Here is a 134,886-nt window from a genome sequence, read left to right on the forward strand (position 1 = left end):
ACCCACCTCACATGCCAGAGACCACGCTTTGAATCCCACTCTGAGCGGGTTGAGTAGAACATGGTTACATCTGCATTTTTGAACGAATCAGTAGAATTAATGATTTGTTGAGTCACTTGTTTCCACCTACTGGTGTAATGATGTAACCTGCAGAAAGAGTCACTGAAAAATTCCCACTACTAGCTACTACACAGACGGAACTGGAACGCTCAAACATAAAAGGTAAAGCAATGCATTACTTTACAACAAAATACCTGAGTTACTTTTTCAAATAAGTAATACAAGTTACTTTTTTTCCCATTTATTGACTGACAGCTCTCCTGTCCCCATGTTGAGAGGAATCGGGAGTAATGCAGAAATACTGAATCTGTTTTTGTCTCACTTGCACAAAAACAGGTTCAGTATTTCTCGAAATGAATAAAAACAAGGCAAAGGCAAAATCAGAATATTATGCAAACCTATCCTGCAATAATTAAATGTTAAATTACAAAAATATTTAATCTTACTTTATTAACAAACGTCTTTGCTGCTCACCTTCAATGTTCCAATTAAACCATACTAATAAGCAAAAATAACTTTAGATAAACATCACATTTGTTTTTCTTTTTTTATTGCAGAAGTAAGAGTGTTGAACTTTAGCTGAATCCGAAATCACCCTCTGAACTCTCAATCACTATTCCCTACGTTAGTCCAATAATACAGTTTACTTGAAGTGAATGAAAATAAGTTATTGCGGCGCAATGTGGGATTGAATAAGTTCACTCGATAATGTCCACTATGGTTTCGGACACCACTACAAATGGCTGTCCCTTCAAGTAATGGCCTATTTGAGGGTAGCCTATGGGGCGATTTATATTGCAACGCTATCTCATTCTAGCCTGGCTCCGCCCTCCTACATACTTCCACTCAATTTTGATTTTCCTTCAGTACTCCGTCTGGGACTGCGGTATATTCTTAGGTTTTCTCCAAACAAATTTTTACTGGTCCAATCAGCGAACAGAGGGAGTGGCTGAGAACGATGACGCTGATGTCGTGCACTAGTTTTAGTTGTAGTTTAGTAATGGCGGTGGAGAAAGATGCAAGCGAAGCCATTCATTCCGTTGTGGCACCGCTGCCGAATATCCAGAAGTTAAAGCCGGAGCAAGAACAATCTTTGCTGAGTTTTGTTGGTGGCCATGATGTTGTGGCCCTCCTCCCCACAGGGTTCGGGAAAAGTTAGATTTTCCAGCTTGCTCCGTTAGTGGTGAAGGAGTTGGCTGAAGACCTATTCGGACGGTAATTGTTTCTCGTGGGGTCGGAAGGTATTGTCATTATTCACAGGGGCTAGTCACTAGGCATTTCTCAATGTCAAGGAAGGATCCTCGGAAGCCAGAATTCCGAGGATGCTACGTCATCGACGTCCGTCGAAGGGCTATTCCAATGTCGAGGATCCTCGGAATTTCAACCAAGGTTTGAGTCCTTCGTTCGAAAAATATGCCATATACAGGAAAGGATGCTTACGAGTAGACTTCGCGCTCTTAGCGTTCTCAAATCACCCACAATCCTATGCGCGCAGCTTTGCGGAGCGTTAACGGGGCAATATGCTTTCAAGTGTAAGTATTTACGTTACCAAACATTTGTTATAACCGTAGTAAATATAAGAAAAGTTTAACTTTTAAATGCCAGTAGAAATTACAACCATATTGATATTATACAAATTACATTATTGATGGCTAACGGACTTTTTCACTGACGTAATGAGGCTGACGTGCACTTGCTAGCCTGTTCCATTTATGTGTTCTCCGAATGCTAAAGAGGAGCCTCGCCTAGTCTCTGAAGGAAGTGACTTGGAAGGACCAGTCCTGCAGAGGAAGGATCCTTGACATTGAGAAACACCTACTGATTTTATTGCCGTTTTATTGCTTTATCACCACCCGCATAAAAATCCCGGCCGAATTACGTACTGTTTTACAGTATTTACAAGAGCAATATATTTCATCACCGCTCAAAAAATAAAAAGAATAAAAGCACGTAAACATTTGAATTGGGTCGTTATTTATCATACCAAGCATATTACATTTAATTTACAGCATACAATCATGTTACGGACCACGTGAGCAGCGCGTTCCCATTCACAAAACTCTCCCCTCCACTGTGAATAAATCACAATCCGAATGCACAAGTTTTAGGTTTTATCACTAAGGTGGCGTGCACAATCTTCATAGTTATTTTTACGGACTTCCATGTGAGAAACAGAGGCGAACGGCGCATGACACGACCAAATGTTAGCGATTGGTTATGGCAGATCCAATAGTTTTAAACTTCAACAGAGTACCCACCTTCAAGGAAGTAAACGCTTGTCAATGGAGAGTGGCCAGACTCTCTGTGAGTCTGTACAAATGAAATGTACGAGAGTCTGTTAAGGCCAGGCTAATCTCATTCGTACGAATTCGTACAATTTGTCTAAACCCCATTGATGGGTAGGTTTAGGGGCGGGGTTAGGGGTAGGTCATTCGTATGAATTCCTACGAATTAGCCACCTCGTAAAATACATATGAATTGCCATGAGATCGGGTTGAATATTCCCCTGTAGGCCTATACTATTCTTCTGCATTCCAGAATGGCAACACAGCTAAAAGGTTGAGCTGCGTCCTCTACTATACAGGCGTGATTTTGCATTTCCTTTAGACTGGTGCTTATTTATTTCATTTTTGGTGTGAAATTGCTTTGTTTTTTGGTTATTAAAAAACAAACAAGCAAACCCAGTACAGGTAAGAAAAAGTAGGCTAATGCAAAAGTAACGTAATGCATTACCGTCCAAAAAAGTAATGAAGTAGGCTAACACAATTAGTTACTTTTTAGTGAGTAGCGCAATATTGTAATGCATTACTTTTAAAAGTAACTTTTCCCAACACTGACTGTATCTATGCCTGCCAGCACAAATATATGTATTTGGGTTTAAAAGGCTTCCAGTAATTCTATGAAGGTTTATATGAATGTCAGTTTGTGAATTTGGAAAAGGTATACTACACCCCTGTCAAATGTCAAAATATATAGGTCTATCTCTCATTCTATTATATAAAGATACAATTTATTCACCTACTTACCAAATAAAGTCGTCACATGTTTTATAATATCTTAATATTCATGCTTTATTTGCATTTAGCAGATAAGAACTGGTTGATATAGCAATCAAGCAAATGAGATGACATATAACCTAAATAAACTATCCATCTGATCCTAACATCTTTCAGTTTCTCTGAGAGTTGTTTTTGTGTGGCAAGAACAGTGAATTCTGTGAAAACTGTTGATCTTTTGGGATTTATTTATTTTATTACGTTTCTATACGTCTGTAGTGTTTTCTTTTCTCCATTTTTTAGTTTTAGGTATTTGACCTACACTCTAAAAAAAAAAAGGTTCTATATGGCACCAAAAATGGTTCTTGGCTCGTAATCATAGGGGAACCTTTTTTAGTGCTATATAGCACCAATTTTGGTGCTTCAGTGGTTCTTCAGCGGTTCTTCAGAGGTTCTTCACCGGTTCTTTGACTAAGGTGCTGTATAGCACCTCTGAAGAACCGCTGAAGAACCACTGACGCACCAAAATTGGTGCTATATAGCACTAAAAAAGGTTCCCCTACACTCTAAAAAAAAAGGCTCGTAATCATAGGGGAACCTTTTTTAGTGCTATATAGCACCAATTTTGGTGCTTCAGTGGTTCTTCAGCGGTGCTATATAGCACCTTAGTCAAAGAACCGGTGAAGAACCTCTGAAGAACCGCTGAAGAACCTCTGAAGAACCGCTGAAGAACCACTGAAGCACCAAAATTGGTGCTATATAGCACTAAAAAAGGTTCCCCTATGATTACGAGCCAAGAACCATTTTTGGTGCAATATAGAACCTTTTTTTTTTTTAGAGTGTATGATAACGAGCCAAGAACCATTTTTGGTGCCATATAGAACCTTTTTTTTTAGAGTGTAGGCAGACTGTTGACCCCCAGCGTTCATTCTCTTTTTTGATGTCTCGGGATGCTTGCAGCGTTTGGGGGTCCCCACCAATCTTATATCTCCACATTCGCGTTTAATTGCCCCTGTAATTGCCCTGCACTTTGGTTGGGCCTGTAATAACAGTAGATCTTGGATATTGGCAGGGGCTGCTCACTGTAGCATGGTTAAAACAACCTTAATGTCTCCTCATTCTGGAACTGAGATGGTCTACTTACAATAGGAACAGTGTTACATGTTTGAATGTAATCATACACTACTTTCCCATTCACCTTTTAGCACCTTCCACCATTCAACATTGTCATTACAAAGAGTAAATGAGTATCCACATTACAGATCTACATTAAACTGAATTAATGTTTTTTTATAATCACGGGCACAAATGGAACGATAGTTTGCCTCATTATCTCATTTTTCAAGCTTTGTAATTTTGGCCCAAGTTCAACAAATTACATTTTTTACTTCTCATTCCCACTTCCTCCATGCATTCGGAATTCCCAAATCCCTTCCCTCTCTGATTACCATATCATCTCAGCCCCTTCTCACCCACCCACCCCTCCCTCTCTTCCTCCCCTTCCTCTTCTCTGTCAGTAAAGCTGCCCCATTAGCCCCTTTGCAGGAGTGTTAAGAGTAATGGCCCTGCCAATGTGAGAGCCAACACAGGGGAAATAACGCTTCCCTCGCCTGCCCTGGAAATCTCAGAGCAGGGTAATGAATCCTTATGAGAGCAAGGCAGGGGTATATTGTTCCCTTATATGGGGGAGGGAGGTGGGCAACGGCAAATTGAAGAAACTCACGAGCCGCTGTTGTTTTTGCAGGTCATTAAGTCTGTGTTAATCATCTCGGAGCATTTTCATAAGTTTGCAGAGGGAAATGAAGACCAATGAAGGGATGTGCTGATAACAGGAGAAAGAAAAGTTGGAGAGGGACGGTCAAATTCAATGTGGCCTTAGCTAAACTTCTGAACCTTCCCGATCAGGTCTCCATTATTGAGGTGGTGCAAGACTTTGTGCATCCATCATGCAGTCTTGACTTCAAACTTGACATCACATTTGCTTACTCATTAAGGCAACTTACTGTTTTCCGCACGGTTTCTGACACCTTTTGTAAGTGCAATCCACTGCTAAAGTGTGGTCTTCTTACAAAATTACATATACACCTGGTTTCAAAGACAAGGCTTAAGCCTAGACCCAGACTAAAATGCATGTTAACTGAGTTTTTTTAACTGAAAGCAACTTGCCCTGACATATCTTAAAATGCCAATACTTAAATATCATAATTGAAACTATATATAAAAACCAGGTCATAGCCTGCAGTATAGATAGGACAAACATTATGTGGACATGTATATAACTATTTTCAGGTTTATCAGAAGCAGAGCGGTCAATGCAGAGAATTGGAGTTCTGTTTTATATACTTATTAGCAGCTGCATTACAAATTGAAGGCCTAATTTACGGTGCCAACATTGAGGAAAGTGGATACGTTATTCAGAATTAACGAAGCCTTCCAAAAACACTTTTTATATGCGAATTCATACTAAATAAACATAATCTATTCGTGAATAAAGCCCCCCCATGTACTTCGCACTCGCTTTTAAATATTTTCCGTGTAGAGAACATGTCTAATTGTAGCCTGGCACAGCATCTCCAGTAAACCTTGCTCGGTGAACCCGTGTTTCCTAACTGCAACTGACTATCTTTATTTCTCTGGCTCAATAAAACCCTGCCGTTTATGTGAAATCAACCAGATTTGAGTGACATCATTCACACTTTTACCCGTGTGTTTTTAACTCTGTACTCACTGTTAGCCACAAAGCATTGCACAAAATCTTTTGGAGTTCTGATTTGTGGTGCGTTTCGCTTTTGTTCTGCAATTCATTTGTTTAATGCTCAAGGATGATAGAGATTATATATTCATTGTTGGATAGGTGTAATATCACCTTATGGACTAATTAACTAATGGTTGTGGGTGTAGATGAATCGCTCCCCATCCTCTCTGGAGCCTTGCCAACGGTACCTTTCCACAGCTGGGTCTTGTTTGCTTGTCTTATCTCAATTCCCCTCAGTTTTTCTACTATGAAATCTTTCCTTCTCCTCACGCCAACAATACCACAGTCTGTTGGTTTTTTCTTCTTCTTCTTTTTTTAGTGAATGGGGGGCGTCTGGGGGTGTGAGAATGAAAGTGATTTCACATCCAAACCCGTCTTCTTAAAAGGAGTATTTTTAAGGTTGTCTTTCTTCTCTGGGGTCTCTGTAAACATGACATCTCCCATTTAACCCTTTCTCTACAGCTGAATAAACTTTTGGCATGCGAAGCATTGCTGAGCCCAACGTCCTTGAACATTTTACACCGTAATATTCCCCTATCTTACCTTTTTTCCAGTTTATCACATTAACATGTAACGGCTCCAGATGTTGACTCCTTTTTTTATTCAGCTTAATTACTAATTGAATTTGCCCATAAAAGAGCAGATGCTTTCTGCTTCAGAACACAATGTGTCATGGGCACAAAAATGACAGGAACATGTTGGGAATTGGACTAAAGCATTAAATGGATTTTAACTCTTTCTATTCCAGGACCTGTATCATGCTGTATGAGTAAGAGACTAAGCGGTTTACAATAATCAGTATTTGTTTGTTTACTGTTATACAATGAATTGCTTACAATGAACACCCCTCAAAAGGCATTTTCGGCACATTTACCAATTTTTTTTTGTTATTTATCCTGAATGATTTTACTGCAATATTATTGGCATGCATTAGCATTGCAATGTTCTATCGCTCCCAACTGTTAAACAAAATGCTGTTGATAATCCCGTTGCAGCCTCGAGGAGCCAGTGAACACTGTCTTTAATAAAAGAAGGCCTTGGGACAATGATCACTAGTTTATTTCGGCAGTTTATGCTGTAGCGTTTCCCATGAAAATGTGGTCAGCACATCATTTCAGAGTGGGAGTGGGAAATCTGACATTTTTATTTATTTATTTATTTCATTCACCACACATGTTTCCAATCTGCAGAAACTCAGCATTGTTGGGTTTTTCCCCCTTTTACAATGCCATTACAAAACAATGTTCATTGTTTGTGGCATTTGCTCTAATTTTACAGCTCTTGCTCCATTTTGTACTCATTGCTTAGTCCTGCGCTGGACTGACTATGGGATATAGGGACTCTTTTCATGCTGTTTTATTTAAGGATGTTATTGTTGGCCCTTGCACAGGCCACAGTCAGCCCCTGGGTCTTTTTCCCAAGCGATAGAACCACCCACACGTCATCCATCATCTGACCTCTCTCTGCATGACAGGTCACTTCTGCTTTTCCACCAGGATGCACTGTGTTTGTGTGTGTGCGTTGTGAGGCAGTTTTGGGACAGTAATTATAAGATGAAGTTGAGACAGAGCTCATAATGCAGATATGATACTCCGTGTGGTTTATACAGTGCTGTAAAAACCTCATCTAAATACAGTTCAGTGTGTCTTGCCAAGCTCTGCAAGACACTGTGCTAATTATATACTATTATCTATAATTACAAATAGGTAGGCTATTATTGCACCTATTCACCAACTATTATTGCACCGCCACAGTTCAGGGTGTTTATAATGATAACAACTTGAAACACACTGAATGAAAAATGACATCGCATATGATGATAAGAGTAAAGAGAGGAAATTGTTTATGTGGTGTGACAGTGCCCCCTACTGTTTGGTTCACATAATGCCGTTGTTCTGGATAACGATAAGAACATTTTATTTTCTATGCTATTTTCCCATCGTTTATTTTTGGCCAAAAAATAGACTTTCTTTTCAAATCTGAATGTTGATTTTGGGACATAAGATCAGATATCACAGTATGCAATGCTAAACATTTCATGGACCATTTTAGACAATGAGGCCTTTAAACACTTACAGCCAACATATCTCCATTTCAGATTTCACTTTGAAGTCCATGCAATTTACATTTCCACTGTTTGAGCTGCTTATTTTTCATTTCATTAGTATCATTTTGCTTATATCTAAAGCCAAAATAAAATCAACAACCATAACATATTTACCCACTTGTGACATTTCTCAGAAGTCTAGTTTACATTTTAATAATAATGCAATTGACTATATCAGTTTTTGAAAATATAGATAACTGCATGTTGTAGGCTATGTAAACACACACATAGGCTTATATTCAACAATGGATATCACAACAACTAAATGTAGTGATATTTCCATGCTATGTTATGGTTGATCAAAGCTTCATAAAATGAAAACGTCTGATATGAAAACTTTTCCATATAGGTTATTTTTGTACACTGTTGGTTTAATGAGGTTCTATATAGAACCCTATAGGTTTCTTGACTCAATTTTAAAACTCTCTGTGCCAAAGGTTCTATATAAGGAGAAATGTCTTCAATTATTGCATAATACTGTCATGTATAACAGGTTATTTCAGTAAGTGATAAAGTTTATGAGCTGTTTAATTAATCAAATTTAATTTAAAAAAAGCACAATGAATTACAACAAAATGAATAAATGAAAGCTATCCCTATAAGCTATTTGAAGCGCCTGATATAGAACACTTTAAGGTTCTAGAACCTTTTCTTTTATTTGAGATAGATTAAAATGTTAATTTTAGCATTAGATCTATGAATAGTTGTATTTTTGTTAATGTTACAGATAAACACACTGTAACAAATGTATTATTCATTGTTGTTATATGGGACCTTATTGTGAAGTGTCACCACTGTCTAAGACGTACCTTATTATCCAAAGGAAAATGTTTTCTGAAAGATTCGGTTCTGAATGCATTTTCCTCATAGACTCGATCTTTGAAAAAAAAAAAAAAGTAAAAAAAAAAGTTAGAAAAAACTGTCTATGGTTTTCTTCATTGAACTTGCAGCAGTAATTGAAGCAGTTCCCATGGGAGTAGTGCATTTGGGGACGTTAAGTGCTGTCTCTTGTCATGCAATGTTTTTGTAAAATAGGTTCTTTTTGTCAGTTTCCTGTGATGTTCTTCATTGTTTTTTTTCCTCATTTATTTATTTATTTTGTTAAAGTGTGCAAGAAGCCCCTAATGCTTATCTTCCATGAGTGGCTCTCCTCTATCCCAGGGGGCTGTCATTTGTGGAAGGGCCTCCATTTTCACCCGTCACTAAGATGGCCCATCTACCAGAACACACAAAGTCTTGGCATCTGAGCTCCTGAGAAATGGACTACCTATTGGAGCTGACACCCAGAATCTTACTCCTTTCTACCATGTTAATGTCTCATACTTGTCTTAGATAAAAAGGTCATATAATTTCTATAGAGAACATGTTTTCAAATACTTTCACTTTAATATTTTTCAGTTTTTTGTATTATTTATTATTCAGTGTTTATTAAGATTAGTTAGCCTACATAAAGTCTTGGCTCCAAAAATATTTTCAACATTTTAACACATTTATTATTACCAATAGGGGGGAAAAATGCAATGCTCATTGAGCACACCTTATTTTGTGCCCCAATAGTGGAGTATGTTGTTAAAGCCTTTTATAGGCTTTACAAAGAAATATAAAAATGAAAATAACGACACATAAAACATAATACACAATAACAATACACAAATCAGCAAAAATGTTACAAAACATACACTCTAAAAAAAAAGGCTCGTAATCATAGGGGAACCTTTTTTAGTGCTATATAGCACCAATTTTGGTGCTTCAGTGGTTCTTCAGCGGTTCTTCAGAGGTGCTATATAGCACCTTAGTCAAAGAACCGGTGAAGAACTTCTGAAGAACCGCTGAAGAACCTCTGAAGAACCGCTGAAGAACCACTGAAGCACCAAAATTGGTGCTATATAGCACTAAAAAAGGTTCCCCTATGATTATGAGCCAAGAACCATTTTTGGTGCAATATAGAACCTTTTTTTTTAGAGTGTAGGCTATTGTAACTTTAATATTAATATATGAAAAAATTATGAAGAAAATAAATAAGAAACATTTTTTCAACAAAATAATGTTATGTTTCTGTTAAAAAATGTTGCATTCATGTTGCATGTAATACATAAATCAGCAAAACTGTAAACACTGTAATTTATATTAATGTATGATTAATTTATGACATTGTGACAACTTGCCCCTTTTAATTCTGCCTGTTTAAATTCACATTAAAATTGCAATTCTGCTTTGGGAGGCCTATTAAAATATAGTTAACAAGTCCTCATTTAGGTACGCACCCTCAAGTTATTCCCAAACTGTATGAATTTCTTTCTTCTGTTCAACACAAAAGAAGATATTTTGAAGAATGTCATTAACCAAACAACTGCAATGTCAGAAAAAAGGTACATTGCTGTCACTGGGGCGGTACCCTAAGGTACAAAACCGGTACCAATATGTACCTTTAAGGTAATATTATGCACTCTTAAAGTACTGATATGCACCTTTTAAGGTACTAATATGTACCATTTAGGGGTGAGTAAGGTACAAAGATGTACCTTTTCACTTTTGTACCTTAGGGTACCGCCCCAGTGACAGCACTGTACCTTTTTTTCTGAGAACATGTTCGGTTAACTACTATATTCTTCAAAATATATTCTTTCATGTTCAGCAGAAGAAATACATTCACAGGTTTGGAAAAAAATTATGACAGTAATATATGAATAACTAAAATGAATAAAATCAATAATAAAATGAATAACTTTCATTTTTTCAATGAACTATCCCTTAAATATTTATATGGTTTAATTTGCTAACTATAATTTAGTACAAACCAACATGCTAGTTGTATAGCCTACTCATACACTAACAACACAACTAAGGTTGTGGTTTATATGTCATATCCTCATTAGGATGTAGGCTAGTGCTGTGCTGAAGCAGCCTACGAAATTTCCGTAGGTGACGGAGCATTTCCGTACTAGTAACCTGTCCGGCCTACGCTCCTCCATCGCTGCCTGAAGCAGCGTAACTTTAGAGTTCATGCTTTGGCTGTCGTGACAGCTCGACTGGCGCGACCAGCGGATTTCAAGTGCTGGAACACCTGTTTTCGCGACCGAAAGCTACAACAACACAGCCAAGATGTTGAATATGTGGAAAGTGAGGGAGCTGGTTGATAAAGCGTGAGTATTGTCAATGTTTTCGTAAGTATTTTGGTGTCTTGTCTCATACCTGTTGAAAATGAGACACGTACGCATTCATTGACGTCACATCTCACCCTCGAGACCGGAGCTAGCACAGTAGCTAACTACAGCTTTGTTGTCCCCTTAAAAGTCGCCAGTGTAGATAGAACAGTAATTTTCCAGTCGATTGCGATACTTTATCAAACGTTTCACTTGTTTATTACAGCTTAATTTTGTTTGCAAGACAAACGGTTCCCTCAAACTTGTTTTCTTCTAACTCAGTGGCTAATTTTATGACAGTTGCTAAACTTGTGTTGGCTGTCAAAACACGGTGCTTGTGTTTAATAGTGCTTTTCACACCAAGCTAACGTGTCGAATGTTAACATTTCTGAATGAAACATTTGTTTAAAAGCAAAGTAAGAGGACAGTTTACTTGGGATTAGAGTGAACATAACTTTTATATTTGACAGCTATTTTCAGGCATTGTTCAAGCTAACCAGTTAACGTTAGCCTCTTATGAAAAACGACTCATTGTACATGTTTGCGTGGTGCCCATTACTGATTAATTGTCAAACTGTACACTTTCTGGGTGTAATCCTGTTAGTAAGGCTGTAAGTATAAAGATGGTTGCTTAGCTGCTATAATGGAGCCCATTGAGTTTCATGGAAACTACTGCTGTTAGGCTGAAACTTGTATCTTAACCCTTTAAAGGATAGGAACTGAAAATAAATACTTTAGAAAAATGTTTCAACAAAATAATTCAATGTTATGTTTCTGTTAAAAAATGCTGCTTTAATTATACATTTTACAGTTTGTTTGTCCCATAAAAATAACATTTAAAAGGTAAATATTTACTTTGAAGTTAGTGGCCTTCTGTACTTTCATTTGTTTAGTCTAGTAGACATGCTGTCATGTTTGCTTTTACATAAAAATTCTAGGCTGATCCCACTTTTTATGCTAAGTATTTGCTTGGAAACGGAAGTTGTGATAGTTTTTTCTTCCCTATTGTGAGTCATATATCCAAGTGAAATAGCTTCCCAGACAAGAATTTGATTTTGTCCTTGATTTTTGGATGGTTGTGGCTTGCTATAGCTGTGATGTCATGTGTACGGTGGCCCAGTAGTGCACAACACAACGAAATTGAAAAAGCATACATACGTTCACAACACAACGGAATTAAGCCACAACGCAATGGAAAAGCCACAACACAACAAAAAAGCCACAACACAATGGAATTAAGCCACAACACAACGGAAATGCTCCCGACCACTAGGGGGCTCTCAGAGTGCGGTAAAGTTAGTTTTCCTTGCCATTGTTCTATAGATTCGCCAGTCTTACAAATATATAAACACTTCGATCAGTTTTAAGTGTGCAATTGTATATAAACATGAAATATCAATTCAAAATCACCTACGTGCATTATAGCTGCATATTTATACTCGAAAATGCTTTGACACGCTACCACGGCGGATGACGCCTAAGGGAACGTCTGCAAATTCCACCAAGTGGTTGAAACGTATAATTTGTATTAATTAAAATTACTTTTAACATTTAAAAACAGACATGTTAAATTTCCATAGCTTGATTGTATTGGTAAAAATGACTCTGTAATGCACAACACAACATTGGAATTTGAACATTAAAAAAGTAATTATAATTAATACAAATTATACGTTTCAACCACTTGGACGTCATCCGCCGTGGTAGCGTGTCAAAGCATCTTCGAGTATAAATATGCAGCTATAATGCACGTAGGCGATTTTGAATTGATATTTCATCATGTCGATATACAATTACACACTTAAAACTGATCGTAGTGTTTATATATTTGTAAGACTGGCGAATCTATAGAACAATGGCAAGGAAAACAAACTTTACCGCACTCCGAGAGCCCCCTAGTGGTCGGGAGCATTTCCGTTGTGTTGTGGCTTTTTCGTTATATTGAGGCTTTATTTCGTTGTGTTGTGAATTTATGTATTCTTTTTAAATGTCGTTGTGTTGTGTACTACTGGGCCACCGTACATGTGAGTGACAGGTTGTCCCTCCCTTACGCCAGTAAACGCATCATCAGAGAAGCGATGTCGTTGCAAGAGGGAGGGGATGCTATTTTGATTAAAGAGTACAAGGGCACATGAATAAAAAAATAAAAATAATGATGTGCACAGTTAATTCATTGTACTCCAATATTAATCAGAAAGGAAAGTACGACAATTAAAAATGATGTTTGTCTTGAGAAGTGCCACGGTCAAGGTCAAATCAAATCCCCTTCTTAAAATGAACTGTTGGTCAAAGTCACAGACTTCTCTTCGATTTTAATTTCATATACTTGTGTATGTCTCAGAGTTGGGCTGTCCTTTTACTCATGCGATTGAAGAACCACAATGGCCTTTAAACTTTAAACTTTTATTCAACTGAAACTTAGTGAGAGTGAGTTTAGCTTCAAGAATAATGACATGTAGTGAGCATTAAAGAGGTTATTGTGCAATAGTTTTTTTTATTGTCCTTCTCTGGAAAGCCGTTACTGAAGGCTTTAATTCACAAGTGTGAGTTTGCATAAATGTTTGGGTGTTGCCTAACTGGGTACGTCCCTGATACTGTCATTTACTTGCTCTTTTCAGCTATGAAACTGATGATATAAATCAGCTGACACTGTTGTAAGTTGAAGGGTCTAGCTATTGAATAAGCCTATATCTTATAAGCCTATATCTTGAATGCTGAAGGACAGTGAACATTTAGAAAGAATCCATATCATCTAGACAGCCGTCACTCATCATGACCTGCAACAAAACAATTGTCATTTCCTGTTTTACAGAGCAGGTTTGAAAACAATCAATGTAGCAAGCTGTTGCCTCCAAAATCAGTCTGTCATCTCTCTACCAGTCTGACCTTTTTGCAGACGATTTGCCAAGTGTAGCCATGGGTGGACGGATGAAGTCTGGGGAATTTAGCTTCATGCTGGTAAAGTAATGAACAGCCTGTTCCAAAATGGTGTGAAAGTTCTGAGATGACACAGGAAGACATCAGTGCTTTAGTATTTATTATAGAGGATAGTATTTATCACTTACGACAGGGATCATATAACTGTGGAAAGAAATCCAGTAGTACCTGAAATAAAAATCAAAGCAGCCTACATTGTCCTCAAGCTGTGAAACCAGTTAATGCAGCTGACTGGTCTGGTGTGGGTGTGTTTTTGAATAATTAGACACTCTTGTTTATCCCACATTTGACATTTTTCAGGAGGAGGAAATGATTGCACCCTGTAAGCATAAGCAAACGGATGTCCTGACCTCTTTTTTTATCACCTAGACCAGGGAGATTTTTTTTCCTTTGATCAGTTTTTATTATATCTTTGTCTAGGTCATTGTGTAATCTATCTGATTAAACGGTGAAGATACAAGGATGTAGGCCTAGTTGTTTTGTTTTGCAGCTTTTTTCAGTTTACTTTTCCATTTAGCAAGAGAATAGGTATTTTTTAACAGGTATTTTTTCAATAGGCTGTAAACTGAGACACTAGACACTTTCTAGACAAATGGTGGTGGTCTTTATTAAAACCACAAACAAATCTCTAGGAGTAGGAAAGATTGAGGACCTCATATGGTGCTTTTATTTGATCCACCCTCTATTCTCAGAGAGCCTGTCCTACACCCCGCCCATATACAGAGATCTCGTGTGTCTTGTATAACCAGTCTTTATGTCACTGTGGTAATGTCCATCTAGTGCTAAACTGGTTTCACATAATATAAGCTTTTGGTGCTTTGCTTTCCTGCTGGCCTCCATCCGGTATTCGAATGAAGGCGGGATCAGAGATTTGATTATTTGAATAACTGTTCTACTTCTAACTGTTCTGTTCCTTTTTTAATACATAATGAAATGTTTTCACTGGTACCAGTGATGCAACCTTAGGGGATTTTTTTAAAATGTTTACTCACTCATATAGTTTGAATAGGAAGTGTTTTTTCAGTTTATTAAAACAGTGATTATAAATATAATATGAACATATTATGAACAATCCTTATAGCAGAGAAAAAAATTACCATTTGAGCACCTCAGATAGCTCAAAACTCATGTTGTTCGAAACCAATATGATTTTCTGCCTTGGAACACAATAGGAGATCATTTGCAGAATGTCCATGTTCTCATGCGTTTTGTTATTGATCATGTTGCATCAGGTTTAAATGAGCACAAGTGTGATTTGAGATTTGAGAACTACGAAAGTCATAGCACTAGTAGCGACTTGGTTATCAACTACGTTGACCCATCGACTAGCATGTACCGTCATGTTAATCTATAAATTGTTGTACAGGTGCTCGTGTGGGGACGTAAAAAAGTCTGTCACCGACTATACAGTGTGTGAGATTTATTTTGTGATAAATTTGTAGTATGTAAATGGATTAATTTGGTTTGCTGTTCATGGTTGATGCAATGGTGACGTTATTAATACATATGGGGAATTGGCACACTGACATGCGCAGTTATTTGTATATGTATAAAAAAAGAATATGCGCAGAAAAGTGTGAGCGCACAGGTGAAGTGAGCTGGACTGCAGTGTGTGTGTGTCTCTCCCTATAAGAGCTCTGACATATAAATGAAGTCACTAAAGTTTCATAGTTACATGTATGCCTGCATAATACGTTGGGCCCATTTACGAGAGACTGGAGCTCACGTGGATGTTCCACAGCCCCTCTTACACTGTACAATGCATAATAAATGTGTATTTATGAATTACGCAGACGGTGAGCGTTTTCGGGATGAAACTAACAACATAGCTCTAGTCTCTGAATACAGCCCTCGTTGGTGAAGCAGTCGTGTGTAAAATGATTTGTGAAAAATATATAACATTTAACCCTTTGGCACATTTCCTTCAAAAATGAAATTCATCCACGGTGCCTTCAGTGACTCTGATGCTTGGAGTCTATGGAGACTTGTATGTTCGTTGGTACATCCAACAACAGAACATTTGTAATGTTTTTTTGCTGCAGACATTGTAATACTCTAGCTAGCTGATACAGCGAGTAAACCGAAATGGCGGACACTGTGCTTCTCACTCAGGGGTGTGTCTATGCTAAAAAAGCAGATCATCAACAGTCATGGTCGGGGTTTCCCTACTCTTAGTTGGAGTAGGGGGAAATCTGGAACAGCCGAGATTGATAATGATTGATGGGAATTATAAACAAAATTTTGGGTGGATTTTTTTTTTTTACCACTATAGGCTGGTTGTTTACACACACTGTGGACACACATCTGTGTTCAAACCTTGTAAAAGTGAATTTTGCATAATATGTCCCTTTTAAAGGGACATCTTTGTGCCTAATCTAAAACTATTTGCTTTTTATTACAAATGGTCTTTCTTTCAGTTACACTGCCAAACACACTCCCACAGAGACTCTTTAATACATTCTTTAGAATCATTTATTATCATTTTCACTTGGCACTTATTTTGATTATTTTGTTCAGTTAAAGGTGGCAAGGTTGTGAATTGCAATAACCCACCTTTCACCACCCCCCTTTCGAAGCACATAGACAAGCTACAGTGGTGAGAGCAGAGAGCAGCGCTCTGTAGAGAAGTTTGTCTATTTAGGGCTACTGTAGAAAAATGACGGTGTAAAATGGTGTACCTGTGGTGTATGTAGATCGAAATGGCTCATTCTGAGGTAATAAAAACATAACGGTACATAGGGATTGGTTTTGTTAAGGTTTTAACGGTATTACTATTCTTACCGATACCGCTTACCGATCATGTACTTCAACAGTATTCTTATCAGTCATTTTTGTTATGTATTTTTAATAAAGTTAATATTTCTGTTAATTTTTACAACTGATTGATCTGAATTTAGTTTTTATGAAGCTTTCAGCTAGCCTGAAAGTCAGAATATGCTCCATATTCTAGTCAGAATATGAGTCTGATACTGCTCCATTGGGGTGTGATTATGGGGGCGTGTTTCAACCGAACCAGGAAAAAAAATGCCTCTGCACTCAATTGGATAGACCTACAACCAATCAGAGCAATGGAGTAAGTGACGTGTTGAGCGACGCATAGTTGTCAACAGAACTCAACTGCATGCACGCCGGAAGAATTAGAAGAAGAGAAGTGTAAACGATTTTTGGCCCTGTCCCAAATGGCACACTTCATGTGCACTTTCGGTCTTGTGGACTTACAATGGCCGCTGCGTGCGCATGCCCGTTAAGTCTACGAGACCGCAGGGTGTCCCATTTGTCATTTTAGGTCTCAGAGCGACCCTTTGAGGTCGATATGCGCCCTCGATGCGCACTTCTGCCGAGCCCGCACAGGTGCGGGTTACGCTGCGGACTCCTTCCCGGCAGTCAAAGCGGCATTACGTGTGAACTCGGAAGAAGACTGTGAGGGTTTAGGGTGCCATTTGGGACAGGGCCCAAGTCGGTGTTGTAAAAAGAATTTAAAGATACACAGAGTACACTACTTATCAACACGATCAACATTTTTGAGAGAAATAGTAAAGGTATATGCATATACGAACAAGTTCTCCATTTTGTAAACAAATTCAAACCAATCGCTCTTAGGTGACGTGGATGATTACATTACTGTTTATCATCTGTCCATCATCGTATAAAGCCCGCCCTGACAATTTGATTGGTCCGAACAGCTCTGGTTCGAGCATAGTTGCTCCACAACGGATCAAGTCCAGACCAAACTTCCCGACCTCAAATGTTGTGAGCGGGGCTAAGTTCGGCTGGCATCCAGGCTAGCTTTCTACCATTCAGTAATATTAGTAATATTTAGTCTTTGCAGAAAGGCTCTTTCCTGCAGATTATCACACAATCACTCTGAATAAAGACTTTACTGAAAGGCTTTTTTTGTTTTAATCTCTTTCTCACAGAACCAATGTTGTGATGAACTATACTGAAACTGAGTCTAAAGTTCGAGAAGCCACCAATGACGACCCGTGGGGACCCTCTGGACAGTTAATGGGGGAGATTGCCAGGCAAGTGGAGGGTTTTTGATGCTTTAATTGTGACTTTTCTGCATTCTTTCTGTGAATGTTATCTTGACTCTGAACCTGTCATCGTTACGTTATGGAGAGTCTGCTATGCTAAGCTTTGCCTGTCTTTGGTTTCAATTCAGGGCTACGTTCATGTATGAGCAGTTTCCTGAAGTAATGAATATGCTGTGGACTAGAATGCTGAAAGACAACAAGAAAAACTGGAGAAGAGTTTACAAGGTATGTTTTACTGACGACGATATAGGAGTTTGATTTTGCTTGAATCAGTCCTGAGCTTTACTTTTTTTTCTACCTCAGTCTTTACTGCTGCTGGCGTACCTGATTAGAAATGGATCTGAACGGGTGGTCACTAGTGCAAGAGAGCACCTGTATGACTTGCGTTCAATTGAAAGCTATCATTGTGTAGGTGAGTGAACTGCACAAAAGCAAGAGCTTGCATAATTTTTCATCTTCCATGTACACTGTTTGATGTCTCTCAGGTACTGCAAAGTGATGGATGAATGGGCTTTGTGTTTCAGATGAGAATGGCAAAGACCAGGGTATCAATGTGCGTCAGAAGGTAAAGGAGATGATCGAGTTAGTCCAGGACGATGACAGATTGAGAGAGGAGAGGAAGAAGGCCAAGAAAAACAGGGACAAGTATATAGGCGTGTCCTCTGACAGTATGTCGGGTTTCAGATACTGTAAGTCCCTGAATTTCTTTCTTTCTCACAGTCTTACACATGCACACACACACACACACACACGCACGCATACTGTCCTCACCATCATGTTTATAAAGGTATACAAGGTGTTTTATATCACACAGCAAACACATTTATCATACACACCTGCAAACTTGTCGCTTTTCGGCGACAATCGCCATTTTCTTGGTCAATTGGGTAATTTACATGAATCGCGTAGAACCGGAGAGTTTTTGGGGTTTTTTTTTGGGGGGGGGGGGTGGCATTTGAGGTATGACATTACAACTTACTGTCATGTATATATGTGGTGTAATCGCTAAATCAGCGTTTCAACGGCAGATATATAACTGCTTGTAAACTAAACAATGTCATGTAACGTTAGCATCACATTTAATGTTACCTCAGGCAGTCATTCAGTGTCCACAGAATTTTATTCATTAGTGAAATCGACTCTTTCACTAAATATATGCTCTATATTAGCCTATATATTCATTATATTCTACTTAACCTGTTAGTGATGTTTTGATATTTCATGCATTTTAAATAAACCTGTCATGAAAATGACAGACACTGTATAAATTATTAGATTTCAACAATGAATTGGAGAAAAAAACTATTTTATAATTAGATTTAGAAGTAAATGCAAAAACTGCCTTATGTGATGTTTACATGTATGCTTTATATAGTTTACAGCAATATCTTCAATACACTTTTAGATATAATTTAATTAATTCAAGGACATACACTTTTTTTCTTCTTCAGTAAACCACTGTTGAATCTAGAAAGCAATTTTGTAAAACTGCTGTACCGAACTCGTACCGAACCGTGATTTCAAAACCGAGATACGTACTGAACCGTCAGTTTTGTGTACCGTTACACCCCTACTGTCAGTCTTTTATTTTTTGTGTCATGCGTCACAACACTTCCTTGAGTTCCAGACGTTTCCGTGTTGTAAATAAAATAATTTTTTAAATATTAAATGTGTAATTTGCATATTACCCCCGCCCCCCCCCGCGCAACATGACATCATGACTTTGCGTAAACATACACGCCACTTTCTAAAGCCAAATGGCGTGTTATCTGTACGCATTTTGAGCTATCCGCGTGTATGTCTACGCCGTGTGATTCCGTGTGTATGTGTACGCCGAAACGAACATCTCCGCGTGTATGTGTACGCCGTGTGATTCCGCTTGTATGTCAACGCCGTGTGATTCCGCGTCAATGTAAATGGATTTATAATCATACTAAATTATGCTTTTTTGAAAATGTAAAAGTGCAGAATGTTTCTTGTGATGGGTAGGTTTAGGGGTAGGGGCAGTGTGTGTGTGTATGTGTGTTTGTGTGTGTGATGGGTAGGTTTAGGGGTAGGAGCAGTGTAGGGGGATAGAATGAAACGGCGTTGATAAACACACTAAAAACCGATTATGCGTCTTGATAGCACGCCAAAATCGCATAGCGAATTGGCGTGTCATACATGCGCTATTTCATGAGATCAGTCTGCCCCGCGACACTGTCACCTGTTTTACTCTGAGGAGTTTGCAGGTCTGATCATAAGGAATTTATCTAAATGGGACTATCTGAAAACAGGGGAGGTCCTGTTTCTTGAAGTCCTTGATTGGGAAGGAAGAAATGCAATGCATGATTTGGAATGTCTGTTTCGGATTTAATTGGTATCTTGTTTTAGTTTGAAAGTCGTTTACCTCTAAAGTTTATTGAAACTTGATTATATATGTCTTTCAATGTGTTTTTGAGATGGGGGCTTGCAAATTTATTCAGTAATGTAACCACAGTACAGACAGTTCTTAGTTATGGAATATACCTAAGAGGAAACTTTACAACCTCATCTCACTTCTCTTTACATTGACATGGAGTCAGTGTTTGTGGGTGAATCTCATACAAGATCATAATTCACCCCAAAAAATAAATTATATTTTGCATAACATTAAGCTTGCATTTTTGCAATATTTTCATGACAATTAAGCACCCCTCTCATAAAAAAGTATAATTAACAAAAAAAGGTATATTAATTAAATTATTTATCATAACTTCATGATAATATTTATAGTATTGCCTTTAATTTATGCTTAAAGGTGAAGTGTGTCAATTTTAGCAACATCTAGCAGTTAGGTTGTGAATTTCAATCACCTTCCGTTCACCCCTCCCTTTCGAAGCGCATAGAGAAGGTGCGGTGGACGACACAGGACGAAAATGTCGTCGTCGGAGAGCGCAGAGAGTGACTAGCGCTCTGTAGAGAAGTTTGTCTGTTCAGGGCTACTGTAGAAACATGACGGCGCAAAATGGTGACTTCACTGTAAGAAGACCCGCGGTGAATGTTGATAGAAATTGCTAATTCGGTTCATTATGTAAGGTCTTTATACTCCACTGAAAACATAGTTATGTATATTATATTGCATTTCTGTCAATAGATCCTCATAAATACTACACACTGCACCTTTAAGTGATTTAATTCTAATGAAAATCACCATTAAAAAGAATTAAAATTACAAACATACTCAAAAGAAAACATCTAACTGCATTACAGTAATTTGAATTGGGTCAGGAAAATGTGCTTAATTGTCATGAAAATATATCAGTGAGCTTCAATTTCTTAATGCAAAATGTAATTTCATTTTCTTATTTTCGGGTGAAATATGACCCAGACATGAGATTCACCCTTTTATTCCTTATATTGCCATATTTAAGTTCTAAATGAAGCTTGATTTTATAATATGTGTATATAACATAACCGATTGCTATCCTGTTTATGCATTCTTCAGCGGAGGACAGGTTTGATTTCAGAGAATCGCGCTCGAAATGGGATGAAGACTGGGACAAAAGCAAGGGGCCTTTCCCTTTCAGTGAGAAACTGGGAGAGATCAGCGATAAGATTGGAAGCACCATTGATGATACAATCAACATGTTCCGCAAAAAAGACAGGGACGACTCTCCTGACAGATTCAGGTCAGGACCCCCAGGCCGTCTCACCTTCCCCTCTCAGATCACCTGGAAAAACCTGTTCTTGTTTTTTGAAACACAGATAGCATAAGTGTTATAGCTAATTAACTGAACAAATTGTTGACAGCTGTTTATAACATTTTGCACTGATTGTGTCATGGACTGATTGTGTTTTTTTTTCTCTCTACTTGTTCTCAAAGAAAGTATTTTGTTAGTAATCTTACACAAGCTTATACTTTATCTCCTATGTATAGTGAAGCAGATGAGGACCGTCGGGGAACGCGAAACGGGCAGACGGGGAAATCCGATTTTAAAGATGAAGAGACGGTGACAACAAAAAGCGTCCAGATCGTCCAGGCCACGGAGACCACTGCCACTCGTAAGAGAGGTCCATCCAAAACGATAGACCTGGGAGCAGCTGCGAATTACACTGGCAATAAACTCTCTACCGACACAAACACAAGCCAGGTAGAGAAACACTACAGTGAAACAATAGCTACTAGAACTAGTCTTTTTCCTGTATAATTAAACCGCTATGGCACTTGGACTCATCAACTATGTAACTTCAACCAGAGGTTTGTTAGTAAATATCACAAAATTAAATGTAAAAATTGTATATATATATATATATATATAAAAAAAGCTAACTCTACGCTTGTGGTAGCTGTTTTCAGTGTGTCCTCTCTTTGTTGCCATAGACCACATCAGCAGTGAACCAGCCCAGTTCTGGTCTGGTGGACTTGTTCACGGCAGATCCTGCACCTGCTCAACCAGCCTCCAAAGGTAACAGTAGTAACATGCATCTTCCTTGGTTTTCTCTAAATTAAGAATACCTTGGTGGAGCTACGGTGTTGGCAGAGAAAAATATTTTAGATATAATAGAATGTTTTTAAAATCGAATTTATTTGCTTTGTGGTTCAGAACCACCTCAACAATTGAACATTTAAGAATAATTCAATGGTGGAATGCTTTGGAGAAGTAATATTGTAGGGTTCATACCTAATGGAAGTAGGGTTGCACCAACTAGTCGATTTAGTTCTGCCTCAAGTCCTTTAAGTAAAAATAAATCCAAAGGGTGCTTTATGTTCACAAATCATGTAATGAGCGGACCACACCGATGTTGCAGACATCTGAGATGGTCTATGTTCCAGCCAAAGTTTTTCAAACCACCCTGAAAGTACTCAAGTATCGCCTCAAAAGACCTGACAGAGACTACAAGCAAGCAGGACATGACTGTTTTTACAACATTAGCAAGTAGCATGACTTGCAACAGAATATCCGACAACACGGCATTGAACCTTTTCATGAATAGAAGAATGCTCATGTATATTATGAGTCAAAGGAGGCATAGGCTAGACATTTCTGTCAAACTACTTTTCTGTATGAATACTAATAATGGGTAGCAGTGCAAAGTGTAGTTGATGTTCATGAAGAATGCGTGAGGAGAGTGAAAGTAGCAGGAAGCGTTATTCCATTAATTTGGTAGCGTGCACATATTGAAAGGGAAGGGGGGCACAGTGAAGTTTAGCATATGCACTCTCCTGCGCTCCTGCTGCCTGCTGGAGCATTTAGTCACTGTGGCCAGATGTCAAAGCGGTCCCTGGTGGGTATGTAGTGCTAAGCAGATGTGTAGCTCTCCTCCTCACTGTCCTGCTCCCTCCTCCACCAGTCAAACAGCTGCATCTTTCCTCCTCCACATAACTCCACAGGCTGCTGGAATGTAACGTGACCAGAGTGTGTATGTCCTTTACAGACGCCAACAGATGTTTTTTATTTTTCTGTTCTAAATTTTTTCTTTTTTTTCTTAGGAAATTAGTAAGGAATTGATATGTTTAGCAAATCTAGAATGTCATAATTGAACCTCTCTCTTTCATTCTAGGTTTAAACTCTGACCTGATTGGAGGTTTTGCTGATTTCTCTTCTCCTGCAGCTGCAGCCACTCTTCCGTCTTCAGCTGGTATGTTTATGCAACCTCTCAGGTCAAAAATACAACCTGAAACTCTTTGATATTTTACTTCTTCTTACTACAACACACTACTGTTCAAAATTTTGGGTCAGTAAGACATTATCAGTTTTATTCAGCATTGACAAAAGTGACTGTAAAAATATATACATTGTTACAAAATATTCCTATTTCAAATAAATGCTGTTCTTTTGAACTTTCAACTCATCAAAGAAATCTGAAAAAAAAGGATTACGGTTTCCACCAAAATATTAAACAGCCCAACTGTTTTCAACTTTGATAATAATAAGAAATATTTATTGAGCAGCAAATCGGCAAATTAGAATGATTTCTGAAAGATTGTGTGGCACTGATGTCTAGAGTAATGGCTGCTGAAAATTCAGCTTTGCATCACAGGAATAAATTACATTTTTAAATATATTAAAATCGAAAACTTTTACTTTAAATTGTAATATTTCACAATTTTACTGTTTCACTGTACAAAGCCTTCCCAGGTGAAAAATACATACTATTAAATGCATAAAATGTTTTACTTGAGTATGTTTTTAGTTCAATACAAATATACTTCGATGCATTTTTAATACATTTAATAGTACGTCTTTTTCACCTGGGTTGGTGAACATAAGAAACTTTTTGAATGATACTGTATTTTGAAAACTGACTAGTCAGTGTGTTTCCTAAACAAGTCAGTTAATTGGTCTTAACTCTTTCCCCGCCAAACACGTAATTTTCCGTTATTTGTGAGAAAACGCTTCCCTGCCAAACACGGAATTCCGTGTTTTCAATGTTATACGCTAGGGGAGCTATTACGCATCTTCTGAATGAGTACAGATTCTTCATATCAAAACACAGGCGAAGAAGTCAAAAAAACAAGCGATCGCATGTAAGCAGATGCATATGTAAAATAACGGGATCATCAAACATCATATAAATCAAAACTGCCTAATGTTACTGAATGAAATTTCGAACCAGAACGAGCTCTTGGACTGTGAAGCTTTAGGGGTGTTGACTCAATCTACTCCATCTGTGTTTGATCATCGTCTGATTCTGATCTGGATGTAGTCTTTGACAAAAACGTGATTTTTTTTTTCTGCTTTTTGTTCAAAATGTTAATTTTTTTAAATAAAATTTACCTATATTTAAGTGTTGATAAAAAAGAAATGCATGAAGCTAGAATAAAACGTCTGCTCTTTCTTTTAATATATAGCATGCTCAGATATTCATATAACAAAATATTCTATGGGCCATAAACTTTTTGTGAAAATGATCAAAACCCTGGCGGTGGCTGGCAACTTTTTTTTTTTTTTAAACGCTGGCGGGGAAAGAGTTAAGAAAACCCTACAGGTTTTAGGTTCTCATGACCCCAATCAAGCATGTTTCTCAGGACAGTTTACATAAGACAGAAACAGCTGGACAGTGCAACTGAATGGAACTGAGCACTGGAGTCTTGTTACACACTTTTAATCTTAAACTTAAGATATTCCAATTTTAAAAAATGCTATGTCCAAAGACATTTGTCTAAATGTGTATGGCTTTAACACTAGTGATTTGAAGGGGATGAATACTCTGAGAAGGTTTTACTGTGCAAACTGTTAAAGGTCCCATGGCATGACATTTTCATTTTATGAGGTTTTTCAACATTAATATGAGTTCCCCTAGCCTGAATATTGTCCCCAAGTGGCTAGAAATCGGTGATCGGTGTAAACCGAGTTCTGGCTGTCTTTCTCTGCCTTTGAGAAAATGACAGCCCAGACGAGCTGATCTTGAATTTCCCTGTTATGACGCATAACAGGAACGGTTACCTCCCTTTCCTCCGCCCAGAGAATTTGGCACGCCCATGCGAGCGCCATATTTGTTTGTCCTTGAGAGATCATGGCTTGTGAACGAGTGAATGCTGGCAGTTTCTCAGTGTTTGGATGTACAAATGAAAACAGAAGTCTTTTTTCAGTTCCTTCTGATCTGTGATCAGTGATTTCTGATGTGTAGCTAATTATAAAAGTTCACACAGAACTTTATTATTCGCGCTGCGGCTTCTCTCTCTCCCGACAGAACAGTGTTTTTGTGTTGAGTCATGGTGTTATCTTGTGAGTCAGTGTTTTTGTACGTCCTTGTTGCGTCTATCTGTTCTAAAATTTGCATACAGTCGTGAGTTTCTGCTCAACATCGGCAGAGCCACATCTTTAGAGATAAACCTCATGCGGTTAATGCGGTTACCTCAAAGGGAGGTAACCGAAGCTCGGGCTGCACTGGCCGGTCGGCCTTCAACATCACCGACCCCCAGTACTGCATCTCGCCCACAGCAGAGGCACCAAACGCGGCGCGAGATTAAGCAGACGGGGGTAAGCGTGAGCATATCCGGGCTAGGCTAGCCTGCTATCCCCACAATAAACTGGATTACATTCGATTACTGCTGTTGTGTCTTTGTTTGCGCTCTGTACTCAATGCGCGTCACTGACGCTTTTCATATGATAGGAAAATATCTAAAAAATAATGCTATAATCAACACTTACTCGTAACTCTTTCATCTCCTGAAATGGTACATTACATGCGTTACAAAGTTGGTAATAAGGAGGAAGGCGGGCTCGGCGTGACTGGGACTTGTGTTTATTCAGAACTCTCAGATACAAACAAAATAAACTTGCGCTGACAGCGCTCTCACAACTCAGTACAATATCACTTTGTTAGCAATCAATCCGTCTCTGGTCCATTGATGTACGGTTTCGTGAACGAATCGTTCTTTTGAACCGGTTCTTTTTAGTGAACCGGTTAAACCAGTTCACCAAATCGGACTGAATCGTTCTAAATGGTTCGCGTCTCGAGTTAGCGCTGATCCATCATTTACAGAAGTTACTAACTTTCTGACATGAGTGACAGTCCCTCCGACTAGAAATAAACTAATAACCTGAAGTATATGCTAGTAACTACAACAGTTCACTGAACTGAGACGTGCTGAGAGAACTGATGAGAAGTGACATCCGTCTCTTTGGCACAGCCTTGTGCCTCGTAGACCTCGCTAAACCACGCCCCCTCCGCTCATTTCAAATGCAAAGATGTCAGCCAATCACAATAGTGGGCGTTTAAGTCTCACAGCAGACACGCCCCTTGAAACAGGGCGTTCAGCCACAGGGCAAATGCCTTTTATTTCTAAATTGACATTTTATGATGTAAAAATCATACTAACAATATAAGTACACTTCAGAATACATTATAAAATAAAATAAAAAATTCATGCCATGGGACCTTTAATACAGTTGGCACAATATTTAAAAGCACCCTTACTAATAATACCAGAACTAGTAACCAGAAAGATACATTTATAGAACTTAGTCATCGATTAGTTGACCATGACTAATAATCCCTAATATTATCTAACCTTAATGCTCTTTAAAAGATACGCTACAGAAAAAGTATGCCCTTTTTTGTTTGTTGCCAAAATAAGTCTATATATTTTTTTTCTAATTAAACTTGCATGTTTAAATTAAAGCCTTAAGGGAGTACAACTTGAAAGGCACAAAGTGGTGATATGTGTGTGTTTTTTTTTTTTATATGATTATTTAAATGTAGTTCTGGGAATATAACAGAAGGCTGTTTGTTTTTTCTGCTGGACCAGTGTTTGCCATCCTCAGCTGCCTGTTTATGAAATACTCCAAGCAGAAAGCTCTTAAATAGTGAAAGGAGGGGGCAACCATATGGTGGGCTGCTGTGCTAAAAGCTAATGAGCAGAGACACATTTCATCTCTTGTTGGGTGTGACACGTTACCCTCTGCATTCCTGGGACTGAGCTAAAGTGACTGAGAGTCTGAGATTCTTTTGATATTCATGCATCTTCAGTGCCCTGATAGTTTCATGCCCTGATCATGTTGCTCATTTGTGTGCAAATCCTCTGTTTTATCTGCTAGATGATAAAGCCTGACGTGAAGCAGGATTGTGATAGTTAAAGCACAAATATGCCTTTTAAATCAAAAAGCTTCGGAACTATTACAGCTTCCTCCTGTGATACTTGAGCTCTCTTTATTATTTGTGTTCCTTTGCGCACCATTTCATCAGACTTTTGTGTTTCCTCAGCCCCGGCATCTAGTGGCAATGGAGACTTTGGGGATTGGAGTGCTTTTCCTGCAGCCCAACCAGCCGTCCCGACAGCCCAGCCTGTCAACCCTGTAGGAATAGACCTTTTCTCAGGTCTGCAGGTGGCCCCTGCTCCTGCTCCTGCCCCTGCGTCCACAGCACCCTCATCTGACCTTTTTGACCTAATGGGCTCCTCCCAGACCACTAACATCAGCACATCCCAAAGCGTGATTTTCTCCATGACCACCTCTCAGACCATTGGCCTACCAACGTCCAAATCACAGGTGCCTGCTGGCTTTGAGATTTCCCTCAATGTTTCTGCTTATATAATATGAAGAAAGAATACTTGATATATCATACAGTCATAATATTTTAGTTCAAGACTCCATGAAATGCTTTGAAGAGTTTTCTTTTCCACTTTTTATTTTCTTTTCTTTATTTTTGAGTCATCAGTATTTTTGGTTCAATTTCTGAGAAGATACATTTATATATATTATTTAAAAAAAATTAAGAAATACTTTTATTCTGTGAGGATGCATCAATTTGATCAAAAGTGGAAGGTAAAAGAATCTTGAAAAAAATGTATCATGTTTCGACAAAAATATTAAGCTGTTTTCAACATTAATAATAATTTCAAAGTGTTTCTTAAGCAGCAAATCAGCAAATTAGAATGATTTCTGAAGGATCATGTGATGATGAGTAGTGATGCTGAAAATGCAGCTTTGCCATCACAGGAATAAATACAATTTTAAAATATATTCAAATAGAAAAGTTATTTTAAATTGTATTAACATTTCACAATATTACTGTTTTTGATTAAATAAATGCAGCCTTGGTGAACATAAGAGACTTCTTTCCAAGGTAGTTTACATTTTAAATGTGCATATTTACTGGAAGTTTATTTAGTCAACTTTTTGGAGTACAAAAATAGCCTCAGTGCTAATAAAACCCCACAAAAATAATAAATATTAGCCATTAAACATTTGATTATGCAGAGTACAAATGTGTACCTATGCATTTCATTAGGTATTACACCTTTAATCAGCTTTTGTGTATGGCCATCCCTCAATGTTACCTTTACAGCACAAAGAATCAAGATGAATCTAAGGGTGCTCCGATCACAAATTTTGGGGCCGATTACCGATCACTGGAAGCAGTATTAGCCGATACATTAACAGTAGGCATGTGCCGGTATCAAATTTTCATGTTGCGATTAATTGCTGAAGCTTTTATCATGGTATACGGTATTATCAAGGTATTGAAATAAGTGGCAAAAAACGTGTTGTCATACTATAAACAGGTTTAATAACTTTCTTGTAACAAAAGAACCAAACATTTAAATACAATAAAGCAATACACAAAAATGTATAAAGTAAACAAATATTTAAAACAGATATTTGCAAAATAATTATAAAGAACAATAGGTATGCTGAAATGTACATTTACCTAAGATGAATACAAACTTTAGAAGTATTTTTCATTGTCAGTTTTAAATAATGGAGCCTTATTGTAAAGTGTATGATTGAACAACAGTCAGAGCATATTCAAACAATATCTAGGGCATGTAATTTAGTAGGGGTGTGCATTGGCACTGCCCTCACAATTCGATTCGATTACGATTCACCAGGTAACGATTCGATTCAATTCGATTCTACGATGCATTGCGATGCATCAAAATTCTACTGCACACAACAAGGCAAATTTTTAATCAGTCATGAGGCAATACAAGCAGTCAGATATTGAACAACAGATTGTATTGGCTGCTATGTGTTCATTATTACTCTCCTGTATCTTTGACATAAATGTCATTAAATAAAATAAAATTGAATGGTACAGTAAAAAGCTTTGAGACAGGGCACTTCATGAACTCCTGTGCAAATATTAATCCGTAATTACAGTCACACTATTGTAACAACAACCACCACCCAGGCACCCAGCAATAAAAATATTCAGTGCAACACACACAGTAACGTTGACACTAGGGACTCGTCAATTCTCGTGCTTGATTTTAGTGTGGCAGGCACGTTAGCAGGGCGTAAGCAGCGCATATTTTTTTCGGCGCCCATGTTAACAGATTAGAGCATTCACATCGCACGCAGAGGCGGCGAGGCAGCGCATCGTAGGAGGAGAAGCAGCAGTGCCGCGATCGTTTCGGCGCCGAGTCTATTTTGCCGCGCTGCTCACGCTGATTTAAAGCCACAGTGGATTGTTCTTGATCAAAACTGACCAGATTAACATGGAAAATAACAAATTCCACCATGAAATCATGTAGTGAAGTGCCCCGTGTGTTTCACAATCACCATATGACATCCAGAGCTGTTAAAAAAATTAAAAACACAACACTGCCAGAAGTTTTTGCCCAAACTTCAAAAGCCTGTTTAAATTATTAAAACTAGAAGCATATATTCACTTTAATGTTAACTTACATTTATCATGTGAACTACTTATATAGGCTACAACAAGTTATATGCATATGTGTTTGGGACAGAGGGGAACACGGTCGCATTTGCAGCATGCTGCCCATCATAAATCAAAGCACGAGACAGACGGGGCTCGGAGGAGAAGACCGTAAATGTGACATAATGTACAATATTTGTCTGCATTTGCAATATCCGCGCGAGACAAACGCTGCCAGTGTGAATCCACAATGGGGGCGCGGGCTCCGGCTCTCCATACCCTTCGCTCCGCGTGCGGTGTGAACCCGGCGTCAGAATCCGAAATGTGCCCAGATGTCCGCTTTCCAATCTTTGGGTGCGTTTTTAATACCCGTCTATCGCGGTCATCTCCCTCCGCCTCAGCCATCTTGATTGTTGTTGTTATGACCCTGGAAGTAATTGAAACTTCACAACTTTATTGTCCAACTCAAGTCCAGAAAATAAACGGTGACATAATCGATTAGGGCACTTTGCCGCATCGATGCTGAATCGTGCATGCCCCGCATTGCGATGCATCGCTGAATCGATTATTGTTGACACCACTATAATTTAGTCCAGATTAAAATATAAAATGCTCAAGTTTGAAAATGAATAGCCTTAAGTCTTTAAGTATTAACTATTAGGTTACGTGATGAGCGGGGAAACGGTTGCGTTTCTGCTGTTCTGTCAGCGCCCTCTGCTGTCAAAGAGTGAATGTGCACTTCAGCGCTTCCGCCATGTGCTCGGCTCATGCACGGTCTATTTATATCATTGCGTTCCTCTTGGTCTATTTACATCATTGCGCGTTCCTCTTTGATGTGCTGTTCATATTAAACGGTTGATGGGTAAGGTATTCTTAAAATTCATTCAAAAAATCGGAATAATTCTTAATAAATAATTATTCACGGTATTTTTAAGTGCCCACGATAACAATATTGAGCATGTTCATTATTGCGGTATATCGTATTACCGTTTACCGGCACTTGTCTAATTAACAGATACCGATCACCAAAATAAATAATACTATTGTTAAAGCAGCACTAGGTAGTTTTTGCTCTCGGGGTCCCCCTACAGTTGAGAAACAGTATTGTCCTCTACTACTGTCGTAAACTGTCATTCTACATCAGTGGATGCATTGCACATGCATTTGTTGACATGACAACCATGATAGCCCTGAACACTGCAGGAGGAGTTCACCTGTCTATGGAGTTCACATGCAGGTGTTCTGCTTGAGCCGTGTGTGAAATGTCTTCATCCCAGGTACAGTGGCATATGTTCAGCATGTCATACGATTATAATTTCATGGGTTTTATTTTTTTCAAACGCCAAATGATCGCGATACTCACGTTTACAAGCCAGCGTCATTATAGTAGCCTAGTCTATTGTTTCCCGTTTTACAGAATCTATATGATACTTCAATTCAATGTTTGAGTGGTAGGTAATCACCATATATCGTCAATATTATAATATCAAGCTACCATAGATGAATCTGCAAATGTGAAAAATCGATTTGCATTATAGCTTGAGGCAAGACAAATAAACCAATATCACAGACATGTTAGGTATCCTAAAATATGATTTTGTACGTCTTATCATATGTATTTACTTGCAAGAATGTAGCCCCTCCTCCTCCAGCTCACGCCCGCGAGCAAACGCCGGCCCAATGTTGATCCTCGTCCTGCCTTTAATCCGATCACTTTCTCGTTTCCTCTTTTTGCTTTCCTCCGACAAAACCTTTGCTTTCTTATTTTTCTGTGCTGCTTCGGCCATGACTATAACATTCGGCAAACAAATAATAGTTTGGCTCGCACGTCCGAATTTAAGGAAGTGGGGTGGTGGTGGAAGTGACGAATATGCCGTGAAGCAGTCGAATTTTGTAGTTCTTTTTTTCTCGGGTTACTACCCGAAACCCGAAGTTTAAAAGTATGATTAAAAATGATACAGACCCCGTCAGGCTATGGCAGACGTGTCATTCAACCTATTGTAAGTCGATGTATCATCACAAGAGGTTTCAAAATATATTATAAAGGTTGAAAAGTTACCTAGTGCTGCTTTAACAACAATGTATTTTAAGTATAAAAAAACTGACAGATGAGACAGTATCATGAATTGACAACTTTATTATTTACTTTTTATTTATTGGCAAGCAACATATTCCATTCCCTCTTAGAGGTGATTAAGAACAATTGAGAGCTTAACAAATATAGCATTCCTGTGAAATAAATAATACAAATAAAAAACAGAACAGTCTTTATCAACAGAAAGTAATCAAATGTAAAACACTGCATAGTCTTCATTATACAAATTAAATATAGATTAATTCTACTAAATCTACTAAAGAACAATGAGTGGTTTTGTCTTTGTCTTATCTTGTTTGATTAACATTAAGGCTGTCACTTTAAGACGGATCCAATATTCTGATACACATGTGACTACTTTAATGTGACTCATTTAACCGACGGTGTTTAAGCGAATACTCACCAGGCCGGGCATTTTGACATATTTCATGCCGTTTAAGCGTGAACCCGAAGCTCAAAGTTCACTTTGCTTGTCCATGTTACACTCCGTCTCCAAACGCGTGCACAGAAAGCCGTTTGAAGAACAGTATCTCTTTCACCGCTTAATGCAGTTTTAATATTATTAGTATCAAGCACATCCTGCAGTTTAGCAACAGTAGACTGTTTTTAGGCAATCTCTGGTCTAGCTGTGAAGGAAAAAAATACACTAAAGTTGCACAGTTTCTTGCTGTCGCAATGTCTCTGCAAAGACATTGCAAATGTATTGTCCTTTTCATACACCTGGACGAACTGTCATTTTGGCTGCGCATAGAAAAATTGTCTCGCGAGTTTTGCGTCATCTTATCAGCTCCTCTGATCAGCCTTTATAGAAACCCCCAATCGAACTGGATGAAGCTATTATCGGCCGATAACGATCAATCGGAATCTTAGATGAAACCTAGTGATGTAGAGCCTGTGTTGCACAGATGTGGTTTTCATTCAGATCCCCCATCCCATCTGTGGAGTACTTAATGCAGCTCATCTAAGTGGAGCTGCACACTAAACACTATTTACGCAAGAAAAGACAATTCTGGCCGAGGTTCAGAGCCAGCGGTTTAGAGAGCAGGCAACATGAAAGCGAAACGAGCGAGGGTTAACACGCAGCATCGGCACAATTTTCCACCCACCCCCTCCTCATTACCCATCAACCCCGGTCCCCTTGGGACACCCATCACAGAGAATGGCAGAATGAGGAGGAACAAGTTTAAGTCAGAAAACCATTAAATTGAAACAAAAGCCTTGCACAAAGATAATATTTGCATGCTAAAAGCCTGACCTACTTTAAAATGGCAAGTTTTGTTTGGCTAAAGAAAAAAGCAACCCCCCTCCGTAATTAGAGGGACTTGAGATGCATTTTAACATGCTGAAATCATTTTAGAAGAAGACAATGCCTCTCAACCAGCATTTCTGTCTTGTATTGCTCCAGAGCCTCGATAACCCTGAAAAGAGCACAGTGTAATGTTCTGGAGTATTAAGGCTGCCTTTCATCTTCTCTGACTTGTGTCATTCTGCCATTGGCAAACATTCATGGCCATCTGAGAATTTTAATTATCATGCTTGAATTGCAGCAGAACAGTATCATCTTAACAAAATCAGAAGAAACATAGTTTTTGATTATATGGGTGCCATCATAAATGTTTTGTCCTAAAACTGACTTGATTTTCCTTTGGTCTTTGCAGCCACTGCAGACTATGGGGGGCCCACTGATGCCCCAGCAACCGATGGCCCAGAAGCCCAATCCCAAAGTCCCTGTGCCTTCCACCTGGTCCAACTCTAATGTAGATATAAGCTTGGACTTCCTTGGCCCTGGCATGCAGCCACCCAAACCTTGTCAGCCCACACTCAGCATGATGCAAGGTAAGCATAGACTCTGATGTAGGATTGAACCTGGAGTTCAGAAAATTACATGAGCTCAAAAGAATTCAAACAATTGGGAGCCTGTACAAGAGCAATATTAAAAAATAGATTAATTAAAATATGAAAAAGTACAATTTAAGTAATAAGACGTATGAAAGTATAAGTGCAAACTAGAATCAAATGAAGAGCCTTTTATTATTCATTTTATTTTCTAAATCTTTTAGTTCTCCTTTTCCTCTTTAGTTTTTATTGTTTATGGCATTGTGTGACATTTGTTTTCTGTAAAGCACTTTGTGAACTGTTTTAAGAGGTGCTATATAAATAAAGCTTTATGCTAAAAAAAGAAATTTAGGAAATTTAGCAAGACCATTACTATTGAGTTTGAAATTAATACGGTATCTTCATATTTTTCCAAATAAGTACAATTTAAAACATTTACACTCTTTCAAATGTTTGGGGTCACTCTTTATGTTTGAAAATATTTTTTTTTGTTTTTAATTAATACTTTTATTCCTCATAGTAGTTTTTCTGTTTTAAATATTGGTGTTTTGTTTAACTTTTGTATTCAAGAAAGAAAATCACAAACATTTTAAGCAGTATAACATTGATAATAGTACTAATAATAATAATATTTGACAATATTACTGTTTTTACTTTTTTTCAATCTTACCGTTCAAAAACTTTTGAACAGTAGTGTATTAAAAACGAACAAACACACATTCAATCAGTTTCACATTTTATACATCAAAAAGATCAATTGAGAACAAAAAAATAGATTCCGATTATTTTAATGGATTGGTAGCCCTTATTTACCCCCCCTCCCCTCTCTATCCTGCAATAGGAGTTCAGAGTCCTGTCAATATGATGACTCAGGGTTTTGCTGGAATGAACCTGGGAATGCCGGCTGCCCCTACAATGGTCAGACTGCCCACCAATTCCATGATTGGAGGAATAAACATGGGCATGCAGCCTGGCATGACAGGTAGTGCCATGTCCATGCCACCCATGGGAGGGATGCCAGTCAATCAGGGCATGATGGGAATGAATATGAACATGGGTATGTCTACAGCTGCCATGGGGATGCCAGGAAACATGGGAATGGGTACAGGAATGCCGGTCATGGGGATGAATCCTGCCATGGGACAGCCTAAACAAGATGCCTTTGCAGATTTTGCCAACTTTGGGAAATGAATTGCAAAGTATTAAATGAACAATCTTTCTGGAGATGTGACCATGAAGAAGCTATGAAGAGCTAGAAGACAAAGACTGCTTAAAAGATGTCAAATAAAGCCTCACAGGAAATGTTTGTTCAAATGATGCTGATGTTCAACTGGATGATAATATTATTTGCAATGTTCTTCTAATCAGCTGTACCAAGGAGCCCTGTCAAAGGTGGCTGGTTTGTTCTGAGAATCATTTCAGTCATTGCACACACACACACACACACACACACGCATGTCCCACATTTCCATGGCGTTGGGATATCGCTTTAAGGAATGTGACGATAGTGAATGACTCCGGTTGACCTTATCCTCTTACATTACTTCTTAATTTAACCCAGGAAATATTTGGGTTTCTAATGCTGTTGAAAAATCAATTCTGGCCTTTCCTCTACTCTGCCTTAAGATGATAACCTGTATATATTTTTGCGCACAGACAATAAGTTATTGAGTTCCAAGATTAACGAATTATGACGGTGAGGATTTTTGTATGGAGTAAAGCTTGTGATCACTTTGCCATTTTGTATTTGATTTTAACCATTTTCTGAAGAGAAATGAAGTACTCTAACATCAAGATGATAGAATGACGACTCCAAATCAAAACCTTAAATAGTAAATGTGTAATCTGATCTACTTTGCATCTTTATGAAAATGCAAAATCTGTCGTTAGAACACGTGGTGCCTTTCAGCCTCTTGCCTTTTTTTCCTAAAAAAAAATAAAAATCTTTAGACAAAATGAAAAGTACAGTATTTATTAAAGGTACTGTTAAAGAAGATACATATCCAGTGGTGTACATATATGCACACATTTTTTTATGCTTTTGCATGGTTAACTTATAAGGAAGAGTTTGGGTGACTAAAGGATTTATATATATTTGAACCTGATATGGGTTCGTATTTTTATGCAGGTCTGCTCATGCTGAGTGTAGGGTGAGGCTGTGTTTGTAAACCCTGGTAGCACTGAGTTGGACGCTGTATCCAGAGGACCATCACTGTATTGTCAAGATCATCTGTTTCTGTCCACAGTGTCCATTGACGCTAACCAAGCCCCTCTCTTCCATTCTGAGGCATTTTACAAGCAGAATGACCAAATTCTTCCTTTCTCGTTTCTTTTTTCCCCCCTCGATGGGTTGGTTTGGGGTTTTGTAGTCAGGTCTGTTGGGTTCTGTAGGATCTCAACTATTGAGTGGTTAAGGGTTAGGGAGTGTTACAGGAAACACTATATGTTTATGCAAATCTACAGCAAGCAACAAAAAACTAAATCTTCCACTGAGAATGTTTAATGTGTTTTCAATTTCATACAATGACTTGATTGTTCTTATGATCTTTTATGAATGACAATAAAGAGTTGATTTCCATTTTCATTGTGATGCTTGTTTTTATCTCCTCTAATCAATCTCATGTCTTAAAAATAGTCTGCTCTTAGAGTCCTCCTAGGACCTGACTTCAAATGTTAACTTTACATGCATTAATAGGATGAAAGTAGTACAGTCAAATGTCCCATTTCCACTGGATCCTTTGCCAGTGAACTTTTTAATTGGCATAAAATTAATGTCACATTTAACTAATAAGTAAAGAGCTTAATGTAGGAAACAGGCTACAGTTCCAGTGTCTATGTTTATAAATGCTCAATGCAGCATGATTCTGTATCCTAGCATTATTTTCTGTATGTACTTCAGAGTTGTCACTATATCTACTTTCCATCTGAACACGTGTTCCTAGGCAGTGTCAAATTGGGATTGGGACTTTTCCCTCATTAACCTTCTGGTGCTCTTCGGTCATTTCTGACCGGAAAATGTTCTGTTTTGAAATTTAAAAAATCACTGCTTCATCGGAATGATATGAAACTTGGTGACTTTTCTAGCATTAGGTATGTAAACCAAAAAATTGGGGTCATGATTCGAGCATGCTAATTGGTCGTAAAAAAAAAAGTAGCGTTCATTGTCTTTCATTGTAGCGTTCAGTAGCCACTCAACTAAATTCTTGAGGATGAATACAACTACATCATTTTGACCAGCAGTTACTCTTTAAACCATAAGTGTCTGTTACCTCGATTAGTTGTATTAAGAAATATACATCAATAGTTATAAAGGACAACATGATAAAAAGCATTGTATATGTACATGTGACTAAGTAAATCCCAATGAACTCTAAGATTTAAATAAACTGAAGAGAAAGTGTTTTTATATTTCATGATGTGAGTAACGCAAGACTAAAATATGCAGTAAGGGGAAAATAGCTTTCAAACATGTCAAGTCAAAAGCCTTGAGTGCCACATGCAATTTCCAACCTCAAAAAGCTCAATTAACCCATTTATACTGTTTTATGAAATCCATGGAGAAATCCAACCACAATTTTTTTTTTTTACACTAAAACATAAACGTCTAATAGTCTTTCTGTTTGAGATGAAAATAAGAGTGTATTGACGGGCCATAGTTTTAGTGAGATTGATAGATTACTTTCAGTTGAACAAGGCAGTGAAGTGAATATCAGTAATGGTTTGTTAAATATATTTCCATTTCCCCCTTGATGATTTAGAAAATATGTAACAAAAATAAGACTGCTTACAATGTATCAGTGTCTTACTTCCCCCTAGTGGTCATTCAAAGCAAAAACATAGTGGAGTATGGAGTATGTGGGGCTACAACTAAAATGAGGGTTTTTTTTTTACTCTACGTTTAACATTCTTTTCATCTGTTGATATACATATCAATATGATACACACATTACAAAACCTTTCATGGAGACTTCCAATAAAAGTAAACTGATATTTCAAGACAGTATTTAGTCCTGTTGTATGTTTACAAGAAGAATGTTTTCTCCTCGTATAAAAAGCTGATTGACATGACGCGTGTGCACTCTTCCATACTTCCCTTTAGGGTTGCTTTCAGATTTTTGTGTCACTTTTGATATACTCTTGTCTCTTTCAGAGAGTTCGGATCTTTCCTGGGCATGTCTGGGGTCGGTTCTCCTCCTGGTTTGGTCACCGAGTTGAGATGAACTACTGTGTGGGTCTGACTTAAAGAGGTTATCTCTTCCTTTCCTCTCAACCGCACTGAGAGCCACAGTCTCTTGAACTTTCAGTTTTTCAAATAGCTGTAATAGAAAATTAAATTAGATTTATAAACAATATTTGTTCATTAGGATTTTAATACAAGATTTGAAGTGGTTATTCGTACTATTCAGGTGTAAAGTAAAGCATTCAAATGAATTACCCTTGTGACAGTAAGTGCTTTCTCATGATAAAGAGCTTGTCCCAAAAGCGGCTCCCTGTACGTTTCATCCACATCCACCATCGCCTGGCACCAAAAGAATCAGGGGGATAAAAAAAATGAAACAAACATTTATTAGTAAAGATAATAAGTAAAGATAATAAGTAAAGATCTGTTAATACTTACCAGGTTCCAGAACTTATCAAATGCCACCACAAAGCCAGAACACACTCCTCGGAGGCCTTTAAAGGTCCGCGTGTGAACTTTGACCCTGATTTTATCCTGGACGCACCTATTGAGCTCTCCTAATGGACTGCCTGTATGCACTGCAAAGACAGACACAACCTAGTGAGTTACTACATAGACAGCACTTAAAAGAACTCACCTAACGTTAGCAATTTTGGTTGTGAATCCAGTCTAGTGTTTGCTATCGTCTTGTGAAATAGACAGTAAAGAGAGAAACATACGTGGCATTCTGGTAAGCACATTTTTGGCCGCTTTTCGCTGTCGAGGCTGTCGCTTGACTCCGCTTCCCTCTCCCTCCTCCTCAACCGGGTTATTCACCATGAGTCTCTTCAGCCTCTCTATCCTCTCCGGGTCTGCTTTACCTTTCTGTGCTTTTCGGAGTCTTTTCTCCACATTTTCGGGTTTCGCTCGGCCTCGACCGCCTTTCATAAAGCTCTCATATTCTGCTATGTTATTAAAGCACTTGATATTCGGGTAAGGCAATGGCACTTGTGGGGAATACAGAGCGAGTAAGGGGTCAAACTTATCCGAACTGATATCCAACTTAGTTTCGATATCATCTTCGCCAGTCTCTAGCCTTTGGCCGGAGGTGTCGGTAATGGTTTGCTGGTCAGATGTTTGGGAAGGTGCTGAACAGCGCTCACTTTCCGACTCTCTCTCCCTCTCCTCCATTTTTGAATGAGCCGCAGACTGTGCGGAGAATCATGGGTAACTTATCAGTGTGTGAAGCCACCGACGAAAACCATCGATGACGTAAAGTTTACTAGTAAATGTACTGGTAAATGACGTGTACGTGTTTTTTTGTATTCTGTATTATTTGTTATTACTTGTGTGTATTGTTTTGAGCATCAATAAAAATAAAATAAAAATAACATGACATGTACGTTTACTTTTACGTTAATTTGTTTGACTTTTACTGGTAAACGGGTTAATAACTTATTATAGTTGAAACTATAACCATTAAATAATTTCGTTAATAAAATAAACGTTAACTGAAATAAAATAAAACAATAACAACTTGTTTCATTTCAACTAGCTAATTTCCATTTAGTTTAACTAACTAAAATGGAAATAAAATTAATAAATAATAATTAATAAACACTAAAGATATATATAAAAAGCAATGATTAATAAAATGACTAAGACACAACACAATTACTAAAACTTAAAAACGGAAAAATATGAAAACAAAAACTAATTCAAAATATTAAAAACTAAAATAGTAACTCAATAAAACTAACTGATATGTATGTGACTATTGGTGTTTTTTTTATGAAGGAGGTATATTACACTCATTTTTCTCTTAAATAAACAAACAAATGACTAAATAGCTAAATTGAAGTTTATAATACTAATAATGATTAATTTTTGCTCCAAGGTCAAAGAGACACATTACAAAATTATGTTTAAGATCTACCCAGTTGGTGACTTTTTACAGAAACGATTTCATTTCGATGTGGATCCTTGTGTCGTTTGCTCTTCTTGCCCTGAAACACTTGATCACTTTTTTTATTGTGATGTTACTTCTAAATTTTGGTTTGATGTATATAGCTGGATGAGGGTAAGAAGGGAGACAATACCTCCTATAACCCAAAAAGATGTCCTCTTCTTTAAGTGTGATTTAAATTCATCTTTCTCTGATATTGTAAATTTTGTTTACAATCCTTGTGCCTTTTTATTTTTATTATTATAGTTTTTTTTTTTGTGATCCCTTCGTAAATTCAAATCATTCAAACATTGTTGGTTGTTCCCTGTCTTTTTATGTATATATTGCAATAATAAAATAAATAAATAAATAAATAATAATTATTTATTTACTATTATTTTATTCTTAGACCTACTTATTTAAAACAACGAATGGTGAATAAAGCTTTTTAATAGTAATAATTATATTAAAAGAAAGAAGAAGAAGAAGATCGTGTTAAACATTAAAAATCATGTTAATTTAACTGTGCCTATAGAAAATATGTTTTCTTTTACATGATCATGTTTTTTTTTTTTTTTTCTTTTCTTTTTTTTCTGCAGTCACAGAACAAATCATAGGAACAGACGCTACTTCCTCTTTGGTCTTCTTCCCCGTCAGTAGGAGGCAGAGCACACTAGCACATACAAACGGTACATACCACACGTAGAAGTGTGTGTGTTTGGTATGTATTGTCCTAAAGGAAAACGTTCCCGTAACGCGGATACGTTTTAAAAATTCACACATTACTCTTCACTTACAGCGAATCAATAAACCACTGGTTGTCCTCTTGGCTAGAAGATATTTTAAGGATATGTGGCACGCTTTCGATATTATTTTACGGTGCTCCGGAAAAGGTTTGCTGTACTAACCCATCATAAAAAGATGTGTGAATCAACGAAGATTATGAATTAGTTTGTTACCCACTCCTTCAGGATTGAAGTACATACATTTACTGGATTCGATTAGTGAACAACTGTTGATGTCAAAAGAATGTCAGTGGATCAATAAAGCAAACATGACAGTGCGTCAAAGGAGCAGATCTTAAAGTGGACGTGGGGACTTTGTCAGCTCTCTGGACATTTCTGTAAGAAACATTTCATCTTAACAAGAAAGTAGATGTTAATAATGTGAATTTTATCATATTATTATGAATATAAACTGCTTATTAACAATACAACACATTTTCCTGAGAATAACATTAATGTTTTTACTAGGTTGTCAATAGAAATGGAGTTCACAGGGCATGGTCAGCAGCTCTTGGCCAGCTTGCGCTCACAGCGTCTGCAAGGTTTCCTATGTGACTGCACCGTGCAGGTCGGTCCGACTCGTTTCAGAGCCCATCGTGCCGTGTTGGCCTCTTTCTCCCCTTTCTTCCATATGTTTTACTCAGATCAGTCAATGGGAAATACCAGCTCAGTCAACGGTGGGCCACAGAGAGACACAGTCACTATTAATGGAGATATCGTGACCCCTCAAGCCTTTGGACTCCTCCTTGATTTCATGTACGAAGGTGTGCTGCAATTAGCAACCCACCCCCCTCCCGAGGACGTGCTCGCCGCAGCCAGCTTCTTACATATGAATGATGTGGTGCGAGTTTGTAAGAGAAGACTACAAGGTCGAGGATTGGCTGAGGCGGATAGCACAAGAGTTGAAGTCGGAGCAAATGAGTCTGCTAAAACGGAAGGGCTTGACGGCTCGCCTAGAGAAGACGAACCTGGTCCAGAAACGGGAAGAGATGGAGGACTAACACATTGTCATCAGTCGAGCCAACAAATGTCACTTTACATTGATGCCAAGACTGAAACACAATCAGGGATGGCTAACCTCCTCACACACAGTGTAGAGAGTTCAGATATGGCGGACACTACCCAACCAGGAATGGACTCCCAACCAGCTGTTAGTAATTCTTGTTCAGGACCATCCACATATCGTTCATCACCTAGACCTGACAACACAAGAATATCGGCACGGTCTTCTAGCCTTGAGTCTGCACTTTCAAGTCCGTGTAGTACAACAGAACTAATTCAGACAGAGACTCAACCTGTTGTGGCCACCGCCGTGGCTCTGAGCAGTGTGAACAACACCAGCGCTGTCCAAGAACACGAACCTACTGTTTTCATGCAGACTCAAACACTAAAAGCCCAACTCCAGAATAAAACTACTGGAAATCCAGGGTCATCACATCACATTCAGAGCCAAAATGAAAGGAGATATGAGAACACTTCGTCCAATACAAGTAGCATGCTAAATAAGCGCAAACTTTCGCGAAACTTTAGGGAAGGAAGCCTTTCACAAACTTCAGGGGAGGAAAATGAAGAGAGTTTCGAAGTGAAAGTAGAGGCCATTGTGATTTCGGATGAAGAGTCTGATGACATAGACGATACGGTGGTCATGGATAACGGCCCAAGGATAAACGAAGATTTAGATGATGGGGACAATTATGACGACAGCAACCATGATGTTGAGGAGCTCACTGATACTCAGTTTATATCGGCACATCCATTAATTCATCTTCCCCATCAAGAACCCCTTTCTTTCCCTCCTTCACCGCAAGGTCCAAATCCTTCTACAGCCGTAACTGCCGGCTTGCCGTCGACCCTTTTTCCTGCCAATTCCCATCCGGAGCAACAGGCCATGTACCTCGAGGATTTTCAGGACTCCCTTGGGAGTTACATGGAGGATGTGCCTACTTGTAACACTTGCGGAAAGACCTTTTCCTGTGCTTACACCCTGAGGAGACACGCCATTGTACACACCAGGGAACGGCCGTATGAGTGCAGTTACTGTTACCGTAGTTACACACAGTCTGGAGACTTGTACAGGCACATCAGAAAGGCACATGATCAAGGCCTGCCAGTCAAACGCAGCAGAGTTGAGTCGGACCCTCCACCATCACCGCCCCCTCCTCATCCTCCTCAGACGTAGCCATTGATTGTGGCCCAATCTTGCTGAAGGATTTTGTAAATGTCACAAAATCATAAATTTCCACGTCTATACATTTCTGGCTCATCCCTCAAAACAGCAAAAGCTTTGGAAGGGAGTCACTTGACTGATTCCATGCCATATACAGACAGAACTAATGTAACAAAATAACAAAAACAAGATTTTTGGTGTTAATTCACTAGCTATACATGTTCTCGATATTTTTAATGTTGCACAACCTGGTTTTAATATTCATAGGTAAAGTAAATTGTTTTTTATAAAAAGGTGGTGGCGTTTTGCATTTTAAAATGTTTTTGTCTCTTACGGTGTACTGTAGCTGGTACAACAAGAAATGAGCTTTAAAGTGCCCCTATTATGCTTTTTAGAATATTACCTTTCAATACCAGTCTCACTTCCTGTTACATAGTACCAATGTTCGTTGTTGTTTTTATTTCATTTTTTGCTTTATCCACTTATGAGCCTGGTTTCACAGATAGGGCTTAGATTAAGTCAGGATTGAACCTTATTACTTTTACTATTAGCTTTTATAAACATGCCTTAGAAAACATTACTGATGCGCATCATGAGACAAAACAATGGCACTGACATATTTTAAGATGTTGTCAGTGCAAGTTGCTTTTAGTTAAAACAGCTCAAACGTTCATTGTAGTCTGGTACTAGACTTAAGAATTGTCTGTGAAACCGGCAATAATGTACAGCACTTTGGACTTAGCCTGTAAAGTGCTCTATAAATGTATCAATAGTACCTACGGAACAATTGAACATATTTTGCATAATGGCAGCCTAGGGTCTTCATTCATTGGCTGCCCGTGAACGACATCTACTTTAACCCGGCCTGAAACACTGTAGTTGTAGCTGAGGCCTGGAAGAGTAAAAAAAAAAAAACTGGATTTATGCTGGAATTGATACAGAAAAACAAAACGCCATTGTTCGTATCACTGTGTATCGAGTGCTGAGGAAGCCTCTGGAGCTGAATTTCTGAAATGGTAATAGGCGTTTCATTTCTGATATGCACTGCAAGCGGTAGACCAATCACAACAGACTGGGCCGTCTGACCAATCAGAGCGGAGTAGGCGGAAAGGGAAATGGTTTGAGAAATAAGGTGATGTGCAATGTACATTATGAGAAAATTAAAGTGTGGTTTGACCTTGGATGCATGTAAACTTGTAGGGCACCTCCAAAACAAAATTAAGAACCTTTAAAATAGTATAATAGGGGCACTTTAAGATCCATTTGAGCAGATGAATGACTATATCACTACAAGGAAGAGTTTTGCTGTGTATGTGTTCTGTGCATTTTTTTGTGTGAGAATGAAAGATGGTGAAACATTAACAGGTACTATACATTAAAACCAGCTTTCAGTGATGTTGGGATTGATCTATTTATTTGTTGTCAAATATGTAGAAAACTACATTAACATTCAAAAGTTTGGGGGCAGTAAAAAATTATTTAATTCATGAAGAGTACATGAAATTGCTCAAAAGTGACAGAAAAGACATTTATAACGTAACAAAAAAAAATTTGTTTCAAATAATTTTTCCCTTTTGAACTCTGTTCATCTGAAAAAAAAACAATGGTTTCCATAAAAATATTAATAATAATACATTTTATTTGTAACGCACTTTACATTAAACAAAATCTCAAAGTGCTAAGTATTAAGCAGCACAACTGTTTTTAACATTGATTGTAATAAATAATTCTTAAGCACGTGGGGTGTATTCCAGAAAGCAGGTTAAGTGACATACCTCGGTATGTTTAAGAGTAAACTGTAAGCGGATAACCTCAACTTTCTGTTCCAAAAACGGAGGTAACTTTCAGGGTATGTAAGTAGCCATAGCAACTCACTCTCTGAACATAACCTGCTCCGGAGCAACTCATGTTCCAGGGTTAATTTGCCTAAAGGGATAGTTCACCTAAAAATGAAAATTCTGTCATCATTTACTCACCCTCAAGTTGTTCCAAACCTGTATGCGTTTCTTTGTTCTGCTGAACACAAAGGAAGATATTTTGAAGAATGTTTGTAACCAAGCAGATAGAGCAACCATTGACTACCATAGTAGGGAAAAAGATACTATGGTAGTCAATGGTTGCTCTATATGCTTGGTGTTAACCAGGAACATAATATGAGTTGTCTGAATTTACTCCTTGACGTGTTTTTGGAACAGCATACCTCGAGGAAGCAATGTTTGGGTTAATCAACCAAGAGTTCAGGGTATGTGTGACGGTAAGTTAACCTTGCTTTCTGGAATACCCCAGATCAGCATATTAGAATGATTTCTGAAGGATCATGTGACACTGAAGACTGAAGTAATAATGCTGAAAATTCAGCTTTGCCATCACAGGAATAAATTATATTTTAAAATAGAAACCAGTAAACCAGTTCTTTTAAATTGTAATGATATTTAACAATATTACTGTTTTTTTTATCAAATAAATGCAGTCTTTGTTGAGCAAGATACTTCTGTCAGAAACAACAACCAAAAAAAATCTTACTGACCCCAAAATTTTATACGGTAGTGTATATCAGATCAAAAGGTTCGATAAATAAGAACAAAAAAAATAAAATTGCACATGGAAAACAATAAAACAAGACTTTAATAGTTAGTCATATTAAATTGTGACAGTCATACTTTAATAACAGTTTGGTAAAAATGGTGGTCAGTCAATACCACAGCCCAACGAGTTAGTTGTTCTGACTTTCAGTTCCAGCAAAGAATAATTTTCACATTGGTTTAACTGTAACAATGTACTTAAGAAGAAGCAGGTATCCATAATAAAACAATGTCCATTTTCAGTCGTCTACTGGTCTATGCATCTGCGGAAAGAGGTATTGATTTAGAAGTGAATACTTTAGAGATTAATTCAGTTGCAAGAAAATGTTTTTTAGTACATCAGATTCTAATCATGTAAATAAGTGGTTATAAAAAGTTACTCACCGCCTCTGCGAGCTGAGGCCATGCCATAGCCATCACAACTCCATCATCAGATGTGGGAGGTGTCTCCAAGTTCCAGTATGTTAATGTATGGAACACTGAAGAAACTTTAACTATTCTGTCCTAAAAACAAATGCCAAACAAATTCTGTTATTTAGAAATAGATACCTGTGAACATCCAAATATACATATCCAAAGAAAAATGCAGGTCAGGTCACCTCTTGATCGGACGCAGGCTTTTGGACCTCTTTCAGCACCAGTCCTGTGTATCCTTGTGGACAATGCAATTCCTGACCCTTCAGTCCTCGACCTCTGAATGACAGTGTCTTTTCTGAAAAACACAATGTTATTTTTATTGGGTAGAGAGCTTTAACTTTAACACGTTTAATTCTTGAGTCATGCACTGCCATTTGACTAACCATGTTTGCGTTCCTTCACAGTGGGATTAAAGAACTTGAAGACTTCAGCAGGTCCATCATGCTCTATTTCACATGGTAACAGATGGATCTGTGGTTTGTCAGCTTGCTTGAGAGAATCCAGCCGGATAGCCGTCACACAACTGTTCATTGACATCTAGTAAAACAAAGTGTGTTAGGCACAGGTGACAATTACTAGGATAGAACGGTCTTAAAAGAGAAGATATAAGAGAGACCTGCGTTCCCAAAAGCATTGTAAGCCTAGTGGCTTTGTACATTTAAGAACACTATAAAAACACACTAGCAAAACTGTAGTTTGTAACTAAAAGGTTCTCAGACGTGTTTTACACATAATGTGTCAATAAAATAAAAATTGTTGGCCAAAACAATGGTTTGGTATTTTACGGTTACTTAACATTTTACATTAGGACACCAGTTTCTTTAACTGTTTTGTGTTTCATACTTTGCTGAAAAGCCAGTAAAAAGTTATTCAATGACAAGCCAAGTTCCATTGTAACAACTTTCCGTTAACGGTTATACCTTTAACATTTCTATTTGACAATTTTTTACTCTAAATGACAATACATTAAATGCCAGGGGAAGAACGATTAACGTTACCTATTAAAATATTGCTCATTTATACAGTTTTATTATTATTAAAAGCAGTTTATATCAATGTTATCAGAACTGAGCCTCTGTAAACTTATAAAAAGAACATGGTAAAACGGATATATAATAACGTTTAATGCCTTACCTTGCTCGTTTTCAACACTGTTTATAGAGTGTCACGTGGGAAAGCTGCGTATACTGTGATTGGACGCGCTGTATTTCTTCGTCAACATGCGGATGTTTTTCGCGGTAAAATCCAAGGTATTCTGCCCTCTGCCGTTTCGCTTGTGTAGTCGGATGAAGACTTGAAAAAAAGACAGTATTATTTAATAACTTTTACAACTACAACGCCTATAAAACAATCCGAGAGTGACAGATACACAACAAAACTTGTAATACCCTCTGTTAAATCACATCACATGCACTATTTCCAAGCGCTCTACAGGTGCAACACTCATAATGTTCCTACTGGGAACTCAACCGACTAGGAACGACATTTCTTGAAGGCGAACGTGTCTCCATGATGTCTACTATTCATGTTAGGTTAAAATACGGTTTTGATGGACCCACATTGTAGTTTGGTAAATAATTAGTCAGATAGTATATTTTAATTGTTTTTCTAACGCCTCCTGTGGAAAATGGTTGTAATTCCGTGTTTAAAAGTGTCGCAGCGTCATGCACAACTCTACAGGTAAGTTAGGCTGTGAACAAAATAGTCGCTCTCTAAGCATATATTCCTCAACTAATTTATTTAAGCAGTCTGTTGGTGTCAGGTTAAACGTTTCAATATTCCTTTTACATTTGCAATAATAATGCGTATGTCATACACCAAATGGGATCTAGTTAAATTCTGCTTCATTTAGTATTCATTTGTTATACTGTAATTATCAAAAGGAAGTGTCCCTTTATGTAATATTGAAATGATTCTATGAAACCTGTGTGGGTAAATACAAGTGGCTGTCATTTTCAACAAAGTAGTTATCTTGAATGGTTTTAGAAATTCTGTCTAATTTGATATCTTGGTGCATGTATTTTTCAGAAAATACCTACTGTTACAAGGTGTTTTGGACCGCAAGTACTGTGCACAAAAACACTCAGATGGGACTGTAACACTTCCAATTGTAGCGTCTGTTCTGGCACAGCTTGATCTGGTGGTACTAAAGGAACGTGTTGCACAGGACAGCTTTTGTGAAATTGTTGATATCCAGGTATGTACGCACTGACAGTTATTAATGAGATGTATGAACCCAAGTCAATGAACATCAGTATACTGCATACCTGCTTTTTAGGCTCCTCCATTATCAAAGAAGGAGAAAGTTAAATCTTTCCATAAGAAGCTTGCAGAGACTGCACAGTCCTGGCTGGTTTCTAAAGGGAAAATGTGGAGTGACGATCTGGAGGGAGACATTCCTAGCCGATGGCAATGCCACGGAGATCTTGTCCTTTTTAGGGAAGGCTGCTTCTCTAATGCAATATGGAAAGAAATTGGTGGGTGATAATGAATCATATTTTGTATATAAAATAATTCGATTGTATATCCTCTATTAATATTTAATTTATCCCAGAGTAATATTTTATAGTAATTAAGTAATACAAGCAATATTATTTTCAAATATTTTTTATTTGTTTTAGGATCTGAATTCTGGACTGCTGTTGCCCTGACGCTGGGAGTCAAACGTTTAGCACAAATTAAAAGCATTTCCCAGGATGGTTACCGCACACCTATAGTGACGATGCTTTTAGGAGACAGCAGCTATGTGACACACATCGATAACCACATCAGGTAACCCATAAGTTGCCATGTTATTTAGAGAAACAAATCTCAATCTATTAAATAAATTAAAAATAAATGTATCTGTCTGAAATTTCAGGTATGAGTTTGATGTCACCAAGTGCATGTTCTCCTCTGGGAATATCACAGAGAAGCTCAGAATAGCCTCCTTTGACTGCATTGGAGAGACTGTGGTTGACTTATATGCAGGTAAAAGCAATGCTGTGTGTTTACCATTTCAGAGTTGGTTTTTATCACCCAAGATGTATTATCATATTTTACTCCACTGTCCAGGGATTGGATACTTCACTCTTCCATATCTGGTACATGCTAAGGCTGCTTATGTGCATGCCTGTGAATGGAACCCAGATGCAGTGAAGGCTCTTCAAAGAAACCTACAAATCAACGGTGTGTCAGACCGCTGCACTATCCACGAAGGAGACAACAGACAGGTGAGGATAACAGCTTAAAGACTGCACTGAGATACAAAAGTGCTGATTGTCATTATCTTGATTTCACCTACTAATATTTCATAATAGTTTGTTTTTGTATGAGAATCAGTTAATTGGGTAATAAACAGTATATATACTTAATATATAGTCTCATTATGTGAATATTTCCAGACGTGGAACTAAATGCTGTTCCACATACAGTATATGGTCAGTTGAATAAATAATCATTTGCACATACTTTTTAGCTTCCTTTAAGTGATCTTGCAGATCGAGTGAATTTGGGCCTCATACCAAGTTCAGAGGAGGGTTGGCCAGTGGCATGTCGTCTGCTAAAAAGAGCCACTGGGGGAGTACTGCATATTCACCACAATGTCACAACACCTTTGCACCATAAACCACATGAACATTCATCTGCTATAGATGTTGATAAAGGCTCTTCGATCCAGAGAGATATGCAAGTATGGACTGCCTGGGCTTCAGACGCAGCCAGACGCATCTGTACACTCTTGTCAGACATCACTGGAAGCGAATGGAAGACAAATATCAAGCACATAGAGCATGTCAAAACATACGCACCACATATCAGTCATGTAGTTCTGGACTTAGAGTGTAAACCTCTCTGACACATCCACTCATGTATAAAGTTGTTTCTGTTAAGACCCTCTGTCTATAATTAGCTCTAGTCAATTTAACTCTCTGATTGCTGATTTTTATTTTTGAAATGCAAAATGTTTGAAGTGTTTTGTAATAAAAAAATAAAAACCCTTCAATATTTATTTTATTTATATGGAATTTCCCCAATACTAATTCAGTATTGTACAATTTACACTGCCATTCAAAAGTTTGGGGTAAACTAAGATTTTTTTTTTTTATGTAAAAATATAAGTTTTCTATGCTCACCAATGCTGCACTGATTTGATCAAAATACAGTAAAAAAAAAAAGTACTGTATTTTGAAATGATAGTTTTCTATTTTAATATATTTTAAAATGTAATTTATTTGTGTGATGCAAAGCTGAATTTTCTGCAGCCATTACTCCAGTCTTCTGTGTCACTTGATCCTTTGGAGAGAATTTCTTATTAAGTAACATTTCTTATTATTATCAATGTAGAAAACGGTTTTGCTGTTGATTTTGTTCTGGAAACCACAACGCATTTTCTTCAGGATTCGTTGATGAATGTCAAGTTCAAAGGAACAGTATTTATATTACATAGAACTGTTTTGTAACATTATAAAAGTCTTTACTGTCCCTTTTGTTCAAATTAATGCATCCTCGCAGATTAAAAGCATTTAAAAAAATCGTACTGTCCCCAAACTTTTGGATGGTAGTATGTTTTTTCTTTTTCTATCCCAAATGTCATTGAAATAATTACATCACTTCCACATAGAACTAAACTATATTTAGTTTTCTCTTGTCTTTATGATTTTTTTTCACACACAGTCGTAATCAAAAGTTTACATCCACCTTGCAGAATCTTCAAAATGTTAATTATTTTAATTCATGTTATTATATTTCAAATGCATGTTATTTTTTTATTTAGTACTGTCCTATATAAGATATTTTACATAAAAGATGTTTACATATATTCCACAAGACAAAATAAAAGTTGAATTTATGAAAATGACTTCAATTTCTCTTTGGAATCTTTTTTTTATTTCTGCTTTTCTGATGTTGACCTTGCTGTCTTTGCCTAAAACACAAACACAACAATACAACACAATTAATATGCAATTATTTTCTGAAACAATGGAACTTACTGTAAACTTTTACCACTAACTTCATCCAATACAAATGTTCTGACCTTGAGTACTCTGCCACTGGTTCTAATTCAGGAGGTCAAGTAGGGGTTGCTGAGGGAGAGGGTATTGGTGCCCTGGCCTTTCTTTCTTTCTTTTCCTTTCCCTCCATTTTTTTCCAGAGGGCGCACTTTGCGTACTCTCTCTCTATATATACATTGCTCTCCTTTCAGGGTCTGCATCTCTCTTTGCCCTGTAGTGACGCTGCATCTCAGCGGGAGTAAGTGGTGGTGCCATTTCCTAACAAATATTTTTATATTGTAATAATTTCACAGTTACTAATCACTGATACTAATACTGGTACTGATGTTTCTATGAAAATAATATTTTTTTTTACATTATAGACATTCAACATTTATTAGGCTTTAAAAATAACTTTTAATCTCTAAAATGGTTCTAAACAGTGCCATTTTAGGGTTCTTCAGCTTGTAACAATAGCAGAAAAGAACTGCTTTGAAAGTTCTATATTTATTCTATATCCATATTTATTTAAATAACATAATATGATTTCTAATATTTATAATAAGGTTAAAACCTCAACATTAAAACCTTTTTGACGCTGAGTGTAGGAAAATATTTGTTTAAATATGTATAATATAATATGATTTATAATATTTATAAATCATACAAATATTTAAATTTATTATAATGTATAGAGAAATAAAATTATAAAACACTTTATAGTCTTAACTGTATACATTTTATTTGATTTCTTGATTCCTTTGTTAGCTGATGTGACTTTAAGACCTGCCCCTGACCTGGGAGCTTAAGGGTTCTGCACAGTATCATATATATATATATATATATATATATATATATATATATATATATATATATATATATATATATATATATATATATATATATATATATATATATATATATATATATATATATATATATATATATATATATATATATATATATATATATATATATATATATATATATATATAAACAAAAATCCAGAAAATCACATTGATGATTTTTAAATAATTAATTTGCATTTTATTGCATGACATAAGTATTTGATCACCTACCAACCAGTAAGCATTCCGGCTCTCACAGACCTGTTAGTCTTTCTTTAAGAAGCCATCCTGTTCTCCACTCATTACCTGTTTTAACTGCACCTGTTTGAACTTGTTACCTGTATAAAAGACACCTGTCCACACACTCAATCAAACAAACAGACTCCAACCTCTCCACAATGGCCAAGACCAGAGAGCTGTGTAAGGATATCAGGGATAAAATTGTAGACCTGCACAAGGCTGGGATGGGCTACAGGACAATAGGCAAGCAGCTTGGTGAGAAGGCAACAACTGTTGGCGCAATTATTAGAAAATGGAAGAAGTTCAAGATGACGGTCAATCTCCCTCAGTCTGGGGCACCATGCAAGATTTCACCTCGTGGGACATCAATGATCATGAGGAAGATGAGGGATCAGCCCAGAACTACACGGCAGGACCTGGTCAATGACCTGAAGAGAGCTGGGACCACAGTCTCAAAGAAAACCATTAGTAACACACTACGCCGTCATGGATTAAAATCCTGCAGCGCACGCAAGGTCCGCCTGCTCAAGCCAGCGCGAGCTGAAGATGGGTCGTGGCTGGGTCTTCCAGCATGACAACGACCCGAAACACACAGCCAGTGTCCTCCGTAAGAAGCATCTCAAGGTCCTGTAGTGGCTCCGTAAGAAGCATCTCAAGGTCCTGGAGTGGCCTAGCCAGTCTCCAGACCTGAACCCAATAGAAAATCTTTGGAGGGAGCTGAAAGTCTGTATTGCCCAGCGACAGCCCCGAAACCTGAAGGATCTGGAGAAGGTCTGTATGGAGGAGTGGGTCAAAAGGAGTGGGTCCCTGCTGCAGTGTGTGCAAACCTGGTCAAGAACTACAGGAAACGTAAGATCTCTGTAATTGCAAACAAAGGTTTCTGTACCAAATATTAAGTTCTGCTTTTCTGGTGCATCAAATACTTATGTCATGCAATAAAATGCTAATTAATTACTGAAAAATCATACAATGTGATTTTCTGGATTTTTGTTTTAGATTCCGTCACTCACAGTTGAAGAGTAGGCCTACCTATATACAGACTTCTACATGCTTTGTAAGTGGGCAAACCTGCAAAATCGGCAGTGTATCAAATACTCTCCCCAGTTCTCCCCACTGTATATATATATATTTGTCTCATAACATAGCCTAACAGGGTGGGACAAGCAGGATGACATTTCAAAAACAAACAAAAAAAGGTTGGAGTGAGAGTTTAAGCTTACCTCAGTTTGTACAGTTGAATTCCAGTGAGAAAAATAAATGATTTAATTTCCTAAAAATGGTCTCAATGGAATTGCAGTCGGTTATGGAAGGTGAGAAACATACTAACAGAGTGGAAGATGACTTAAGGGACACGGTAATTGAAGTAAATTGTAAAAATAAAATAAAAAGAACACCTATATTTTCACATGATTTTTATGTATGATTAGAAGCCTTTTAGCCTAGTCTATAACATAATTTTAAAATATTTTGAGGTTTTTATCATTTCATGGTTTATATTTCTTGTAGAAGTTGATTATTTTGCACTGAGGACATAATTCAATTGATTGCATCAATAAAAAGGTGTGTAAAATACAAAATAGTATGTTCAATGTTTAAGTGATAAAGAAGACCTAAATCTACAATTCAAGCCATTTATTATGAATATGTGGCTCATTTTAGATAAAAATATGAGTAAATAAATAATTGAGACAGTAAAGTCAATGTAGGAATGACCCGTATGTAAATATCAAGTATTTATTTATTTCTTGCACAGTCGGGGGAAAAAACAGGCCTGAAAGGGTTAAAATCTAAGAGCACTGAAGACCAGTAACCTCGCTCACGAATATGTGATCCGTGAATATGTGAATCAACTCCACGAAGGAAACTCTGACGTCTGCGCGCATCGTGGACGCGCACCTGTTGCATGGTCCTCTAGTTTCTCTGACGCGCAGAGCTGTTGTGACTGAAAACTTTTGTTCCGGGACGACGTTTGTTTGGCAAAGCTGGAAGTCAGTGAAATCGCACGGAGAAGGAAACGAGAGAAAGAGTGTGGGGAAATCCTGCGCCATTGGTAAGTGAAAAATTGAAAGCACATTTGAAAAGATTCTGTTAGAGATGTTATGGATCTATTTTATATGCGACACACTGAACTACACTGTTTATATTCTACCATAATGCTTCCAAGAGACAACGAGAGTTTCTCATTTGTTGACATTGTCACGAACGATGTGCTTTATTTGATCTTTCCCTGTATTTTATTTATTCGTTTGACTTAACAAATGTCTGTTTAATATTGGACTCTTTTTATATGTAATTTTGGATTATTTATTTTTAATTTAACGTTATTGCTTGTGGTCCATGTGTTAGAGCAGCACAAATCCTTCAGATCTTAATCAGTGTAGTTGGAGGAAGTTTCCATTATTAGTGGGGCTCACTTTAATCCTCTCTGTTTTCCTCAACTTTTAAAGAATGAGGAAAAGGTCATTTGTTTTGGATACAGACCAACCCAGTTGTAATTGAAGGTTATTGACATTTTTTTTCTTTTCTCACACTTTTTCCATCAGTTGAACTCAAAGAGCATTTACAAGGCTTATTGGGTGCTATTGAGTAATAATCATTATAAGTGCCTCATAAAATAAAAGGGAAAAAAAAGGTTTGCTAAGATCTCCACCCATGGTTGTGTTTCCTTAAAGGGTGGTAACTCTTGTGATAAGCTGACAGCATGTTGTTTTCCTCTTTTCCTGATGACATTCCAGTGCTTGGCCCCTTTTCCCAGACTCGGTTGGCCTCTAGTTATTTTATCTCAAACAACATCCATTTTATGGGTTTACTGTCCATAATTTTACCAGTGACAAATCAAAACAAGGTTCACATGCTCTCTGGCTGTCTTCCCACCAGAGGATTATTTTCGTCCTTTCAGTAAGACCATGGAGAGAAGTACCTATTTATTTGCTAAATAAATACATTTTCTTGGCTTTAAAAAATGATTTATTAATGTTAGTATACCTATACTTGATTTATGTTGTAGATGCAGGGATAAAAATATCTCTGCTTCCCTGTTGTGATATTGGCATTGCTAGACATTGGTAACCAACTCATTTGCATGTTGAGCTGCATGTCACCGTGTGTCCTTGTGCTTGTTTAATTACTCAGCTCCTGCAGGGAGGTGTTGAAGAGCCCCTGACATACTGACACTGACAGACTCTGCGTGAAGGCACTGAGAAAGGTCACTCCCTTTATTTGTCAGTGTCCAGGTCTCTACCCTTTTTACAAACAGCAGGGCTTCCTTTATTTGTGTAACACTCTCATTATATATATTAGTCTCTTCTCTTCGTCTCTGAGAAGCAAATGACCTATTCTCAGTTGGGTGAGCTTCTATATTCATTATTATCTGTGTGCAACAGTGGTATGTTACTCAGTAAACGGTCGTATGTGGTTCTACGAGTTTCTGTAATTTGCATTTGTGTTGACATAATATTTTCTGTTGACTTAATGCATCCAGAGTCCTTTTTTTTATTCCTTAGAAGCAGGGATTGACTCTTGAGGATGGTACAGAACATGGAGATCAATGTGTCCTTCCTGAGTGACTCGGAGCAAGAATTCATACTAGAGGTCCTTCGGCGGGATGAGGAGCTCAGGCACTTGGAGGAGCTGCGTGTGAAGTGAGTGTCACTATTGCCTCATCGAGAATCATTCATGTTGTAGAAATGCAGTAATAAAATAATACATTTAAATAAATGGTAATTTATTCATTTTTAAATAGCAGTAAGTCATTTTTGGGTCTCAAAATATTACTTAACACTAAACCACCAAGGGACGTTGTACACCTAAAACCGCCAGCGGGTAAAATGTATCCATGCACATGATTACTGAGTCATGAAATTATTATTTTTAGTCATCAACTATAATTTGTGATAAAAATTGCTAAACAAAAATGAATCCAAAGCATCTAAAACATCTTCATTTGATCGTGCGTTGTGTGACTGCCTACAGTAAGCCTACACATTGCTCAAACAAAAATTTGACCTGCTGGCGGTTTTAGGTATAAATGCCCCGTTTTTTTAAAATTTGGTTTTATCTAAAAAAAATTTTTAACAACAGGGGATTGTAAATAACACAATTTTATTAAAAGTCAATGACTGGGAGACTTGGATATTTTGAAAATCTGTTATGTACATTTGAAAAATAGCCATGGGTAAATTTTACCCTGTGGCGGTTCTAGTGTTAATTAGTTAATTTCTAATTTTTTTCAAAGCTTTGGGTCAGTAAGACTTAAAAAAATAAATAATAATAATTCTTTTATTCAGCAAGTGCACATTAAATCGATCAAAAGCAACATTAAAGGCTTTTACATTGTTAAAACAGATATTTACATCTTAATATATATTTTTATGTTTATTTAATGTGTATCGCATCAGAAACGCATCAGAAATCGGACCCTATATTTTATACTCTATTCATGGAAATGATGTTTGTCAGGCAAATCATTCTTAATTTTTGTACTTCTAGGAAGCTGAAAGCTGAGTTGCTGGAAACCAGAAGAAAGGGTGCGAAACGTGGCAGTGGGAAATACAGTGAACGCAGCTGTGGCCGCTGCCAAGAGCCCTTGGGCCTTCTGACTGGCAACGGTAGCCAGTGCAGAGCATGCAAACATCAGGTTTGCAGAAAATGTCAATCAGTTCGACCCAACGGATCTTGGGTGTGCACAGTGTGTGCCAAAATGATGTGAGTGTGTACCTCATGCCTCCCAGCATCCCTCTCTTTGGCCTCAGTCCATTTAGAAACCCTATCATTAAGAGGCACATTAGACTGGAAAATGAGGCTCTTGCTTAATGGAAAAGGTTAATGTTCAACAGAAACTCAACTTTAGGGTTTTTTTTTTCTCTCAGAGATCTGAAGATGAGCACCGGAGACTGGTTCTATGACGAGAGGGTTAACCGCTTCTCTGCAGCTCCTGGACACGACTTAGTCCGAGTTTCCCTCAGGAAGAGGCCTCTGAGTGAGTACAGGAAGCAGATGCCAGACAGTCTGATGGAGCAATGTGAACCTACTCTTTCTGTTTTTATAAAGGGTGGAAAGTAGATTTTCTTTGTCTGTGTTCGCAAAGAGGAAATGAGAGAGGAATAATTCTCTGCTTTACTTTAGAGTATAATGGCAGGCAGTGTTTTTGAGATTAATTATTATACACCGTTTACTTCCCCATTTTGAAATTTACATCTCTCTTGTTCTAGTTAAAAAGCATGAGACAGCTGGGGAAATGCTGTTAAACAGAGCTGACTTGGATTCCAGCCAAGCTGTACCTGTGCCCAAACCAAGACTAAAGGACATCGCGCTAGCAAATAAGAGGTGTGTCGTCATCAGCACTATTTATGTAGTCTCATGTTTCTACTGATCAAACAGTGTAATGTTCTTCGTTTAAATATTTACTATTTCATAAAAATATTTACTATTTTCCAATTATCTCTTCAGTAATTCTGTTATCTTACTTTGGTCTATTAAAGGGTATTCATCCTTATATCATTACAAAGCTGTATGCTGTTATTTTTCCCACACACACACATACACACCATAGACATAATGATTTTTATACTGTACAAACTGTATATTTTATTCCCTAACCCTAAACCTACCCATCACAGAAAACTTTCTGCATTTTTACATTTTCAAAAAAAAAAAAAAAAAATCACTTAGTATGATTTATACGCTGTTTTTTTTCTCATGGGAAACCCCAAAATGTCCCCACACGGACAAGGATTTCGGATATTGCCATCTTTGTGGGTACATTTAGTCCTCATAACGTGGGGTTTACCTGGACCACACACACAAATACACAAAATACATTTTAGAGATCCTTCACATAGATCTTTTCTGTACAAGTCAAGCTCCAATAGGTGCAGTTTTGACTTAATGGTATTTGGTTACGAGGCACACTGACACACATATCAGAAGGGTTAGGAGGAGTAATTAAAAAGTAAATTTTTATTTGCGAATGTACTATTTCTCTAGCATTTTGATACCTGTATCACAATAGTTGAGGTGTTTGAATGTGATTTATTAGGATGCCAGCTCTGTCTAGCATCTGTACTTGACCCTGTTTCTTTCTCTCAGCTCACCTCTTGAGGCTTATGAGGGACTTGATGTGCGAGAGCAACAACATAGTGACACGGAATCAATAGGAAAATCCAATCTGGCCAGCAGTCGCACTGAGATTGAATCCTCCCACAGTTCCCCCCTAATGCAGAGGTAAGATCTTAGTCAGGGTCACAGCAATCCATGACTTGTGATCGTATGTAGTGTGATGCAAGCCTCTGGTTTGATTCTAGAAAAGAGGAAGTGACAGCCAAGATTAGTCCCACAGGCTCTACTGTGTCCAGCCTGATGGCCCCTACTAACAGTGACATCCCCTCTACCACTGAGACAGTAAATGTTTATTCATACTTTACCCAGTTTAGCCATGTGTTTTCTCTGTCCTCATTCTGCTCATGTCGCCTATTCTTTTGCATTTTCCACCATCATCCTGCCGAAAATAAGGCCTCATTAATTCATCACATGAATGCCTGCTCTGACTCCTTGCGTGATGTGGATGGGCTTTTCAAGAAAAGTGTCAGAAGAGTGCACAAACTGTCAGGTAATGATATATTTTGAGTATATAGTACTTTTAAAAAGTCTGGGGTCAGTTTTTTTAAAAGAATTGAATAAGAATTGACTATTTCAAATAAATGCTGTTGTTTTGAACTTTCTATTCATCAGCCCCCCCCCCCAAAAAAATATCACAGTTTCCGCAAAAATATAAAGAAACACACGTTACATTGATAATAAATGTTACTTAAACACCAAATCAGCATATTAGAATTATTTCTGAAGGATCATGTAACACTGAAGACCACATTATAATATTTCACAATATTAAAGTTTTTGCTGTATTTTTGATCAAATAAATGCAGCCTTGGAGAGCATAAGAGACTTACTGACCCCAAACTTTTGAACGGTAGTGTATATAAATGTATTTTCTCACTCTGGCTTTTAAATATGCAAATACTATTTTCTCATAGATATTAAACCTGCCTCCACACTTGACTTGCGTGAAGATGGAACAGAAAGCGCTGCACCATCTATGGGAGATAGAAGCAAGTCAGTTCCTGGCCTTAATGCTGTGAGTTATTTAAGAATAACGTTATAAATAACTTTTTAAACCATTTTACATTGTTTTTTGCACTGTATTCTTCACATCTGCAATCTAAAGTGACCTGATTGGCATGACTGAATTGTTTTATCAGGAGGATAATGAGGAGGAAGATGAAGATATTGATAACTTGGTGAATATACACAGGCAGAGATTTGGTGATAGCTTGGGAAGTCTGGGAGGCTCAAGGGTAATCCTTAATATTAATCATTTAATAATATTTAAGTTATTACATTTTAAATAAAACATTAATAATAATTAAAATAATAAACTTGCATTAATGAATCCTTATTTGTATTAACTAAATAAAATGAAATATTAGACACTTGAATGTGCTGGTCAGCTTTTTTCTTTTAAATATTCCAGACAACTCTTGGCAGTATGATGAGTGTGTACAGTGAAGCAGGAGACTATGACCGCGTGGAAGTGAGTGGAGATATTGTCTTCTCTCTCAGCTACGATGAGCCCAGCCAGAGCCTGTCTGTTGTGGTCCATGAATGTAAAGGGCTGGCTTATGCTGATGCAGCAAAAAAGAAGTGCAACCCGTAAGTGGGCCTCCACACAGCCTATGAAGTGATTTCTTAAGAGGGTCTCAGTTCTTTACTGCCTTCCAAGAATAATTTTCCACCCGTGAATCATTCCATTGGGTTTCCCCATTACAGAGGGAAAATCACTGAGTTTAGAACTCTGCTAAACTCCTCCGAATTGGTTTATTCCTTTCCACAGATACGTCAAGGCTTACCTCCTCCCAGACAAGAGCAAGAAGAAAACCTCCATTAAACATAACAACATCAACCCCAGTTTTAAGGAAACACTGAAGGTATTATTTCAATGTCTGTGAGATAGTATTTTAAAAAAAGTATCATTTTAAATACATTTATTCCCAGTAAAACGAAAACGAAACTCCCTAAAATAAAAAATGTTCATGACTTGGAACTCTATCAGAAACAGATACCACTGAGTAACACTTAAGTCTATATGCTGTGCTTTAATGGCAGGTGATTACAACACTGCACACTAACATCTAGTTTCGAATGGTCTTGATATTGACACAGAAGATAAGTACACTTGTCAGGGAGTCACAGCGAGACAAATATTAGTTCTTATGCTTGCCCCATTTTAATCTAGAGTAAACAACATGTGCAGTTCACCCAAACAGATTAAACAAACGGGCTAAAGCGGCAACATGGCAACCTCTTAGTTTTAAAAAACATTTCATCTAGACAAGCTGTCTTGTGCTTGTTTGTGTTAGTATTCCATCAGCCGCACCCTGCTGATGACTCGCACACTACAACTCTCAGTTTGGCACTATGACCGTTTTGGCCGCAATGCCTTTCTGGGTGAGGTGGAGGTACCACTGGATAGCCAGGACATTGACTCGGCACTTGAAGAGTGTATGGCTCTTAGAGGAAAGGTAATACATGTTATGGTTATGTCACTGCACTCAAATGGTTTTGTTTAGTATTACCTTTACATTTTTTTCCAACGTGTCTTCATAGGCAGCTGCCCATTTAGCATCATCTCCATTCGATCAATACAAAGGAGAGCTGGCGATTTCACTTAAGTATGTCACAGCTAATACAACACATACAGAGGACTCTAATGGAAAAGGTGAGGGAAAACACATTTAGTATAACTATTATAAAGCTTTATCTAGTGTTATATAGTAAATAATGCCTCTCTCCAATAAAGGGAAAAAGACCAAACCTGCAGATGGTGCTGAGCTGCATGTGTTGATCAAAGAGGCCAAAAATCTGACAGCCATGAAAGCTGGAGGCACATGTGATTCCTTTGTGAAAGGGTTTGCAAACATCTTTTTCATTACCTATACCCAATTATTTAAAAGGACCTTGTTTGTTTATTTTTGCCAATAATTCTGCCCCCTCAGGTATCTGCTGCCATCAAAGAGCAAGTCTTCCTCAAAGAAGAAGAGTCCGGTTGTGAAGAAGACAAAGAACCCAAACTTCCACCACACATTTGTGTACAATGATCTGAGTCAGGAGCAGCTGAAGGACATGTGTCTGGAGCTCACTGTCTGGGACAGAGAGACCCTGTCCAGCAACGACTTCCTGGGAGGAGTTCGCCTCAGCTTGGGAGAAGGTAGGATAATCTGTTGCTTCATATTCCTTTGAGTTGAAATCAATACAGAAGCCTTTAACATTGATTTAAATTATTGTTGGATTCACCAATATATTACCAATATATACACTGCCATACAAAAGTCTGCTGAGAATGTTTTGAAAGGAGGCTCTTATGCTAACTAAGGCTCCGTTTATGTGATCAAAATATTTTTCGGTTTTAAATATTTTAAAATGCAATTTATTCATGTAATAGCAAAGCTGAATTTTCAGCATCATTACTCCAGTGTCCAGCAGAAATCATTCTAATATGTTGATTTGGTGCTCAAGAAACATTTCTTCCTATTATTATCATTATCAATTATGAAAATGTTACACCATGTTCATTTTTTCAGGATTCTTAATAAAAGGGATAAAAAAAAGTTCAAAAGAACAGCATTTATTGTAAATTAAAATATTTTGTAACATTATCAATTGAATGCATCTTTGCCGAATACAAATATTCAAGTCATCTGAAACTGATGTTTGCACAGTGACTATCAAGGAGGGAAAGGAGGAGTGGGTGGCAAACTCCACAGGGGAGGAGATCTTGCTGTGGAAAAAGATGATGCAGTACCCCGACTCTTGGGCAGAGGGCACTCTTCCACTGCGCTCGTCCATGGGAAAGGCCAAGTAAGGACAGTACCCCCATCCCCCCCAAAGCCATTATCAGGACAGAGGATTACACATTCCAGAACGCTTGTGTTTCTGTTACAGCTGTGCATCCTAATATTTTAAAGACTATTTAGGGTAATGCATCTTTTATATTTTAAACATTTGAGGCAGTTCAAAAATAACAATGTGGAAATATGCAGTGTGTATATGTTAATTATATTTATTTCCTATAAATGTTGCAGCTGATTGGATGTTTCACAACATCAACAAATACAACATCCTTTGAATGCTGTTCTTAAAAATGAACGTGTGGACACAGTAAATATTTTAGTTTTTTAACACTTGTTTTAAATGTGCACTTGATGTATGGTCCAAAAAGATTAACATGTTTAAACACAATGTATTTTAATGACATAATGCTGATTTACACCTTCTTTTTAGGAGCTACATGAAATACTAGCATTTAATAAATATTAAATATTTTTAAGAATCCACATTGTGTGCTGTGCACTCGATTTATAGATGGTTAAAATTATTTTTCCTCAGGGTATGTGTATCTTTTGCAACCCCGCCTGGCAGTTTTCCAACTTGCAGATTAAAACCTGTTCCATACTAAATCACATTTCCAGCTGTGATTCTCCATTAATAATAGCTACAATATATGGTTTCAAATGATTATTTTTCTAGGAAACAGGCTCTGGGGGTTGCATACATCCTGATGACCAACCACAAAAACTCCCACCCACAACTTCACCATGCCCCCCACGTAGATCTGGAGTTTAACAGGTCAGTCACAGAAGTCCCTGTTCATCTCCAGTCTCTCTCTCTCCTCCTCAGTGAGGAGGTACTCCTCTACATACGAGTAGAGCTCATCAGAGGTGGTTGGGTTAACAAAGCGCTCCCGATCCACACCATATTCATCCAGCAGCACCATGGTGAAATATGCTGTAGAGATATGCAGTGCCTGTCTGTTACGTACAAACAAAAAACATGTGCAAACATTTACAACTTTTAGATTGAAAGCATACATTCATATTACAGTGCATCAGCAAAATATTTTGAAACTGGATATTCAATGACAAAACGTATAATGGGATCTTGATTGTTTGCAAATGGAAATTGACTGGATAGTGATAGGGAATTGAACGCTCGCTAGATTTGAGTCCCCACTACAGTAGGCAGGTTTAGGATTAGGTGTGCGGTTAGGATTTGGCAACAAGGTAGTGGCCTCAATGAGGGGGGCAATAATTTAGCAGGAGTTAAAATTGGGCACAACACTGAACTTGTACACAAACTCCATTGCAATCATTTCCAAAAATGTCATTTGTGTGGAAATATTACACAGCCCAGAGACGGGACACGCGGAAGACAGGCTCAAAGAGATGGTACTGTACCAGGCACAGCAAGCTCACTCTTTGCGATTCTTAAGATATTGGAAGAACATTTTTAATATTGAATTGGGGGTAGGGGTTTATATGAATGTATCTCTGAAGGGAACTAAACTATTTTCTTTCCCTTTACCTCTGTATAATGCCTATTAATCTAAGTAGTGTGTATAAGTGCAGCACTAATTTGTGTACAGTGGTAACCAAGGAAACTATATATCTGCTATTACATAAGCCACTTACTGACAGAGAGAGTGAATTAGCATTTTCATTCAGTCTGTCTGAGAGGTTTTTTTTTGTAGCATATTCACACACCATTCAATTTTTGCTTTAAATCTTGAAATTATATAATCCAATTTATCAACCAAAAGTCAAAAACAACTGCTCATGTTACATGTGTGTAGGCTACAGCGATTTCTTGTTTTTTTTTTTGTTTTTTTTTGTTCAAAGCCAGTTTGGCCTGTAATAAAGAACAAATACATTTGCTCAAACAAAGAAAAAATAACTGCAACCGTTATCTGCCCATTTGCTTGTAAAACATCAGAATCGGCCATGAAAAAAATCATGATTTTGTAAAATTGCAGTTTTAAATACAATAGCTAAAAATATAATGGTATTTAACATGTAAACATAAACACTACTGTAGATACTTAGTGAGTTACCTAAGACCCTCTATGACCTCAGGCTCTAGACGTTGTTTTTTGATGCGCCCCACTGCACGAGGTGGAGTTCCCAACAGCTCAATCACGGTCACATGTCGCAGATCCAGACCACACTCAGCCCTCTGTCAGAACATTCCCACAATCATATAGTTGTGCATTCTTCTTCCCTGTGATTATGTTTGTTATAGTAAAGGAAGTATCTATATTACCTGTAGCATAATGTTCTGAAGCCTGTAGTTCTGGTTAGCATTATCTGGAGTCGATACAACAAGAAGCTTTCTCTTTTCATAAAACTGATCAAGCAGAGCACCAGCGGACCTGACGTCTGTTTTTATGTCCATTACTACAAGAAAAAGCAAACATTTCACATAAAATGTTTTAAAATCAAATATTGCCTATTTGGTATTCGCTTTGGTACTATTTTCACAAGAAAGGTGCACATTTTCAAAACTCTTAGTACAAAAATCTAAACTGAACACACTTGTAAACCAGCAAGTCATTCTTTCAAAACCTGATGTAATGCTTTTGATTCAGTTACAAATATTTTCAGTCCACATAATCATTGTTTCAAACACAAGATTATTGTCATTTGTAATGAGAACATTTGGTTTAATCTCCGAAACACAACGGTATGATCTTCTTTCAATTTAGTACTTTTAACAATCAGTTCATTTAATAGAAAACAATGCGAGATACAGGTTTCATTCAAATCCCCCTCGTTGCTGAATGATCTACAGTAACACAGGCTACAGATGCCACATAAGAAAATACACTTACATTACTTTACATATGTAATTGAATCCGTAATGTTTGTAATGGTATATATTCAGTTTGATGAAGTTACGACACAGCCAACAGAGTTTGCTGTCAATATAGTAAATGTTCTCACTGTACCATATGACTTTTATAAGGATGAGTTACAGTAATGTGGCAGTCTCTTTACCATGGTAATCTGTTTAAAGTATCACATGGCTTATAAACTGTAATGTAAAATGCTGTATTTGATGCCATCTGTCTCCCGTCTTCTGATGCATTTCTGATCAGTCTGATGTTACACTGTCATTGACTATTTCCTCTGCCTTATACTCTATTCTGCTCTATGTTCACAAATTGCAAATCTTTCTGTCCCACCTACCACCCATCCCCCCAACGCTTCGAAGCTTCATGATGCATTGTTTTGAAATCGGTCATCACAATATAAGTCGTTATTTAGGGTTTTTTTGTGCACAAAAACTATTCTCGCCGATTCATTAAGTTATTGTAGAACCACTGTAGTGAGATGGACTTTGTAACGACGTCTTTAGTACCTTTTATGATTCTTGAGAGTGTAAAGTGCATTGTGCCAATGTAGGCCTTTCTGAGCCCTCGGATTTCAACTAAAATATCTTCATTTGTGTTCCGAAGATGAACGGAGGTCTTACGGGTGTCGAACGACATGAGGGTAAGTAATTAATGACAGAATTTTCATTTTTGGGTGAACTTAGCCTTTAAGATCAGTTGGATTAGATAATAGATGATGTATAAAACTGAACGAGAAGAGATGCAAATCAAAAGTTTGATAGGAAGAGCTTTGTGAAAGGCAGTTACAGTGAAAGAAACATTTATATAGATAAGATCACTTATTTTGTGTAGTGTAAAGGATACTCTGTGGTTGTGTGTATTATAATAACACAATTGAAAATATGCTGAAATGTTTTTAAAAAAGTGCACTTTTGATGATCTGTTGTGTTATTAGTACTACAGTTTTGAAAAGTACACCTTGCTTGTGAAAATGGTACCAAAGCGAATACAATTTTTTATTAATGTATTTCAATTAACAAAACACATAAGCTAAACCACATACTCACAAATACACTGAGCAGCCTCATCGGACCAGCTCCGGTTGAGCTGACAAACACGTGTCGAAAAACCTGTCCTTTCAAAGCCAGGATCACAATGGTATTCACATATAGCCCCATAATTATTGCCATCAGATGAGCATATCAGGTAGCCATGCATTGGCGGCTTTAACTTTGGACACCTTCTCACTGAGGGAAAGAAAATTTCAGTTTAGGGAATAAACCACTGTATAGTACAAAGACATTGCACCTCACTAGATCTAAAGAAGGATGTTTTAACTTTTTCTAGTCATATATTAATTATATATTGATTTAGTTAAAGATGCACTGTGTAAAATTTAGCAGCATCTAGCGGTGAGGTTGTGAATTGCAACCACCCACCGCTCACTCCTCCCTTTCGGAGCACATCGAGAATTAAGTAAGGTCTTTAAAGTCCACTGAAAACATACTGATGTATATTATATTGTATTTCTGTCAATAGATCCTCATAAATACTACACAGTGCACCTTGAAATGAAAATTCTGTCATCATTTCTCATGACTTTTTCCTCTGTGGAACATCAAATTTAGAAAAATGTCCCACATTTGGCTCATTTAATGAAAATCAGTAAGGTCCATTATTTTTGTTCCACAGAAGAAAGAAAGTCATAAAAGTTTGAAACAACATGAGGGTGATTAAATGACAATTTTCATTTTTTGAGTGAACTGTCCTTTTAACACTATGAAACACAAGCAAATCAAAGTTCTATGCTGGCTTTACCTTCAACATGCACAGTAAACTTGCAAGTCGCTGTGTTGCGAGCCTGATCGTAGGCTTTATATCGAATTACGTGTATTCCTTCTGGAAAGTCAGATCCAGACTCCCGTCCATTTCGCAAGACCCTGATGAGAGAGGACAAAAAGGTTGTTCATAGGCAGCCTTTTAACATACAGTAGAGGAAGTTGGATGGCTTTCATAAAATGTGATACACATACTGTAGTGTTCTGTCAGCTGTATCCTTTGCAACAGGACGCTCCCAGGAAACCATGACAATTAGTTTTCCTGGTTCTGCTAACTTCACTCTGGACAAAGGACATTTCAGTTTGGGGGGGTCATGATCTGAAACAATGCAATTTTTATTAAATATTACAAAGTCTTCTCTCTGATTTGGGAGAACTGGAGAAATTGGGCTACATAATGACATCTGCAAACTGAATACATTAGACTAGATTTTGAAATAGATGACCTTACTGTACCTGAACACGTCGGTTCTGCGCCGCTCCATTTTCCCTCTTCTAGGCACATACGGTAGCGATCTCCCTCAATCTGGTAGCCTTCATAGCAGGTATAGTCACACCTGGAGTCTACCACAAAACCACGGGAGCAACTGTACGTACCGTGGTCAATCAGAGGCAGAACATGACAACGCACCTCTGAGAGATTCAGACATAATATAAACACACAGTTCGAGTAAGTACAGATTTTGCCAAGTACTCTGCAGCAGCTGCCTAATACATGTTTTTTTCCTGAATCAAAGGACTAGTTTCTGTGGCACAAGTATTTAAAGCACAGCTTTTCAGCATACTTACTTCGACAGACAGCGGTTCCAGACCAGCGGCGATTGGGCATGCACTGCACAGATGATCGCCCCAGCCGCTTATATCCTCGATCACAGGAGAGCAAACAGCGAGTTCCAAGCGAGCTCTGGTATCGCCCGCCTCGAGGGGAAGAACAGGACACTTCCCCGTTGGATAGCTTAAGTGAATGGCACCACTGCGGATCTGATGGCAATAAACGAAAAAAAAAGGTTTTAAAGTAACTAGCATTTTGCTATTGATCATACTGCTTAATTTGTGAGTGTACTTACGTTTGTAGTCCAACTGAGGGGTGTAGTAAGTCTCGTCCTCATGCACAACTTCGTTGGTGTCATGGTAAGCAGACGCTGAGCCTGAGAGCAAACATAAAATAAAACCTAAAGTAAAAATGTTGGCCTTTGATCTCTAAACATTTTCAAAAAGTCACCTTCCAAACGATTGAGTCAAAACATTGGCCGGCACATCACAACAGCAAATCAGCTGCATCATCAGTATCCTGTAGATTCCCGACCACCCCTGTTTTTGTTTCCATGCACCACATCCACATCATCATTCTTTCCTCTCACACACTTTTCCCCCCAGTTTCACATACATAAACTTTTTTTAAACTCTTCAGGGGAACTTTTTTTGTCTATAACTATGAGCGTTCCCTAAAAATAAAGCTTATTACAGGAAAACATATACTGAGAAGATTGTTAAAGGGAATATAAAAACCAAAGTTCAATACTGAGTTTGTATCAACCTCAACTGAAATCTAGGACAGAACTGTTTCAACTGATGCCAAAAACATGTTTGCCAAAAGGTGCTGCTCTCTGAACAGAAAACTGAAGATTCTGCCAAGGGTTTCAGGGTTTCCAAGTCTGTTTACTGGATTAGGATCTTTTGAAAATCATTTTATAGAGATTGTTTCACTGGGTGGAGTTAATATGAAAAACAACTTACAGGGGATCAGTGTTATTTTAGTACTTTCATATTGATATACTATTATAGTATTTCTTAATGTTTCAGATTAGCTTTTGTTTTTATATTTTCAACTTTCATTTTAATTTTACTTTTAGTAATTTTGTTGCGTTTGTCATTTTAAATATTTCGGTTTACTTTTAATTTACCTTTAAGTTTTCATTTATTATTTCCATTTTATTTTATTACTTTATTCCATATACTAAAGTTTATTAACCGTTTTAGTGAACACTGGAGAAGCTGAGCTCACACACACATTTTATATATACACTGATCAGGCATTACATTATGACTAATATTGTATTGGTCCCCCTTTTGCTGCCAAAATAGCCCTGATCCGTCGAGGCATGGACTTCACTAGACCCCTGAAGGTGTGCTGTGGTATCTGGCACCAAGATGTTAGCAGCAGATCCTTTAAGTCCTGTAACTTGTGAGGTGGGCCCTCCATTGGACTTGTTCAGCACATCCCACAGATGCTTGATTGGATTGGGATCTGGGGAATTTGGAGGCCAAGTCAAGACCTCAAACTCATTGTGCTCCTCAAACCATTCCTGAACCATTTTTGCTTTGTGGCAGGGCGCATTACCCTGCTGAAAAAAGCCACAGCCACCAGGGAATACCGTTTCCAAGAAAGGGTGTACATGGTCTGCAACAATGCTTAGGTAGGTGGTAAGTGTCACAGTAACATCTACATGGTTGGCAGAACCTAAGGTTTCCCAGCAGAACATTGCCCAAAGTATCACACTCTGCCAGCTTGCCTTCTTCCCATAGTGCATCCCGGTGCCATGTGTTCCCCAGGTAAGCAACAGAAAATGTGTTTCATCAGACCAGGCCACCTTCTTCAATTGCTCCGTGGTCCAGTTCTGATGCTTATGTGCCCACTTTTGGCGCTTTCTGCGGTGGACAGGGGTCAGCATGGGCACCCTGACTGGTCTGCAGTTTAATTTTTTTCTGTTTCTAACACATCAACTTTGAGGACAAATTGTTCACTTGCTGCCTAATATATCCCACCCAATAACAGGTGCCGTGATGGAGACATAATCAGCGTTATTCCCTTCACCTATCAGGTGATGCCTGATCGGTGTATATATGCCTTAATATACTGTATAATGCTTCTTCTTCTAAACAGCTTTTGTGTTTCCTCTGCAGGGGAAAGTTGGATTTTCTTTATACTGATTCCATTTGGTTTTATAAATTGAATTTGATATTATAGGTGACACAATGAATAAGGTTAGGGGGAAATGCCCTTTAAAAAGGTACAAAGAAATGCTTTCGAAAACAATGTAGGGAGGCAAATATCACAAATATACTGATTTAAGTAAGAGCTCATAGATCACTGATAAAAATATTGCGCACACAAAAAAAATCCTTTTTGTTTTCCCTAACAATGAACCTTTTTATTCAGACAGGTGAATAATCGTTGTACAGGCTTAATTTCGAGCCCTGCCATGTATGAAAAAGTTTTAAAATTCCCACATATTTCCAGGTTATACATGACTGTGAGAACCCTGCAAGAAGGTAGTTATTACCTTTTAAGCATAATGTTCAATTATTGAGCTGGCCACCTGTCTAGGGTGTTCCCCTGCCTTCGGCCTGAGACACGCAGGGATAGACTCCAGTGACCACAAATAGGTACACAAAATGGATGGATAATTATTGAGTTATGGTTTGTGTTCTTGCAACCAATAAGTACTCAATAAGTAGCCCAGTGTAATCTGAGCTCTACAAATCACTTTTTTCTTTTACGTGGTAAAAATTGAGACACGTCTGAGCAAAATAAAAACTGAATCTAAGCCAATTATGTATATGGAAAGAGGATAACAGTATGCAAAGATGTTTCCAGGCCTAGAGGGATTTCATTTCAAATATCCATCCATCCAATTTCCAAACTGCTTGTCCTAGGGATGCTGGATCTCATCCCAGAGTATTGGGCCATAGAGGAAACACCCATGGACCATGGCCAGACTTTAAATAAATTATTTTAAATATATATAAATGTAGAATTCATACTCATAGAGACTGACTGTAGCTGTCTACAGTCTAAAAAAACTGTACCATACCAAGACTGTGACTCAACATTTGTCAATACCCAGACTGCTTTACCCTACCTGGAAAACATTATGTAGCGGCCCTCAAGGAAAACTTTCCAGTTTGTGTGAGCAACATGTTGTTTTTCTCATTTTCACAAACTATTTGGAACTGTGCAGAAAGCCAAACCCCTTAACTCTTTTAAATCACATAAAATATGCAAATATACTGACACAACGAGCAGGCCATTTGTTTCGGTTAATCAGTTCACATGCATGGGCATGGTAAGAGTTTTTTGTTTGTTTGTGGTTTTGCCCCCACAGTGGGACAATCAACCCATAGGTGACACAGTTAAAGTTCTTCCTTTAATAGGTCAAATTAGGGCCCTGTCACCGATGGTGAGCTCACACTCAGTCATTTACTGGATCACTGGGTTATAATTACAACTGATTAGACAGTATGGACATCATATATCAAATAGTGAACATATATGTTTATGGCTACATTAAACACTTAATCTTAATGGATGAAACAAAGTAGGCTATGAATGTCTATTTTGTTAAAACTACGTCAAAATGTATTCCACTCCTCTGGAGTGTGAATCATTTGATTCTGAATCATCCAAGAAAACTATTGCGCCAGTGAATGATACTTTGATAATAGCTAGAGGGAAAACGAGCATAACCACATAAATAACAGACAACTTAAAAAAGTTATTTAGTTTGACAATTCAGCCCAGATACTACTATTCAATTTGTTCTTAAAAGCTCAAATAAAATCTCTTTTTCTCTAATAAGACCGATAGTCCGTAACGTCAAAGGTAAACAAAGCACAGCTGTTCTTCATTTAAACCCTATTGCTGCTTAACGAAATACAGGCTGAGAAAACTCAAGTTATGTATAAATATAACTCTACATTGCAGTGAAGATTATTGTTTCGTAAAGCAAAAGAAAATAAAGATCTCTTACCTTCAGTGATATCAGCCAGAGTCTGAGAAATGATGTACAATTCAACAAAAAGAGTAATAAATTTGATCATTGCATTGGATGTCAGATGGAAATGTGAATATAAATGTTGAAAGCAGTTCTTTACTTGAGAAATATTCTGCTATTTCCAAAGCAATCGTTCGGATAAGCTGACAGGGTTTAGTCTCAGTGAATCCCACGCAGCCTTCAAGAGACTGGATACTTCAGTATCTCAACACAAATTTCTTCCACTAGTGGTCGGACAAGCAACTCTTCTGTTCATTAAGCATTTGGGCGGATGGTGGCGCTGCTGTTCAATCATCTTATTTCTTTAGGTTGGTATTGACAACATGACCAAACCATAGACCAAACAAGTTAGGTCTGTGAATGTTTGGTAATTTCATAACTGAAAAATGTGTGAAAGAAAAATAGACTAGGCTAATAAAAGTAAAGTAATTTAAATATATGGTAAAATACAGTTTTTATTTTTAATAAATGAGTAAAATGAGACCTTTGAACTGAGACAGAGGTTTGTTCTGGTATATGATCAAATTGAATAGTCCATGCAGTTATTTCATGAACTGGATTTCAAACGTCTTCATCAACATGCAGTCTTATTGGCAGTAATAATCTATTCGCCCCTGAATTGGATCAATACAATGGTGTCATTCCTGAATTAATCTGGTGTTTTGAACGAATTTGTATTTAGAAGTAATCGAATTTCGTAATGTGAATCACTGAAAAGCGCAACAGGACAAAGTGCATTCCAGAGTGGTGCAGGTATGATGTCAATTTGTAGGCCGTTAGCATCACACTTTTGGATTATCGCAAAATAACAAGCTCTGTGATCAACAAAAGTTTTTGATACTTACATGTTTTGTCCATGAAGATAATTATCACAAAGGCTAAAGGTAGGCCTAAGCTATAAATGAACGACACCACAGGTCACGAGTGGGGTAGGCTAATTCTGATGTACCTATTTGATGTCATAGAATAAAATGTGAAAGTGTCTTGAGCTTGTGTTCACCCCAGACCTTATTTCAGCCATTTAAACAAAAAACGGTAAAAAAAACCCCATTGACTAAGGGACGATGGAACCGGAAGTGATAAAATGCTAACTCGCTTCCACGTTTTGGCCTACAAATTGATGTCATACCTGCCCCCAAAAACAAAACAACAGCAACAAAAAAACGAAGAAGTGTGAATTTTGCACTCGGCTGTATCGGAAAAGGCAGAGATATAGCTGGCCGACAGGCCCTGGACGGACCCAAGTGGTGATCAATGCATGCAGAGCCAAATAATGTCCAGCTCCCCCTCTCTTATTATGGGTAAGGTTGGGGTGTGGTTGGACCTTCTAGCTTTAATGTAACATTTTATACACTAGAATGTATTACGTGCTTTCAGATACAATCACTTGCCACGTACTGGCGTAAGGCTATGTAAACTGTAGAAATCCCCACAACTCACTCACATTCTCTGCCGATAAAATTAAATGTCTGAAAATAACTGTTGTAGTACAGCATTATAGACCCTGATATGCAAGAGTTGATGACATTTCCACATCAGTGATTCTGACAGCAAAATGATGACAGTAGCAAGATGAGGTTAGTTGTGTTAACAATAAGCAGTGATATTTTGTAAACACTTCTGTGTTCCTCCCAGCAACTATTTCACAATGTTGCATTTATGTTAAACTCTCTAAACTTTCAATTTTTTGGCTGCCTATACTTAGCCAATGGCCACTTTGTGGATTTATACATTTTATGTAGGAATAGCAGTGAAATAATTAGCTGTAATTTAATTTAACCTATTTAGTCATTCATTTGTATTTATAATGCTGCAACCCCCCTCTATTCAAAACATAAACAAGATTTGTATCTATTGTTTACAGTCTAAATTGAAGGTCTGAATCAGTTAATAGTATAGTTATAGTTATTTATTTATGTATATTTTTAAGGGTAGGCTATCGGCAAGGAATTACGTTACTGAACCTCGAAAAAATGTCTCTGTCTCTTTAACAGACGAATTACTCCCGATCCGCCTATTCCATTTAAGGGCACGTTTACTTTTCTCGGCCGAGCATAAGTCTTCCTGGTTTCATGAAATAGTAGTCTGCCTTCCCCTTTAAATATATTTTGGAGCAATGCAAAAGTTGTGGTCATGGCATTAAAATAACTAACACGATTTATTGAAGAATATTTATTTAGATCCTTATAATTGCGAAGCGTTTCAACGCATCAGGTAAGCGAACTCTCCATGTTTAGTCCGCCCTCCTTTGCTTTTCTTAAGGAACTGGCAATGATAAGCCTCGAGTCTTGTTGGTTGAAACACAGCTGTGTTGGAGCTACATAGGCATAAAGCATCAGCCGACAGGCAGACATATCAGCAGTAGATTAGGTATGTGGCATAATTTATCGATTTATTTTTCAAGGCAACGGTGAAACTGAACGATCTAACATGCTTAGATTACAAGTTTGTCTCGTAAAACAGCAAATGCTTGAGCACTGCAGACTGTGTCAATATGACGCGCACATTACGCTATAATTACAGCTTCATACACATATTCAACACTTCGAGCAGAAATTTTATATATTTCGTGACATTTCGGAGTGTGTGGGTTTAGATGAGCGTTTTTTTTCGTGATGTGTCATGGATATGGCGAAAAAATTCACGGCATGTCTCCATCTTAGACCGCAGAACCATTTGGCTGTTTATTTCGATTTTGTTACGTTACATGATTTAGTTATGTGTTTGTAATTTATGGCATGTTTCACAAATACGGTACACTTGGGAGTCCCTAGACTTTTTAAAACATTACAGGCACAAACCTCAATTGTTTCTTTAGTTTTGAGACCTAGTAGAAATTTGACAGACTATTCAAATTGTATTTTTTTTTTAAATATATATATATATATATTTGATTTGTATTCTCCCTTAAAATTTGGGGATTTTGACCTGTACCACTTACTTGCAATTCTAACAATATGAAACAATTTTAAAATACTACAATGTTATCATTTTTAGTCTATTTAATTGACATTGAATGCTAGTAAACATAAACTTGAAACTTAACTTTTAATTTAAAATAGTTTTGAATAATTAATCCTTTTAATTTATGAACTTGCCTATCTTTGTTGCACATTTTGCGTTTCAAAAATTTGATTCGATAAAGAATCTTTTCATTTTAAGAATTTGCACAGAAGTTGCATTATGATAAATATAGATTTATTAGTAACCACAAACCAGTATTTGAATCCAAATTAGCTAGACCCTTCTGAGCGACATCTATTTGAAATCTAAATTTGTAACCATATTACAGAACTACAAAATTGCAAAACCCCATGTGAAGTGAATGGAAAATAAGCAGCTGAAATAAAATTACCTTGATGATAAACACTTTCTGAAGGTTAAGAATCTCCTTTCTCTGACTTAAAAAATACTGTATATAGGAGGCTGAAACCCACATGTGGATGTTATTAACAGAGATTGCTTCTCAACTGTATCATATCAACTATAGCATGAAAAAGGGCGATATGAAAAAAAAAACCAATGGTTTATTAACTAAATGGGTGAAGGCACTGAGTTGTATAATGTCTGTTGCATAAACCAAAATTTTTCTCTATGTAAAATAAATATTTTTATTTTTTGCAAATGCTTGGGACGATTGACGGAATGGTCACAGTCCCGATGGGGCCAGTGCTGCATCTTCACGTTTATCTTTTGCACGTGTTTAAGCCTTGCGTATCAAAATTTTCAAGTGCAAGAAGACATGAAAGAGAACTCAATTCTTTTTAGACAGTGCGCAAATACTGAATTGAGTTATTTTTCTCTTCTTCTAATTCACACAAAATTATATCAAAATGGCCGTCTTAGTGCGTATCTTTGTAAACATAGTCAGTTATGTCTTAAGACTTAAGTGAACATAAACAAAAACGCCTGTGTGTACCATTTATATTGGATCTGTGCAGCTCTTAAAGTGACAGGAGCCTAATATTCCTGCTGCACTGCTGTCTGTTTTAATGTTAATCAAACAAGAAAAGACAAAAAATAGCTCACTACTCTTGAAATAACTTTTGTAACTTTAATAAGGAATGATATTTAATTAATACAATGAAGAATATAATTTTATATTTGATTAATTTATTTCTGTTCCTGAAAAATACTGTTAGACCTACCCGAAAATCACTGTATATTTTATTTGCATCTTTGTTCTGTTGTATTTATATTTATTTATGTTGGCCTGTTAAATGTTAAATGGATCCAATCCATGTTCAATATAAATTATTTGATGATGCAGCAATAAACTAGCTATTATACCTTAATGCACGCTTTTTTAACTTTGCCAATTTAAAGCATGATCAAAATACTAATCTTAAAGACTCAAATCAAGTCAAGTCACCCTTATTTATATGTTTCAAAGCAGCTTCACAGTGATGATGCATTGCATCGGCTGTTGTTCAGCTGAAGTGAGTTCAGTGTTCATTTAGTTTTGTTGTAAAGATTAGGGCTGGGTATCGATTCAGATGTTCCAATTCGTTTCAATTTCGATTTGCAAGCTCTCAAATCGATTCGATTTCGCAATACAGATTCGATTTCGATTAAAAGAACCGTGAACATAAGTTTACAAGTGGGTAATTAAAAAGAAATGAAGAGCCACAAAACTGTATATTAAACTCTTTTTATTTTAGGTACACTTGGGTACATTAAAACAGAACCCATCTCCATATTTCAAATGCATACAATTACAGGGCTCCAGACTAACTTTTTTTCACTTGGAGCACAGTGGCCCCCAACTGAAAATTTTGGGGCACCACCAGAACATTTAGGGGCGCACACCGTAAATCAACATGCTAACCAAATCTACTACAGGGCTCCAAACTAACATTTGAGAGCAGTGGCACCAGCGCCTGATTTGGGGGCGCTGGAGGAATATTGATCATAAAGTTCATTTAATCATAAAAAAAATGACTATTGTTTTGATAATAAGTGCAGTTACTAATAATAGTACATGTTTGTTTATTGGAAATTGAATTGATATGCAGAAAAAAATAACTTTTATGAACAACAGTATTGTGCAAAAACCTCATTTTTATAAGGAACATTTTAACTCTTATTAAATGTACTATTGTTCTTCTATAGTATCATACTGAACTAAAAGGAGCACTCTTTACTTGTTTTCTGTGTAATCCAGTCACAATTTGAAGAAAAGTTTTTGTTTTTCATTAGACTTTGTGACTTCCTACTTTGTTTCATATATCAAGGAGTGCAAATGTCTAATAAGTCAAATAAGTGCTCCTATGCCACCACCACCTACTGGTTATATTGGTAATTTAATGTATTTTGTGCTTTTTTGCCATTAATTAGCCTACACCTTTAAACTTTTAGTTTTACAAATCATCAAACTAAAAATAATATTAAAATTGAATAATATTTAGAGCTTTGAAGTGCTGGGAAAAGTGTGAAACACTTGAAAAAGTGTTTGAATTTCACTCTCAAATATTCAACTATTTCTTCCACAATACCATGGGGTGTTACTACATTAAATCCATGGTGAATGTTTATTTGTGGACTGAAACCCCTGAATGTTTCAAATGTTCCTGGTATCCATGTCAGCTCTGTTTGATCTGATATCTGTGGTTTATAACAGAGAATTCTGCACCAAACGCTTCCCATTACATCTCGCAGTAGCGATGTTATTAATACTGTGGTGAGTTCAAGCGCTTTCTCACTGGATCTCCCAGTGCAGTTTAGTAATGTTTAGGTGATCGAGATCGGCCCGTGTATGAGCTCGCGCTTCGCTGTCTAATATTGCTCCGAGCTGAGAAACGGTCCGTGCAGTGCAGCTCAAACGAGTAGCGCGGTTCCGTTCCGCTTTCGTTTCGTTTTCCGCTCGATGTTTCTCATATGTAACAGAAATGGCAGCTCTTATCAGTTGGGCACCGCAGTAGTCACACCAGTGCGACCTCTAACCAAATTCGGTCGCAGGATGCGACCATTTAGTCGCAGTCTGGAGCCCTGAATTATGTTAAATACAATAAAATTTTGATGCAACTTTATTCTAAAAAATGTATCTGAGAAGTATTTTATAAAATGTTGTTTTTATTGAAATTTATTCTAAAACATAAAAAGGATATTGGATGATTTTCAGTACACAACAAGCTTTACTTGCGATTTTGCCACCCGTCATGTGTACAGTTACTTTTCATACACGAGAAGCGCGTTCATACCTGGACACAAGTAGTTGCAGTGATAACGAACAACAATACCTTAACGTGCTGACTTTTATTTGAAGAAATCTGTTTATAGGGTTGGGAACCGAGAACCGGTTCTTATGCAGAACCGAAACTGATTTTTGAAAAATACCAGAACCGCGCGAAATTCCTAAGTTTCGGTTCCGAAAACGGTTCTGGTGCAATGTGTGTGCGAAGCGCTGGAAGCATATCCTTTAACAGCGAGTGACAGCCAGTGTTGCCAGCGGAATTGGGCTACTTAAACACTGTTGCCGCGGTCTGTGTTTCATGTCCGCGGGTTGAAGCGACCCCAATTATGTGATATTAAGCCCCGGAAATGCGAATTTTACCGGAGAATCCCCCCTGAAACGCGATTGGACTTGTTTTGGGCAAGGTTTGAGGAGCAATTGTGCGGGTTTTGTTGTGAAAACCTGGCAACCCTGGCTCACCTCATCATGAATATTAATTACGTTGCCTGCCGCTTCCAGGAGTGCAACGCAGTTCAGCACTGAAAGCCCTCGCGCTACACATTTACGGTTTTGCGTCAGATATTTTCTCGTTCACCACCAGCATGGCGAAGAGAAAGTCACAAGTATGGATTCATTTCCAAAGAATGAATGATAATGAAGCAAAATGTAACACGTGTGAAAAGTTAATAACATGCAAAGGAGGCTGCACTAGCAATTTGACAAAACATTTGCTACAGCACAGAGTGCCACAGGGCTTATACCAGATGTATAGTGAAAGGCCTATATATATATGGGTGATTCTCACGAAAACTTGGTTTTAAAAATGTCAAACATGAAAATGTAAAAGATGCTTAAATTAACTTTTCCCCCCCCAGACATTAGAAACAAAGTCTGGAGTATTTTTGGAAATTAATTTTAAAACTTTTACTTATCATTTAACACTTTTTTTTTACATAATTTCGAAGATAAGTCCTAAAAAATCTCATTACCGCAACAGTCTGAAAACATCAACACTGTTAGAAAAGCTAATATATTTTCACATTTTTAAAAATGGATTATTAATACGCATGCACAGTTACTTGAAATTCAGAAATAATATTTATTTTTAATTTAACAGTTTTTTTTTTATTGATTAATTTCTCTCATTACCGCAACACCTTCCACAATTTACAACCATTTTTTTCATATATTTTCATGAAAGCTGACATATTTTCAAAATGACATGACAAACCTGAAAGAACATAATTTGTAGATACTGTGCATGCATTTAAAATGAAAGTACCATGTTTCTATTAATTAAATTAACATTTAATGAACATCTGTTGCGGTAATGATACATAGGTTTCGGAAATGAGGTTAATTATTTCGGTAATGATAATACATAAACTAGTGTGAGATTTTGTTAAAAAACTAATTGTAAAGTAGAAAAAACATAATATTTGCACAACCATTCATTCAAGTTCAAAACAGTTTTATTGTGTAGTGTTTGAAAAATACATACGGCAAAAAAAAACGAAAGAAAGAAAAACATTAGAACAGGAATAAACAGGGCAACATATCAAGACCCTTAAAAGGTACTAAAGACGTCGTTACAAAGTCCATCTCACTACAGTGGTTCTACAATAACTTTATGAATCGCGACAATAGTTTTTGTGCGCAAAAAAACCCTAAATAACGACTTGCATAGTGATGACGATTTCAAAACACGGCATCATGAAGCTTCGAAGCATTATGAATCAGTGAGCCGAATGATGATTCGGATCGCGTGTCAAACCGCCAAACTGCTGAAATTTGGCGATTCAAACTGCTGAATCGACTCACTGATTTTTGGCCCTTTGGCCCTAACCTGGCCCTTTTTTCGGATTTCACCAGATTTGCCATTAATTACAGTAGAAACTTAATCTTGGTGAAAGAAGCGGCTAACAATTCTGCACATTAATCTTCTCTGGCTGTTGGGTAATATTCTCTGATCTCTCTGTCTAGCTTTTTGTTTGGCCTCTCTGCCTACCAAGTTAATAAGTCCCTGCTTTCTCTCTCTCTTCTCAAGTCTTCTCAGTCTTTTCCTTAGGTTTAACATCTCTTTAGTCCTGTCTAAAAGCTTCTCTTCTGTGTTACGCAACTTTGCCCTCAATTTTGATAGTGTTTTTTTTCTTTTCTTCGTTTGGGTGATTCTTTTGGGGTCGATGTTTTTATATCTCTTGCTGTCTGTATCTCATTTTTGGGGGGAATTAAGTTGATGTCATTTTGCTGTAAAAAAAAAAGATATTTATACAAGCTGGAAACAAAAACAAAACAAAAAAAGAGCTTTAGAACTTTTGAGAATAGTGTATGTTGTGTTTGTTGAACATAATTACATTAAAACAACCCTCTACAATGAGAGTAAAACACTTGCATATGCGAGTATATTTCACTCTGGGCGACTAAATAATATCTATCATCAGCCATTGGCTAATAAATGCTTAGATTTTACTCGCCAGTGTGTGTTAGAGGTTAAGAATAAGTTTAGCATAGATAAATATTCATTCGCTGAACACTCAGAAAAACAGTTTCGCTCTCCGTCAAGCGATATGTCTATTTCTGTTCAGCTCAACGGATACGAGCATACCTGTATCTGACATACCGTAAACTTTAGTGTGAAGGCGCACAACTCGACGTCGCTTTGCAGAGAGTGCTGTGTTTCTCTCGCACACACACACACACACACACACACACACACACACACACACACACACACACACACACACACACGTTGGTGCAACAGCATTATGAGGACTCTCCATAGGCGTAATGGTTTTTATACTGTACAAACCGTATATTCTATCCCCCTACACTGCCCCTGCCCCTAAACCTACCCATCACACACACACACACACACACACACACACACACAAACTGCCCCTGCCCCTAAACCTACCCGTCACTGGAGACATGCTGCATTTTTACATTTTCAATAAAACATTGTTTAGTATGTTTTTAAAGCTATTTGATTTACGGGGACAAATTAAATGTCCTCATAAACCACTTTTATGTTGTAATACCAGTGTAATACCCATGTCATTATACAAATTTGTGTCCTCATAAATCACATAAACAAGCACACACACACACACACACACATGCACGCAAAGAGAGAGAGTCTTAAATACTACGCAGAATCGACGCGCTAATGTAAATAATAATCTTTGTTGTGCTTAGAGGGTTGTAAAATTATATGTATGTACACATCTTCATATAGTATAGACTTATACTATATGAAATTAATTTAAATTGATTGAAAAAAATAAGTAAACAAGAAAATAAAAAATAAAACAAATTACAAACAGAAGCTCAAATTACTATTTATTATTTATTTAAGTTATAACAAAATTATTAACAATTTACTGAAGTTTGTTTTTAAATAATATTAATGACAGAGTGCTGTAAAATGATTAGGTTGCTGTCACTTTAAGAGTCACACAACCTGCAAGTGTGGTGGGAATTTCCTACAGTATGAACAGTACACTCAATCCAGCACCTGTTATAGGCTAAAGGTGTGTGTGTACTCTCATGTACATTTCCTAACACTTTTGGGTGTTTTTTGCTAATTACACTTGCTGAAACATCTCCAAACCTAACCTCTCTCTCTCCTTCCTTCTGTACCCTTCGAGCAGTTCTGGGTTGCTGTATAATTTCTCCCTGAACTTTGTCAACCTGGCCTTTGCTAAAGCTTTTTTTTTCTCACTTGCAGACTATCTACAAAGAAACATCATAAAGCAAAATATCAACAGTTATTACATTTTAAAATGATATTAAATTCATAAAAGATATTTAAAAGTAATAAACAATATGCTTGAATTCTCATTTCCGAAACAGAAGTTCTCTTTACCGCAACTGCCATTAAATGGTTGCGGTATATGAGAATGGTGTTGCGGAGGATGAGGTACCTCGGTATGTTTTGCTAATAATAGAGAAGCTATGAAGGCTTTGCTAATTTTTTACTCAATGAATATAATTAGTCTTTAATAAAGCACATTTTCATAAAAAATTGTAAATCTAACAATTTAAAAAATGTAGAAAACTACCTGTTTCGGTAATGATAATCAAAATGTCGTGTAAACATTCAGACAAGACAATATTGAACATTTTAACTGGAGAGATATAAAGATATGATCTTACCTGGTAGACATCTTGAAGTAACTGCTCCATGTGCTCGGTCACTCAAAATCAAACTTTATTTAAATTCTGTATGTGCGCTTAAACAGTCCTCAAAATGTGTTGCGGAGGATGAGAACATTTGGCATGGACACATAATTTTCCTAATTTTTTTTCATTATTATTATACATGAATATTCAGTAAATAATTTTTCTGTCATCTGAAATAATCTAGTAAAACATCTATTTATTTTTTTCGAAATATTTTTATGTTAATTTGTTTAAATTACAACATAACACACATTCAAACACAGTCGGACACATTGCGGTAATGAGAATTTCAGCAGAAAATGCAATAAAATTGAAAAATAATAAAATCTTATGTTGAAATCACACATTGTGCAAGGTAGAGAAAGGTATTGTCTTTATTCTGATGCTTTTTAATATTACTATATTACACATTTTATATTTAAAATCATTAGTGCCGTGGTGTTTTAATGGTTTCGTGAGAATCACCCATATATTTGTCAACCGTTGAGTCACCATGGTTTAGGTAAGCGTTTAGGCACAATTACCTTTGTAATGCTGAATTGCAATTTATTATTTACAAGTTCACTGAATAACTTAATTACTATTAAATTAATATACAGCTAATTCATAAATATAACTAATAAATATAATTTATAACTTGGTTTTATTCAGAGACAGAGAGATAAAATGTAATAAGACAATTTCAGAGGTGTTCATTTGAAAAAAAAATTGTTTCAAGAATGGCTTAATTAATACTGTAATATATGTACAGGACAGGACTTTTTTGACATTGCCAACCTGTAAATTAATTTTAGAGCAAGTAATAAACACAAAATGGATTGTTTGAGTTGCGTATTGTGCCTTTTTCCTTTACCACTATTTGTTTAATAATTTTAATGGAACCGGAATCGGAACCGGAATCGTTAGGCGGAACCGGAACCGGAACCGGAACCGGAAAATTTCTCACGATTCCCAACCCTATCTGTTTATAATATAAGCTATTAGGTTTGAATTATTGGTCCTGCGCTGTCTATTGACTATGTCTATAATGGCTAACGTACGTGCTTACGTGAACCCTCAAGTTTAATACAATGATCATAATGCAAGGCAAGCATTCGCATGTATGTGATCTATTTTTAGCGGTTGTGTGCTCGGCTGTGGGGGTGTTGCAACGTCTGGGTGATGTCTCATCAAATGGTTCTGCAGATTTGTAGTAGTACTACAGCATTTCACCTCAGCATTACAAACGTCGACAACGCACCGGAAGCTACCATTTAAGCACTGAATGAAGGAATGACAGGCGCACCTCTCACTCCTTTGTAACATCGCGCAAGGCAAATAAGAGGGTGACATCTAGTGGAGAAGACTAGTAATTAGATTTACGCTAATCTTATGTTCAATGTTTGCGGAAATAAATATGGAAAAAAATTGATTCGTGGCCTTTGAGAATCGATTTTGAATCGACCACATTTTTAAAAACTTTTTTTGCCCAGCCCTAGTAAAGATCATTAATTGTTAATTAGTTAATTTAATCTATAAAGCAAAAAGATGTCATCGTCCACCTCAGTTCAGTTCTCATACAACAGTGTCAGTGCAGTCAGATCAATAATATTGCACTTCAGTGCTTGCGAGCTGTTTTCTGTGACACAGAGAGCCCAGCCGTGTTGTCTCTGACAATGCGTGAGCCCTGAAGCCAGATCACTTTCACTTGCATCTTCACTAAACTTTGTCAATTGTATGTGATTTAAGGCTTGTCAGTTTAACATTCAAGTTATCATATAATGTGTATTATTATATTAACTATACAGTTACATCTCGTACATCACATGAAGATCGCGCATGCAGAGAAACATTCAGGAGCACAGAAACTCATTGTCAACACTTTCCTGTGATTTGTCACTAAAGTAGCTTAGAAACTCAACAGTTATAGCATAGATTTTTCAACTCTTGAAGTAACTACAACCCGCAGCTTCACAATGAAGAGAGAGACGGCATGACTAATTCACACACGCAATCGCGCTCTCATTAATGCATTTAAATAAATGTAACTGTACTGTGCTAATTTATCTGTATCTGATTTATGATACGAGCAGAAGTAAGAAATGACCCATAGACAAAATAACAAAGTGAGCTGTTATGTTGGAGCAATATGTAGGGCTGCTCGATTATGGAAAAAATCATAATCACGATTATTTTGGTCAATATTGAAATCACGATTATGTAACACGATTATTTCACATGACTTTGGGAATGTGTTGTATTTATTAAAAATACACCTTTCAACAATTCAATTGAAATTGTAACATTTGTTGTACTTTTTGAACTATTAAAATAAATAATATAACATATATTCGAATCAAAGTATAAAAGTATTCACGTAAAAATGATAACCACAAATAAATAAGATCAACAATATGGTTCGGCTATGCTTTTCATGTACGTCTAACATTAGTTTTCAGGTACAGAAATGTATCAGATGTAAAATAACATTGCATATTTGAGTGCATAAATTAAAGATTAATCCTATTAAACTTACAAAAGCTATTCAATCAAGAGCGGTGAGTGATGTCCTTGTCTTTTGTTGTTTGACATTAAACAGACAGCAGTAAAGGCTACTGCCCCTTTAAGACCTCGCGTCTTCTTTATCGACTGTATAAAGTTCACTTAAGGCATATACAGACTATGTCTGCTAAGATACTCATCAAGTTGGACATGTTGGCATACGTTTTGTGTGAGTTTGTCCGTTTAAGAGCAAGACTTGAAAGAGAACTCAATATTTGCGCGCTGAGAGACGTGTGCGCGCTCTCGGATGAACGCACAGAGACACATTTCCTCACAGCGCGCGCGGCTTCTCATTCTAAACCTAAACCCTAAAGCACTAAACCCGGGTGATGACGGTGAAAACGACTGGTCATATTCGAAAATATGGCAGCACTCGCAATCTCGCATGCATTGAACAAAGTTTACAAAGAGAGAATTATTTGAAAAATATGAAGGAAAAAAAGGACGTTTCCACGGCTCCCCTGCTCTCCTCAGTTTTTGTTTCTTTATTAGATTGTCATAGGTAACTCTGTTTAATTTTCAAGTGGTTAAACAAATTCGTGGTGTTCCCTTGCGTTGCAGCCACTACCATGTAGCAAATCTTAGCATGTTTCTGCTCGTCGTCTGATTCCTCGAAGCCAAACTGTTCCCAGACAACGGAGTTGGTTTAGCCTTTTTTGCTCACCAAACGCTGCTGTAACTGCCCTCCTTCTGCCATCTTTACTCGCGCCGAGTTTTTAAATTCCAGCGGATGATATGCACACGAGATTCACGACCTGAGAAAGTTTGTGGCTTCGGGAGGGGCGGCTGAGCGCATGCGCGTTTCATTCAGAACGCAAGGCAAAATAATCGTTTTTTCTCGATTGTACTATTTTGGTGATCGTTGGGAGGCAAAATCGAAATCGAAATCGAAATTCGATTAATTGCACAGCCCTAGCAATATGACATTTGCCATAGCTTTCTCAAGCCAACATTAAAGTTAGCTTCCTTCAATTATTTAAACATTTACAAAAACAATGAGGGCAAAATTTTTTTTTTGCAAAAAAACTAAATAATCGTTCATTAATCGCAATCGAGGTAAAATGTTAAAATAATCGAGATTTTGATTTTAGGTCATATCGTCCGGCCCACATCAATTATTAAATTAGTTAATTTAATCTACAAAGCAAAAAGATGTCATCGTCCACCTCAGTTCAGTTCTCATACAACAGTGTCAGTGCAGTTAGATCAATAATATTGTTGAATATTAAGTGATTATAAAATTTCAAATAAGTGACAAATATCGGAATCTGCCAATAGTTGTTTGTTAACTGGTATCGGCCAAAGAAATTCATATTGGTGCATCCCTCCTTTTATTTTAATTCAGTCTAGTAGCACTATAAACACTTGATTCGATATGACATCTTCACACTTGGTACCGTACATTAATTTGTCATTTTGTTTTTTTTCTACTCAACCCAGTAAACTTTAATTCGGCTGAGCTGCTCTGACTCGTCTGCCGGTGTTAAAGCAGGATACCCGGCTGTGGAATGGCTTTGCTGACCTTGCACAGAACGCCATCTATTAGCACGACACCGGTGAGTTGTATTGTGTCTAAAAACTGTGCATTTATTAATTTAAAAAAACAAAACAAAAAGAAGAAAATTGTCAGTTGCAGTTCTCCACATGTTCTTTCGCCCTACTCCCAACTCCCTCCATGTGTGTCCTGTTACTCTAAACCTTTTTCTGTACACAAGTTTATGTATAATTAGGAGGACTGTCTTCTTGGTAGCTTCCCAAACTTGCTGTGAATCTGAATATGAAAATCCATTTCATGCTGTTCCAAAAAAAGCCCCAGAATTATGTGAGGATTATGCTAAAGAGCCTAAATGCCTGATAACTTTTATTGCTGTTCTTGAGAGGTATTGGACAGTGTCCATTAATCATTCTGTGTCTCTGTTGGTTGTGTGTTAGGTGTTGTATTTATTATATAACACAAGATTCCTTTTCACCCATAACATGTGCATACTATGTATCTTCTTCTGTAACACTCTGTGTTCAGACTATTTTGAGTAAAGTCTCTCCGGATCTTTAACCTACAACCTCATTGCTCCTCCTCTCCACCCCTTCTCTTCTTTTTCTACTTGTCTCTGTCTGGACACGTCAGTCACATAACAGGTAATGTTACTGTCTCCTCTTTCATTCCATAGAAGCACTGATAACAGCCTATTTGGTGTCCTTCTCGCTGTCTTCTCACACTCTATCTGTTTCTCCCTTAATCATCTTTAGTATGAGCTTCCTCAGTGTTTTATCATACTCTAACTGCATTACAGTTGAAATTTCTTGTCAAAACGCCTCGTCATTTTGTTTCCGGGGATCCTTTTTTCTATTTTCCCCCAGTCACTCATCTCAGAATGAGTTATGGGTGAGAAAAAAGGCAAATAACACTTACTGAGTCAGATGATCCAAAGGAGTCAAGCAGAAACTACGGTTGTCTGTTTGCAATTAAGTGCATTACATAATCAATTCACCCACCCACCACCCATTTTTAACATCACCGTTCTCTGGGTAAATCTTAGAGTTATGATGTTCCTAGTTTAATCTATTGTTATCCACTTTATTTTTATTTTCAAGGATGAGCCTATCCCAAGACGAGGAAGACTTCAGAAAAGGTGAATGTTCCTGAAACAGCTTTAATCATGCATGTGTATTATAGTGTTTCCTCTAGAAATGCGTAACTGATTAATTTTTAATTTCCGCACACCAGAGAAAGTTTCGCCCTGGTTAAGGGGGCAGTGCTCCTGGTGGAAGAGGGAGAGAGGGAGGGATTACTTGAAGAAACTGTACCCCCTCTACTTGGTCCTAGGCAAGGAGGCCAAGCCTCTGACACTCAGCGCAGACATTTGCATGCAATGATTTCGTTACTACGACCAGAGGACACAGTCAAACTGGTTAGGATCCCCCAAACCACACTTGTTTTACTACACTGCCTTTCTATGCTCAGGGAAACCTTGAAATATCATTTTTCAAAATTGTAACTTTGAGGCCTATAAAAGTAATGGGAATTAATAGAAAAAAAATGCATTTATAGAATATGCATTTCTTGATATCATCAACCAGAAATTGCTCTTTATAAGCACAACCTCTATTTTATAACCACAAATGATTGGAAAATAATGGAAATTTGTTGATCAAAGGATGTAGATATATTGCTATTCTATGCATTTACAATATTTATTGTCTGTTTCAGACAAATGTATGGGAGTTCTTTTACTTACTGTCTGTGTCTATTAGACAACGTCACATGTTCTGCAATGTGGTTTCTGGAGACACTTCTGTTTGTTCTATCTTCTGCTATGCAGAAATGACAAAAAACCGCCTGGCTTTGACTTCATTTTTGAACACAGTTACACACAATACCTTATGTCTTATATTGCCATGCATGAGTGCTGTGCTTGAATTGTAATGATGAGAACTTATTTTAATTGCGGTGTAATAAATTATTCTAATGAATTCACCTCAGACTTCTGTGTCTCATTTAAATACATTAACCCTAAATTTCTCTTTTTTTCCATCCCTCAGGCTGTGCGTTTGGAGTCGGTGAGCCCAGTCAGATTGAGATATTTGCTTATAGTAGGCACACTTGACAAAAAACAGGAGAGTCTACTACTTGGCATGGACTTTCCATGCTCAAACAGGTAGGTTTATAAACATCTTTATAAACCATATTATCAAGTCATCATAAGTAACTTTTTTATTTCATTAGAGATAATTTCATAAATATTCAATTGGATGTGTGACATGTTAAATATTTGTGTATCTCAGATTTACAGCCTAAATACTGTTGCATTTTTAACAACCTCAGTTCACAAACACAAGTGAATCAAGTAGAAGGTTCTACCTTTTTGGAATGTGAATGCTGTAGTTCACCCCAAAATGAACATTCTGTCATCATTTACTCACCCTCATGACATTCCAAACCTGTATGGACAAAAACAGTAAGACATTTCTCAAAGTATCTTCTTTTATGTTTCACAGAAGAAAGAAAGTCATATAGATTTGCATCAACATCAGGATGAGTAAATAATGACAGTTTTCATTTTGGTGTAACTATCCCATTAAATAGCAACTTTTTTTAAGCAGATGTTTAAAAAAAACTAAACATTATATTTCAGTATTTTAGCAGGCCTGTCAAGAGATGTCTCTCACTCAGTGTTGTTGTTGTTGTTGTTTTTTTAACTCTTCCTTAGTGATGAGTGCACTATTGGCCTTGTCTTGCCAATATGGAGTGACACACAGGTTTACCTAGATGGAGATGGGTAAGACCATAAGATTTAATCATTCTGACCAGGCATAAATAATATAAGTGCAAACATGATAATAAAAGCATAACATAACATTTACTGTAAGGGATCTTAAAAGGGTAATTTTATTACTATGAAAGAGTAATCTTGATTACCATTATCTTATCATCAAACTCAACTATCACATTTCATGTGGTTTGTGAAGGTAAAGTGAGCTCAAGGACAAAGGCTTTGTTTCTATGGAAATAAGGAAACAGTCAACATTTCAGACATTGAAGACTGTTATGTAAATAACAGTAATGTATATAAATATAAAATCATAAAATGTAAATAACATTTTAAATCAAATGTTCAGTTTGACTGACAAAAGTCCACTTTATATTTTATCTGCACAGTCATGCAGAACTGTATACATTGTTTAAGCCTGAGGTTCAGAGTTCTGCTTTTCTGACAGTTTGTTTCACTCGTTCTCTTACAGAGGTTTCAGTGTTACATCTGCAGAAGTGACGAGAATCTTTAAGCCTGTGTCCATTCAGACGATGTGGTAAGTTTTAAAGCAGGAAATGCTGAGGAAACGACCAGTTTCCTCAACCAACAACAAAATGCGATGCAACTTTGATCTTGCAACCTACACACACTTAAATCTTTGTTTTCAATTATAATGCTATTTTATTTAAATTTGTTCTATTGCTTTAACTGTTTTACTTCTGGTTATTAGTCAGTCAACATGTGCACCCTGTTAGATGTCTTCATAAAGCCTCAAGAATTTGCTCTGTGAATGTCTTTAATGTGTTTGTGGCTTGTCGATTGCTTGTTCACAACTTCTGCCCTGTGTCACTCTCACTTTGCAAAAGGTCAGTGTTGCAGGCACTGCATGGCTGCTGTGAACGGGCCGTGCGCGGAGCTGTCATACCTGGCTGTGGGATGGAGTGGGCACAACATTACAGAGAACATGTGGAATCTGACCAGCACTGCCTTAATGAATGGGGGGCTATGACTGGCCTAGAGTCAGTCAGGAAGGACGCCGTAGGAAGTTCATCGTCCAATCGGGAGTCAGTGGAGAGGGAGGTCAAAGCACAGCTGCGAGATATCATGAGAACTGAGGACTTGGAAAACATTACCTCAAAGCAGGTAAAATAAAAGATAGAGCGTCTTTTCACTGCCTTTGAAACAGCGTCCCAGGATGTCACCAAGCTCTCCCTTTCAGTCACCTATAGACTCATTTTTATGATCCAATCAGTTCCTGATGGATAAAATCAAGTTTCACACTATAATTCACTTGTAAATATGTCATATAACACAAGTCAAATGGGTTGCTTCATGCAAAAATGAAAATTCTGTCATTTACTCACCCTCAAGTTTTTCCAAACCTGTATAAATTTCTTTGTTCTACTGTACACAAATGAACATATTTGGAAGAATGTTTGTAACTATAGTTGACTAACATAGTAGGGAAAAAGATACTATGGCACAGGGCCGTAACCACCATAGACATTGAGCCCCCCCAATAAATAGAAATGGCCAAATTGTCCCCCCTAATATTTGAAATTATTGCACTGCTCTCCTGCACTCCATTATCCAGCGCTCTGTATGTTATGATGACAAAAAGGTTTAAAAGTTACATTTTTAGCCTGGTCTGCCTCTGACAAACGCTGTTAGACCTATGTCAAAATGATTGAGATGGCCAATCAAATCAAAGTAGGCAGGGTTTACGTTCTCCTTTGGCTCGTTCACAGTCTTCACACAGACAAGGGTGTCAATCTATTGCCTAACGCCGTTGCGGAGACTCTTCTGGTGAAATCACAAAACAAAATGCACACCAACGTGTTCCTGCTCTTAATATACAATCATTGAACATCTTTGTTTTTATTGAAGAAAAAAAACCATATGAGGGTGGATTAGAACCTGTAACCTTCGATACGGTTTACAAAAATTCTACCACCAGACCACTGAGGAATTCAAATGTTAATGGCGGATCTATGTATTTATTCACTAACGGGAAGAACCTCGAGACTAACGATATATTTAACGCAAATTAATGCAAATATTATTTGCAAATAGTCCCAAAAGGATTATTTCCCAACTAGAATTAGACCTAGAATTTTGTTCACTGTTCTGTTTCTTTATGCTTTATAAAAATAAAAAAATTGGTTACGGCCTTGCTATGGCAGTCAATGGGGGGCGAGATCTGCTTGGTTACAAACTAGTTCCAAATATCTTCTTTTGTGTACAGCAGAACAAAGAAATTTTAACAGGTTTGGAACAACTTGAGGGTGAGTAAATGACAGAATTTTCATTGTTGGGTGAACTATCCCTTTAATGCTATCATGTTTACTTTAAGATCCCATGTATGTAAATGTTTTGATTGGTTAACCTATCGGTTAACCTCTTTGCATATGTATGCAATAATGTTTACTTAACGGATGTGGGTTTGCTGTCCATCCTTCAACAACAGCTGCTTTGCAAATCTAGGATTTTATTGTGACATTGTAAACCATATTACATTGAAATGTGCCACACATTATGTAAGGGCTGTACTGAAATGACCAGAGACCTTGGTCAAATAGTGAACGCTCATTTTCAGAAAGTGGTCTGTGTGGACTTTGTTTAATATGACCTCTTTAGGTTATTCAAAGTACACTACTATTCAAATCTTTTTGTAGAGTCTGTAAGAAATTTTTTTTTTCTTTCAAAGAAGTCTCTTTTTCTCAACAAGGCTGCATTTATTTGACCATAAGTGCAGTCTAAACACAGTAATATTTTGAAATATTATTACAATTTAAAATAAAAAAAAAACCTTTAAAGCAGCACTAGGTAACTTTTCAACCTTCATAATATATTTTCAAAACTCTTGTGATGATACATCGACTTACAATAGGTTGAATGACACGTCTGCCATAGCCTGACGGGGTCTGTATCGTTTTTAATCGTACTTTTAAACTTCGGGTTTCGGGTAGTAACCCGAGAACAAAAATAACTACAAAATTAGACTGCTTTACGGCATACACGTCACTTCCACCACCATCCCCACTTCCTTAAATTCGGACGTGCGTGAAAAAATCGCTCGCAAATCATTTGTTTGCCGAATGTTATAGTCATGGCCGAAGCAGCACAGAAAAATAAGAAAGCAAAGGTTTTGTCTGAGGAAAGCAAAAAGAGAAAACGAGAAAGTGATCGGATTAAAGGCAAGACGAGGATCAACATTGGGCCAGCGTTTGCTCGTTGACGTGAGCTGAAGGAGGAGGGGCTACATTCTTGCAAGTAAATACGTAATAAATACAAAATCATATTTTAGGATACCTAACATGTCTGTGATATTGGTTTATTTGTCTTTCCTCAAGCTTTAATGCAAATCGATTTTTCGAATTTGCAGATTCATCTATGGTAGCTTGATATTATAATATTGACGATATATGGTTATTACCTACCACTCAAACATTGAATTGAAGTATCATATAGATTCTGTAAAACGGGAACCAATAGACTAGGCTACTATAATGACGCTGGCTTGTAAACGTGAGCATCGCGATCATTTGGCGTTTGAAAAAAATAAAACCCATGAAATTGTATTCATATGACATGCTGAAACATATGCCACTGTACCTGGGATGAAGACATTTCACACGCGACACAAGCAGAACACCTGCATGTGAACTCCTGCAGAGTTCAGGGCTATCATAGTTGTCATGTCAACAAATGCACGTGCGATGCATCCGCTGATGTAGAATGACAGTTTACGACAGTAGTAGAGGACAATACTGTTTCACAACTGTAGGGGGAGCCCGAGAGCAAAAGTTACCTAGTGCGGCTTTAAAACTTATTCCTGTGATCGCAAAAGCTGGATTTTCATAAGCCATTATTCCAGTTGCTGCTTAATATTTTTGTGAAAATCGTGATAATTTTTTTTCAGGATTCTTTGACTAAATAGAACGTTTAAGTAAATTGATTGTGTCAATGCTGAATAGTGTAAAGTAATGTAAGCCTGAAGACACACCTTTTGAAGAGACTCTTGTTCTAGAACTCAAGGTTAATGTGCCTGGGCTTGTTGTCTTATCCAGAGAATCTTCATGGTATGAACATGTAACATTCAGGAATCGTTTAGTGAGCAGCTTGATTTGATGGTTGTACGCATTGTATATCATGTGACTTGCCTTTTAATGTGATTTATAACCCAAACCCCATGACCTTAGTGTTGTTAGCGCCCAACACTTGCAGTTGAGCTACAGGCACTTTTTCTGTATGTTTGTAGGTGCGAATATCCCTGGAGTCCAGAATAGGCATAGACATGAAGGACTACAAGGAGTATATTGACAACGAGATGATGGTCACGATGGCACAGATGGACAAACCTTCCAGAATATTGGACTACCTTTTCTTGGTGGGTGTTGACATTTGTCTTCTGTCTAATCCGCTATACTGTTTAAACACACACAGTCATTTATTTGTGGTTTTTTTTTATCCCCAAAAGGGTTCAGAATGGAATGCTGCCAACTTTGAAGAACTACATAAGAACAAGTATGCAGATTACATTTAAATGATTAAAATACATTGTTTAATAATTATTTAAAATTATTATTTAAAAATAAGATTTTCTGCAGCAGATGAGCAGATAAATAAAAAGAATGATTTTTCTTTTTGGTAGTGTGGGCTACATCCTGAATGTTACCATGGAGATTGACAACTTTTTCCCAGAATGCTTCACTTACATGAATATTAGAGTTTATGATGTGGAGGCGACCGACCTACTCTCACACTGGAACAACACGTACATGTTCATCAGTGAAGCAAGGTGCTCAACACACACTCCTCTTCCTTATTTTGGTTTATAGTTGGCATGCATTTAGCTTTTTCTGTGTGCAGACCCCCTACCCTGATCGTTCTCTTAAAATGAATTAGTTTATATTTGAAGCCTCTAAGTCCGTCTGACTTTTTTCTTTAAAATAAGCATTTTTGTCAGCCTTCTATGTATAGGTTTCTTTACCTAAGTACCGGTACTTCTGAATGGGCTGAGGCTGGGATTTAGTGGGTTTGAAGTCAAAATATTTTATGAAAGTATAGGCTACTATATGCGGAGAGCATTCACTCATTATCGTTATCTCATTTTTGACCCAAGTGGCTTTTAGAGGCTTTTGCATCTGAACTCTTCATTTAGAGACACAAGCAGTATGGTATACTTAACCCCCTATGAAAATTATTAGAGTGTGTCTTTGTGCGCCATCTCTCTCATGCTAATGTTTTATGTCATTGTTTTGTACCGATGATGATACAGGAAGAGTGGACAGGCTGTACTGGTGCATTGTAAGATGGGCGTCTCTCGCTCTGCCTCCACAGTAATTGCTTTCCTGATGAAGCAGCAGGGCTGGACTTTAGACGAATCCCTAAACCACGTGAGAGAAAGACGGCCCATAGTGCAGCCCAACGAAGGTTTCCTCAAACAGCTGCATACATACAGTGGCATCCTCAGTGCCAGGTGATTTACGCTTTCATAATGGTGCTGTACTGAGATCGGTGCATTCATGCAAACAAGCATTCAAATAGCAATACAGACACTTTCCCTCTTGTGTAGTTTCTCAATGGATGTTCAGGTACAGACAAGTCAAGTCTGGTTTATTGTTGTTCAACCATGTGTGTCGTGTGTACATGAGGTAACTGAATAGTGCAGATATACACTCGCACTCATCTCAAACAGTAATGGCTATACAAGTTTGAGGTCTTAAAAGAAGTCTCTTGCTCACCATGACTGCATTTATTTGATAAAAAAAATACAGTAAAAATAGAAATATTATATTTCGTTTTTCTATTTAAATATATTTTAAAATGTAGTTTTTTCCTGTGATGTCAAAGCTGAATTTTCAGCAGCCATTACTCCAATCTTCAGTGTCACATGATCCTTCAGAAATCTTATTATTATTATTATCAATGTTGAACCAGTGATATTTTTTCATCCAGAATTATTTGATAATTAGAAAGTTCAAGAGAACAGCATTTATTTGAATTTGAATTGAATTTTGTAACATGATAAATATCTTTACTGTCACTTTTGATCAATTGAATGCATTCCTGCGTAATTATTATTTCTTTAAAAAAAAAACTAAAAACCTCTTACTGACCCCAAACTTTTGAATAGTAGTGTATGTGTTACAGGACTCTGTGGATTCTGGATTCTTATTGATAAACTGCAGCATAAACTGTTGTCTTGACTATATATTTCCATCATAAACTTCCTACAAGTGTAAAATATACCCGTTTATAGCCACAAATTGATAGAGGCTCTTTTGCTGCATACTATGTATGCACCAAAATGTGCTGTGCATTTAATAAGAGCCTCCATTTCCAATGTGTAGAATGAAATGGCATTAATGTCAATTGTAGTCTGTCTTTTTTTTATTTGTATATATATATAGTTAAAATACCAGTACTGTATTTAATTCCAAACATTGCAATGTGCCTTACAGTAAACAGCGCCACAGTGCCCTCTGGAGGAGGAAGTCCAAGCCAGATGTCCGTCAGCCATCTGTCCACAACGAACAAGCCACAGGGAGTGAACATGAACAGAAAGAGGAAGAAGAGGAAGAATCAGAGAGCCCTGAAGAAGAAGAAGATGAAAGCAGTGAGGAGGAAGAAACAGATGTAATGCGATATGTCTTATAACAGTCATTTTTTTTCAGTATTTCTTTAGTTTCCAAATCGGTTTAACCAAAGTATGTTTATGTCTATGCCTGTGCCATTCTCAGGTCTTTGATGAGCAGTTTGATAAGAGTGTTCCTGATATGCATGGGGCAGAGACAGCCACATCCAACCCACTTATTACTATACAAGAAAGTGATAAGGTTCGACCACACAGAGGCCGACAAATGAAATTTACTACACTTGACCATTTTAAAATGCTTTTAAATGTCTATGTGGTTTTCTTTACTATTATAAATAATAGGAAGCACTTTTTTTTAAAATGTCTGCAACATTTATTTCCTAGGTGTCATCCAGCCCCAGCAGAAGTGGCAGGATGGATTTGTTTTCTCTTATGCAGTCTATTCAGCTCGACGATGAAGACAGAGAGAGGATCGATAAAGAGGTGAGAGGAAAAGATCTGGATCGGAAAGCAAAATGTTTTGATAAAGATATGTGAAATATCAAGTCAAATCACATTCAAGCAATCATTAACTGAAGTCTTCCTGTTTGCCAGAGACTTTCTCCTGCGCAACGAAGGCGCAGTCATGGAAGAAGGGCCTTGACTCATCAGAGAACACATGTTGATGTTTCCCCTGAACCAAGCAGCAGACAGTCACAGAACACAAACCAGGATGAAGCGCACTGAAGCGCTTAAAAAAGGGGTCGTGTTAAGATATGGAGAGGCAGGAATAAAAAAGCAAAAAGGTGAGGAAAAGGAACACAAATAGTGATGCTAATATAAAGGACACTCTTGCACACAAGTCTTATCGTTCTGATTGTATCATTCCAAGTTCTTTGAAGACTCAGAGGGAATCTTTTCATATAGTTGCTGTATTTTAGGTAATTTTATTTGGAGGCAACAAACACAAAAGCACATGGTTACATATCAATGGATATCTTACTAAATTTCCCTCACCTTTCAGTCTTGCCCAAAACTCTTAAACTGTGGACAGTTTCAGTTGAATTGTTGAAAATATCTACAACAGCTGGTTTCTGTCAGCCAGTGAGTATTGATAAAGGAACTATTTTCCTCAGAGCATTGTCATTGAAATCGTCACGTTGTGCCTTTTGATATTTCTGTATTCTTTGCACCTTCATACTGAGCCATAAAATTCAGTTTACTTCACAGATTTTGAAATGGTATTATAGACTGTGGAGGTTTTTTTTGTTTGTCTTTTGGCTGTTTTCTCATACAGAAACACGAAAAATCCAATCGTATAGCATTGTTTCATGTTGTTCTTAAATGAATAAGAGTAGGATCTCACTCATTTTAGGAGTCCTATGCAATAATATACTTTATAGCTGTTTCCTCTCAATGAATGTGAAGTTTTATATTGCCTCTGTGGAGATCAGTAGGTAAACACATTTTAAAAAAGCTTTTAGCTTTAAAAGGATTAAATGTTTTAGTATTCCATGTACACTACCATTCAAATGTTTCCGTAAGAGTCAGTAAGATTATATATATATATATATATATATACTTTTTTATAATCAGTACTTTTTATTCAGCAAGGACACATTTTTTTAAAATTGACACTGAAGACGATATTTTTTTTTAAACAATATAAAAATGTATTCCATGGTTTCCGTAAAAATATTAAGCAGCCGAAATTGCTTTCAACATTGATAATAATCATCATATTAGACTGATTTCTAAAGGATCATGTGACTGAAGACTGGAGTTGTTCAACTTATTACATTTTTAATCAAATAATTACAGGTTTGAGAAACATGAAAAATCTTACTGACCCCAAGCTTTTGAATGGTAGTGTAGTAACTAGATAGATGTTGCTATATCATTAAGGTGTTTCACATCTTTTTAAATTAAACCAATGTTGTCTAATTTGTTTTTAACCTGTACACTATACGGAAAACAAAACCTGAGAAGAAACCTGAGTATTTTCCTAACAAAACGTTAATGTGCCACACTTATTTGACCCATTTCAATTATTCTGCATGATGGTTCAGTGCCTTTAGTTTATAGAGGTGGACCAAAATAACTACATTTGTTGGTTTTAATATTCATGCAGTTAAAACGAACACAACTAACTCCTATATAATACATGTCTTTTGCTATAGGGGTGGTTGATTTGTGTCTTTGCATGATGTCTCATGACTGTATGCATGCTGTTTGTATTGTATGTTAGCCTGTCTTTGTGAGGCATGAGTCCTGTATGTATAAATTATATATACAATCTGCTGTAAAACATTTGTTGAAATGTGTATACTGTCATTGCACAAAGTGCCAATGTTGTGAAACCAAAGTTATGTTGAGGAATGTTCTTAGTATCGAGACATCACTTGGTTTTGCAGTTATTTCCAACAAGATGTCTTAAATTGTGTGTTAGTGATAGATGACGACCCACAGCCTTCAAAGTGCTGATTTTCCTTACCTAATGTATAATGTGCCATGCCTTATCAACTTCAAAAACAGTGATCAATTTTATTCTAATGCAACTCAAAGTTCCTTTGTTGGTTTCAGATGGCGTTAAATATCAAGTCACGGTTGCTGTTGCTTTTTTTCCTTCTATTTATGACCTAAACTTGTATCCTTTTGATTTGATATACAAGGTTGTCTGTGCTTTAAAAATTAAAATGAATTTATAATGGGAGCTTGAGAAATATCTAATGGACAATCTCATTGTTTTTGCATCACTTTGTGTTTCAGGTTATTTCTATTCTTCATAATGCTACTGTAAAAAAAAAATTGAATAACTATATAAACTAGTGCTTTACAGATATTACTGGAAATGTCTATACTGTGATTCAAACAATAGGACATGATTTTGTGTGCATTTGTCCATTAAAGCACAAGAAAACGTGAAAGATAATTAAATTTAATAAGCTATTTACGCACCACGAGAGGTCTGGGTGTGTGCTTCTGATGTTTGCACACGGACCACTTTGTGATTACTGTACCGCCTTCCTGTAATAATATAGGGAACCACTCATTATACAGAAATCACGTAATAGTTAATGGTTTTACATGCATTGTTTTTACATATGATTTGGTTTTAATCTGACACAAGAAACATTTTATCATTGGCAGTTGAAAACAGTTGCTTAATATTTTTGTGGAAATCATGATATGTGTCCCAGGACTTAATGATGAATATAAAGTGTAAATAAATTTATTTGAAATACTTTTGTCCCATTATAAATGGCTGTACTATTACTTTAGATCAGTTTAATGATGTCTTTATAAAGACATCTTTATAAAAACTAAATCTTATTGACCCTACATTTTTCAAGGTAGTGTACACAAATGACTCTAATAAACAGTATGTCATAATTTTTCTTGCCTAAAATACACGTAGAAAAACGTTTTAAAATGTATTTGAGGTTCTTAAAATGAAACTGAATTTTTCACGACTTCACATTTGAATCAAACTAAAAATCGATTCATAGACCAACAGTTTAATTCCTGCATAGAACTGTAGTATCTTTTGTGGTGAGGACCTTTCTGTAATTGACTCAATGAACAAACAGTTTGAATGATGAGAATTTTTATATTTACAAAGCCTAATAATAATAAAAAAAGCTGCAATTTAAATGAATTTTCGCCTTGGTTCACTAAGTGCGACGCCACCCTCTTTCATGGCCGTCCAGAACGTCTGATTCTGAAGTGGGAGAGAAAGTATGAATTAGTGCAAGCACTTATTTCAATGTATAATATTCGAAGACTTAAAGCCAAAATGCATTCAATGACTCACCGCCTCAGAGCGAAACTTCCACGGTATCTCTCGATAAACAATGTGTGTGATGCCTGCTTCACGACACCGCTGAGCAAGCACATCACCTACGGCTCGGCAAGCCGCTACAGACCGCGTGGAGCCCAGCTCGCGTTTCAATGCCCACTCCTTCGTGGAGCAAGACAGCACAGGAACTATTGAGTCACTTGAGAACACCTCAGCTGTGATGTGATGCTGGGTGCGCCTGAACACCAACCTGAGGAAGGAAAGTCATAAGTTAAATGTACGTGTACAACTATGTTTATATCATATCAGATGTCATTAGGAGGAATGTGCTCAGCAAAATGTTCTTGTTAGATGTTTTACATCTATTCCTTTAAACTATTTCAAACTATTCGAATGCTTACAAACCTGTGATAATACTGTCTAGAGGGCCACACTGTAGCCCAGCCTCGGTCCTTTACTGCAAGGGCCATCTGTTCCAGGTTTCTTGGGTTTCGGTTAACAAATGTTTTATTGATGGCTTCATTATCACTAACCACTGGTTCTGGCTCAGGTGCCGCCTGACTGTATTTCCGAGCTGTTGGAAAGAGACAAACATTGACCAACATGAACATCGTTTTTTAAATAAATCTACAAATCCCTTGAGAGGTTCCAGAGTACATGTTTTTTTTTTTTTCTCTAAGTCAATTACATTTCTTTCTCTATCACATATATCCAGCTGTTTCCTTTTGTTGTTACTTTATTTACTTCTGACCCATAAAGGTTTGTTTGAATAAAAAACACAAACAATACGTTCCTCCTTTTTAGTGAGCAGATTGTGTACCTCCAAATCTACTGCCATTCTGTCTCCTGTATAGTTTAACACACACATGCAGCATAGAGTAAACGAATTAGCCTATTTGAAGGGTCTTGTTATATAATTACTTACATGATTGACAATGAATCCACGCCGCTGCAGCCGCTGATCTCTGACATTGACCTAAAAGCGTGCGAACACTACGGCAGACATCACTGAACAAAGCCATTTGACAACTACAAAATACCTTCAATTCTGGTGAGAAATTATAGTTATTTCTGTACAAACGGAGATAGCATGACCCTTCGTTTTCTTATTATAATAATTTGACCACTTCTAGTGCGCCGCCATTTTGGTCTCACGAAAAAAAAGTTCCGTGTTTCCGGGGAGAACGTTGAGCATTCACATGGGTTCCGCTTGAAATCCTTGAATGAATGGAAAAAAATATGATTTTTTTTTTAAATAATTTTTTTATAAGAAGGAAAGTTAAGGTATTGAAATGAAACATTATTTAGTGTCCTAACCACAATTTGTTAAAATATTATTCAGATATTATCCTGCAGACACAAGATGGCACTATAGTACACTTCATCCGACGTCTACCGTGAACCATGTTTTTTTTTTTGGCCATGTATGGCCTTGTTTATACTTGACGCGCTCGCCGTTGTACTATTCTTTGAAACGACAGAGGGCGATTCGTAGTAATTGTTCTATAAACCATCAGAAAACAGCGGTGAGAAGAAGTAAGGTATACACGTTATATACATTACACATTTGCTCATTCCATAAATGTGTGAACCTGTTGGTGAAGTTCATTTAAAGCATATCCTATAGACTAGTTCAAATGAAACAGTATTTTCGCTCCCAATCTCCACAGTTTCTTATAACGTAGCCCACTCCTACATTTCCAAGCAGAGGTGGGCTCACCTCCGGACATTAAGGGATTTTCTGCATGGCTTGCCATTTTAATTTGGCCAATTTGTTTGTGCTGCACTTTTAGCATGCTGTAAAGAGGCTGTGCCCCTAGATAAAATAAATTGTTCTCTTGCCAATTGACCAAGAATGCTCCCCCACATTCTTGCTCTCAGCACTAATGTTGTGCACTTTACCCATATTCTTCAGACAATTAGAACCCTTTTTGGGGAGGGTTATGCGCAGGTGTGTAAATCATGACTTTACACTCTCCCCTAAATAGTTTTTCCCCCTCCTTGAATTAAGATAGACCGTAAAAAAGATTAAGATGCATTCCCTTTTCATACACCAATAGAGATTGTTAATGAAAGAATATTCTTCTGCCGAAACACAAATCACTTTAAAACTGTACATTCGAAGGAAAATAAAATATAACTCTCACTATTGCAATAATGTTAAGAGCCTCAAGAGGAAATAAAAGGATAGAATGGCTGCGTTTCCCAAACACATCGTGAGCTAAGTTGATTGTAAAGAAAATTGGTGGCAATGGTCTCCATGATCAACTTGGGCTCACAATGCTTTTGGGAAACACAGCCCAGGTCAGTAACCTGGACGTGATGTGTGTATATGTATCCATATCCAGAAGGCTTCTCATTCACACAAGCACAAACCTTGTCTGCTACCTGCTCCACTGCTTCATATTGACAGAACTAAAACTGAAAATCAATGGACTCATTAGTAACAAAAATGTCAAGGTTGGTGCAGAACTAAGATCGTGTATACAAACTCTTTCAAGTGCTTTTGAGAAAAAAAATAGAGAAAATTATATAATTTAAACTTTGAGAAAACACATAGCCTATTATATTATTTAAAAGATTTTTTCTTTTTACCAAAAAATGTATTATAACATACCTTAGAATTACAGTTGCCATATCATGAGAAATCTTAAGATAAAAGTGCTTGACCTTTCAAAGTTTGGGATTGGAAAGATTTTTTAATGCTTAGTACGATTCTTTAAAGTCTCTTACCAAGGCAGCATTTATTTGATCAAAATACAGTAAACACATAATATTGTGAACTATTATATTTTAAAACAACTGTTTTCTATTTTAATATATTTACAAAAAATGTAATGGCAAAGTGTCACATGATCCTTCATAAATCATCAATATATGAAAGAAAAAGACAAACACATATTTGCATACATGTGTATGTGTGTTTGTGTGATATAGTATGTGTATACATTTCTGTGTATTTACTATATACTGTAAAAAGGGCAATATGCTACTGTAATATTATGAAGCATTACAGTAAGTATACAGTATTAGAGTACAGTGCACATTGTTGAAAGCCATATCTGTTACGAAATGCTTGAATGATTGAGGAAATGGTTGTTCTCTTAACATTCGGCTCTACCTTTCGACCCGCTTCAGCCATTATAAGGTCATGATTGAGAACATGGTCCACAACAGTGTTTCTTATTTCTTCAGAAATATGCCTTCATCCTTTGCCTTATCTCCCTCTTCCTCTGTTTTGCCTACGTACTCTTCCACCCTTCCACCACAGATCCTTAATCCTCTTCTTCTTCATGGCTGTTGACCCTGTTTGTTTCCGTGTTGTTCTTCATGCATCTCTGAGCTATTGAGAACTAAGATGGTTTCAGGGATAAGACTATTCAATAGAGAACCAGTATACTATATTATGTGCATTATGTTATGTGCATGTCTTGTGCATTTTCAAATCATTGTCATCAAAATCATAGCCATAGTTTATCATGCAATATACTGACAGAGTACACGGTTCTACTGACAACGTGGCTAAACATTTTGACTGTCTTGTTTGTGAACAATGACACAAGGACTTGTCATTCTGATGGCACTGATACGTTTATTGGCATACATACTTACTTTTGAGAGATGAACTAAGGATTTTGAGCAAGTTACACGCTTTTGTATGTAATCCACAGTGTGGTGCTGTTTGTACAATTGTTTTGAGAAATGCATTTACTGGTTTGCAAATGTTAGAGATGATTCAAGAAATGTACCAAAGTGCCTGCAAAGAAAAATGATTGACAGACAGACAGACAGACAGACAGATAGACAGATAGACAGATAGACAGATAGACAGATAGATAGATAGATAGATAGATAGATAGATAGATAGATAGAACAAGTTTAGTTAATTCCTAAACTACACAGTGCTTTCTGTGTCAGCTGTCACACACTCCAGAGGTCGTTTGTGACAACTACACATCTGATTATTTCTAACATTTCACCATTCATCTTCATCACCTTTCTTCTTCATCATGAATATATTTGATGAGCTCTCTCTGGCACTCTCAAACTGATTGACAGTCTCTCTACGATAACACATGCCTATCTTGATATAAATCAACTTCAGTCAGTATTAGGAAGAATGAGATTAATATCATAGTTATTCACAACAAGGTCACTTACCACACTTGCAAGTGCAATCGGTATGCATTAAATACCATTCACTATATATGATTAACATAAAATTTGTGGTGAACCAAGGTCTTAATGTTTTTTTTTGTTAAAGTGCTCAGCATTTCATCATGCTTACAGAACAAGCAGTACCAAGGAGAGACTTGAATAGGCTGCTGCAAAACAGAAGTAACACTTGTCTGGAATGTGTTGGAGATGTGTTGCTATGCAACAGGGATTCCACAATGGTTACCCAGACATGGTTTGGCTGTGTAGATGATGGTGTGGGTGAAGAAAAAAAAGTGACACAGCCTCCCACATCACCACACACTCCTCAGCTCTGTTTGAAATGTCAGAGCGCACACCTATACACACACACACACACACACACACACAACACAGTGTCACTTCAGGAAAAATGTGATTCATATTCTGCTTACAACTGAAAACATGATGTTTTAAAAAATGGAGGTTAAGTTCTGCATATTCACCCATCAGCATGCACATACAAATACACTCCGCAACCTGACATGCAATGTTAACATAAGGCCCTATCGTAATGTGGATAATAAATCTAGATGTGTTCAATGGTCAATAACAACCTTTAAAAGACCCCATTCAACCGAATCTTGTGAACATTCCAGCAACGCCCCTGCGATCAATAAACAAAGCACAGTTTTGCCCATGTCCTCTGAGTGGCAGTATGTCTCACTGAGTGCCTTTGAGGTAGACCACCAGTTTTAGGATTTTTTTTCTCTTTCTGTTTGAACAAAGCTGTGATGTTTTCCTCACACGTTTTAAGTTAAGAAACCTAAATACAGAAAAAGGGGAGTTTTAAATAGATTTCCTCTCCTAGAAAGCCGTTAGAATTGAAATGTAGGCTAATTGTCTCTTGAGGGTGAACTCACATATTTAAAATAAAGAAATAAATAATAACAAAAAATACTTTTCAGGTTCTTTTTTATTTTTATGAAATGCTTCTCATCATTCTAAAAGAAACAAGCATAACCGTTTACCTAGTTTAAACAACAAAACTTGATACTCTCAAAGACTGATAGATTCTGCACTCATATAACTTATGAGTGGGAGAAACTGCAACGCATGGAATACGTGCCGCCTTCTAAGTTAAAGGGGTGATGAACTGAGAAATCAACTTTCCCTTGAGCCTTTGATATATAAAAGTTCATCGTGATATAAGAATATCCTGTAAGTTTCAAAGCTGAAAACTTCCTTGTTAGGCAAATAAATGCTTTTATTGACACCAGGCCCAGCAAACGAGAGCTCTCAGAATATGTCGACAACTGACGTAATAGGATGCAGAAACGCTGCCTCTACAGATAAATATGTACGCCTGCTTCTGTAGCCCCGCCCACCGACTCGTGGAGCTAAATGGATTGCGCTACCAAGCTATAAACATGCCGAAGAGAGTAATACATTGCGCTGTGCCTGGTTGTGGAAGAACACAGTCCCTGCATAAGCTTCCTTCGGATTATAATATTAGGAATGAGTGGTTAAACTTTATTTTTAATGAAGTTCCAGCTCACGTGGGGAAGACATTGCACGGGTGTTCATTTCACCGGATTCGTTTGTAAATAAGAGACTGGATTTGCAGACAGGATGATATTACATGAATGCATGACGCTAATCACTAATGTGAGTAAAAATGTTTTATATATGATAGTATTGCATTGTTACAGATCAAATACAATGTTACATTGTGTACATGTCTAACTAAACATAACTTACCACTGTCACAGGGCAGCCCAATGCCCAAAGCTATGTGTTTTCCAGACAGGCTACCAATACATATCATCATAAATAGTTAAATAACATTCCTTTCTTGATGTGCGTTCACTCTCTTGACTTGATGTTTGAAAAAAAAAAAAAATCGCTGAAGTTTTGATCATGCTGTCTGCAACGTTGGCGCGTGCGTATATCCACCGATGGGGCGGGCCAAGTAATATAAAATAAAATTCATATTAATTGCGGGTGGATGAGCGATAAATCATTGTGTTTGTTCCGGTGTTCTGGTTGCCGTTTGTCACACACTTTCAAAACAATGTCTCACGCGTACTCATGTGGGAGCCGAATTTCAATAAATATGCAAAGCTTATCCAATCCTAGCCGTGGTCGTTTACTTCCAAGTCTTCAGTTCGGCACGCCCATCAAAACCGACCGTGCCTTGAGAGAGCCTCAAAACCATGGCAGAAAATAGCCTATTCTTATTCATGTTTTTGAATGTAAAAACCACCGAACGTCTCAAGTAGACCTCAGACAACAGTATAACATTTTTTTAAAAGCCAGTTCATGACACCTTTAAAAATCCGCTCGCTGATTGGTAAAGTTATTGCGTCACTGCAGCTGCCATTAGAAACTCCGGTTCCCATAGAAACCTGAGACTCGTGCTTAGGACTGCACATGCGCATTGGCTGGTCTTGCCAGAAAAAGAAGTGTGATCCCAGGCCAGCGGAAACTCCACTCTGCACACGATTCTTGGGATTTTATTGCTCATGTCAATCATAGTACTGACTGCCTACACCAATCACTCATCCCTAAACCTACCCGTCACTGTAAACTTAACCAATGAAATTAGCTGCAGGGCGGGATTTCTGGTGAAGTAGTTTGGGGGAAAAATCATGCGAAGAATAAGCTTTTTTTCAAACGCTATTTGAGCATAAGAAACAACATTTATGGGACAGCTCATGTCAAATTTTGTTGCTGACTTGATATGTTATTTAAGTTTGGCAAGCAGTTTTTTAAAGATTTCCCCCATTCAAAGGGATGCCTGAAATAGCCCAGAGGAGTTGCAAATATGGCCGCAGAGTGAACAGACTTTCCTTGAAAGGAACTTTGATACTGTTCACTTCAGATACTGAATTCAGAAACTGAAAAGTAGACTTTGTTGCTTAAATTTTTTATACTAACCTGAGTGATTCAACCTCTTTCCAACAATCTCCTCTCCCATCAGTAGAATTATAGCATAATGGATAGGAATGATAATGTATTCTTTAGTGAATAATATTGTGACTACTATTTTGAAGTGTTGCTGACTCAAATTGCACCCTAAACACTTGCAGTCTTCCTATGAGTTGGCACTTGTGTGACACTTTCGGGAAGAACTCTGATGTGGAGCTCGCACCAGTGTAGGCAAATGGCACACTTTATATGCACTTTCGGTCTTGTGCTACGACAAAATGGCTGCCGCGTACGCGTGTCCGTTAAGTCCATAAGACTTTAAGTGTCCCATTTAGTCATTTTAGGTTTCAGAAGGGTTTGCTCTGCAGCAGACTTCTTCCTGACAGTCAAAGCGGCGTTACGTCACGAAAGTGTGGACTCAGAGGTTTAGGGTGCGAGTGTTTAGGGGGCCATTTGGGACAGGGCCACATCAAGATCTGGGAACACACCATTGGCAGGGCTCAATCCGATAAACGGTTGTCTTTCAAATTCCCCCTGCACGCAATAGGATAGCGCTAAAACCAACCAGAGCAACGAAGAAGGTGAAGCGGAGCTAGTTGATAGATTAAACCTTCGCCGTATCTGGTCGGCAAAACTCTGAACACATCTTCCTTACTCTTTATTAGTTGCTGATTCAGTAATCATTAATAAATGGTTTAGTTTTTCATGAATCATACATTAACACATGATCAGAGATGTATAGTAACCAAGTTGAACTACTTCACTACTGTACTTAAGTACTAAAAGGCAGTATCTGTACTTTACTAGAGTATTATTTTTCTCTCCTACTTCCACTTTTACTTCAGTACATATCTTCGATGAGTTTAATACTTTTACTCCGATATTTTTTTTTATGTGCTGCATCGTTACTCGTTACAATTATAAAAATGTTACGAATCATTCCATTCCAAACCCACATTACCGCGCATGAGAGAGAGAGAGCGCGCGCGAGAGTGCGAGAGAGAGCGCGCGAGAGAGAGAGCGCGAGAGAGCCCAGCGAGCGCGCATTCACTGTCTTTAAAACAACACAAGCGTCTTGCGCTCAAATTGCTCTCTATTTGTTTACATAGTTAATGTGCACTGTGAAGTAACATATACAAACAACGAACAGCTGTATTTTTATTAACTAAGATTAACAAAGATTAATAAATACAGTAACAAATCGCCACCTTGGAATTATAAGGTTCTATCTGCATTCTGACTGGTTTGGAGATATTGAGCTTTAAAGTTTTTTGCATTCCATTTGACTGTGTAGAAAGAACCTTTTTATTTTCTAAATAAAAAGTTCCAAAAAACTTAAAACTTAAAAAACAACATCACATAATGTAAAGAAGTTGTCACAGAATAAGAATATGTGAATAACTCAATTTTGACAACAATGTCAGATAGAACCTTATAATTCCAAGGGGACGAAATGTATTGATCATGGTTAGTTCATGTTAGTTATTAGTCTAATACATTACCTAATGTAATGTTAACAAATCAAACCATATTGTAAAGTGTTGCAAACAAATCATTTACTCAGAACACCTCTTGAAATGAGAATATAAGTGTGCTTACCCCATTTTTTTTAGTAAGAGTGGTTATAGTAAGATTTAATCTTAATGAACTACAGTATTTTCAGTTTATTTATATGACAATATGTAGAAAAATTACCTACCAACATTGAGATTGTCCTTTAGCTTAATCATTTGAAATAATAAAAACAATATGATGTTCAAACTTTTGACTACTTTCTTTAATAACTACATAACACAATACTTGTACTTTTACTTTCAGTACTTGAGTAGTACATTTTTAAATAAACTACTTGCAATACTTAAGTACAAAAAATGTTGAATACTTTAGTACTTCTACTTAAGTGTGGTGCTTAAAGAGCACTTCAACTTCTACTCAAGTCACTTTTTTGATAAGGAACTTGTACTTTTACTCAAGTATGTGTCTCTAGTACTTTATACATCTCTGCACATGCTTATTTATTTACTTCTTTTGTCACACCGTTTTTTGACTACTATAATAGGGAAATATGCGATTTCGGATGACTTCAGTGCCATTCTTTGTTCTTTTCTCAAAGAAAAGCTTAACTCCAAGTCTTCCAGAGTCACGGCCAAACCTAGACTAGGTTTGCTAGACTACCCTGGCTGCAAATTAGATTTACACTGTTACACTGGGCTAGGGTGCATCTAGATTTCTAGGCTAGGTAAGTTGGGCTGCACACAAATATCAGCACACCAGAATCTGAACTACTGACCGCTGTTACACTGGGTTTAACCCTCAGGGGGTCTTCGGTCATTTCTGACCCCAATTTTTTTTTTTTTTTTAAATGTTAAAAATCGCAGCTTCATCGGAATGGTCAAAAACTTGGTGACTTTATTGGTACTTGGTATATGAACACACAAAAAATTGGGGACAGGATTTGAAAAGTCTAAGTGGTCGTAAAAAAAATAGTCACACTATGATGACCCCCATAGGAAATGAATGGGAAATTGGCAAAAATATGAAAATACAGAGTTTTTTTGTGCATACAATCTACAAATCAGCCAGGATGCAGAAAAAAAGGACTCAACAGTGAAGGGGTGAATCTCTAAAACATCAAGAATGCAAAACAGACAAAAAAACTCACACACACACACAAAAACACAATTAGCTTTTGTAATGGCATGCGTTAATTTGTGTGTGCATGTGTTTTTGTGTGTATAAGTGTGTGTGTGTGTGTGTGAGGTTTTTTGTCTGTTTTGCACTCTTGATGTTTTAGAGATTCACCCTTCACTGTTGAGTCCTTTTTTTCTGCATCCTGGCTGATTTGTAGATTGTATGCAGAAAAAAACTAATTTCCCATTAATTTCCTATGGGGGTCATTTTTGACCCGAAGGTCCTGAATGTGACTTTTTTTACGACCACTTAGACTTTTCAAATCCTGTACCCAATTTTTGTGGGTGTTCATATACCAAGTACCAATAAAGTCACCAAGTTTCAGACCATTCCGATGAAGCTACGATTTTTTTATATTTTTTTTATAAAATGCAAGATCCACTATAGTGGTAAAAATGTGCTATTGTGTGATAAAAATGCTCAATGTGTCCACCGGATGGCACCGATCTCATTAAAAAAATTGTTTTCATGAGGCCCCCAGAGGGTTAAACTGGACGTGGCCATTATCGAGTCATGCCACAACAGCTGTCTACACTGGACATGACAGACCATTGCAAGTACATTTGCCCTTTACAGATGTAGCGCAAGAGCTTGCAGTACGTCAGAAATAGAATGAGGCATCAGTTTACTGTCTGGGTTTTTATTGTGTTGTGTAGTGTCATGCTTCATCCAGAGTAGTATCACTGATTATAATGGGTTCTATTGTCTTTGTCCGGTCTAGATGTATGTTCAGACAGCATGCAGAGCTCATGTTTGCGGGTCCATTGAAGAAAATGGGTGTAGATGCAGAGTGCAGTTATTTGCTCCTGTGGATAGGAGAGAAAGGAAGAGATATCTTCAACACCTGGACGCTGACATACAATGACAAGTACGAAGCGTATGTGATGCCAAAAATGAACACAATTTTCGCCAGATACAAATTTCATTAACCAATTCAAGGAGTCAACTAAAGTTGAGCAATTTGTTACTGAACTAAGACTATTAGCGAAAGATTTATGCAGACAGCGAGGAAATGGTGAGAGATCACACCGTGTTTGGCATTCACTCTCCGCGAGTGCGTGAGAAGCTGCTGAGCGTCGGCTCTGAGTCAACGCTAGACAAGGCCATGGACATAGCCAGATCACACAAAGTTGCACAAGCTCAGCTCAAAACGTTTGCTAAACAGCGCATACATCCCCCGTGATCAAGCAGTGCATGCAGTCACAACCCAGAAAGAGTCACAGAAGCAAACAGCAAAAGCTAGAATGAAAGCTTTGCATTGGAGCAGCAATGACGTCGCGGAGCGCGGCAGAACTTGCGGTTACTGTGGCAACCAGGCTCACGGTCCTTCTGAGAAATGCCCTGTTAAAGGTAAACAATGTGGCAAATGCAGAAAACGCAATCACTTTGTCAAAGTGTGTTGTTCTGCTCTCAAAAGGAGTGTTCATGTAGTGAGCAAAGAGGCTTTTCATGATGAGGAAGACCCAAATGCAGAGTTTTTTTGACACAGAACAAGCATTTGCAAACACACTGATGGGAAAAGAAAAAAACGTAGCAACTTAAAGTTAGTTTCAAGTTGGACACCGGAGCACAGGTAAATGTCATTCCACTGCACACATATAATAGACTAATAGCTCAGTGAAATCTCACACCGACCAAGCACAGTCTCACTGCACTGTTAGACATTTCTGTAATTTGTACAGTTATTTACTATATATCACCCAGTATAATACTGTAAATTCTCTTTACAGTAAATAACTGTAATTCCCGTTGCATCATGGGAATTTTCTGTGACGTTAGACACCAAATACAGTGATTTCCTGTATTTAAAAAAAATAAAGTATAATACTGTATTTACCACAACGGCCTCTTTGGCACAATTGGGATCGACAGGATTTGTTTTAGATTTATATTAGGAACCATCAGTGCAGCATTGAAAGTTTCACCCGAGAGAAGAGAGCTCACGGTTCCAGAGAACATATGAGCTGTGTCCGGACACCCTGCGAAGATTTTTTCAACCCCTTGAGAACGGCAAACAAGCACGGTAAGTGTGATTTGAACTAGCCGCGGTTGTCTGCACCCCAATTTTAGCTTGTCAGCATTGGTGATAAAACTGAGGTAACTTAAACCTAATGTTTAATTTTTTAAAAACGAGTTTATTGAATTAGATTAGGAACCAGTGCAGCGTCGTAAGTTTTGCCCGAGGAGAGAGCTCACGGGCACGGCACGGACAACATACTTTAGATAACGTTAGGTTATCATTTGCTTAAGCTTTGGTGCTAAAAACTGAGGTAAACCTAATGTTTTATTTAAAAAAAGGAGTTTATTGAATTAGATTAGGAACCAGTGCAGCGTCGTAAGTTTTGCCCGAGCCAAGGAGAGAGCTCACGGCACGGACAATACTGATAACGTTAGGTTATTATTTGCTTCAGCTTTGGTGCTAAAAACTGAGGTAACGTTAACGTTTTATTTTTAAAAAGACTTAGTGAGTTTATTGAATAAACCTTACCAATAAAATGAAGATTTTGTTTATTGAGCATATTAAGCTTACATTAGGACGAAGTTAGTTAGTAAATTAACATTGGCCGCTAACTTAGTTGCGAAAATAACGTCGTTAACAAGCAAAGATTACATTAACATTAAGTCAAGTAACTTTGCTAATGAGATATTATCTGTCAGCGTGTAGTTAACGTTGGTCACTGGAGAAAAAACAATGTCTTTTTTGTTTCTTTATCAAATTTTACATTTGGATTGACATGATTTACTTTACATTTTAGATAAGAATACCAGGAGCCTGCCTGTGCTGTGTGACACTGGAACTCATACAACGGTAAGTAACGTTACCCCTCTTTGTTTCTCCACATATTACTGTTAATTCAATGTTTTTCTTGTATGTTTTAGTCAGGTCTGTTTAACTGAATCACAAAATGATTTAGTTTTTCAACTTCTTTTTAGCTGTAACTAGCCATTTTTTCATAAATTATATTAACGTTATACTAAAATAATCCAAAACTGTGTTTGTCCAGGATTGACAGAATATAATTTTATTTTCTGGAATTTAAGCAGTCCTGGACAATTTTTGGATGATTTTGACAGATGAAATATAATTTATGAAAAAAACATGGCACAACTTTAGAATAATGTTGCTCATGTTGTTCTAAACCTGAATACATTTCTTTGTTCTTCTGAACACAAAAGAAGATGAAGAATGTTTGTAACCTAACAGATTGAGGCACCATTCACTTCTATAGTAATTTTTTCCTACTATGGAACTGAATGGTGCCTCAAAATTGTTTGGTTACAAACATTCTTTAAAAGGTTTAGAACAACTTGAGGGCGAGTAAATGACAGAATTTACTTTTTTATTGTTGTTGTTTTTTGTTTTTTTTTAGGTGAACTATCCGTTTAATGACGGACCATTATTCTAAAGTGTTACCAAAAACATTTAAAGCAAAGGCACGAAGGGTGATGAAATTTAAAATATCTTTATTCTCTCACTTAATTTTCTCTTAAGGAGGGAACAAGATGCACCACCAAAACCGGAGTGAGTCGGAAGACTGGAGAAGTTGTTAACAGGAAGACAACTGTAATCAACAACAGAGTGTCATCCTGCCTTCGCCACCTAATGGAGTTTGAATGGAAAAACTTGGACTAGGTGAGACACTTTTTTAATAGGATATGTAATGTACACAGACACTTGCGCTGCATTCACACAGGGCGTCATGCCGGTTAAAAAAGTCAAAGTAAATGAGAAGCGTTAACGTTGACGCCCCCGTGTGAATGCAGCATTAAGTTTGAGGATACCTAACTAAAGCTAATGCAGTATACATGTAATCCATCCTGCAATAAAAGGTTACATTGTTGTTTTTGATTAAATAGTTTGTGAAATCGTGTTGAGGTGATTCAGGAATATGACTTTTTTTGGAGCATGTAGTTTGTGCTGCTACTATTATGTACTGACAGTTTTCTTTGATACTTTATATCAATTTGGTTAAGCTAAATAACAGAAACACCTCTCTGTAATATGCAGTCAGGTTCAGCATCACTACAAAGTACATTATTCAAAATATTCATAGCATTGAATCACCAACTAAAACAAAAACTGAACATTTCATTTCACATCTTCATGAAGCCATTGCAGGACTGGATTAGACTAGACAGCATACGTTTAGCTAGGTGTACCTCAAAGTGTTAACTGTGCATAATATACTATTTTACCATTATGATGAATTGTAATGGGATTATTATTTTAATAATGATTAAATTCCAACAGTGTAAAAAGTTTGTGTATACTCAAATTGTATGACTAACTTTATATAATTCTTATCTAGAGGGACTTCTTCTTGCCATAATGGAGCAGAATCCTGGTTCCTGTTTGAAATCATCAAATGTGCAAGATGGCACAGATCGGTACAGACATGAAACTTGTGTATACTTTCAGAATTAATTTGCTTTTTATGTTTATATTTTATTCATGTATATGAGTATTTTGCACCAAAGTTACAGTATTCTTCAACTATTTTCTGCAGAGTTTTTAAAATTGTAGCTCAAACAATAGAGTGTGGCGCTAGTAACGCCAAGGTCATGGGTTCAATTCCCAGGGAAAGCAAGAACTGACAAAATGTAAAATGTGTATCTTGAATGCAATGCAAGACGCTTTGGATAAACGCGTCTGTCAAATGCATAAATGTAAATAAAATGTAAAATAAGTGACATAGAATGCACTCTGATTGCTTTTATACATGATTTTCTTAAAATAAGATTTGATTCTAGGATGTTTTAAAATGAACTTTTTCCACACATGTACATGTTTAAGTTAAAGCACTTGCAATGTTTTAAATAAAGAATTTTATATTTAATAATAATTGTGTCTGTTTGGATTAAATGTTAGAACTTCTGTCATCAGCAAACTCAAACTCAAATTGCATTCCGGGGTTTCGCGCATACCACCACTAGCCCCTATTACCCCCAGAGCAATTGTTTGGCTGAGAAGACTGTGCAGATCGCAAAATCGATCCAATACGGACAGGAAAGATCCCCATCTCAGTTTGTTAGAGTATAGAAATACACCTGTTGACAACTTCAAGTCGCCTGCCCAGCTTCTCATGAGTCGCAGACTGCGATTCATACTGCCTACCATCAACAATCAGCTCCTACCTGAAATTGTCAGTTGGCACGTTCCAAAGGCCTCATTTATAAAATGTTGTGTAGAAACTGTCCTACGTTTGATCTAAGATCATTTCTGAAATGTGTGATTTCAAAAAAACGAGCGTATGCACAAAAAAACGTGTGTGCGCCTCTCTTTCGCATGTGAAATATATAAATCACAAATTATCTTGAAATTGTGTGCAGCTGAAGGGTTTCAGATCTCCGCCTTGTAAACGCCCCCTAATTAATATCACTAGCATATAAAAGAGCACCATTCAATGTCCACATTCTTTACTTGAGAATGGCTAGTGGCAAGAAAAAGATTTTTAGCAAGACCGAAATCGGGGTCCTGCTAAATAATTTTAAATAATTTAACTTTAATGCCGTGTAATTATGCTAACAGGGTTTCGAAAAAACATGCAGGCTATATGTTTTATTTTGAACAAGTAGCCTAGGGTATTCTTTTAATTTATTCATTTGTACAGTTATTTTTTTCAGGCTATTTTTAAAACGTTTGCGGCAGCATGGTTAAGGTATGCTAAATATCAGTCAAAACTGTGTTGAGGGAAAAAAAAAAGAAACTGCTGGTTTACTTTTATTTGTATACTGTCACAGACACGTCAGGTTCCACCCTCCACCAATCACAGCGCACTCCTTCCCCAGAGTACTGATCACCATCACCTGCACCTCATCACCACACTCATCACCAGCACTACAAGACTCACAACCACACAGCACTCCACGTCCGGTCTTGTTCGCATATACTTCAGGCTATGCTTACCTCAAGGACTCTACTACTGATACTTACCTGTCTCCAGCATGTCTCCTTCCTTCCGTGTTCCTTGTCTGCTGTGTGGGTGTGTTCCTGTCCGTCCCTCAGTACTCCAGCGATCTACAGTCTCCAGCGACCTCCAGGCTCCAGCGTCCTTCCATCTACAAAACAAAAGACAGTAACTCTCTCTCTCTCGTATCACCTTCTAATCTACCAACAACCGGTTTACTCACCTGCTCCACAACACCTGCTCTACTGTGGTCTAATAAACTACCCTTACCTGTTAACATCTGTGTCTGCCTCCTGTGTACTTGTAACAGAAGACCGGACCATACCGAAGACCCAGTATGAGCCAACCGGATCCATTCCAGGAATTGGTAGATGCGCTTTGGCGTACATTTCCTCCACAACCCACTCCAGTTACTGTTCATTCACCTGCACCAGCGAACACTAACCCATCTGTCAACAACCCTCCTTCACTACCTCCGTATGCTAGTCCCATGGCCAAACCGGCGCCCTACTCAGGATCGGCGGAGAATTGCAGCGGCTTCCTGCTGCAATGCACACTGGTCCTGGAGATGCAGCCGCACTTGTACCCGAGCGACACTTCCAAGATCGTCTTCATTATCTCTCAGCTCAGCGGCAAAGCATTAATGTGGGCCGATTCCATCTGGTCACAACAGGGTGCGGTAACGCAATCATACGCAGCGTTTATTTCCCACTTCCGGGAAGTGTTTGGAAAACCGATCACAGATTCTTCAGCTGGTGAGAAACTTTATAATTTAAAACAGGGATCCATGTCTATTTACGATTATGCTTTGCAATTCAGAACGCTTGCAGCAGTCAGCGGATGGAATGAACAGGCGCTGATAACAACATTTCTGCAAGGATTGGAACCTCGGGTACGGCTGCATCTCACTGCATGCGAGGACTCCATCGGCCTTGAGAAGTTCATCCAGCATTCCGTTCGCTGCGCCACTCGCATGCAGGCGTGCATCCAAGAGCACCAGGACCAGTATCCCTTCAACGTGCCCTTCCGCCGATCCAAACCCGTCAGCACCCCAGAACCAGCCCACGAACCCATGGAGTTAGAGAACCCGACTAACCCCTGAAGAATGCCGCCGTCGGCTGACCCAACGTCTCTGCCTGTATTGTGGTGAGCCTGGGCATGTCATAGCTGCATGCCCCACACGACCTCCGAGACCCATGGTGAGTGCCATTATTCCTGCTGATCATAAAATGAAACCACTCACCACTGTCGTCACCCTTACTGCCGCTAATGTCTCCCTTTCAGTGGTCGCGCTCCTCGACTCGGGGTCAGCCGGCAACTTCCTCTCCGGTGCCATCTGCTGCAAGTTACGCCTCAAGACCACTCCGTCTCCGACCACCTACAGGATCAGCTCAATAACCGGAAGACCCCTCAGTCGCAAGCACGTCCGTACCGTGGCTGGACCAGTCACTCTCCAAGTAGGGCTTTTACACCGGGAAGAGGCTCACATGCTGGTTCTGGAGGATTCGACTGCTGACGTGGTTCTGGGGCGCCCCTGGTTGGAGCAGCACAACCCTACCATCTCCTGGAAGACGGGCAAAATCCTGAAGTGGGGCGACACTTGCTTCTCTCAATGTCTAACTTAACTTCCTCTTCCATCCTCGTCTCTGCCTGATCTGACTCTCTGTGCCACATCCATCGAAAGTCCAGTTGAACAACGCTCTGTCGATGTCCCCAAGTGTTACTTCCCCTTCAGCGATGTCTTCTGCCCGCAACGGGCTTCCAAGCTGCCTCCACACCGGCCATGGGACTGTGCCATCGACCTGCTTCCGGGTGAACCAGTACCAAGGGGTAAGATATACCCACTATCCATCCCGGAGGAGAAGGCCATGGAGGAATACATCCAGGAAGCCCTCGCCCAAGGTTACATCAGGCCGTCTACTTCCCCTGCTGCATCCAGCTTCTTCTTTGTGGCAAAAAAGGACGGAGGCATGGGGCCATGCATCGATTATCGTTCCCTCAACAAAATCACTGTTAAGTTCCGGTATCCCCTTCCTCTCGTCCCAGCAGCCCTCGAACATCTCCGTGGTGCCACTGTGTTCACCAAGTTGGACATCCGCAGCGCGTACAATCTCATCCGGATACGTGAGGGGGACGAGTGGAAGACTGCCTTTATTACCCCTACTGGACACTATGAATACCTCGTCATGCCGTATGGATTGGTAAACGCCCCCTCCGTATTCCAGGATTTCATCCATGAGGTGCTCCGGGAGTTTCTCCATCGATTCGTCCTAGTCTACATCGACGACATCCTCATCTACTCCCGGAGCCAGGCCGAACATCGCCAACACGTTGCGGAGGTCCTCAACCGTCTACGTCAGTTCCATCTGTTCCTCAAGGCCGAAAAGTGTTCTTTCCACCAAGCATCCGTTTCCTTCCTGGGATACCACATAGATCACAGTGGCATCCGGATGGACGAGAGGAAGGTGGAGTCCATCACAACCTGGCCAGAACCCACTACCATAAAAGAACTCCAACGCTTCCTAGGTTTCTCCAATTTCTACAGACGATTCATCAAAGGTTACAGCTCTATAACTCATCCACTCACCAGTATGTTACGCAATAAGCCCAAGTCTCTGTCCTGGACCCCGGCAGCCACCAACGCCTTCAGCCAACTCAAGAAAGCCTTCACCACCGCTCCCCTACTAATCCATCCAGACCCGGAAAGGCCCTTCGTCGTGGAGGTGGATGCTTCCACAACCGGAGTGGGAGCGGTGTTATCGCAGCAGCAGGGGACGCCCAGTAGACTCCATCCATGCGCCTTCTTCTCCCGCAAGCTCAGCCCGGCAGAAGTCAACTACTCCATCGGTGACAGGGAACTCCTTGCAGTCAAGCTTGCCTTGGAAGAGTGGAGGCATTGGTTGGAGGGAGCCAAACATGCGTTCCTGGTGCTAACAGATCACAAAAACCTTGAGTATCTTCGATCAGCCAAGAGACTAAACCCCAGACAAGCCCGTTGGGCTATGTTTTTCTCCCGTTTCAATTACACCATCTCCTATCGTCCCGGTACCAAGAATCTTAAAGCTGATGCTCTCTCCCGTCTGCATGCTCCTGACGAACAGACCGAAGAACCAGAACCATTATTCCAAGCTCCCTCATCGTAAGTCCTATTACCTGGTCCGAAGAAACCATCCCCTCCTCCAATGCCTCCACGAACCCTCCGCCGGGCTGTCCACCTGGCTTGCTGTACCTCACTCGGACACGACGCACTCCCACCATTCACTCGGCTCACACGTCACTTGGTACTGGTCACCCGGGGGTCAATGAAACCCTCTCGTTGCTAAAAGAACGCTTCTGGTGGCCAGGGATGGCTAAGGATGTCAGAAGGTACGTGCAGGGCTGTAGGTAGTGTGCCATTTCCAAGTCTCCGCGTCATCTTCCAGCTGGTAAACTCCTTCCTCTGCCCGTTCCAGAACGCCCATGGTCACACCTAGGAGTAGATTTCATCACTGACCTGCCGGTCTCAGACGGTAATACCACCATTCTAGTAGTGGTAGATCGTTTCTCTAAATCTTGTCATCTGATCCCACTCCCGGGTCTGCCTACTGCCATGGAAACAGCTGAGACACTCTTCAACCAAGTTTTTAGATACTTCGGAGTACCAGAGGACATTGTATCAGACAGAGGTCCCCAGTTCATATCCAGAGTATGGAGATCGTTCTTCTCACTCCTAGGTGTGGCCGTTAGCCTGACGTCGGGGTATCATCCACAGTCAAACGGGCAGACGGAAAGGAAGGTACAGGAAATTGGCCGCTTCCTACGTACCTTCTGTCATGACCACCAGGACTCTTGGAACCAGTTCCTGGGTTGGGCCGAGTGCGCCCAAAACTCTCTGAGACAGTCGACCACAGGACTCACCCCGTTCCAGTGCGTACTCGGCTTTCAACCTCCACTGTTCCCCTGGGATGGGGAACCCTCCGACGTTCCTGCAGTGGACTACTGGTTCCGAGAGAGCGAGAGGGTCTGGGACTCAGCCCACCATCAGTTGCAACGGGCCCTGCGCAGACGCAGGATGGTAGCTGATCTCCGACGTTCTGACACCCCTGTCTTCCAGCCTGGTCAGCTGGTGTGGCTATCTACCAGAGATATCAGAATGCGTCTGCCTTGCAAAAAGCTGAGTCCCAGGTTCATTGGCCCATTCCCCATCACCAAGCAGGTCAATCCAGTCACCTATCAACTCCGTCTGCCACAAGGGTATCGTATACATCCCACTTTTCATGTCTCACTGCTGAAAGCTCACCACTCCTCTGTTTATCCCACAGGACCTGACGTAGTTCCCGCCGAACCCGAGGGTCCCGAGGAATGTTCCTGGGTCCCAAGGAACGACATTTTAGATCCCAGTTTACTCCAGACCTTTCACGACAGTCATCCTGAGAAGCCAGCTCCGCGGGGTAGAGGACGTCCACCACGGCGTCGGGGTTCTCGGCCCTCTGGAGCAGGTCGTGGAGGGGGGGGTACTGTCACAGACACGTCAGGTTCCACCCTCCACCAATCACAGCGCACTCCTTCCCCAGAGTACTGATCACCATCACCTGCACCTCATCACCACACTCATCACCAGCACTACAAGACTCACAACCACACAGCACTCCACGTCTGGTCTCGTTCGCATATACTTCAGGCTATGCTTACCTCAAGGACTCTACTACTGATACTTACCTGTCTCCAGCGTGTCTCCTTCCTTCCGTGTTCCTTGTCTGCTGTGTGGGTGTGTTCCTGTCCGTCCCTCAGTGCTCCAGCGATCTACAGTCTCCAACGATCTCCAGTCTCCAGCGACCTCCAGGCTCCAGCGTCCTTCCATCTACAAAACAAAAGACAGTAACTCTCTCTCTCTCGTATCACCTTCTAATCTACCAACAACCGGTTTACTCACCTGCTCCACAACACCTGCTCTACTGTGGTCTAATAAACTACCCTTACCTGTTAACATCTGTGTCTGCCTCCTGTGTACTTGTAACATATACACTCACAATAAAAAGAAATTATTTAATTTATAAAAAAAAAATAACAATAATTTAACTTGTGCAGCCTACACTTGTACAGTTTTTTGTTTTGTTAATGTGTTCATTTAAGTGAAACATATTTCGTGTAAGCCTATTTATTTTATTCCTAATGAATATATATATAAAGTTATTTGGACTGTAAGATTTTTTTAAATGTTTTTAAAGAAATCTCTTCTCACCAAGGCTGCATTTGTTATATATAAAAAAGCTGTAATATTAAAAACAAAACAAACAAAAAAACACTTTTATTCAGCAAGGATGCATTAAATTGATCAAGTGACTATAGACATTTAATGTTGCAAAAGCTTTATATTTCAGATAAATGCTGTTCTTTTGAACTTTCTATTCATTAAATAATTGTGAAAATGTTTTTACACAACTGTTTTCAACACTGATAATAATCATAAATGTTAGTTGAGCAGCAAATCATCATTTTAGAATGATTTCTGAAGGATTATGTGACCCTGAAGACTGGAGTAATGATGCTGAAAATTCAGATTTACATCACAGAAATAAATTGCATTCTAAAATATATTCAAATAGAAAACAGTTAAATTGTAAATTAAATGTTAAAACTATTTCACAATAATACTGTTTTTGCTATATTTTGGATCAAATAAATGGATTTGGATCGCTGCTCCTATGAGAGAAACGGAATCTAAGATCTGGTATGGGCTGCCTTAGAATAATGGACACTTTGTTCCCAGTTATTTTTGCATAGTGTGCTACATTAAGTGTAAGGTGTTGAGAAGTTGTAAAGTGCAGCAGCCTCTGTGTTTATGCTAGAGTAATGTTTCAATAGTTTGAATATATATATATATTCATATATTCATATATATATATATATATATATATATATATATATATATATGTGTGTGTGTGTGTGTGTATGTATGAAGAGTTCAGATGCAAAAGCCTCTAAAAGCCACTTGGGTCAAAAATGAGAGAACGATACTGAGTGAATGCTCGCCGCATATAGTAGCCTATACGTTCATAAAATACTTTAACTTCAAACCCACAATCCCAGCCTTAGCCCATTCAGAAGTTGCGGTATTTAGGTAGAAATCTATACATAGAAGCCTGACAAAAATGCTTATTTTCAAGAAAAACGTCAGATGGACTTAGAGGCTATATATATATACTTAATGACTTAATGTGTTTTTTAAATTATTGTAATATTCATGTAAACTGAATATTTGCAACACTATTTTACAGTGCGACAGGTTGCTGTGGGTGATTGTCTGGGCGCCAGTTGTATGTAATAAGTGAATACGGCTGCACATTATCGAGTAAAAGCTTCAAGTTTGTTCGGTACTAGTTGTAGGTCTCCTAATTTAAGACTGCAACATATATAACAAACTAAGACAAAACAAGACACCCGATAGAACACTTTTGGGATGAAGCAGAGAGGAGACTGCAAGACAGGCCTTCTCGTCCAACATCAGTGAAATGGTCAAAAATTCCCATAAACACACTCCTAAACCTTGTGGAAAGCCTTCCCAGAAGATTTGAAGCTGTTATAGCTGCAAAGGGTGGACCAACTCCATTTTAAACCATTCTTCGCTTAGGGGTGAAAAGAAGTTTGAAATATGTGAGCAGCGATATACTGTAAGTGAACATCCCGACACCACCGTCCACACTGCTGAGAGCAAACGTTTAGATGAATATGTAAATGTACTGCGAGCTTTCCTCTCAATATCAAAATAATCACAGACAACAAAAATGGGAAAAAAAGCATCTGATCATTGCAACGTGGATATGTTTGCACAAGCTCTGCAATTTGGCACTCCAGTAAAGTCACATCATATTTATTTATATAGCATTTATATATACAATAGATAAAACAAAACAAGCAACTTTACAGTATTAAACATGGAAAACAGTGTCAGTGTCTCATTTCAACAGAAGTAAAAAAAAGGCGGAGCCTCAGTGCACACCCCTATTATGTTATCGCCACGGACCAATGGCAGTACAAAAGTGTTTACCAGCAGGAGTGAACTTTTCCTTTTCAAAATTTTACTGCATTTAATACTTGTAGCTATACCTTAAGCTGACTTAAAAAAAAATAGCTTATTGTATTATCATTTTCGTTTCTGTTTTTTAATAGGCATTATATTTAATATAAATATATTATGTTCAATTAATATTTGTTTATATAAAAAATTTTACCAGCCCAAGTATACATACAGGCCTATAGAATGGTGCATAAAACAAATTCATAAGGAAAAAAAATATATAAATCAGCTCCATAGCAGAGTCCAAGGGATCAATTTAAACACATTTCAAGGGTTTCGCCAGTAGTGGGCACTCGTGCAACGTAAGCAATGACGTACATCCGAGAGAACGAGACAGAGAGAAGTTAGCGAGGGAAGGGCATAGAAATTGTATTTAAACGCAGCCCAAGATGGAAGAAGTTCGCTAATCCTGTCTCATGTGCTTTATTGCTGCTTACTAACTTTTGACAGACACCACAGATACTATTAGTTTCCTTATTATTATAGTATTGTTTCCAATCATTTTTGAATGCTCTTTAAAAAGACAGAAGTTAATCATCTACAAATAGTGTTGATAAAGATTGCTGTTGAAGTACATGGAATGGCCACAAGGGTCGAGAAAAATCTGTCCTGGCTTTGCACTAATCATGGGTTTGGGAGTTCAGAAGCCACTGAAAGGGAGGGAGGAAAGGTTTTTCATGGCATCCAAAGATAATGGAATTGTCTATTGAAGCATAAGATTGATGTAGCATAGCCAATCACATTTCACAATCTTAGTGGATGAATCAATCTATGAATCAACAATAGTCAAAATATTCACATGTTGATTGCCATATCATATAAGAAGCACGCACACACAAATGCTCACACAGTCATTAATGTTGGTGTGTTTTCCATGACTAGTTTCCACATTTTAATCTTTTGATCTGGGAGTCTTGATTTCACGGATGCTGTGTTCTGTGTAGCCCTAGGCTACATATGACTTCCATTATTTATCATGCACTGTCAAAAGCCCCTGAGAGAAGGAGAGGCAGAGAGAGAGAGAGAGAGAGAGAGAGAGGGAGGGAGGGAGGACAAAGAAAAGCTCCACATCACTCCTCCTTTGATCCACCTCCAGAACTCAAATTTTAAAAGAGAGAAGGGATTCTGGTTGCATGTTCCATGCTTAAAATGGTTTGAGGTTCAGTAGTTCTTCTAATATTCTTCTTAAAATGGTCAATAGTGTATGAAGATTAGTATGAAGGCTTCATATTTTCGCCACCACAGTTTGCATAAAATACAATATACATATAATACACCTAATTTTACATTTGGGTGGGTATTGGAGACGTCATACTTCTGAACCAACAATTGTCTTTTCCACCACATTCCAACCCATCTATTTTGCATAATTTTACAAAATTATCATTAAATAATTTTCTTGACAGGAAATTCACACATCTTTTTGCTCTAGCAGTTGTCTCGTTGGTAACCAAGTAGCCTATCACACAAGATGGTTTTCTCGACATCATATCCATAATAGAGAAAAGTTGCTCTGGCTACTTTGGCACATATGGTGAGGGAGTGGCATAGGTTAGTAGTCACAACGAGCGAGAGAGGTTGACATGGGGCACGCTAAACCTTGAACCTCCGGGGAATCACCCATTTAAAAAACACGCACAACAGAGGAGAGTCTGCTGGCAAAAAGAGAATGCAACAGAGCTCGTAATAAAATGAGAATCAACATTGACTTGGCTTTTCGTAGATGCCAAGAACTGAGGGATTTGAAATGTTGTAAAAGCGACATGGTGATGACATTTTTATTACTCAACAGGTGAGTAAGGTATTTTATTGAACAGTTAAATAGCCATATGCAGTCCATTGTGAAACATTACCTATTGTAAAGGGTCATATTCATCCGCACAGTCACACAGCGCCGAAGCATAACCAAAATATTTGCATAACTATTGCACAGTCTACCTTTAATACAAAAAAAATGCTATCTAACATTCAAGTACTTTGTGATTTCAGAATTCTTACACCTTATCATTGGCCTTTTCCCTCTTTATTTTACAACCCGCTTTTGACTGCCAAATACAGTGTTGTGGAAGGGGAAAAGAGAGATGAAGGCTTGAAAATGAGAGGGAGCTCTAATGAGGTAAGTGGCCACTTGTGCTGCTCCCCGTAGAGATGACCCAGTTAAGAGTTTGATCATCCAGGTGTTAGCAATGCTGCCAAGCCAGCTGGGAGGAAAGGAATACTTCATCACTGTCATACCTCTGCACAGAGAATACATTTACCCCCCAATAACCACCATTACCAACAGCCACTGTTAAATGTTGCACATTGCTCCCATAGACAGGGCTGCAAAATGACTGCAAAATGACTTCTGTGATATTTTATATACATACACTAGAAAAATTACCTCATAATGCATTGGGGTGATGACAGTGCATAACATTGAGGTGCATAACTGTACTCAAAAAACTGTACCATTACATTTTGGGAATGAAATTTATTTGAATAATAGAAAAACTATTTATACTTTCCAGGAATGTATTTGTCACAGATTTCACCACTTGCTAACAGATAAAATACGTAAACTGTTCAGGATACAAAACAACTGAATTATTTATGAAAGAAAAAGAATAATAAGGTGGAATGCCACAAACGTTCAATTATGATATTGGATGGAAACTACGCTAATAGACATTATTATTTCTGAATGTTCTTTAGAATGCAAGATATAGTGTTGATGGAGTTTTATATTCATTGCTTCCTGTTGTTTCTGAATATAAAAGAGCATTTTAAGTCAGAAGAGACATAAGTTGTTCTTGCCAGGAGTAAATTGTATCTTAGCAGAGTTAATGTAAGATCTGACAATGTGCCGAGAGGCCTAGTAAATAACTTTGCACTTAACTGTCCTTTACTGAGGCCCAGCCAAAAGCAAACCATCTGCATCCATTGCCAAAAATACTCAGTGCCTGTGATATTAAAACTTTTAGAGCTCAATGTTCCCTAATAACAAAGAATCTAAATTTATCACAGAGACTCTTTAGATGTAGCTGGATCAAAATGTTCATAGAGATTCGTAGAAGGATACTGCAGATATGAGCGACAAAGTCAGACAAATACGATAACAGTAGCTTCTAGAAATGGTACTTTGCCTGGTGTCTTACTTGAGCTCCATATCCCCTGAAATAAAGAGGGCAGGCGTATCTCTGGATAAGGTTGTATAACAATACTGCCACTGAAATAGCCAGTGGCTGTAAAGCACAGCTGATGCCCTGCCAGACTCAGAAATGCCTTTGGCAGAAAGAGCGAAATAAAGCCTTTCATTTTAGAACTCTATTATCCAGACTGCACAATCAATCTCTCCTGGGTCGGGGAATATAGACAGGAGTGTCAATCCATTCAGAAGTGGCATAGGCAAACAAAAGAAATATTCAATCCATTTCGAAATCCCTTTTCCAGTTACCAAACATGGATTGATTAATGTACGAGGGAAGCACTTGCATTTAAATAGGATTTCAGAGAAGAACCGATCACAGCTCACATGGTCATAACATTGTTCTTCTATAAAAAAGGGGCACACTCTTCCTAATCTGACTGAATTTTTATGCTGTTTATTAATTTATGAGTATGGTATCTCATTGGACTTCACATTTTCAACACAGTAGCTTTCTGAACTCTATACTCTAAAACCAACTGAATAACATGGAGCCCCTATAAATTACATTTAAATGCTTTTGCAGTCACTCGTGACGGTTTGCATCCCCAGAGAAATGTTGTGTTTGCTTGCAAAATGCAAAAAAGATATAATATAAGGAAGGTTCTTGGGGAACGCAATCATTTTGCAAGCAAACACAAACTTCCTTGGGGGAACGCAATAGTTTTGTGAGTACACAACATTTCTTGAGGGGACGCAAAAGTTTTGCAAGCGAACACAAAAGCATTGGAATATTATTTTTCCTTCCATCCCATAGGCTCCGAACTCACTAACTATAAGGCAAGGTCAAACCTGATCACACCTATTTAAAATGTGCTATACTGTACCATTGACGAGAGAAGCTTTCATTACTGACCTTGGACTGAGATAGTAGACCTCTGTCTGCCATTCCAGGGTTCATTAATGTGCACCATAATTGCCAACTTAAAGATGTGCAGCATCTGTCTACCCCTTGATCAACTTACATATCATGTCACAAAGCAGCTTCTACCTGATCTTCAGCATGATTTTGCACTTTGCGATAGTATATTTGCAAATATTGGAAAATAATTTTTAGAACTAGCTACATTTTAGTGTAATGGAATGCTTGATTTTGATTGCTGCATAGTGGTCAGATATTTTCTAATGTTCACTACCGTGAAGCTTAAAGTATACTTCAGTTTTGACACAAACGCTTCCCATATCGTACAGTTGAATGGCATATCCTTTTAAAAGTACTCTAATAGACCAATTGTGGTGCTCCTCTTGCTATTAGGCCGATTGTTTTGTTCATTGTAACTGAATATTTTTCTCTTAGCAATAATTTCAACAATATACAGTTGTGAGTAACTCAATTATGCAGTTACCAGGTATGTGCTACTGCATTTATCCAAAGTTGTTTCATCAGCAACTAATGGTTGCCAGTATCTGTGACCAAAGACACACACAAATTGACCAGCACTATATAAAAATGAAAGATTATTCTCTCACAGAGATTAATTTGGGCTGTGCATACTTGACAAACTGCCCAGACTAGATTAAGCTGTGACAGATGAGGATACTAATGTTGATCCAATGAGGGGTCATGAAGACTAGAGAGAATTATAAAGCTGACAAATTAAGAATAAAGCTTCCATCATCAAGTCTCATTAAATGCTAATTGTAAACTAATTGTATTTGTAAAGTTAATGTACTCACAGTGAGACAGTTTATAGAAACTGTTATATTTTCTATTGGTACCACAAACAAAATCCAATTAATAGGCATATCCATAATACAGTAAAACAGATGGCAACATCAAGTCTCATAAATCCATAAAAACATAAACCACTATGAAAAGAAATTCATATTAATAGATGCATGGACTGTTAGCCTTTAGTTTTGAGCTATGCATAAAAGGACAAGAATGCCAATCAAAATGAGTTGGCCAGCGAAGATCATACTGCAGGTTTAGCATTATGAGGGTCGAGCTGAAAAGAAATCATCTCCTTACTGCTGCCTTTGAAGCAGAATCATTCATCTCATACTGAAGAGATGGAAAGGAGCCAAGAGCCACAGGCGGCTAACTCCCTACTCAAAACTCTAATCATACCTCGGACGTTTCATTTAAAAGAAAATAAATAATTAGGAGGATTTAATGATACAAGGTTGGTAATTATGTGTAATCAAGATTTAACAAGTTAAGTTATTTGTTACTCATTGACATCATAAACCGAAGAGAAAAGCAAAACAATGGCTGTGAAATTAAAATAACCTCCTTTGAAATGACTAACAGGAAGCATTTTATGTTCAGATTGTTATGGAATTTATGTGACTGCAAATTTGACTTAAAATCAGACTTTATAGTTTCCAATTCCATTCTCTATACCCGAGGCTACATCATTCAATCAGCATATACATTATGATTACTGCATGGGTCTAATATAATAAAACTAGGAAATAATTTAGTGAGATTACAGAATCAGAGACACATTGGCTGCATCTTATGTTACAATGAGTGTTATCGCATGTCTTTAATACATAGATATATCTATCTGGGTGAGTTGTTTAATTACTTTTTAATCAGTCTTCCCATTAACAGCATTATTTTGTTCATTCAGAATGATTCGTGAATGCGGAACATGCACAAAAAAGGAGGCGGGGATTTATCGCAAGAACCATGTTTCATATCCAATCATAACCTTGCCTCCTCGGAGGAAACGCCCCTAGTCTCTAGGCTACTCTGAGAAAAAAAAATTGTTGTTAGATCAACAGAACAGACAGAATTATACAGAATATATGATACACTGACTGAGTAACACAGATTTAATGATTTAACATTTAAAAGAGCACTGAAATAGAACCTGATATTCTGCATAAGCATTTGTAACCACAGCTCATTATACTGAATGCCTAACATATGGGACTGCAACAATTTCGTCATTTCCTAGCTCAGATTCTGTCATGCTTGGTCGCCTCTTTTTCTACTCTCCTCCTTTTTGTCTTTCCTTTTCATATCCCAGTTTAATTTCTGTCTTATATGTTTTATGTTATGGCAGCCACACCCTCAAAGCTCAAGTGTTATGACAGCTTTGATCAAATCTTGGGTCTAGACAATGTGATGAGTGGGTGGTCAGATTTTCCTGTTGCTATACGCTACATGCAACTCAGCTGTCTTACTTTATAAAGTGTAAATGGTTTACTCATCATACCATAAGGGTTCTAACATGAGGGCAGTCCTGTAGCTCTCTTTGTAAAGCATGGCTGAGGTTGTGGGTTTGATTTCCAGGGAATGCATGTACCGAAAACAATGGCCCATTAAGGGACTGGAATGTAACATAAAAATACAGAAAGCTATAGAACATGGCTTTGGATCTTGTTTGTGAAAAGAAATACGGAAAAATAATAAATAAAATGTATTCAGGGGTGAGGACAGGCCCAAAAACAAACCAATTTCTTTGTAAGAAAATCTGCTAAAACGTATACTTGAATGCACCGTTGCTGGCTGGTCACACAGAATGTGATTTTGCTAGAAAAAAAAACGCACGATGCAGTGGAAAAGAATGGAATATGCAATGCTTTGAGCCAAGTTTTTAAATGTTGAACAACACTTAACTTAACACTGCATCTTAAAAGCACGGCGCTCATGCACAAGATGCTGAAAGAGCAGCAAGATACGGTGCAACGGTTAATGATCAGAGTTGCCAGTTTAGGGATTTTGTTAACAAATTTAGAGTCTTTCTCATTATTGCTGAAACTATTATATACGCAATAAGGCATGAGAGGCTGTGCTGTATCATGAATAAGTCAGGACTGAAGGGCGAATGGAGTGCCTGCAATCCCTTCAGCCTTGACTTAAGCTTGGTACATACTCCGCAAGAACAGAAAATTTGTCGTTTTCTCGTGATGGCAAGAACAAGAAGAAAATTCGTTCTTGCCAGGACATTCCATACTTCACGAAAAAAGCAGGTGCCGAACAGGTTTCTCTGCGTTAACCCCGCCCACTTTAAATTTCTGACCAATCACACAATAGTTCTCGTACACCCACAAGAAGTTCTGCTTAGATGATGTGTCGAGAACAAGCTGCGAGAACTCCCAAACAAAGGCTGCGAAAACAAAATGATCTTCATTCTCTGTCCCTTATCCCTGTTCTTGCAGGGTATGTAATGGCCTTTATTCACGATACAGCACTAGCCTTGAGTACCTTATTGCTTTTATACAATGGTTACCACACAATACAAATATTAAATCAAAAGAATATGTGTCAATGTAACTTTCATGAAGTAAAATCACTAAAAGCACTGGAATTAACAGTCCCTGACTGTGAACAGCAACAAAAGTTACATTATTATGCCTCTAGATGGTGGCAAAGACAGTCTTGAGTCAGTCAGTAGCGAAGACTTTTATATTGAAAGGACTAAAAATGGCTGTGAACACGGAGCAAGTAGTAGTGGGAAGTTCGGATCATTTTACTGACTCGGATCTTTGAATCTCGTTCAGCAAAATGAACGAATCTTTTTTCAAGTAATTTTGTTCATTTCAGCAGAATCTAATTAAAATGTTAAAATACTAAATTTTTCAACACATTTAGTACTTTTGGAATAGAAAATAAACTATAAGCTAATGCAGCCATGGCCAAACTTTGAGAAATAAATTATTAACTAATTGCTTAGCTTGCTTCAGTCTATGTATGCAGTCTGTTAGTTCACCTCACCTCCCGATCCAAATCGTTCTTTCTTTTGTCACTTCACATTAATCACTTCTGTTCCCTGGAAAGTTTAGTTCACCTCTCGTGTCTTCGGGTTTGAGCCGTTCCGTCATCATGTCTGATCTAGGCCGTGACAGCCTCACACATGCGTCCGGAAACAGAATTGATTAGTTCACCAGTCTTCGGGTTTGAGTCATTCGTTCATCAAGTCCCAGACCCATATGCAAGGCTATACAGTCACCGGAAACTGAAAAGTCGTTCGTTCAAGTCATTCGTTCTTTTTTCATGTGACCGCTTCCCTGTTCAGTGTCTCGCAACATATACAACATTACAGTCGTATTATTGACTGCATGTTGTAATATATTTATTATTATAAAATCATCAGAAGATATTTGCAATAAACATTTGTTATGCCTATCCGTTCTGAACAACCCAATGTGTCCAGGCTTCATAGGAAATTCAATTAAACTAGCTAAAAAAAACTGAACTAAACAAACATAAAAAAAACTACTCACTTGTTTGTAAGGAATTGTGAATTAACCATAGACTGTAAAGGAATTAACAAATTTCTGTATCCAACACGGCTGTCACGTCACATGACAAAAGAATGAGACTCAACAGATGGACTGTTTCTGCATTCAGCCTATGGGGATTTGAACGAACGTTTCGAACGAGAAGACTCGAGAGATGAACTAATCTTTTCTGTTTCCGGAGACTGCATAGCCTTGCCTATGGGTCTGGGACTTGATGAACGAATGACTCAAACCCGAAGACTCGAGACTGGTGAACTAATCAATTCTGTTTCCTGTACAGAACATATTGGATGTTGCGCATGCGCAGTCAACACGAAATGAACTAATCGCTCTTTGAGACAACCCGTTGTTCTCGAGTCATATTAAAGATTCGTTCAAAATGAACAACACATCACTAGGAGCAAGCTGCAGCTGGCAAATGCTTTAACTAGCTCTGTCAGTGTCAGGGCACTGGAAACTGTTAAAAGGACAAGATATCGCAGTGGACAATGCTATATCTAAATGCTGGTAATACACTCGCTCACTCGCTCTCTCTCTCATAATACTCTACATAATACAATAAGCTTCAATGAACAATATCAGTGAGAACAAGCATGTTTATGTAGCTAAGAGTGGTTTCTAAGGGTTTTGTGCATTGATACACAGAACTGTTGGGTAAACCGGTCATAGCCGTGTTTTATTGTGAATAAAACATAGTTATTGACCAATCAGAATCAAGGACTGGAACTAGCCGTTTTATAATAATAATAATAATAATAATAATATATATATATATATATATATATATATATATATAAACACACACTCACCTAAAGGATTATTAGGAACACCTGTTCAATCTAATCAACCAATCACATGGCAGTTGCTTCAATGCATTTAGGGGTGTGGTCCTGGTCAAGACAATCTCCTGAACTCCAAACTGAGTCAGAATGGGAAAGAAAGGTGATTTAAGCAATTTTGAGCATGGCATGGTTGTTGCTGCCAGACGGGCCGGTCTGAGTATTTCACAATCTGCTCAGTTACTGGGATTTTCACGCACAACCATTTCTAGGGTTTACAAAGAATGGTGTGAAAAGGGAAAAACATCCAGTATGCGGCAGTCCTGTGGGCGAAAATGCCTTGTTGATGCTATAGGTCAAAGGAGAATGGGCCGACTGATTCAAGCTAATAGAAGAGCAACTTTGACTGAAATAACCACTCGTTACAACCGAGGTATGCAGCAAAGCATTTGTGAAGCCACAACACACACAACCTTGAGACGATGGGCTACAACAGCAGAAGACCCCACCGGGTACCACTCATCTCCACTACAAATAGGAAAAAGAGGATACAATTTGCACGAGCTAGCCAAAATTGGACAGTTGAAGACTGGAAAAATGTTGCCTGGTCTGATGAGTCTCTATTTCTGTTGAGACATTCAGATGGTAGAGTCAGAATTTGGCGTAAACAGAATGAGAACATGGATCCATCATGCCTTGTTACCACTGTGCAGGCTGGTGGTGGTGGTGTAATGGTGTGGGGGATGTTTTCTTTGCACACTTTAGGCCCCTTAGTGCCAATTAGGCATCGTTTAAAAGCCACGGCCTACCTGAGCATTGTTTCTGACCATGTCCATCCCTTTATGACCACCATGTACCCATCCTCTGATGGCTACTTCCAGCAGGATAATGCACCATGTCACAAAGCTCGAATCATTTCAAATTGGTTTCTTGAACATGACAATGAGTTCACTGTACTAAAATGGCCCCCACAGTCACCAGATCTCAACCCAATAGAGCATCTTTGGGATGTGGTGGAACGGGAGCTTCGTGCCCTGGATGTGCATCCCACAAATCTCCATCAACTGCAAGATGCTATCCTATCAATATGGGCCAACATTTCTAAAGAATGCTTTCAGCACCTTGTTGAATCAATGCCACGTAGAATTAAGGCAGTTCTGAAGGCGAAAGGGGGTCAAACACACTATTAGTATGGTGTTCCTAATAATCCTTTAGGTGAGTGTATATATTTGGCAATTTTGGGCAGTTGGCAAACAAACCAGAATAGTATATAGTGATTTTTTTATTTACTGATTTTTCTTCCTGCACAGACAACAGTACAAAAAATAGTAAGAATACTATGCTATTCCATGGGCTATACGCTCTGGCTTATGGAGCTACAAAGCTTCGGACGACCCAAGTTTGAGGCTAGGTTTGTGGTCCTTTCCTGATTCCATTCCCCTCTCTTCTATCCAGTTGTTTCCTGTCTCTCTTTGGGAATCTGTATATAATACAATAATAATAATAGTAAGTTATTGAAACATAATAATGAGCAGTAATTCAAAGAGTGCAGCTGTGACTAGCTGGGTGCGGTGTGTGTGGATCTGCTAGGATGTCCAGCTTGAGAGGAGGGGAAGGAAAATTGTTTTGGTATTTTGTAGCAGATGTTTTGTTTGGGCTAGATTCTTTTGATCTAAATGAAAATCACCAGGGAACAGTGTTAATCGGTTGTATCAAAATCAAAGAGAATGAACACACACTCGACACATCAACACACAAGTGTATTCCCACACATCTCATTGTAGTGTGAGCAGTCTGTTCCTCTGGTGACCCGTGCCCTAGGAGTGCCATCACTTTGATCTTCCTCAGCCCTGGCATTGTTCACAACTGGTTGGCACCTCTAATGGAAATAGGCCATCCATGCCAGCTGTGGGCGTCTTCAAGCTCTGTTAGAGGAAAGAAGAGAAGAATGAGAATCAGAAACTGGTCACATGTGCTGCACATTTGAACAGCTTGAGAAGACATTAAAGACCCTCGGAATAGCTGTTATCGAATGGTTAGCCATAAGTTAAATTCAGCAGTTGGGCAACAAACAAAGGATGGTAAAAGTGAAGCAACCCATCTGAGCCCGTTGCATGCTGGAAAGACATTGTGGCTAGGCTGGACATGCAGATGTTCTTATAGCCCATGCATGCTCTTTCACGCTATCCTCTAATTTATATTTGCCTTCCACTTCACTCTTCTCCTGGGGTTTGGCCTGCACTTTTATGCTTTTCTGGCAATTTCCTTTTACAGTCAGAAGCATTAGCATGTGGACCTGCAATTACTACTTTTTTTCTAATACAGACCAATCACAAAAAATTGTGTTATATTGAACCACAGTGTTTTCCCCTGGAGTAATGCTACCAGAATTAACACAAAGGTAAACATTAACATATTTCATCAAGAAGTGATAATTAGTATGTCTATTCTTTAATTGCTGCAAGAAAAGGGCACAGTCATTCTGTGTTATGATAACTCCCAATACGGTTTTGTTCATGTAAAAATCCTGTGAATACGTTTTGTAAACTGCAGCAGTTTTAAGGCTGCTAAAAGGTTTAAGTAAATAAAGCTTTCTGTCAAAACTTTGGGGTTAATATGATTTTTTTTAAAACAGTATTCATATGCAGGATGTATTACACTGATCAAAAGTCAGTTAAAAACTTTTACATTTTTACAAAATAAATGCTGTTTTTTTATTTTCTATTCATCAAAGTATCATGAAAAAAAGTTTGGCTTACACAAAAATATTCAGCAGCACAACTGTTTTCAATATTGATAATAAAAAGAAATGTTTCTTAAAAACCAATTCAACATATTAGAAAGGAGTGAAAGTAATGACTGCACAAATTCCAGCTTTGTCATCACAGGAATAAATGACATTTAAAATACATTAAAATAGAAAACAGTTATTTTAAATTGTAATAATATTCCACATTATTACTGTTTTTACTGTATTTCTAATCAAATAAATGCGGCTTTGGCGAACATAAAACTTAAAACCCCAAACATGTTTTTTTCTTTCTGTGATTCTACACTGTAAACAAAATTCAGACCACATCTAAATTTTTCAGTTGGCCAAATTGAATTTCTGTGAATTGATGCAATTTAATTCAATTAAAATTCAAGAAATTAAATTTGGCCAACTGAAAATTTTAGATGTGATCGCTCAATATAAAATTTTCAATTGGAGACCAGATTTTTTTTTTACAGTGTATCAAAAAATAACAATTTTTTTCTAATATAAAAAATAAAACAAATAAAAAAAATATATATATTTTTTTTATCATTCAGTGACAGTTAACAGCCTCATAACATTTCCTGGGCAGTGCTTTACCTTCAGCTAAATCTCAGAGCCAACCGACACCAGGCTGAACTGTACATGATATACTGCTTTGAATGTCATGAGAACTGAATCAAAGTGACGTGCATGAATCTGATCCGGCTTTCAGCTTGTATTTTAAGTAGAAACCAGGGTCTTCACAGCACACTACTATCCCTCCTCTGAGAGTTCCTCCATCAGCTCTATCATCAAACCTCAACATGAATAAGAATCGGAATGACTCATTTGTCTCTCACTGACAGCCTTGAACAGTCTGATCTCACACAATCCCTGGCACATCCTGCTTTCCATCTTCTCTTTGGGGGGGATTTTAGGTTGGGAGGTGGGGATGGTGGGGAGTCAAAGAACAATTAGGGTGCCTGATTATTCTAGGATAAAAAGATACCATCCATTTTGTGCCATTTGCTTGTCAGGGAAAATTTGACGTATTTGTGATCTGTTTATTTCAAAATCTTACTTGTTTTGAAAGGAGGAAATGTTTCGTTTCCCCCATGGTCCCCAAACGTAAAAACAATCCTCAAGGTCATCTTTCTGATGCTGCTTGTGTTGCACCACTGCTACAACCACAAATATTTTTCATTTGCATTATGACTCTGTCAAATGAAATGATGTAATTTGGAGCATAATGACCAGCA

The 134,886-nt window shown here is 37.8% G+C and overlaps 9 protein-coding genes across 12 annotated transcripts; 5 read left to right on the forward strand and 4 right to left on the reverse strand.

The window, feature by feature from the left end:
• Positions 1-10,888: 10,888 nt before the first annotated feature.
• Positions 10,889-36,610, forward strand: clint1a (clathrin interactor 1a). Its single transcript, XM_079839706.1, has 12 exons — positions 10,889-11,061; positions 17,916-18,020; positions 18,161-18,257; positions 18,336-18,444; positions 18,557-18,721; positions 21,499-21,682; positions 21,931-22,144; positions 22,375-22,459; positions 23,556-23,633; positions 27,705-27,988; positions 33,855-34,032; positions 34,874-36,610. Exons 1-12 carry the CDS (start codon positions 11,021-11,023, stop codon positions 35,221-35,223), a joined length of 1,890 nt encoding a protein of 629 aa, XP_079695832.1. The 5' UTR covers positions 10,889-11,020; the 3' UTR covers positions 35,224-36,610.
• Positions 35,990-39,435, reverse strand: lsm11 (LSM11, U7 small nuclear RNA associated). The gene is made up of 4 exons (XM_079839707.1): positions 38,932-39,435; positions 38,651-38,790; positions 38,468-38,551; positions 35,990-38,348 (listed from the first exon to the last, which is right to left on the reverse strand). The coding sequence occupies exons 1-4, from the start codon at positions 39,380-39,382 to the stop codon at positions 38,037-38,039; spliced, it is 987 nt and encodes a 328-aa protein (XP_079695833.1). The 5' UTR covers positions 39,383-39,435; the 3' UTR covers positions 35,990-38,036.
• A 1,392-nt stretch (positions 39,436-40,827) lies between these two features.
• Positions 40,828-44,498, forward strand: zbtb3 (zinc finger and BTB domain containing 3). The gene is made up of 2 exons (XM_079838639.1): positions 40,828-41,259; positions 41,390-44,498. The coding sequence occupies exon 2, from the start codon at positions 41,403-41,405 to the stop codon at positions 43,098-43,100; it is 1,698 nt and encodes a 565-aa protein (XP_079694765.1). The 5' UTR covers positions 40,828-41,259; positions 41,390-41,402; the 3' UTR covers positions 43,101-44,498.
• rnaseh2c (ribonuclease H2, subunit C) lies at positions 44,488-47,305 on the reverse strand. 2 transcript variants are annotated; one of them, XR_013818146.1, is made up of 6 exons: positions 47,222-47,305; positions 46,471-46,624; positions 46,270-46,382; positions 46,055-46,174; positions 45,230-45,933; positions 44,488-45,166 (listed from the first exon to the last, which is right to left on the reverse strand). XR_013818146.1 is itself a non-coding variant. In XM_079838640.1 (5 exons), the coding sequence occupies exons 2-5, from the start codon at positions 46,622-46,624 to the stop codon at positions 45,910-45,912; spliced, it is 411 nt and encodes a 136-aa protein (XP_079694766.1). In that variant the 5' UTR covers positions 47,222-47,305; the 3' UTR covers positions 44,488-45,909. The 2 variants fall into 2 exon arrangements, 1 of the variants encoding a protein (XP_079694766.1); XM_079838640.1 differs by having other exon boundaries at positions 44,488-45,933.
• A 250-nt stretch (positions 47,306-47,555) lies between these two features.
• Positions 47,556-50,925, forward strand: trmt12 (tRNA methyltransferase 12 homolog). The gene is made up of 7 exons (XM_079838865.1): positions 47,556-47,767; positions 48,116-48,284; positions 48,366-48,564; positions 48,709-48,859; positions 48,948-49,057; positions 49,142-49,299; positions 49,545-50,925. Exons 1-7 carry the CDS (start codon positions 47,715-47,717, stop codon positions 49,920-49,922), a joined length of 1,218 nt encoding a protein of 405 aa, XP_079694991.1. The 5' UTR covers positions 47,556-47,714; the 3' UTR covers positions 49,923-50,925.
• A 2,993-nt stretch (positions 50,926-53,918) lies between these two features.
• Positions 53,919-62,653, forward strand: sytl4 (synaptotagmin-like 4). 2 transcript variants are annotated; one of them, XM_079838790.1, is made up of 18 exons: positions 54,084-54,195; positions 55,278-55,350; positions 55,649-55,786; positions 56,634-56,849; positions 57,014-57,123; positions 57,356-57,470; positions 58,233-58,367; positions 58,448-58,544; positions 58,656-58,752; positions 59,177-59,277; positions 59,402-59,497; positions 59,674-59,852; positions 60,034-60,127; positions 60,560-60,721; positions 60,807-60,918; positions 61,000-61,108; positions 61,196-61,407; positions 61,919-62,653. In XM_079838790.1, the coding sequence occupies exons 3-18, from the start codon at positions 55,671-55,673 to the stop codon at positions 62,059-62,061; spliced, it is 2,094 nt and encodes a 697-aa protein (XP_079694916.1). In that variant the 5' UTR covers positions 54,084-54,195; positions 55,278-55,350; positions 55,649-55,670; the 3' UTR covers positions 62,062-62,653. The 2 variants fall into 2 exon arrangements, with proteins under 2 accessions (XP_079694915.1, XP_079694916.1); XM_079838789.1 differs by lacking the exon at positions 55,278-55,350 and having other exon boundaries at positions 53,919-54,195.
• Positions 61,812-71,705, reverse strand: srpx2 (sushi-repeat containing protein X-linked 2). The gene is made up of 10 exons (XM_079838791.1): positions 71,456-71,705; positions 67,772-67,852; positions 67,494-67,685; positions 67,161-67,337; positions 66,900-67,023; positions 66,685-66,806; positions 65,934-66,113; positions 64,296-64,429; positions 64,087-64,208; positions 61,812-63,007 (listed from the first exon to the last, which is right to left on the reverse strand). Exons 1-10 carry the CDS (start codon positions 71,523-71,525, stop codon positions 62,827-62,829), a joined length of 1,383 nt encoding a protein of 460 aa, XP_079694917.1. The 5' UTR covers positions 71,526-71,705; the 3' UTR covers positions 61,812-62,826.
• Positions 71,706-73,529: 1,824 nt separating this feature from the next.
• LOC307139318 (protein phosphatase Slingshot homolog 3) lies at positions 73,530-96,090 on the forward strand. Of its 2 annotated transcripts, none has more exons than XM_079838226.1 (16): positions 73,530-73,849; positions 85,815-85,930; positions 86,967-87,004; positions 87,100-87,283; positions 87,915-88,030; positions 88,583-88,651; positions 89,115-89,180; positions 89,491-89,767; positions 92,886-93,014; positions 93,105-93,151; positions 93,279-93,425; positions 93,906-94,106; positions 95,092-95,266; positions 95,371-95,466; positions 95,610-95,708; positions 95,820-96,090. In XM_079838226.1, the coding sequence occupies exons 2-16, from the start codon at positions 85,883-85,885 to the stop codon at positions 95,949-95,951; spliced, it is 1,824 nt and encodes a 607-aa protein (XP_079694352.1). In that variant the 5' UTR covers positions 73,530-73,849; positions 85,815-85,882; the 3' UTR covers positions 95,952-96,090. The 2 variants fall into 2 exon arrangements, with proteins under 2 accessions (XP_079694352.1, XP_079694351.1); XM_079838225.1 differs by having other exon boundaries at positions 73,530-73,693.
• A 1,748-nt stretch (positions 96,091-97,838) lies between these two features.
• On the reverse strand, positions 97,839-100,172 carry mrpl18 (mitochondrial ribosomal protein L18). Its single transcript, XM_079838227.1, has 4 exons — positions 99,929-100,172; positions 99,409-99,577; positions 99,019-99,253; positions 97,839-98,925 (listed from the first exon to the last, which is right to left on the reverse strand). The coding sequence occupies exons 1-4, from the start codon at positions 100,023-100,025 to the stop codon at positions 98,854-98,856; spliced, it is 573 nt and encodes a 190-aa protein (XP_079694353.1). The 5' UTR covers positions 100,026-100,172; the 3' UTR covers positions 97,839-98,853.
• Between the last annotated feature and the right edge of the window lie 34,714 nt (positions 100,173-134,886).

This window comes from Gobio gobio (assembly GCF_949357685.1).
Source record: "Gobio gobio genome assembly, chromosome: 16".
NCBI lineage: Eukaryota > Metazoa > Chordata > Actinopteri > Cypriniformes > Gobionidae > Gobio > Gobio gobio.

Bases quoted from the DNA above. Each gene is read 5' to 3' on its own strand.
- sytl4 (XM_079838789.1), top strand. From the start codon at position 55,671: ATGGTACAGAACATGGAGATCAATGTGTCCTTCCTGAGTGACTCGGAG. The intron at 58,545-58,655 runs GTAAATGTTTAT...GCCGAAAATAAG, and splicing joins TCCCCTCTACCACTGAGACA to GCCTCATTAATTCATCACAT. The intron at 60,919-60,999 runs GTGAGGGAAAAC...TCTCCAATAAAG, and splicing joins AGAGGACTCTAATGGAAAAG to GGAAAAAGACCAAACCTGCA.
- trmt12 (XM_079838865.1), top strand. From the start codon at position 47,715: ATGGTTGTAATTCCGTGTTTAAAAGTGTCGCAGCGTCATGCACAACTC. The intron at 48,565-48,708 runs GTGGGTGATAAT...TATTTGTTTTAG, and splicing joins TGCAATATGGAAAGAAATTG to GATCTGAATTCTGGACTGCT. The intron at 49,058-49,141 runs GTAAAAGCAATG...TCCACTGTCCAG, and splicing joins TGTGGTTGACTTATATGCAG to GGATTGGATACTTCACTCTT.
- zbtb3 (XM_079838639.1), top strand. From the start codon at position 41,403: ATGGAGTTCACAGGGCATGGTCAGCAGCTCTTGGCCAGCTTGCGCTCA.
- LOC307139318 (XM_079838226.1), top strand. From the start codon at position 85,883: ATGGCTTTGCTGACCTTGCACAGAACGCCATCTATTAGCACGACACCG. The intron at 85,931-86,966 runs GTGAGTTGTATT...TTTATTTTCAAG, and splicing joins CATCTATTAGCACGACACCG to GATGAGCCTATCCCAAGACG. The intron at 89,768-92,885 runs GTAAAATAAAAG...GTATGTTTGTAG, and splicing joins AAAACATTACCTCAAAGCAG to GTGCGAATATCCCTGGAGTC.
- rnaseh2c (XM_079838640.1), bottom strand. From the start codon at position 46,624: ATGTCAATGAACAGTTGTGTGACGGCTATCCGGCTGGATTCTCTCAAG. The intron at 46,383-46,470 runs GTTAGTCAAATG...TGTGTTTTTCAG, and splicing joins TGTGAAGGAACGCAAACATG to AAAAGACACTGTCATTCAGA. The intron at 45,934-46,054 runs GTGAGTAACTTT...CTCTTTCCGCAG, and splicing joins GGCCTCAGCTCGCAGAGGCG to ATGCATAGACCAGTAGACGA.
- lsm11 (XM_079839707.1), bottom strand. From the start codon at position 39,382: ATGGAGGAGAGGGAGAGAGAGTCGGAAAGTGAGCGCTGTTCAGCACCT. The intron at 38,791-38,931 runs GTATGTTTCTCT...CTGTCTTTGCAG, and splicing joins TGTGCTTACCAGAATGCCAC to TGCATACAGGCAGTCCATTA. The intron at 38,552-38,650 runs GTAAGTATTAAC...TTTTGGTGCCAG, and splicing joins TTGATAAGTTCTGGAACCTG to GCGATGGTGGATGTGGATGA.
- srpx2 (XM_079838791.1), bottom strand. From the start codon at position 71,525: ATGATCAAATTTATTACTCTTTTTGTTGAATTGTACATCATTTCTCAG. The intron at 67,024-67,160 runs GTACAGTAAGGT...GCATTGTTTCAG, and splicing joins CGCAGAACCGACGTGTTCAG to ATCATGACCCCCCCAAACTG. The intron at 64,209-64,295 runs GTAATATAGATA...ATGTTCTGACAG, and splicing joins TTCAGAACATTATGCTACAG to AGGGCTGAGTGTGGTCTGGA.
- mrpl18 (XM_079838227.1), bottom strand. From the start codon at position 100,025: ATGGCTTTGTTCAGTGATGTCTGCCGTAGTGTTCGCACGCTTTTAGGT. The intron at 99,578-99,928 runs GTAAGTAATTAT...TCTTTCCAACAG, and splicing joins GTGGATTCATTGTCAATCAT to CTCGGAAATACAGTCAGGCG. The intron at 98,926-99,018 runs GTGAGTCATTGA...CTCCCACTTCAG, and splicing joins GGAAGTTTCGCTCTGAGGCG to AATCAGACGTTCTGGACGGC.
- clint1a (XM_079839706.1), top strand. From the start codon at position 11,021: ATGTTGAATATGTGGAAAGTGAGGGAGCTGGTTGATAAAGC. The intron at 18,722-21,498 runs GTAAGTCCCTGA...TGCATTCTTCAG, and splicing joins TATGTCGGGTTTCAGATACT to CGGAGGACAGGTTTGATTTC. The intron at 34,033-34,873 runs GTAAGCATAGAC...ATCCTGCAATAG, and splicing joins CACACTCAGCATGATGCAAG to GAGTTCAGAGTCCTGTCAAT.